Below are 144179 nucleotides of genomic sequence, written 5' to 3' on the forward strand. Positions count from 1 at the left end.
TTTTCAGACATTGAACAACTGTGTGTTCAACAACTTTCTTAGATGAAGAGCAAAAGAGTTTCTGCCATTGTTTTCTCCCTATGATTATCAACTCTTTAGTCCTGTGAATCAACCAGGAGACAGTAAACAAGTGTAACTCGATGAGATGCATAAGAGAAATCAGTGATGGGATTCAATTTTTTTTACTACCAGTTCTGTGGGTGTGGCTTGGTGGGCGTGGCAGGGGAGGATACTGTAAAATCTCCAGTCAGAGATGGTATTTGCCGGTTCTCCGAACTACTCAAAATTTCCACTATCGGTTCTCCAAAACTAGTCAGAACCTGCTGAATACCACATCTGAGAGGAATATGTTGTTAAACCCATAATTTCCATTGATGATACAGGGAAATAGTTAAAATATCCTTTGATTTATTTATTTTTACTTATTTGATTACAGATAGTCCTCGACTTACAACCACAATTGAGCCCAAAGTTTCTGTTGCTAAGTGATACATTTAAGTGAAGTTTGCCCCATTTTATGACTTTTCTTGTCATAGTTGTTAAATCAGTAACAGGGTTGTTAGTTAAGTGAATCCGGCTTCTCCATTGACTTTGCTTGTCAGAAGGTCGCAAAAGGTGATCAACCACCCTGGGACACTGCAAATGTCATAAATATGAACCAGTGGTCAGGCATCTGAATTTTGACCATATGATCATGATCAATGCCACAATGGTTGTGAAAAATGGTCATAAGTCACTTTTTCAGTGCCGTTGTTATAGTTCCGTGACATGTTTTGTCTAGTGGATTAAGGCACCATGTTCCAATCCTTTCTAACTTCCCTTGCCCTCCCCACCCAAGAGTGGCAACTAAGAAATGAAGTGAAAATAAACATGGCTTTGGCCAAAGTTGTTTCAAAGTTGACAGCCGTTGCAACTTCGAACAGTCAGTAAACAAACAGCTGTAAAAGTCCAGGATTACCTGTATTTTTTTCTGCATTAAAGAATAACTAATGCTGAGAACAACCAAGAGCATTTGCTGAATTCAAAATAAAATGTTTTGTATCTTCTTTATTTTGGCTTATTGAAAACATTTTCTTTCTTGAAAATGTTTCATAAATGAAAAAATAATGTTGATGGGATATGAATGGATTAGTCTTTGCTGCCAAACAACATTACAGCTGGCAGTGGAAGTGAAAGAGACTTTATTAAAATTTCATTCTAGTGAAATTCCAGGAGTGGATATCAGAGATTGATCACCAGTAAAGAAACTACTTTCTGTACTTCCTTGATCAATTGCCTGTATGCCACATAGCAAAGCATGTATCACAAAGAATGAGTTATTAGGATGGCCAGATATTAGCAAATTCATTTTCTGATACTGGGGGGAGGGGATTGAAAAAGGAGTAGCAGTGGAAACAATGAACTCAAAGTTTGCATGGTGTAAATGTCAATAAATCAGCACTGTCAAAAGTAAAAAAAACATCTCTACTATTCTTTAATGTGTGTTCAAGTCGGAAGGGAATGGTTTTCTAGAGTTTCTATTTCCTGAAGTTCTTGTTCTTCTTGATGCAGCTGTCTGCTCACTTCTCATCACTAAGTAAGCAACTAAGCAGAAACAAAGAGTAGTTACAAACTTAAGCTAGATTCCACTTGCATATTAAGCAAAATCCGGTAATTATCGTAAGTACTGGGATATGCAAACATTTTAGAATATATAATTCTTTATTGGCCAAGTGTGAGTGGACACACAAGAAATTTGTCTTTGGTGCATATGTTCTCAGTGTACATAAAAGAAAAAAAAAGCTTCAAATTCAAAATATATCTTTTTAAGTTTGATAGCAATTTTGAATACTTCAAATAGAGGACAAATTTAGATTTGAAATAGGATTATTTCAAATTCCAAATTGTTCAAATTCCTGCTACTTCATGAACTGAACTATGACTGTTTAAAGCCAAATGCATCCAATTCAAAGTATTCCCATTATTTCTGAATAATCTTTGTTATTGTAGGTTAGACTCCTTACAATTAATATTACAAAATGTTGGATAAAGATTCAATGATAATAAATCAGTTATATTTCCTGGGAAGCTGAACCTAAATGGAAGAAATAAAAATATGTTTATCTTCAACCTGAAGTAACATACATTCCATGACCAATGACCATGTGATGAGAACTATTGTCAACTTTATATGTAGTTTGATCCTACATGTTCTTGACTTGCCAGAGATTGTTGTCACTTACTTCTTCGAATGGCTCTGTCTGCAAATGGACCTGCATCTTCAACAATATTTAGCATGTGTTGCCGTCTTCTGTGCGATGCTCCCCGTCTTGGATGTCTGCCATACGATGGAGAAGATCTTGTTCTTCTTACGTTTGATGGAACCCTTTCAAATTTTGATGAAGCCTGTCGAGCAATTATTTTCTCCTTACTTTGTGGTGACATATCTTGCTTTACAAATGACCTCACTGGACCTTGGACTTTTGGAGAATCACCAGCAGGATGTTGGTATTTAATGTATGCTATATCTCCACTTTCCATCTTGGATAATTCCGTTCCAGTTATACCTATAGATGAACAGAAATACAATCATTACAATGGTTATTGTGCTGCTGAAACTCTTTTCAATTTTGTCTTCTTCCTGCTGCATATGAGGTGTGCCCAGCCTGGTGCTTTCTGAGGTATCTGCCAGCTGTCCCAGGCCTTTTTCCTGAGATTATGTGCTTTGCACTGTTTTCTTCTGAGGTTTTGAAGCCTTCCAGACTGGCCATGCCTCATCAACAGCAGGAGATGGAGAAAGCCAGCTGGGGAAAGCAGAGGCAGTGGAGTCCTGAGTGACCAAAAGCTCACAGATGGGGAGAGATAAGCAGGTGGGGGAGAGTTAAAGAGGAGTCAGTCTCTTACCTTACCAAGGCTCCTGACTGGAAGGGAGCAAGCTGGGAATCAGGGTAAGTCCTTTCTCAACAGCTGGTGAGATTCATTTAAGAAGGGCAATGGGGGTGTTAGAATTGCAATATGGTCATGTGACATCCTTTTTTTACAGCTGCATCACTTGGCATAGAAATTTCAGTCCCAATTACTATCATTAATAACTGCAATCTGTTTTTCTCCGAAATAATTTAGGTTAAATAAAGTATTGTAAACCAATGGGCAGAGTAAGCTATTACTTGGATGGTTTTCACCTTTTTTAAATTGTCAAAGTGGAAGTAAGAAATGTTGATGTTTCTTTGCTGTTTCCCTGCATTATTTTTTACTTTCTACTGCAAGCAACAAAAAAGGATTTAGGACACTTCCATGGCTGGTTTAATTTTTTACCTCAGGTTATAAGTATGTCAGAAGATTGTGAATTCAGAAGATATATCATACCTCCTAAAACATTTCCCACCCAGCATAGACATTTCATTTGTTTTTACTTTCTCTTTAATCAGGAAGTTAAAGCTAACAGTGTAGACTTTACTTCTGAAGTCAATTCATATTATTTTAGCTATTTTAGCTTATTTGAGGTTCTTCTTTGACTCCTACGCTTTTTAAAATTTAAGATTGAAATTCATTATTTTTTTCATAAATCAGTAGGCAGACTCTTTCTGAGAGCCAGCTGAATAAGATTAAAGATTAAGGTTTGTCTAGTCTGCCTCACAGGTTAGTTGTGAAAAATTACAAGACTAATATCTTCTTACCGTTATGTTTCCAAGAAGAAAGACTTAGACATAACCAAGTCAAAAACAAAGTATTTTATTGAACTGAAATGAAACAATAGTGTGGTGTAACTGAAAAGCTAAAGTACTCTAAAATATTGAAATATTTTGAAATATTAATCTAATGGAATTTTCATGCAAAAAAGTAAAGTTTTATATTTGTATATTTTATGATTAAAAACAATAAAGAATGCCTACTCGGGGGGGAAAATATGTACCTGAAGATAGCATTTAGTGCCTTTCTGGTAATATTGAAACCACAATTCTAGTGACACAAATATTGGGTACATTGGAAAATAGTTACTAAAAAGCTAAACAAACATGATTTTAGAAGAGAAATTAGTGGTTTGCCATTATACAGAAATGAGAGTGCCATAGGCAGATAAGGAAAGAATGAGGAGGAATGATTTACACTTTTGCAACAGAGAAAAACTGTACCAATTGGAAGAGTGAGCAATCAGTCTATTCCTTGTTAGAGCAGTTAAGCCTAAAATTTTTAGAATTTGGTATGTGCAAGTCTATATCTATATCTATATCTATATCTATATCTATATCTATATCTATATCTATATCTATATCTATATCTATATCTATATCTATCTATCTATCTATCTATCTATCTATCTATCTATCTATCTATTATCTATCTATCTATCTATCTATCTATCTATCTATCTATCTATCTATCTACCTACGTGTGTGTGTGTGTGTGTTCCTGCATAACTCTGGAATGCCTGGAACAATTTCAACCAAACTTGGTACACAGATGTCTTACCCTCTGGAAACAAATACTGTGGGGGGTAAGACACCCTTAGGGTACGTGTGTGTGCCTTAAAATGGCTTCTACTGTGGACTTGCCATGGTAATGGCTTCACAATACTCCAGTACTCCACAAGGGGGCTCCCTCTCAGCCCTCCAAGGAAACGTCAGGCGACTGACCAAATGCAATAAAAAAAATGAAACACCAGCGTAGACAAGAAGTTCCCAAGGAGAAGAATAGAAGATGCTGTGCAACAGACAGTACAACAGCAGGATCCCGACTACAGGATCTTCCTGTCTAATACAGGATTGGGATAAATAAATACCTGGGCAATGCCGGATTATTGGCTAGTTTACCATAAAAGAGTGGTGCTCAATGCTCTTGAGCTGAATGCTAAATAAACTTATAAATTCTGAATTACAGAATTTGGTGTTTTGATCTGAGCAAGGAACGAATTAAAAGGAATAAATTCTTCCAAGTGATGCACACATCATGGTTGAGTGGTTTGGAAAAACTAGTTATAAATGAAACATTTAAATATTTAAATATTTCTTTTCCAGTGGCTATCAACCTTTTATTTATGCAGACCCCTTAAACCCACCATACTGCAGAAGCAGTTTCCCTGTCTCATCCATAGGAAGCTTAATTTTTAAAATAACATTTTAATGTTATTACCGAAATCCTGTGAGATAATAAATGATCGATCCAAACCTTGAGAGATCATCGTAGACATTAACATTTTTGTCCAAATCTTGCAAGATAGGATGGTCTCCCAGGATCTTTGTCATTATTCATTGATTTAAAATGTTATTTTGGCAAGAATGTTATTTGGCCCACTATAACATTCCTAATCACAGGATTGGATTAGTCTAAGCTTTATTTGTAGAATTACATGCAGATTAGGTTTCTTCAAATGTTTATTACATATAATGTTAAAACCAATGCAAAATATAGCATTTTCATCAACAGGAAAAGTGCTTTACATTAGAAGGAGTTGCAGGTTCAGAACAAGTAAAGGAAGTTCATTCAGATAATACTATGCATCATTAAAAGTTATGATTACTTACTAAAATATAGATGGTTGCCACACTGATTTTCAAGAAGACACTATGGCAACATGATACATAGAAGTTTCAAGCAAGAAAATTCTAAAAGCAACAGTTGGTAAAAGAGTCTTACATGAGCCAAGGAAAACTACATGGGGGAAAGGTAATGGAACAAAACAGTCAAAATCTGTTTTTCTTGTAATGGACCAATCTATCTCTGTGCTCTTTTAGTAAAAACTTATATTACTACAAACTTCAAAAGTATAATTGGGGTTTTTTTTAATTATGCCACTGAAGGTTTTTAACCAACTCCTTATTTTTCTCTCTTTACCTGGAACTATAAAAGCAGGAAGTTGAGAAGTATGGCAGATGGCCTTGGCTCAGCTGGTGGTGACCATAACTTGCTAGCAGAGCTGTACAGAACACCAGATTCAAAGGTGAAAAATGTGCTTTACAATATGGAGAGACAGCAATGTAACACCTCTCTGCATTTTCTTTGTTATGTATAATTTTAAGCTTTAGTATTAGTACTGCAATAAAGGTGATATTGGCATTCTGACATGGCAAAGTGACATGGTTTAAAGAAAAGCATGTTTTTCATTTGAGCCAAAGCAATTTCCTTCCAGGTGCAAAATCTAACTCTTTCAGGAGCCATCAATTAAGCAAAACTGTTATATTCTAAAGTCCCTAATCACAGTAAAGTTGAAAGTGTTAAGGAAATAAGCACAGCGTATTTTAATGTCTAACCATAACAAAATCTTTATTGCACATCAATGTTTTTTATTGTTTGATTTATTTTATTTTTTTTCTGATGGATTACAAAAATCAAATGCACATCTGTGCTTTATATAAATAAAGACTCAACTGCCTCGTAATAAAGTTTAGCCTGAAGTATTTGTTTGTATTGCCATTTTGGGGAGACATGTAAAAGCCATTTTACAAAGACCTTTCTCTTTCAAATCCAAGTTTCTTCAAATGTTTCTAGGTTCTTTCCAACTCTTTCCTAGCTAGGATTTTCCCAACTTTCCCCAATTCTGTGGGCAACAGGAATACAGGAATACAGTGTGCTTTAGACTCATACCCCTATCACAGAACAGGTGACAGTCTGGAACCCACATTACATATCTGATATTAACACAGTTGAGAAAGTCCAGAAATATTTCACAAGAAGAATTCTCCACTCCTCTACTCGTTGCAGAATATCTTATGCCACCAGACTTGAAATTCTAGACCTAGAAAACCTAGAACTACACAGCCTTCGGTCCAATATAAGTATAGTGTATAAAATCATACATTGCAATGTCCTACCTGTCAATGAATACTTCAGCTTCAACCATAACAACACAAGAGCAAACAATAGATACAAACTCAAGGTTAATCGCACCAAACTTGATTGCAGGAAATACGACTTCAGCAACAGAGTGGTCAATGTCTGGAATACTCTACTTGACTCTGTGGTTTCTTCCCCAAACCCCAAAAACTTTAACCTTAGACTGTCTACTATTGACCTCACCCCTTTCCTAAGAGGTCTGTAGCGGGCGTGCAAAAGCGCACCAACATGCCTACCGTCCCTTTCCTATTGTTTCTTTTTATTTTTCTTATATGTATCCATTTCATGTATTCATAACTATGTTTATACTTATAGCTATTATTTTGTAAGCAATTGACAAATCGAAATAAAAATAAAAATAAAACAATCAACATAGGGTGAATTCACCCCTCTGTCTTCAAAGGAAATGTACAACTAAGGAGTCAGGAGGTAAATGCTAGCTGATAGCTTCTTAGGAGAGTGTACGCATATCTCTGTGTAGATTTCTATTTTTAAATGTATGAAAAAAGTCAACTTGAGAAACTGATTTGAGTTGTGGAAATTTAAAAATTATGTGAGGCTGAAGCTAAAGTACTAATGTTCAGACTTCAATCCTGACACCTATTAATTGCTCGACAACACTGTTTCTAGCAAGGCTTTGATGCAGACTCTTCTGTAAGCTGTCCTCCCATAATGGTTATTATTGTCTAAAGATCTAAGTCAATTAAAGTCCTGTTAATTTGTGTTTCGTGTGCTTTCTGTTTCCAACTCCTGATTTCAATTTAGAAAAAAATAATCCAAAATTGAACTTGGAGACAATGAGGAATAAACAAACAACTTTCAGTTGGACACTCAGTGCTTATTTCTTGTATTAGTCCATCCTCTGTATTAAATCCTCTTTATGAGTTACTGCCTTGTGGCGGCAAAGGGGCTTGTGTAGCACAATGAAACTATGAGCTATGCCGTGCAGGGCCACCCAAGACAGACAGGTCACAGCAGAGAGCTCCACTGGAGAAGGAAATGGCAATCCAGTATCTTTGCCATGAAACCCCCATGGACAGTATCAAAAGGCAAAAAGATACGATGCTGGAAGATGAGCCCCTCAGGTCAGAAGGTGTCCAATATGCTACTGGGGAAGAGCAGAGGGCTAGTACTAGTAGCACCAGAAAGCATGAAGCGACTGGGTCAAAGCTCAAAGGACGCTCAGCTGTGGATGTATCTGGTGATGAAAGGAAAGCCTGATGCTGTTAAGATCTATACACCATAGGAACTGGAATGTAAGATCCATGAATCAAGGCAAGCTGGACGTGGCCACACAAGACATGACAAGACTGGGAAGAAGGCAGAGCCTCTTCGCTGACGGACCGTAGATCGCGACTCTCTGCAGCTATGGTCCATGCTCTTTCGTTGGAGAGCCCCGGTCATTACGATTAGGGGCTGAAGCTGCCTTGGAAGGGCAGCGGAGTAAAGGGAAGCCGCAAGCCAGGTTGAGGGGAACCACATCTCCCCCCGGGCTTGGTTTCCCCCCCCCAAAGATGACTGCAGCGGTGGTTTAAAATGGCCACCCCGAAGAGGAGGACTCAGCTGGATTAAGATTTGTGCAGGAGGAAAGAAAGAGGTAGATAACATCTGAACCGGGACAACTGGGCAATATAACTAAACAAAAGTACCCCGGGATTAAGGTAACATGGAATTTTTAAGAAAAGAAAAGTGAGTGGCGAAATTACAAAGGGACAGGAAAAAAAATAAGAAAATATTTTTGACAGCTAAGTGGGGCTTCGAACCGGGAAAGGAAGAAGCCGGAACTAAAGATTTAACTAAATTGGACGAAAATATTTTGGAAATAAACAGGCATAAAATAAAGCTGGACTTAAGATTGTCAAAAAATAATAATAATAAAGTTTACAAATTGGAGACTGGACTGTGCTGGAATATTGAGGTTCGAAAAACCCTAAATAAAAAAATAGGGGGAAAAGGTGAAGACTTTGTATAATGGAGAGTGCCACCTTTTGACAAAAACTTGAGCTCAAACAAAAGGGAAAGCATCCTGTTTCTGAATGAACTTGTGTGGATATAACATTAAAGAAATATTGAAACAAAGTAAGAATCTTAGAAAGTGAAAGCAGAACCAGAATAAAGAAAAAAGCAAGGAAAGACTGACTGTGGGATTGATTGATATTTTTGGTATAGACCTTGGGCTTGAACAATTGAGAACTTTAGAAAATTGAAAGAAGAAAGAAGGAAAGTAAAAGTGTTTTTTTGTGGACTTTAACGATCAAAAAATACAAGAGTGTGTAATGATGATATCTCTTCGGGAATTAAAAATGGAACTTAAAAATATGAGAGAATTACTACAGGAAAGAGCTGAATCACTTTGCTCTGTGTTAGAAAAAATGGAAATGGTGATTGAAGAACAAGAAGAAAGAGCTTCAGAGGAGGAGGAGTCAACTCAAGGAGAAGACATTTTAAATAGACAATTAACACAAAGAACACTACAAAGAAGTGGGGAAAGAAGGAAGGTTAAAAAGTTGAAATTTAAGAAGGCTATCAAAAGGGGGAATACCTGTGAAGTCGGGAGAGGTAGAAAGACCCAGCAGAAAAGGGGAAAGGAAGATATCAAGAAACAGAGGGATATAAATTGGAATGAGAAAAGATATGGGGAAAAGAGAGGGAGGAGAAGCAGTAAGAAACAGGTGCATGAAATAAAGAAACACGGAAATAGTAAAATGTTGAAAAGAAATTGTTTTTTCAGAGATAATGGTTGATGAATTAAAAAGGGGATTCTGCAGGGTGACAAGGGGTAATAAGAATATTTCTGCAATTAAAAATATTGAGAAAATAGGGTAATATATATACTGATAACTTTTATTAAAAATCAAGGGCAGAAAATATGCTACGGAATCCAAATGAAAAGATGTAATGATTATTATTGTAACTTCTTAAAAATAATGGTTTATTGGGAATCAAGATGAGGGAATAAAGGTATATTTTAATCATTGAGGTGTCACACTCAAAGCAGTAAAAGGGGAAACCTATACTTGTTTTTTTTAGTGTTAAAATTTGTATTAATCTAGAATTTATAAAAAGAATGTGTAATGGAAAGGGAATATGACAGACTAAAGAACCAACTAAATTAATAAGTTAATATAGACTATTAAAAGCAAGGAGAGACATTGGTAAATTATTATTATTATTATTATTATTATTATTATTATTATTATTATTATTATTATTATTATGCAAACACATATTGTTTATCTTTATTTTTAAAATAAATATTAAAGGATTATATTTGAAATAATTGAAATGAAACAAAAAGATGTTTCGATTGAGATTAATGAAAGAGGCTAGAATTAATGTGTTTGTTTCTCTCCTTACTGAAAATTTGGAATGGAAAAGGTAATAATAGAATTAAGTATGCATATATGAATGTATAATTGCTGTCATATTTGTTTGTAAAGGTGATGACCCAGAAATATGTTGTCCACTAAAAAGAAATTTTAATGTGAAAAACTGAATAAAATTTGTTAAAAAAAAAAAGACATGACAAGACTGAACATCGACATCTTAGGAGTCAGCTAACTAAAATGGGCAGGTATGGGTGAATTTAATTCAGATGACCATCATACTACTGCAGGCAAGAATCCCTCAAAAGAAATGGAGTATCCATTTCTAGCAAGAAGGGAAGCAAAAGGCAAGAGAGAAAGAGAAAGATTTTTTTTATTTGTCAATTACTTACAAGATAATAGGTATAAGTAAAAACATGAATACATGAATACATGTAAGAAAAAAATTAAAAAAAATTAAAAGAAACAATAGGACAGGGATGGTAGGCACGTTGGTGCGCTTATGCACACCCCCTACAGACCTCTTAGGAAAGGGATGAGGTCAATAGTAGACAGTCTAAGGTTAAAGTTTTTGGGGTTTGGGGAAAAAAACAGAGTCAGGTAGAGTATTCCAGACATTGACCACTGTTGCTGAAGTTGTACTTCCTGCAATCAAGGTTGATGCAATTAACCGTGAGTTTGTATCTGTCGTTTGCTCTTGTGTTGTTATGGTTGAAGCTGAAGTATTCATTGACTGGTAGGACATTGCAATGTATGATTTTATATACTATACTTAGATCGGACTGAAGGCGGCGTAAGTTCTAGGTTTTCTAGGTCTAGAATTTCGAGTCTGGTGGCATAAGATGTTCTGCAATGAGTAGAGGAGTGGAGAACTCTTCTTGTGAAATATTTCTGGACTTTCTCAACTGTGTTAATATCAGATACGTAATGTGGGTTGCAGACTGATGAGCTGTATTCGAGTATTGGTCTAGCAAATGTTTTGTATGCTCTAGTTATTAGTGTAATATTACCAGAGAAAAAGCTACATAAGATTGGGTTAACAAATCTTAATGCCTTTTTGGCTATGTAGTTACAGTGGGCTCTAGCACTTAGGTAATTTGAGATGAGTACTCCAAGATCCTTCACAGAGTTTGGATCATCAACAAGGGTTTGACTATTCAGCCTGTATTTTATTTTCTGATTTTTTTTTTTGCCAATATGTAGGACAGAGCATTTATTTGTTGAGATTTGAAGTTGCCATTTGTTTGACCATTCTGATACATAGTCAAGGTCTTTTTAAAGGGTAGCAGTATTGTCCATGGTGTTGAATAGCTTTACATCATCAGTGAAGAGTACGCAGTTGCTCTTGATATGATCACAGAGGTCATTTATGTTGAGTATGAAAAGAGTTGGTCCTAGAATGCTGCCTTGGGGGACACCACTGTTTTCAGGTACAGAATTTGATAGGACGCTCCCAATTTTGACCATTTGTTGTCTGTTTGACAGGAATGCTTCTATCCAGTTATGCAGGTGTCCAGAGATACCATAAGATTTTAATTTTAGGAATAGTTTGTCATGTACCACTGAATCAAAGGCTTTACAGAAGTCTATGTAGATTGCGTCCATTGCTTTGCCCTGATCGAGTTGTGTAGTCCATATGTTTTGCAGTGTAAGAGTTGCAGATTACATGATAGTTTTTTTCTAAAACCAAATTGTTTATTAGAGAGTAGGTTGTTTGTTTCTAAGTGGAGGATGATGGATTGGTTAATAATTGATTCCATGACTTTACAGGTGATGCAGCATAAAGAGATTGGTCTGTAATTTTCAACTAGGCTGAGGTCTCCCTCTTTGAAGATGGGGATGACCGTGGCTTGTGTCCATAGTTTTGTCAAGGAGCTGGTCCTGAAAGATTTTTCAAAGATTATGCTTAGATGTTCGGCTATGGCAGTGGGTAGCTTTTCTAAGAAGGCACATATTCCGTCCGGTCCATTAGATTGCGTAGTGCTGTCTTCTGTAAAATCTATATGTGTTAGATCATTGTAGTTGTCTGTGGTTTGGCTAAGAAATACTGGGCATGATCCATTGCTGTTTACAAATACTGAGCTAAAGAATGTGTTAAAGAGGTTGCCTTTAATAGTGTCGTCGTTGCAGTCTTTACCATTAGGTCCTTTCAGGGGTGGACCTTGAGTCTTTTAGTTTGTTGTTTACAAAATTGTAGAAAGCGCGGGTGGAATTGGTGCATAGAAGTTTTTCTTCTTGTTTAATGTGATAATTGGTGCGTTCAGTTTTTATCTGGTGGCATAAATTTTTGTATTGGCTTTTGGAGTTGGCAACGTGACCAGATTTGTTTTTCTGCCAAAGTGATTTCTTTTTGGATTGAAGCTTCCTTATTATTTTGGGTAATCTGTTTTTTTCTGGTTTTGGTAGTTGTTCATGGTACATATAGTTTGATTACTCTTTTGACTTCAAGTAAAAATATGTTGTAATGGTCTTCTACAGTATTGCATCCAGAGAATAGAAATTGCCAATCAAGGGATGAGAGATTGTTGTTTATAAGATCATAATTGCCTTTTTTGAAGTTATAATTGGGGATTCCGTCGTTGTGATGATTTTTGTGTGGACGTATGTTGAGACAAAAGTCAATCATGTTGTGGTCACTGTTGGAAAAGGGTTCTTTACTTTGTATTTCGTAAATTGAATTCAAACTATTGCAGAAGATGAGATCGAGGCAGTTGTTAAGTCTAGTATTGTTGGTTACTAGTTGTTCTAGTCCCAGATTTGTTACTGCATTGTAGAAAGTTGCAGGTGTGGGTTCTGTTGTACCTTCGTTAAGGGTCTAGTTAATATGAGGTAGATTGAAGTCACCAAGAAAGATAAAAGTATGTGGGCAGGATGCTGCCCATGTTTGTAGTGTATTTAGCTTGTTTACATGTTCGATGTCATAATCCAGGGTTCTGCAACATAGTAAGAACCGAAATGTGATATTTAAGGACAGTTTACAGATGATGGTCTCAGGAATAGCAAGCTCCTGGGTAACTTTGATTTTTTTTAGATGTAAGGACTTTTTATAGAAGATAGCAACACCACCTCCTCTATGGATTTCACAATCTGATCGGTAAGCGTGATAGTCTCTTACTGTGGTAATGGAGTCAGGGAGAGATGCATTGAGCCATGTTTCACAGACAAATATAGTGTTGAATTTAGCTGTATTTAGTAAGAGGAGAAATTCAGGTATTTTATTCACAAGGCTTCTTGCATTGAGTAGCTTGCATTTAAGACCAGTTGTGGTTGGAATAGAGGTAGTTAGGGGTATGCATGCCTAGTTTTGAGTGATGTTGGATTGGATAGGGTGGGGTTGGATGCGGAGTTGTAGGTTGTGTACACCCAATTGAATACACCCAATACACCCAATTTAATGCAAAATTCCAGAGAATAGCTAGAAGACATAAGAATGCCTTCTTAAATGAACAGTGCAAAGGAATAGAAGAAAACAATAGAATAGGGAGGACCAAATATCTCTTCAAGAAAATTGGAGGTATGAAGGGAATGTTTTATGCAAAGATGGGCATGATAAAGGACCAAAATGGCAGGGACCTAACAGAGGCAGAAGAGATTAAGAAGAGGTAGCACAATTACACAAAACTATACAAGAATGAGCTTAACATCCCTGATAACCATAATGGTGTGGTCACTGACCTTGAGCCAGACATCCTGGAATATGAAGTCGAATGTAGGCCTTAGGAAATCTGAGCAACAACAAAGCTAGTGAAAGTGACAGCATCCCAGCTGAGTGATTCAAAATCTTAAAAGACAATGCAGTAAAAGTGCTGCATTCAATTTGCCAGCAAATTTGGAAAAGGACAATGCTAAAGAATGTTCAAACTACTGCACCATTGCACTCATTTCATATGCTAGTAAAATTATGCTCAAAATCCTACAAGATAGGCTCCAGCAGTATGTGGATTGAGAACAACTAGAAGTACAGGCAGGATTTTGAAGAGGCAGAAGAACTAGAGATCAAATTGCCAACATACGCTGGATCATCGAGAAAGCTAGGGAGTTCCAGAAAAACATCTACTTCTGCTTCATTGACTTGCCTTTGACTGTGAGTGCTTCATTGAGTGCCTTTGACTGTGTGGATCACAACAAATTGTGGCAAATTCTTAGAGAGATGGGAGAACCAGACAATCCTATTTGTCTCTTGAGAATCCTATATGCGGGTCAAGAAGCAACAGTGAGAACTGGACACGGAACCATGATTGGTTCAAAACTGGGAAAGGAGTTTGGCAAGGCTGTATACTGTCATCCTGCCTATTTAATGTATATGCAGAGCACATAATGAGAAAGGCAGGGCTAGATGAATCACAAATTGGAATTAAGATTGCCGGGAGAAATATGAACAACCTCATATATGCAGATGATACCATTCTAATGGCAGAAAGTGAAGAGGAACTAAAGAGCCTCTTGCTGCGGGTGAAGAAGGAAAATGCAAAAGTTGGCTTGAAACTCAATATTAAGAAAACTAAGATCATAGCATCCAGTCCTCTCAATTCCTGGCAAATAGATGGGGACGAAATGGACGTAGTGACAGATTTTATTTTCTTGGGTTCCAAGATCACCACAGATGGGGACTGCATCCAAGAAATTAAAAGACGCTTGCTCCTTGGGAGGAAAGCTATGGCAAATCTAGACAGCACACTAAAAAGCAGAAACATCACCCTGCCAACAAAAGTACATATAGTCAAGGCTATGGTTTTCCCAGTTGCAATGTATGGCTGTGAAAACTGGACCATAAGAAAGGCTGAGTGCCAAAGAACTATGGTGCTGGAGAAGACTCCTGCGAGTCCCTTGAACTGCAATCAAATTGGTCAGTCCTAGAGATCAACTCTGACTACTCTTTAGAAGGCCAGATCCTGAAGATGAAACTCAACTACTTTGGCCACCTAATGAGAAGGAAGGACTCACTGGAAAAGATGCTGGAAAAATTGAGGGCAATAGAAGAACGGGACAACAGAGAATGAGGTGGCTGGATGGAGTCACTGAAGCAGTAGGCATGAGTTTAAATGGACTCCGAGGGCCATGGTAGAGGACAGGAAGGCCTGGAGAAACATTGTCCATGGGGTCGTGATGGGTCGGACACGACTTTGCAATTAACAACAACTGTATTAAATGCCTTTTCCTCTTCTCATTGAGAGTCCTGTGGAATATTTCACATCATGCCTATGGCCAAAATAACCAATACAATCCTGTTATATACTAATTTTCTTTTGAGCTCTGTAATTGTAATATATCTTGCTTGCCTGTTACAATAGCAGAAGACCAAAAGCCAAAATTAAACAGCATAAGATAAACCAGAGTATAATTAGCAAGAATGTCAAAGTTATTCTTCAATGTTATTGCTGGAGGTCAAAGCAGAGGTTGGTTTATCTGTTTAACATTTTTTGTCTTTTAATGACTTGCCTTTTCTTAATCATCAATTTACTGCTGTTAAATTTCACCTGTATTGTTTGATTTAGTATGAATTATAAAAATAAGCTTTGCAGAGGTGCTCAGTGAGTCTGTGGTCACCATGGAGATAATGGAAGAGTAGAATAAAATAAAACTCCCTCAAATAAGAATAATAATTAACAAACTCAGGTTAAACATAATTAACCATGTTAAAATTATTAAAATGAAAGAATATATTACTCATCCTTTCTTACTGCCATTTTTCTAAAAGTTCCTCCTTTTTCTTGGAATTTTCCTTGAGATACTTTTTTCCTCTTTAAGGATGAGCTAATATGTTTTGAAAGAAATAAGGATGAAGAGAAACTGATCCTACAAATGCACATTTTCAATGCAAAATTTCATCTTATAGATCAAGGGTCTCCAACCTTGGCCACTTTAAGACTTGTGGACTTCAACTCCCAGAATTCCTCAGCCAGCACATCATGTTTTTTGCCTTTGAAGAGCCAGGAAAGGGGTGGCCTGCGTGTGACATATCTGGCTGCCAGTTTTTTGGGGTAGGGGTTATATTGGGCGCACATGTAAAAATCAAGCTAGGGCTTACTTTCAGGATAAGTCTTATTTTTGGGGAAACGGTACTACTACTACTAATAATAATGTATTCTTATGCAAAGGCTTGTTATAGCTTGGTTTTTTCATGTGCTAACTGTAAAAACTTTAGCACTCTATGGCCAATGAGAATCACCTTTCAGTGGGTCCCGTCATGTCTTTTGGAAGTTAAAAGGAAGGTAAAAAACTTTCTCCCTAAGTTAGCCACAGGTTACCAGGGATTATTTGCAGGTGTGAGAATGAGCTTTCAATCTGTTTCTTAGAAACTCAGACACCCAACTTTACCTGGAGTCCATAAGAACATAAAATCTGGGGACTTCCGGTTTGGACTTCTTTGGCGATGGACTGAAATCTGCGATCATGCACGGTTTTGATCTGTGCTCGCCGCTGGAGTGCTCTGAGCCGCCTGGATTCGGGGCTGAAGCCACCCCGTAGAGGTGGTGAAGAAGGGGGAGATTGCCAGCGGGGTTGAGGAGAGCTGCATCTCTCTTCCTCGGCTGGCCATTACTCACTTTCCCAAAGACGGTTGGAGCGGTGGTCAGAAATGGCCACCTCAAAGAAGAACCTGACCAGATAAGATTGTGCAGGAGGAAGTTTAAAGGAAAAAGTTTGACTGACCGGGTTGAACTGAGAAAACATCTACTTAAGATGGAACTTGAATTACAAAGACTAATACTATTCCTAAAAAAGATTTTTTAAAGCGGCGAAAGAGAAAGGGAAAGGAAAAAGAATTGGCTTTTCTTTCTCTCACATTGACAGCTTTAATTGAGTTTGAACGTTAAGAAGAAGAGATCTAAACAAGAAATTGATGTTAATCCACTTTGACATTAACAGGCTATTTTTAGCTGAAAATAAAGTATCAAAAGGATAAAGACTCTTGGATAATTTAAAATTTTCAAAAAGAAAGAAAGCAGAGGGGAAAAAAAGAGAGTGGAATCTGGAAAAATGGAGGAGACCATCTGGAAGTAAAAAGAATTGATGGTGGAATTTCAACAAGACTTATAAAGGACACATTGTAGCTGAAACTTTGTTACAATATAACAAAGCCCCTGGGAAAGAGAAAATGAGAAAAGAAGCAAGAAACAGCTTTGGATTATTGGGTGATTCCTGGAATTTTGGATGGTGGATCCTAATTAAATGAAATAAAATCAATTGGGGGTTGTTTAAAAATCTTTAAAATGGCATCACTCCTTGAAGAGCTAAAAATGAGACTTAAAGAACAAAAAGAAGCACAAGAGGGAAGAGGATCTTTTGGCTTTGTATTTCAATTTTTAGAAATGGAGATTTTGAACTATGAAAAACAACAAGAAATGCTGGCAGAACAAGAAAGGCGGGACAAAGAAGAAGCCATCTTCAATGACCAAGCAATTTTAAGCAGAGTAAAAAAGGGAAAGGAAGGAAAGGGAGTTAAAAACTTAAGACTTGAAGCAACAACCAAAAAAAGAGTAATTTGAAAAGTAACTATAACATTAGGAAGAAGCAGAAGGGAGGATCACAGAAGGGAGAATCAAATAGAAAAGGGAACAAAAAGGGAACGGAGAAGAAGAGGGGGAAGATGGAAAGGAAAAGAAGCTATAAAGGAGAGAAACAAGATACAGAGAAACAGGAAAAACATACAAGAATTAAAGATATAAACCTATTTAAAAAACACAGAGACAATGGTTAAAAATTTAACTTAAACAGAGGTTTCTGCAAGGGTACATGAGATAGCATTGTTATACTAGAAACAGAAAAGAGTTAGAAAATATGATAGATGATTAAAGTGACAGATAAAATTGGCATTAATATGTAATGGAATATTTGTTAGTAATTAAATGAAACAAAGAGGATAAGAGAATAAGGCTCTCAATTATTTAAAAAAGAATATAATTGAAAAGAAACATGAAAGATTTTTAATGAAATTAATATCAGTTGACAGGGTGAATTTGAATAAGAATAATAATTTTATTGACTACTGTTAATAACTATTGTTTTGTTTTTTGTTTAAAGACAGTATGAAATATAGGTGATCAAAGTGAACGACAACTGATAATATTAGGTAATGTTTGTTAAAAGATGGAAATATTTTAAATAGAAATGTAAAAGATTGCTATCAATATTAATGGCTGAGCTGAACTTGAATAGAATAATTATTTCATTTACTATTGTAAAGATATGCATATACATATACATATACGGCACTCAGCTTTGTTCGGGTATTTTCCCACGTCATAGTAGTTGTGCTTTTAAAGTTGTAGCGACGTTTCGGCAGAATCTAGTAAGATACTACACAGACACCACATCAAGACTGCCTTCAAAACAGACAGAAAAATAGCAGCCATCCTCAGAAACCCCAAAGATAAAATTGACCTGGAAAACCAAGGCATATACGAAGTCCCCTGTGCATCATGCCCGGCCACATACATTGGACAGACCAATAGAAGAATAAGTACCCGCCTGGATGAACACAAAAATGCAGTCAAAAAGCTGGAACACACTTCCTCACTAGTCCAACACATGGAAGCCACAGGTCATAGCATCAACTTCAATGCCACCAAAACCCTAGCCACTATAGAAAACCCCAGCCACAGAATCATCAGAGAAGCCATAGAGATTGAAAAAAGACCAGAAAGCATGAACAGAAGAGATGATTCCACCAGACTGTCAATCATTTGGAAGCCTGCACTCACAAACAAAAAAATCTCCACACCACAAGCCAGGCAAACACCTGGGCACAAACAAATCCCCCCTGATACCTCCAGCTCAAACACACCCCAACCAGGCACCCAGATGAAACCTAGCTTCCTAACTAATGATAGCCATCCATTCACCCGGAGCCAAGCTGCACTAAAGGCCTCCAATAAAGTAACACAATGTTGCCAGCCAATCAAGATACAAAAGAGCCAAAAAACAGACAGAAGATATTAGAAACACCAATCAAGAAGAACACAGCAAACTCCAAGACCAATAAACACAGACCAAGACTCTCAACCAATCAGGATGAAGAAAAAACCATTCTGGCACAGCAATAGGCTGTCCCAAATTCAAATCTGAAACCACTGTAAAAGCCTGACTCACAGATGAACACTATACAGAAGCCTGATGATGGCAGATGAGATTCTGCTGAAACGTTGCTACAACTTTAAAAGCACAACTACTATGACGTGGGAAAATACCCGAACAAAGCTGAATGCCATACATGTAAGTACCCGTGAAAACTTAAGAAAACAAATATACATATACATATACATATACATATACATATACATATACATATACATATACATATACATACATACATACATACATACATACATACATACATACATACATACATACATATATATATATATATATATATATATATATATATATATTCTTTCATTAACTTAGTGTGTATTTTTAAGGGAATGTACCAAGCAGAATTTGGTTGATAATAGTTATGTGTTATAAAATAGAGGTTAGAAAATGAATGGTATAACTGTAAAGGCATAATTTAAACTTTAAACAAGATTTGAATGGATAATAATTAAAAGATACAAAGGTGTTACACTCCAGTCTAGTAATTACAGGGGGAAAATTGTTTTATGAGAAAAGCAAATATGAAATTGTAAACAGGGCAGCCAAATGTATAAAAATATTGATTAGAAAGATACTGAAAATTAGAAAAAGATATGTAATTGAACTTAGAAAGGAATGAGATATTAAAAATAAGGTTATAGAAAGCAAGGAAAGGGAAAAACTATTGAGAAAACTGCAAAAATAGTTATAAGATATGGATTAGAATACATAAGATGAATATGTAATTGAGTTTATGTCTGTATGGAGAAGTGATAACCCAGAGCCACGCTGTTCTCAAAAAAAGATATTTTATTTGTATTTGTATGTTTTGTGAAAACCCAGATAAAACTCTATTTAAAAAAAAGAACATAAACTCTGACTTTGAGAGGGGCTTTTTCAATTTTGTAAAGGAGATTCTTTGCCTTCCAAAAATACAAATCACCATGTTCACAGGTAAAACAAAAAGCCTTTATAGAGAGGGAAATCAAGTATTTTATAGGGTACACAAACAAATGTATTTGGATACATTAGAAAGCAAATGATAAAACAATAAAATATATTGATTACAGGTAGTCCTCAACTTAAAACAATTCATTTACTGACAGTTCAAAGTTACAACACTGAAAAAGTGACTTATGACTGTTGCAGCATCCCCATAGCCACGTGATCAAAATTCAGACCTTTGGCAACCGACTCATATTTATGACGGTTGCTGTATCCCAAGGTCTTGTGATCATTTTTTGCAACCTTACAAGCAAAGTCAAAGGGGAAATCAGATTCACTTAACTGTGTTACTAATTTAACAACTGCAGCGATTCCCTTAACAATTGTGGCACAAGAGGTTGTAAAATGGGGTGAAACTCACTTAACTGTTATGATTAGTAACAGACATTTTGGCCATCACTCTGCTAAACGAATAATTCCCTCAACGCTGTCCAACTATTTACAAAGTCCACACTAATTAATCTTCTCATCACTCCTTATTGCCCATCCCCTCCCCCTTGCGACTGTATGACTGTAACTTTATTGCTTGTATCCTTATGATTTATATTGACTGTTTCCTAGTATGATTTGATTGCTTATTGTACCCTTTGACTATTATTAAGTGTTGTGCCTTATGATTCTTGACGCATGTCTCTTTTCTTTTATGTACACTGAGAGCATTTGCACCAAGACAAATTCCTTGTGTGTCCAATCACACTTGGCCAATAAAGAATTCTATTCTATATGTATATATACATAGCAACTAGACTGTTGTTTCGCCATGTCATATAATATATGTGGGTATATGCATAATTTTGTATTTATCTGTTTATTTTGTCATGTTTACGTAGTGTATATTAAGAGATAGAGACTTTTTGAGAGCCATATGCAACAAAATTTTATTTTAAATGTATGCCGGTACATTCAAAATGACAATCAAGTTATTCAAAGTCTAAAAGTCTAAGTCTCTATTGTTTAGTTGCTGAAAAGGCAAGGGTTTTTTTGCACGTGGAAAATGGTCTTTGGCTAAAAAGAAAGCACTGAATTTCGGATATCATACATACTAAACGCCTAAAATTCCATTCTTGGTTGCCAAGAAGCTTCCTCACGATCGGCTGGCCTGCCTCGGCTCTGCCGGGAGTCTCAACTAAGGCCGCCGCCGCCGCCGCCTCCCCTATTCTGGCTTTGACAAGACCCACTTTTTACTCGAGCCGCGCATCCCTCTGGGCATCCAGCAGGGGGCGGGCTTCTCCGGCGCCGTCGTCCCGCTTTCCCTCCGTTTCCTCGGCAGCGCTGGCCTCTCGCCTCGGGCGCCGCTTCCGCGAGCGAGCCGTCGTGGCGGGTGGGCTGAGTGTCAGGAAGCGAAGGAGCAAACGGGCCGTCGCCAGGATGCCGCTGGGCCTGAAGCCGACGTGCAGCGTCTGCCGCACCACTTCCTCGTCCATGTGGAAGAAAGGCGGACAGGGCGAGATCCTTTGCAACAACTGCACGGGCCGTTCAGGGCCGCCCGCCGCTGGGGCAGCGTCCTACGCCAGCACCTCCGCGGCCTCGCAGCACAGCAACGGCGGCAGCGGCGGCGGGAATAGCGGCGGCGGCGGCGGGGGGAAGCAGGTGAGGTGCTCAAGGAGCCGCCCCGAAACAATCGCTCGCCGCGAGGCTTGCTTCTTTTAGGCAGAGCTTCCCAACGCTAGTGCCACTCTGAGGCTGCGGGCCTCGACCTTCACCCGCCCCTCCAATCTTTCCCAAACCCCAAGCAGCGAGGAAACGGGTGTTGTTGTTTTTTTTAAAAAAAATACATTGAATGTTCGTATATCATTCCGAGTTATGGTTATAAATCTAACGCTAGTTTGAATTAGTGTCAACAAAAATTTACCTGCAGTTTGCTTTCTCCCAGTGCTAAGACGGGAGCATTAAACTACTGTTTAAAATACAGCAAAAAAGTATAAACAATTAAACTTTGGAAAGTGCGCTCGAGGTTAGTCCAAAATACGACATAAGACATTGAGAAAAGTTAGTTGCATCTGCTGGGATCTTAAACTCAAGGTTGACTTCCACCCTTCCAAGATGGGTAAAATGAGGAACCAGATTATTGGGGGCAATAGGCTGACTCTCTAAACCGCTTAGAGAGGGAAAGTATGTGCTTTTATATAAGTCTAAGTTTCTGTTGAGAAGTCCCATTAAGTTCACAGGTGTACTCATATATGTGTAGGGTTGCAGTCTTAATTGTGAACGAGGGCCTTTTCGCTTGGGAATAAAAGCTCACTCATAGGATTGAGGTATGCCAACTCAAAGGTTGCTTAACTGTTCTTTTTTTTTAACTAAATAACCACAGTTGTATGGCTTCATATACTAAGCCACACACAAATAAATATACTGGGTGGAACTACCAACTTTGTGGAAACAGCCTCCCTGTGGATGACCCCCCTCCTTTATTGATCTTTCAAAAATTTTGGAAAGTTGTTTTACAGAAACTTCTATTTTGGGATGTTGTTCTTTGTATTGTGCTGGTTTATTGTTACTTGTTAATGGATTTTTTGTAGGCGGCAGAATGTCTTTTGAAGGGTAGTGAGCTAGTCATATGTTTACAGATAGATATAGAGATAATGAAATACATGAGGTAGGATATTGGGATATTTCTCAGAATTCATGGAAGTGATTGGAAATTATTTCTGAGAACTGTGCCTTGTTTTCTTATGAGTCATTTTAACCTAGGAGGAAAGTATGAAAAAGATTTCTCATTGAAATTATTGAGATGTACTTTCAAGTAAATAAGTTTTGAATAGGAACTTAGTTTATACACTTTTTCACCTGTTACACTTTACTTATTTCTTTTTAAATATACATAACAATGTAAAATGGAATTCAGACTAACATTTATAAATATTTCTTATGTTTCATATGCCATAGAGTAAGCAAGAAATTCACAGAAGATCTGCTCGATTGAGGAACACAAAATATAAATCTGCTCCTGCTGCTGAGAAAAAGGTTTCCACTAAAGGAAAAGGGAGAAGGCATATTTTCAAATTAAAAAATGTAAGGAGATTGTGGACTCCTTTTAGTGTTAAGCATTTACTAATCCCAGCAAAACTTACAGTTTGAAAATTTCTTGACATATTATGTTTTCTACATGGTCAACAGTTATCTGCAGAAAAGCAACATAGTCAAAATCTATTTTTATATATGTACTTATGTATGCATAATTTTAAATATTATATGTAGATATTCAAGTGTGATGGATGCTCATTCATTGGTATACATATTGCACCAAGCTATTATTTTCATGTAATGCTGAATTATGAGCCATTGTTTATAAATCACAGTGACTGGATTTACATGCTTGAAAGTAAACCCAAATTCATTGGGTAAATTCATTTATTTCCTCTGTATTCCCATGGAAATAGTATCTTTGGAACTGGTCAGTATGGAAAATGAAATGAATTGAATGAATTTGGGATCAGTTAAGGAAAGGGGAAACATAGTGGTCTAGAAATTTTGTTGAGATGAGACTTAAAAAAACTAATGGACTAATAGTTTTTGCAACTATTTAAGGAGGTTTTATTCTTAAACTTTTACATTTGGGGCGATTGAATGGAGCTCAAGCGTTTACTGGCCGAATGCTCTTCCTGACACCTACATGGAGTTTGCAGTAAGCAATTACTCATTGCATCCCATAAGAAAAAAAACTTGCTGCTATCTAGGATCGAATTCACAGCCTTCTTTCTGATTGTGAGGCAAGAATTCCATCTCTATCTGCCTCACTGTTCTCTTTCGTTACTCCAACTCCACTCCGAGGCAAGGGATAACAGAATTGTTTAAAAAACAAAAAAACAAAATCTTAAGCTTCTAGTCTACTTTACAAAGAATGCTAAATTAGAAATTTTGTATTTTTTTTAATAAAAGAAAGCTTTGTATGGGGAGCATATCCTTATCTTCGTGGAATGAAATGTAGAATCTGAGCCAATCATCCACATGCCAACTATCAACATACCAATTATACTTGCTATACTATGCATATCATATTTGGTCTACAAATTCAAATTCAGAAATGTAACAGAATGAAATATGAAATTAATTAGATCATGTTCTTTCTATAATATATTTTTATTTTGTATTCCAAATTCTATTTTCTATTAATTCAGCTGCTATTTGTGCTTTATTTATTCTCTTGTTCAAACAGACTAACAGAATTGATCCATCTTTGGGAACTAACATTTGTTTAATGCTTGCAAGCTTTGTTCTAACAGGTCCATATTGTGTACAGCACAGTATACTTACATACTGCCAATGTCTGAACAAGATCATAATTTCCTATGTGAACACATTAAAAGTAATATAAGTTGCATCCAAGTTATTATAAACTCCAGTAATATCTATTCTGTTATTGTATGTTCATTTATTGAAATAGATGCATCTAGCTGCTCTGCTATAAACTAATGAATGGATTTCAGGCAATTTGAAATGCAGTTTTTATAATTTTTGATTTGATTACATGTTTATATTTTGACATATTTCCTGGTAATACTAGCCAGCATACAACTTTGGGTGCTTTTTTGTCATAGTTTTGTTCACTTCATTCATAAATGTTTTCTTTTTTTCTTTTAGCCCATCAAAGCTCCAGAATCTGTAGCCACAATCATTACAGCAGAATCTATCTTCTATAAGGTATGGTTTTGATGTTTTTAAAAACATTGTATTTATGTTGCTACTGTTAAGTAAATACACTGCTAAAGTTTAGGAATATTGAAGCAAAATGTTTTTTAAAAAAATCAAGGAAATGGTTTATATGCTGGTGGAAGAATTTTAATGAAGTTTATCTACTTCCTTAAATGATTTAGGAATTTTAAAATCCCTTAGGAAAACATATGATCAAAATATATTTTAAAAACATGAGTAGGATTTGGAATTATATATATACACACACACACACACCTATAATGACGTGGGAAAATACCCGAACAAAGCTGAATACCACACACACAGACACACACACACACTATTCTAAAATTAAAATATGTTTTAATTAAAAAGAGATTTTAATTTGCATGAGTGGAAAATTCAAGCAAATATGACATTTGCAAGAGTTAAGTTCTCTTCCTCCTATTCAAAGATCCAAGTCTGTAAGAGTTCTTATTGTAAATACTTATATTATTGAATAACTATATTCCACGTTTGAAATATTATTCAAGTGTGTTTGTTACTATAATCGGGTAATGAATTTACAGTTTATAGTATAGTGAGTTTATGTTATTGCTAGTACAATATTACTGAACTGTGTGAGTATACACATAGGATAATATATTAAATAAAGTGGTTGGAAAATTCATGGCTGAGCTATGATATGGATTGGAACTATGGACTATGTATTTCTGAAGTGTAATTGTATATTTTTTTATTAAAAAATAAAGAAACACTCCCCCAAGGTCTTCCTATGCTTGGGCTTCAGTGTCTTCTTGGGAATGGTAGGCATGAAATTTTCTCCCAAAATCTAATTGGCTCTAATCTTAAAAGTCCCACATAGAGAAGTAGTTACTTTTCTTCCTCTCCTTCCTTTAAGAACGCATACATTTAGGTCTTTCACAATTGTTTTGATCAACAGTTTGCAAGTTGACTTGAAATGATTATACAGCACAGGTGTGTTAAAATTGCAGGGAAAACTTGCAAAGGGAAAACAACCAATGGGACTTCTTTCCCTAATATCTTTTAATTATTCTAAGCATAGAAACATACAATTCTAATGAATTAAGCTTTATTAAAATGTAACATTCTATACCTACAGTTTCACTCTTATGTGCTAATTCACTCGTGTGACTCTCACAATCAGAGCTAGTCAAACATCTAGTCCAGTAACATGGGGATATCCTAGATAGAGGGTCTGCAGCAGTGTTCCTTTTGTTTTGATCTTTTATTTGAGAATTGCTGAACTAAATTACCTTGCACAACAGTTATTTTTAATCTGCCACTTAAATGTTTATTTTTCCACCCATAACAGAACAAAAGTGGAAAGCTGGAACATAAAAAGTATGAATACAGGAGCTCAAAATAGGAAAAAGGGAAGTGAATCAATTATGCATTGATATTTTAGGCATCAGTAAATTGAAAAGGACTGGAATTGAACACTTTAATATGTAGGGATGCAGACCCGAAGGGATTACCTTGCTTTCATAATTAGGAAGGATATAGCAAAGATGATATTTGGAGACAGTATGGTGACTTAATAATAATTAGAATTTGTGGTTTAGCTTTTAATATGACAGTTATTAAACTTATACGCCAATCACTGAAAACAGATAAGTGGATTTTTATGGTCAAGTTAATCTTACCATAAAAATATTCATTTGTTTCCATAACATTTTTCCATTCATCCATAGATCCAAAAACCCTTATCATTTCTGTCAAAGTTTGAGCAAAAAATTCACAAAAGATTTCCAGAATTTTATAGAAATAATTTTGTTTTATTCCTGATCAAATAATCAACTTTGTTATTTTCCTTTGTTTTTGACAGTTGTTAAAGATTTTTTTTTTAATCCCTCATTATTTTTATAAGAAATTCAAGGTAGAGAATATAATATTCCTAATATTCCTTCCTTCTATTTTCCTTACAACAACAATGTTCTGAGGTGATTTGGGCTGAGACAGAGTGACTGATCCAAAGCCTTTCAGTCAGCTTTTATGCCTAAAGCAGGGCTAGGACCCTACACTCGTTTGTAGCCTGGTATCTTAAGCAGACCCGTGGTGGCAAAACCTATGGTACACATGCCGGAAGTGGCACGCAGAGCCATTACTGCCGGCACACGAGCACTCGCCCAGAAAAGGCCTACGGCACATGCGCATGCACCACCTGCCCGCCAGCTGATTGTCAGGTATCTGGTGTGCATATGCGGGGGCGCGGGGGCACACAGAAGACACTCAGGCATGTGCAGAAGTACAAAGTGCGGGTTGTGTGCGCATGCGCAGGAGGCATGCCCCCCCTGCGCATTGCCTTTTGGGTGATAGCACGCGAGGACGAGTAGGCAAGCGCGCACGCATTTATCGGCACCGGAGCCCAAAAAGGTTAGCCACCATTGCACTAGACCAAAAGTGTCCCTTGTAATCTTTTATTTTTAAATCTTGATCTTTAATTCATCAAGTTACTGTTGCTATTGATTAAAACTCCAATCAACCTTTATTTCCTCAAGAAATTTCAAGGTTTAGAACTCCCTTTTTAAACAAACGAACAAAAAAAATCCAGTGATGAATCCTTTCCCAGATCATTTTTCATCTCTCGGCTCATCATTTGTTTTTTCCATTCTGCAATCATCTCTGTTTTATAAACCAACATTTATTTATTTTCCAATATTTATCCATTTATTAGAACTTATTTCATATCTTTTCTTATTGGTCTATACTTTCTTTTATGTTTATGATGCTAATAAAGATTTATTTTGATTCGTGTTCATTTTTCCATCTTTTTTCTTCTTTAGAGTCCTCAAAATTACATTATTAGGTGAAGAAATTATTATTGTCATTTTAATTATAAGAACTTTCAAATTCTTTAAAATCATACCTTTGTTTATCATTTTATAAATTTCACTGTTTCTCTTGATTCAAGGATAAAAGGCAGGGTTTTTCCACCCACATTTATTTCTTTTTTTCAGCCTTGGACTTTAGTCCCCTCTAGTGTCCCATTTCTGTAATCACATCTCATCTTGTCTTTTTCTTTCTTTTCAAATTTCGACTAATCATCTCTTTCTTAATAGACTATATCCCCACAAATATTTTATTTTATTTTGTTGTTTCAAAAACCCTAATATCCCTAATTTGTTTTGTCTCTTGATTTGTTTTAAACTGTCTTCAATTATTATTTAGCCTTATCCATTTTTTTTTGTTTTTCAAACATTTTGCTTGGGAGAGCTCTTTTAAAATAATTATAAATCCAAAGTTAGGAATTGAAGCTAGACAGATCCACTGTTTTTAAAGGCTCTGCTGTCTTGAGAATTTGATGGCTTCTGTCATCTCTTATTGCTTAGACCTGCTATCTTGCAGTCTCCTTCAAGGAATAGTTGTAAGCATAAGTGGAAGATGTCTCATTTTGTCCAGAGGGATCCTATTGGTCCAGTTTTGTCAGTTCATCAGCCATATCATAATCTTCTCTCTTTTGTCCTCATTGCTTCATCTTTTGGAATATCATCCTGATGAGAAATCTACACACAGTAGAGCAGGCATGCCAAGCCTGCAGGCCAGATATGGCCCATGCAGGCCACGCCTACTCCAGCTCCATAAAGGCAAAAACAATCCTGATATATCACAATACGGCCCGCGATGCGATCAGGTTGGACACCTCTGCAGTAGAGGAAGCCACTGCCTGTAAGGACCATTATGAAATAGGATAGTTCCTTCTGGCAAAAGAGGGAGATAGGCTGTATATTCCTTAGTTTTTTCGATCTATATGCTAAATGTATATTGGGGAAACTGGGTTGGACAAAATTTCTGTGGTTTTAAAAATGGAAGAAGCATTAATAGCTTATAGAACGGTGAAACTATTCTGATACACATACTCTAGTAATAAAAGTAAACAAGTACAGTAAAAAAAATGAACTACATTTATGAACTACATTTACAAATGAACTACATTTGTACAAAGACAAACTAATGAAAAGTATGGCCACCAGCGTTATAGCTACCCTTTTTTATTTTTTGCAATAAATTTTTATTATTTTCTACCAGTACAAATCTTAATTAGATTTTTCTAATTAATTAATTTTTTCTAATCAGAGGTATCCACCTCTGATATTGTTATCTCCATTTTCTATTTGTACATGTCATATATACATAATCCTCTTACAAAAAGTTATTTGCTATTATTCATTTATCTATCCATATAGATATTGTGTATCCCTTTCTTGAGGTTCTTTTCTAATCATCTTACCTAATTTTCTTTTTTCCTAGCCACACGTACCATCTATATCAAACTGAGTAAAATATATAATATACTATTATCTTACAATTCTATCATCTATTCATACATATACCGTATATGCCGGGCGTATAAGACGACCCGGCGTATAAGACGACCCCCCAACATTTCCACTCAAAATATAGTTTGTTATATACTCGCCCCTCTTCCGCACGCCTTCCACTTTTGCACTTTTTTTTTTTTTTTTGAGGCACTTTTGTCTACCGTGGAAACGAATCCCGTGAAGCTGAAAGGAGCAGCCAGCCTTCTCCCAGCTCCCAAGGAAACGAGGCTCGCACCGCCGGGCTCCGCTGAGGTATCCGGCTGGGGCTGTCAGGAGTTGTTACCGCTGGCGTGGCTCCGCGCGGCTCCAGTCCCGCGTTGCCTCGGGAAGGGAAAGGCAAAAGGAAGAGCTGCGGGCGGCGCTTGCAATGGCAGCAGCGGCTCCTGGTTTTGCCTTTCCTTTCCGAGGCAACGCTGGGACTGGAGCCGCGCTGGAGCCGCGCCAGCGGTAACAACTCCTGACAGCCCCAGCCGGATACCTCAGCGGAGCCCGGGCAGTGCGAGCCTCGCTTTCCTTGGGAGCTGGGAGAAGGCTGGCTGCTCCTTTCGGCTTCACGGGATTCGCTTTCCACGGTGCGCAAAGTGCCTCAGCCGCGGGCAGCCGCAGTGCTTCCCAATTACTATTTGCCGGCGTATAAGACGACCCGGCATATAAGACGACCCCCCCAATTGGAGGCATCTTTTTCAGGGCAAAAAAGTCGTCTTATACGCCGGCAAATACGGTAGTTGATATATATTGTCTTTATTTACAATTACAATCGTTATTTCGACCTTTTTGTTTCTCCATTTATACATTATACATCACATTCCTGGATTTTTTTTTATCCTTTCTATTTCTTTCTAATAGAAATCCTTTCTATTTCTTATCTCTCTTTTCTAGCCACATATACCATCTATGCCAAATAGAGTAATATTCAGATTCTTCTTTTTCTCTTATTTTTAGTGTAAGCATATCCATTTCGGCACAGTCTGTTATTTTTTGCAAGATTAATTCCTCTGTTGGGACCATATGCTCTTTCCACACTTGCACATAAGCTATTCTGGCCGCTGTCAGTATGTGTAGCATTAAGTATTTTATCTCTTTCGGATATTGTTTTTGAATTATTCCAAGTAAATAGAGTTCCGGTTTGAGTCCAATTTGATATCCAGTGATTTCTTGCATCCAATCCCTAATTTTATTCCAATATGTCCTGGCTCTGGGGCACAGCCACCACATGTGATAAAAGGTACCGTCGTTGACATTTCCAGCATTTTGGGTTAGAGTTCGGGTATATCCTAGCTAATCTTGCCGGGGCTAAGTGCCACCGGTAAAACATTTTATATAAATTTTCTTTATATGCTGTGGCTGTTGTCAATTTATAATTTATATTCCATAATTTTTCCCATTCGTCCAAATTTATGTTATAACCAAAGTTGCATGCCTATACTATCATTGTATTTTTAACGGTTTCTTCTTCCATTTTGAAATCTAGTAAATATCTATATGCTTTAGATATAAATTTTTGTTCCAGTCCAAGTAAGATCTTGTCTAATTGATTTTGTCCCACATCAAATTCAAATTCTTCTGAATCTGTTTTGTATCTATTTTGAATTTGAAGATATGGCCACCAATCAATTATAATTCCTTGTTTTTTCAACTCTTGATTTGATTTTAATTTCCCTTGGGCGAGCTTCCCTCTTTTTAGATTCACTGTTATCAGTAAAGGAAGCAGTCAAAACATATGTCATATGTCAGCATTTAGTTGGGTAACAATGAAGGGCTTACACACAAATCCATTGTCTATCTAAAATATTATACTCCCTCTTTAATACTATATAGAAACTAGAAATGGAAGTTTGATGTCTGAAAAATCAAGATAGAAGGATCCTTTGGAAATTTAATTTTGGAGGACATTTTTCAGAATGCAATGGATAACCATAAATAAATAAGAACTCTCTTAAGGCAAAAATGATTATGCTCAAATTATTGAATTTTGGCTACATTATGTCAGTGGTCCCCAACCACTGGGCCCTGGACCGGTACCGGTCCGTGGATCATTTTGTACCGGGCCACCTATTTTGCTTGGGCGCCGCCATCTTGTTTTCGACGGCGCTTGAGAAAGTGCTTCCGGGTGAGCTTGTCGGTCGTCGGTTGGAAAGCGGCGTTTGGGTGCTGAAGGAATCCTCGCGCCTTAGTTTCATCAAGGCGGGGGCGGTTGAACGAAGAGCCATCCCGATGGCGGTGGAGTCTCGCATTACTCAGGAGGAGATTAAGAGCCCCAAAAGCCCATCGACCGCGAGAAAGTACAAAGGAGGAGTTGAAGGTGGCGGGGAGAAGCGGGGGACGGCTGGCTGGCCGGTTGCTCGGCTCGCCTTGCCTTGGTCGTGCGTGTTGATGCCGGCACGGTTCGTGGATCGGTCCGTGGATTGTACCAGTCCGTGGTACAAAAAAGGTTGGGGACCACTGCATTATGTGAAATCATAACTCTGGGAAAGGTGTACAGAATAAGAATGAGAACTAGCACAAAAGTATATGGACTCAATTATTGCCACAATGGTTGCATCATTGGAAGACTGAAGGGGACAAATCATCCTGGAGAAGATCTGACTGTATAATTGCTGGAAATTGATCTAATTTGATTACACATAATCAAATATGCTTTTTTTTCTGTCAGATGAGTTGCTGTTGTTTTTTATCAAAATACATTTTTATCTCTTAAGGACTAATATCAATTCTTGTTGGAAGACACTAAATATTTACTATATTTAGGAATTTTTTGTGTTAGAGAAGATGCTACAGACTTAAAGAGAAAAGGCAGAGTTTGTATAAATTAACAGAATCTATCAGCTGCAGTTAAGTTTTTTCATTTTACATTTTTAACAATCTGTATCTTTTCTAGGGAATATACTATCAAATTGGAGATGTTGTTTCAGTGATTGATGAGCAAGATGGTAAAACATACTATGCTCAGATTAGAGGTTTTATTCAAGACCAATACTGTGAAAAAAGTGCAGCTTTAACATGGCTTATTCCTACTACAGCAAGCCCAAAAGACTATTTTGATCCTGCAACTTACATAATAGGTAAGTTCCAAGGACTAAAATATTACGTCTGGCTTGTCCTGTGGATAATTGTACAGCTTCAAAGTTAATTTGTTTTTCTCCCCTAGAAAGGCACTATCAGGCCTATCTTTTTAGAGAAGATAAATTTGTATTCATTTATTGAACAGCAGCCTCTTACGTTCAATGTTTTTATGTGCTAAGGCAAAAATGCCACTAAACAGGATCAATTTACACATTCTTTTCAGCAGTGTATGTCAACCTTATATATTATATATTAGCTTTCTTCTATCTGGGCACCTTCCAAATGTATGGAATTCAATTCCCAAAATTTCCCAACCAGTAGAGCAACTAAGAATACTGGGCATTGGATTACAGATCTGGAAGAAATGGAAAGACTAGCTTTCCACCAATCAGCCTTATAAATCTCAAGTCCAAAGAATCTGAAAAAATAAGGTACAGAATTATATAATAAGTTGAATACATAGTCTTTGCTTTGCTTTAACATCATCTGGAATAATCATGCAGAAAATATCATTATAGCTCCATACTATGAATTTATGTCAATCTGCTTTATTTATTAAATCTACTGTGATGCCCATTCCTATAGTCTGATCAACCTACAAAATCCAAATAGATACTTAAAATAAAACACATAAAATACGGCAACCAGATTAAAAACAACTCTAAAAAATGAAAGCATTGTGGTGGTCATACAAATATATTAGCCCCAGGCTTGGAAGCAAAGTAAGGTCTTAATAGCTTTCCAAATTCCAGGAAGAGGGGGCATCTGGGGGATTGCTGCTGCAAAGGAGTGGGATAGTGACAGAAAAGGCATGCCTCTTCATTCCCACAAGATAACAGTATTTAATTGAGGGGGTCCTAGAATGTGACCACACCCATTCTGACCATACAATATTTCTCTACCTATAATTGCAGTTGGGACTAGAATTCTATCCTTAATCATGATATCTCTTAAGTAAAATTTACCACATGATCGGGCCCAATTTTACAACTATTTTATGGTAGTCATTAAGTAGCCGTAAATCTAAAAAGGGTGTGCAACTCACGTGACATATCAGGATTTTTTTTTCCCCCTTCGCTAAACCGGGCGTGGGCATGACCAGCATGTGAGGGATCTGGCTCATGGGCCAGGAATTTGATGGTCCTGGTCTAAAATATGCAGTTCTTAAGCTAATCTTATGGTCCCAAGTCCAAAGCCATTTTCTCAAATCAGCAGGTTTTGTCAGAAATTTGGGGGGAGAGAAGAAAACTTCACAAATCAGGATTACGTGACTATAGCAGCTCAACATTTCATGATAATTAGAAGAGCTTTATAAAGCATCTTTTTTGAGACTGTCTTAACTTCAAAGGGTCACTGAACAATCAGTCATCAGGACTACTTGTACTGGATAGGCAGAAAGGATTAGATATAGGTAGACCCTCAGATAACCAGGACTTAACTATAAAGGACTTTATACACCAAGCACCTTGAAATGCACCTGAAAGCCAGATGGTAACCAGTGCAGCTCCTGTAGCAGTGATGACACAGAGGAGTTAACAAAATTGTCACTGCTCATGCCACTGCATTTGGAACAACTGTAGCTTGCAGGTGGAAGCACCAGAGCCCCACTATGTAGAGCACATTGCGATAGGTGTTAGTGAGACTATCTGAAGAACTTCCTGTGTCAGGAAAAGGTGCACACAAAATGTACCTGTGCAAGGGCAGTCCAGGCCATAGCTGCCACCTGCTGATGGAGCAATAACTGCACAACCAAGAGGACCCCAATATTATTCTGTAGTTTTTTTGATGTAGATGTATGTATCACTACCTGAAAAATAATTTATTTTTTTTAGGACCAGAAGAAGATCTTCCAAGAAAAATTGAGTACTTAGAATTTATCTGCCATGCACCTTCAGAATACTTCAAATCTCGATCAACTCCTTTTCCTACAATTCCCACTAGGCCAGAAAAAGGTTATATCTGGACTCATGTTGGACCTACTCCAGCAATTTCAATCAAGGAAACTGTTAGTAGCAGCTTGTAATATCCCTTCAAAAAATGCTTTTATTTATATTTTAAATTACCATCTGACTTCTATTTATTGTTTAAATCTCTGCCTTTGTTTATTTTTCATTTTTAAAGCTGTTTTTTCCTTAGAAAAAATACAATTTAATCTAGATAAATGAATATTTTAAAGTATTTCTGCTGTATTAGAACTCTGCCCTTATGTTAGGATACAGTATACAGTAATTTGTATTTAATTTGATCATGGGGCAGAGGGATAGAGACAAGTATTCATTAAAAAGTGAACTGAAATTATAGGAATTATACGAAATTATAGGAAAATGGAGGAAAATCTTGATACAGATATATCAAAATACTATTTAAAATGTTTAATCTAAAACTTTATGAAGAAAAATTTCAGTACATTTCCATTGTTCCACATGTTCTGTGATATCCTTATCTGAAAAAAAAAAGTTACAAAGACTCCCTTACAATAAAATCCATGGTGATTTTAAGAAAAATGTAAGGATTAGTTCTAAAACAATTTTGGTGGAAAATCATCTGTTTCAACATGATTCCATTATAATCGGCACTTTATTTAGATGATGGCTTTTGCCAGAACTTTAATGTGAATTCTTGAACCAACTTTTAATTTTTGTGATGTATTAATGGGGGTCCCCAACCCCCAGGCTGCATCCCATTTGGAATCAGGTTTTCAGAAGTGGTGGGTGAACACCCCCATGCAGCTGCATTTGTGAAAGTGGCATGTGCGCATGCACGAAACCATCCCCTCTTCTCCAGTCAGCCAAGCTGGAAAGGTTGACTGCTATATGAAAGGATATCTTTTTGATTCATTCCAAGGGTAATCTAGAGGCTCGGGGAAATGTAGGTTTCTATTTCTTTACCTTAAATCTTTGCGGAGAACTGGTTGTTAGAAGAAATTACTGGCCTAATCCTGTAAGGAAGGTAGGAAGGAAACATTCTGGTGTTGCTTACAGAAACTGCCTCTCTGTTAACCCTTATTACATTCTTGGCAGGACTAGACTTCCTGTCTCAGGAACTTCTCTGGAGTTTTTTTCCCCTCCTTTGCTGGTACTTTGCTTATATGGAGTGACCATTCAGTTACAATGGCACTGAAAAAAGTGACTGATGACCATTTTTCACACTTACGACTGTTGTAGCATCCCCACAGACATGAGAGGCCAGGCGAGGAGATGCATGCCTCGATGTGAGTGATATTGAGTTGGCCACACCCAGCCAATAACATGACCAAGCCATGTCCACCTAGTCACATGACCAAGCCACACCCACCAGCTAAGCCACACCCACAGAACTGGTTGTTAAAAATTTGAATGCCACCTCTGGTCTTAAGACATTGTTCAGAAATGGAGATTATTAAATTTGGACAATACAGAAACCTGGTGCAATTATTCTAAATTATATAATTTTGTGTCAGTATGTTGTATGTACCAATTTAATTGTAAATTGTTCAGAAACCATATTTAAATTGTGGCTTAATGTAAGGCTCAATCCCAGCCTCCCAGCCTGATTATTTTCATTTTTATTTGGTACCAGGTTTAATTTTAATATCAAAATGGCTTTTTATACTGCTGCTACTACTCATGAACGATTTTGAAGAAATCCAGATCTATTTTTTTTCTGTATCATCGCATAAAACAATAAACAGACTGTATTCACATCTAGACTCTAATACGTGAAGGATGAATGCATTAGAGAATGAGTAAAAATGGAGCTTCTGGTAAAAAGTATTTCTGATGTTCTGGAAGTGCTGTATGAATAATTCTGTTGTTTATAAATCCTATTAGATTATAGGTATCACAGAGTTGTTTTGCATTAACTTCAATTTATTAAGACTTGTTTAGGTAGATACTCATTTAGCTTTATTGTCTTGGACAGTGTTCAGTTACCAGCAATTGCAAGCTGCCCACATTTACAACATTCACAGCATCTCTCCCAGTCACATGTTCATCATCACTGTCAAGTTAATAAGCATTATCCTGTGCCAGATTTGTTTTTTTCATCCCTCAAACTGGAGTGTCTAAACAAGTGATCTTTTCCAGGGTTATTTTCCTCTGCAGCACAGTGTCTCTAAAACACGTGAACAAGCTCAGCTCTCTGACTTCAGTTAATTAGAACATTCTAGTTTGTGCTACTGATGCTTGACAAAACTAATCAGTTTCACACTAAAGGTTTTTGTTTGCCTCCTAAGCAGCTTGCTAAGCCAATAGCTGGTGCTAACACATTTCTTTCCATGTGTACTCCTCATTGTGTGCCTGATTATTCTTTTGTAATCCCTTCCTCTCCATTGAATGAAATACAAACATCAATTCTCCTATCACTAATTATCCCAGGAAGAACATTCCAAAAGGTGGAGAGTTGGAGGTTGAGGAAAAGAGCTGCCCTGTTCCCTGGCTTTTGTTTGAGTATGGAAACCTTGCCTGCTGTTTGGACTCAACTGGCTATTTGGGGTTGTTCCCTGAGGCAGCAAAACAAAGCAAAAGCAAAGCTAAAGTAAAATAAAGCTCAACCATGGTCCTATAATGTTCACATAGCAAGCACTTAATGACTGAGTGGCTGGAACAAATTTCAGTCACTAAATGAGGGCTGAAGACATGATTACTAGCAATGTCATGACAAAGTAGCAACAACAATGTATTAGAATATTTGGGGGTTTCCGGTTTGCTAGCCTTCGGCGGCAGCAGGGATCTGCAACCACGCAATCCCTGCTGCGTTCGTCGCATAAGGTTCCCCCGATCCATTTGGATCTGGGGGATATAGCTGCCCCATAGAGGCAGCTGAAGATAGGGGGATCCGGCAAGGGGTTTGGGGGTGTCGCAAACCCCCTCCCAGCCAGCTAAACTCCCTTTTCCCGAGGCGGAGGAATGGCGGTCAGTAATGGCCGCCACGAAGAAAGCTGCAGCCGGGTAAGCAAGTGCAGGAGGGAGAAAGCTGGAGAAAGTGAAAGGTGCTTTTAACCGGGACAAGACGGGAGAAAGTGATTTGGAACCTTGAAAGCTGTTAAGGATATATTGTTCCTTGTGAGAGCCACAAGCTCGAATACCCTAAAGGGAAAGTTTTTTTTCTTTGTTCTACTCTCCTTCCTAAAGTGACAGCGGGAAAAAAAAAATCTTTTTGGCTGTGAGTGGGAAGGGAGAGTGAAAAAAAAAAAATCAGAGCAAAATTTGAAAATAAGGAGAAGATTGCCTAGAATTGCAAAGAGTTTAAAAACTTCCCAAAAATATATTTGAAAAGGATTTGTGATTACTTTAACCTCAGAAAGAAAAAGTGAAGAAGAAGAAGGTATTTAAAAGAAACAGTCTGTTTGGATTGTTTGGTGATTTTGGAACCTTTGGAAATTATTTCTGATTAAATCATCTGGGTGGTTGTTTGGAAAAACTTTTTCTCTACACAATGGCATCATCTGTGGATGGATTGGAACTTATATATCAAAAATATGAAAGAGAAAAACGAGGGGAAGATGGACTTGGCACTATTTTTTCAATACTTAGAAATGGCGGTTTATATTTATGCGAAGCAGAATGAGGATGATGGGGACAAAGAAGAAGAAGAAGCCATCTTTGATGAAAAAAGGACTTTGATTGGAGATGGGAAAAAGCAAGAGAAAAAGGAAAAGAGGTCTTTAAGATTTGAAAAAACAGCCCAAAAAGAGAAGAATAAGGTGAAAAAGGGACATTATGTTAAGAAACAACAGAAAGGGGGAAAGCAGAATAAAAGGGAGGTGGAGAGACAAGGGGTTAAAGAGGACAAGAAGAAGAAGCAAGGGAGAAAGGAAGGGATGAGAAGCTCTAATGGTGGGGAGCAAGATATTAAGAAGCAAGTTTTTCAGAGATAATGGATAGATCTTATTGTTAATGGGATTCTAGAAAGGTACATAAGATTGCATTTTTATATCTGTATTTAGAAGTAATTATAGAAAATTAGAAATAATATGTAGCTTAAAATGTGATAAAATATCTAACATAAATAAGTGAAATTTTTGTTAAGAAAAAGAGAGTACTGTAATGAAATATGATTCAAGATTGTGATGTGGGGGTAATAATCGTGGAAAGCATAAGTGTTCCCACAAAGGCATGATATTCAATTGAAATGGATAAAATGTTTAAGATATAAATGATTGTTAAAATTAATGATTAGAACATGGTATACTAGCAAAATCTTTTGTGAAATGAGATTTGAAGTAGAAGAAGGAGGAACATTTCAACGAAATATTGAGCTATAATATGTGATGTGGGGGGGATAATTATGGAAAATAGGGCTCTCATAAAAGCATGTGATTTAATTGAAAAGTAATGAGTTAAACGTCTAAGATACGAATGAATATCAATACTAATGAATAGATTTGTATTATTTTTGATAATATAATTTTAGAATGTACCAGGCAGAATCCCAATGTATGTTATGTATTTTATATTAAGTACTATAAATATAAGGGAAAAAGATAAAGGCATCATACTCCATATAGTGTACAGGAGAAGTATTTCTTCTTTTTTTTAAAGAAGAAAAATAAATGATTGGCTGGAATAGAACAGACAAAGAATAATAAATATTAGGATATGAATTGAGAGGAGGAAAAAAATTGAGAAAATTTAAAGGAGAGGAGAAGTTATATAGAAAATTGAAAATGTTAATAAGATATGAAATGGTATGTAAAATGAATATGAAACTGAACTTGTGTCTGTACCAAGAGTTTTAACCCGGGACTAAGCAACTTTCAGAAAAGAGATTTTTTATGCTTTTATGTTTTGTGTTTATGTGTATTTATGTATTGTTTGTCTTGAAAATAAAACTTGTTTAAAAAAACAACAACAACAATGTATTAGAATATTTGCAAGAAATACCATTTGCCTGCAACAATTGGTGAGACCACAAAATAGACTAAAGCAGTGTTTTTTAAATCTTCACCACGGACCCCCTTTAAATACCTATTGTGGCCATGGACCATGACCACAAACCACCAAGACTTAACTGAAATTTATATCATTTTTCAAATTTTTGTGGACCCCCTCTGACGACATTGTGGATCTCCAGGAGCCGGCAGACACAGATTGAGAGCCACTGGACTAAAAAATAGTAAATGAATCTATAGTGCTCTGGGACTATAGAATTCAAACAGACAGGCACACCCCAGTCTTAGCAATTGTTGATAAGAAACAAGTCTAGGTAGTGGACATGTCAGTACCCGGTGACAGCAGAATAGGAGAGAAAGAACTGGAGAAAATCCCCCCCAAAATACAAAAACCTACAAACAGAATGGCTGGCAAAAGAAAGTAAAGATAATACCAGTACTAATTGCCTTTAATCCAATCCCAAAACATCTGGAGCATCAGTTGAATATATTGGCATTGACAAAATCACATCAGTCAATTGCAAAGGCAACTTTAGTTGGAACAGCTTATATTTTTAGTTTATACTTTTAACACAATGCAGACATTCTTAGAAATTCTGTTTTCTATACGGAAGAAATACTAACTGAAAATGATAAACCATTTCTACCCATTGATTCCATTTCCCCCCACATTGGAATGAAATACTGGAATACTGAAGTTGAAACATGACGACATCCAGCAATATCTCCAATTTAGTGTTGTGTTTGTAGCACTAGCATTTTCTAAGACATTGGTTAGTCCTGCAGTTCCACCAACCAAGCCTGCATAAAACAGAATGCAGAATAAACAAGTCAGCTAGATCCATGTTTGGCAGCAACATCCAACTTTCAGTGAAGGTTCAGGGAAAGATTCATTCCAAATTATTCATACACAGTATTGATACATCCAACATGCATATTTTGGCACCTCATTTTTTTAGGTATATAAACCAAGTCTAGTATATGACTTGATTTATTTATTGGACAATAATAATTTAAATAAACCTAATCAAATTTTTCAGCTTTCCAGAGAAAGTCTTTTGATAACTATTGAGTAACATGGAAGTTTACATTTGGTATAATATGCAAGTTAAAGTTCTGCAGAATGAATTGGTACCCCAACAATATCCCACTTGCGAAATTATAAATGCTGGTATTAAACTACGTTAGCAATCATCGCTGAAATGTATCACAAGAACTTAAGTTCACATGCTAAGTTTTTACGGAGGAGATTTCAATACCTACTTGTCATCCAGTAATTGCCCAGATTTTTCTTGCATAACTAGGACAGTTCTAATATTGAGACTCTTTTGACAGAAAATTTCATCTGATAAAATAGATATCTGGTAGTTGGCTGGCATCAAAAGAAATCTTGACATTTTAATTGGCCTGTTTGATGAAAAATTTGGAAAATATTGACCCTATTGTTTAATAATTTTGCTTTTATCTTCGGCTATTTCAGTGTATTAGCCTTCAACCTTTATGTGTTTAATATCTGTGCATTACTATAAACATATTTGGTGTAGTTTAAACTTTAAATGTTTTCTAAAATGTACATAAACATTTTAAAAACAAAAACAAATTTTTGGTTAACAATATACAATAATTTACTCAAGCTGCATGTCTGAAATGCATTGAAAATGTCACATAAGGAATTGCAACCAATAATTTATTACAGTAAATTAGTGATCTTCAGATTTTACAAATCTAAGATCTAACTTCTCTATATTTAAGATGTAATACTACTGTAAAAAGGAAGAGTAGAATCCATTCTCCATTGCATTGCTGAAAAGTACATTAATTATATGCAACTCAAATAAACAATTTTTTGAGCAAATCACATGTGCGTTTAACACTATTCAGTAAAATTGTTTAAAATCCTAGTACGCATAAAGTTGTTTTGATTCTTATTTTAGTCAGAATGTTTTGCAGTTACTACAGGTAATCTTCAGACAATTGGAACTGAGAACTCCATTACGTGATATGATAGTAAAAATTATATGATCAGATTGTTTAGTAATGGCAATTTCAACAGTTCCAATTGCTGTTGTTAAATGAGGATTTCATGTAATTGTGACTTCTGACTTCCTGCCAGTTTTTCAATTGACTTTGCTTGTGGAAAGCTGGCAAAATGTGATCACATGACCATGACTCAATGTGATGTAATCATCATCCCAGGACAAATATCCAGATGTGATGGCTGAAGCTGGTTGCAAAATAAATAGAAATGTTTCCAGAAGAACAGCATAACATACAAGGAGACTTATAGAACTGAATGTTAACCAGAAAAATAGAACTTTCTCAGAAAGCAAAATACAGTACACATCAAGAAAACCAAGTTTCAGTGTTTTTAAACATTTTACAAATAAAGGGATCGATACAAAGTCCACAATATGTTATCAACAATTGTATTCATACTTGACTTGGATATCAGTGAAACTCAAATATTGCAAAGTAAGATGGTAATATGGACTAATGGGAATTATTATTAAAACGAAATGAAAGTCTGCCAGCATAAATTCATATAAAATACGTAAAACCTATTTTATACAGATTGAAAATGAATGTAATGTGTTAATTGTTCACCAGCACACCTCCTTGCCCCAACTAATTGTTTGTCATTAGAAGCATTTGAACCTGTCTGAAAGAAACACAGTTGAAAAATAGTCTGTTATTTTCCAATATAAGTTATCTCAACAGGCACTAAGGAAAAATACTAAACACTTCAATTAAGATAAACTTCATTAAGGAAATTAAATCATTCTAAGATGTAATAGCCCTGATTTTAAATTAATAACCGTACATTACAAACTACAAGGTAAAAGGCATATTCAGATTATATAAAGAGAAAAGAAAAGGAGTCACAGATACATAAAAACAGGTTATTTGTGTTGTCAGTCCAGATCTTAGAAAACAGCTATTTTCTTCAGCTGTGAATAACCCTCTGACACATCATCCATTGGTGTATTCATGACTTTAGCAGAAACATTGTCATCTGACTCAGTACATTTGTTTTGTTCAGGACATGAACACAGACTAACAGGTTCATCCATTTTATCACAAAGCAATTGTTGAAGTCTCTGAATGCCTATAAAAACGAAGAGAATAATCAACTTTAGAGAATGCATTTATTTCAAGATTGTGTTAAAAAGCTTAAAAAGCTTAAATTACTATTTCTATGAGGGACACGGATGTGCAATATAAAATCCCAGGTTCATTAGCAGGCTTATTCCAATAAAGTCTCCCATCAAGTGTTGGAAGTGAAATGTAAACAATTTTTCACCCAGAAAATTCTAAATTATAAGTTACAACAATGTACACTGATCTGAAACTGAAAATATCAGCTTCAATTATATCCCAGTATTATTTTTTTCCAAAAGATTTTAAAAAACAATAATGAACTTTTTTCAAATTCTGTTGACTTATTTTTAGTAAATACAAATTAAGGATTCAGAAAAAATAGTTTAATCAAGTAGTATGATCTTTATTTACAATTATTTCTTCATTTACAGCACTAATCAATTTTCTTTATATCACTTTTTTCTCAAACAATCAAGAAGGATCAAATACATCATAACAAAAAATAGATACTACATTAAAATATTTTTCATTATTGTATTTGTGCTCTTGAGTGAACAAAAAAATAAGATTAAACTATATGTTCTGATTGAGACTTGATATGACTAGCTGAAATCAAGAATGGGGGCTAAATTGAAAAATGCAATTTTATAGAACTCAAAACTTACATAAAATGATCTTATCTACAGAATCTGAGAAAACTACTCTAAACCATCCAGGTTCATAACAGCAGAAGGCCTTCCCAGGACTAATAAGGAGTTTTTCATCAAGAATCTTCATCCATAAATCGATTTCAGCTTCAAATGTCTGTGTTTTTAAAAACTAAAACAACATGAAATAATTATAATTAACATAATCACCTTACATGAAAAGAATAAAAATATAAATATTTTATTTTCCACCTTTATTATTGTTAAGAATAATTCAAGATAGCAAATATACTTAATATTTCTTCCTTCTATTTTCCCCACAACAATCCTGAGATAGCTTTTGCTTAGAGAGAATGATTGGCCCAAAGTCACCCAACTTACTTTCATGCCTAAGGCAGAACTAGAACTGGTTTCTACCTTAATCACTAGTCCAAACTGGTTCTGATCTGATCAAAGTTTTCAATTAATTTACCTATTAATGAATTCCCAGATCTCCAACTTTTCCCCTAACTTAGAGATTACATAAATTTACTATTAACGGTATGTTATGATTCTGTATGCTCATCATTATACATAAGGGTAATACAATATGTAAGTTTAATTAAAACAATATTGAAGAGTGTAGGATATGCAAAATGGTTTGTTTTAAAATATTAACAAAGGCAAAATTTCATTAAATACTCTAAACATGAATGTAAAACAAGACCACTTTAAAGTATTTTGGTGGGCTTTCTTTCTGAAGATTGGAACATTTCCAAAATGTCCATAGTGAAAAATTTTGTGGTATTTCATGTTCAAAGCGTTTTGAAATGAAGTATTTTATACATCACAGCCTCAAAATATTTTGAATGATTGATACAGAAATATAAACTATCATTTTAAAATATCAATATTTTCATCCTTATTTTTCAAATGGCTAATAAAACTTATTTTCTTCAATCAATACTTTTTATTCTTTTTATTTATTTTACGTACCTTCCTGAAATCAGCCCACACATATAACCCTCCTGAGCTTTTTAAAACAGGTATTCCAATTTCTGCAAGACCATCCACGAGAATGTTTTGAGCTTCTTTTAATCTTTTTTTACTTATTGGGAAAAAGACATTATCCAGCCAGTCTGTCAAAACAATACAAATGATAATGCATTTTGATTTCCTTTTCTTTATACCATGGGTATCAAAATTTCCCGCCTCCTAAAAACACAAGCATCCACACAACAGACCAAGTAATATTGTCCAATAGCTCACTGATGGTGGTCCTTAAGTTCACTGTTAAGTACAATTATAGCTCTGGGATAAAAACTATTCAGAAAATGTGCAGTCCGAGTTTTAATTGTTTTGTATCTTCGGCCAGAAGGCAACAGTTCATAAAGATTGTAAGCAGGATGGGAAGAGTCTCTGACAATGTTGTGCAATTTCCTCAAACAGCGAGATGTGAAGATGTCGTTCAGGGCTGGTAGCTAGAGCCTCTGTCTGCTACAGAGCTGCTCCCATATCATACAAGTATGCAGTATGTCAGGAGACTCTCAATGGTGCTGCGGTAGTAGGACAGAAGTAGATACTGAGATAGATTTATCTTCCTGAGCATTTTCAGGAAGTACAGCCTCTTCTGTGCCTTCTTTACAAGCATGTTAGCATTCATGAGAGGTCCTCCGAGATATAAGTGCCCAGAAATTTAAAACTACCAACCCTCTCCACCTCCTCATCATTTATGTACAATGATAAACGTACATCTCTCTTCCTCCTGAAGTCAATTATAAGTTCTCTAGGTTTTTTTGGTGTTAAGTGTAACTATTTTCTGAACAGTTAGCATAAGTTCATGAAGCTGTTACACATAGCTTGCACACATACAGTAGCTTACGTATATTTACATTTTCAAAATATATACTCTAATAAACTTTTCTAGTTTTTCAATCTAATATCCAATTTTTCAATCGCTGCATAATCTGGTCTTTCAGTAATAATTTTAGAGTATGAACAGGGATGTGGGAGAATTTTTGTTAGCTCATGGTTTTAAATGTAACAGCTTAGTTTCAAAAAATGACTATGCTATTGGAGGATTAAGTAATCTGACATCTTAACATACTTGTAAAGTATTTTTCTAATTATGATCACTAACATGGATAGTATCAACCAATAACAATGACAAATTAATGGTGCTAGAAAAAATACAGTGGGTTTTAGTTGAACTGTAGTATGAAATTTGCTTACATAACTTCCTACTGTATACAATAATGGTTGGGAAATCATACTTTAATTACAGGGTGATAATTATTATTATTTAATTTAACAGCTATTGTTCTAAAGAGCAAAGTTCATGTTTATTTTATTGGGCCTTTGAGTCACTATTGACTCCCAGCAGCTACATCGACAAGCCCCTACAACTTTTTTGCAGGATTTCAGAAATGGTTTGCCTTTGCCTCTTTCCCAGGGCTAAGAGAGAGAGAAACTGAATCAAAGCCATCCTTGCTGGCTTTGTGTCTAAGGCAGGACTTCTGATTTCTAGCCTGATACTTCAACCATTACTCCAAACTGGCTCTATCTATGTTCATTATTTAGATGCTGTTTGTGTGAATCTGCAATCACATTTTCAGCTTTGTCTAACCTCTGTCTTTAAGGATTTGTTGGAGAACATGCTGTACAGGTCCAGAACATCCATGAAAAACCACAAGCTGATTAACTGCTTTCCTGATGTAATGATTTCTGGTGTATAATATTCCAACTCGAATACCACACATGCCAAAATCCTAGAAGGAAGAGGTAAATAAAGAACAATGTAATTTCAAATCCTTTGAAAATGGCAGTGCCCCATGCTTACCCCTAAGTAAAATATTCAGAATGTCTAGTTCTGATAAAATATGGAATTTCTCAAATTTCATTTATATAATCCAAAAGTTTACATTTTTAAAAATAAATTGCTACCTTTTTAATGAAAAATAATTCAAAGCAGAATTTATTAAAACTTGCGCTGTTGATCTTATCAAATTAATAGCACTAGATAATATTTTTGGCTGAGACCACCACATAGATCTTTAGAAAAAGAGGGGAAAAAACCTCCACAGCTTCTGTTTGAAGGCAGGAGTCTTTGAGTCTAGATCATCTAATGCAAATTTAACAGTTTTAGAAACCAAAACGAGGGAGAGGAGGGGGGGTTAAGTAATTTTTATGGTATCAAAGAGCTAGCAGCAGACAAAGATTATTATTAACAACAGATAACTATGAAGAGGACATAGAAATATATGCTTTCTAAACTGCATTTGAAAGAACCAGAAATATATGCACATTTTCAGAGCATTCTAGAGATAGGCATAAGGAAAGGTCAAATTCTAAAATGTGGAATCAGAATGCATAGACTGGGCTGTAAGTGCACATAGACTGGGCTGTAAGTGCACAAGAGTGTCTTTTGTGTGTCACCTGTGGTTTGCTGCATACTCTGAATATTATGAAAAACTGAGGGAGGGGAGGTCTCCTTACCATTTTCTTTGAGGATACTTTTGATTTTTTTTTAGATTAAAGAGATTAAACTATGCTTTGGTTATAATTATATTGCCTAGGTCCCACTAGAAACTGTCATACCACAGTAAGAGACAAAAAGTCTGAATTCCAAATTCACCAATAGCAATTACATTAATTGAATAGTATGGGAGAGAAAAAATGGACATTTCAAGTACTCAGGTTCATATTGAATGCGTGTTGATATCAAGTATTTCTAACCTACCTTGCTAAATCCCCACATAAAATGGGTTCGGTCTGGATCAGGTAAACTAAAAAGAAATATTCACAAAGAATTAATATATTCTTTTTAAAAAAATCTTTAGTTATAAGGACAATTATACCCCGATAGAGAAAATCTGTTTCACTTACTAGCAGTCTCATTACTTGTAGAAATTACAAAAATTACAAAAGAGTAGTTTATAATTATCAACTGAAGATATGTAAAACCATGTAATGAGACTGCAAACAATGAGGGTCACTAAACTGCACCTTCTGCAGAAATCAGTGCAAGTTTGATATATTGGAATTATAAATGGTTCTCATTTAATGATCACATTAATATAACCTTATGGTAGTGAATTGTACTCTGTTTATAAGCTTTGACTATATAAGTGGTCCTTGTTTAATAAACTACTCATTCAGCAACTGTTCAAATTTACAATGAGTTGTGGTGACAACTGGAACTTGTACTTAATGAGTTTTGCAGTATCCCATGGATACATGATCATAATTTGTGACTACTTCTGCTGGCTTCCCAGAAGCAAAGTCAATAAGGAAGCCAGCAGAAAGTCACAATCATGTAAGGTGTTTGCTCAAAAATTGGCAACTGGAACTGCTGTCGCTAAGTGCCTGGTTTTTTGGATTAAACTATATTACTTAATGATGGAGTTTCCAATTCCAAACACTGTAGCTGAGTGAAGATTACTTATCGATTTATCGGGCGTATAACACGCACTTTTTCCCCTGAAAATAGGGGGCAAATGATGTATGCGTGTTATACGCCGATATAATGTTAAGAAGCCTTCGGTGAATGCTGCTGGGATCGGGATCAAGGACACAAATGAAAGAAGGGGAGGGAGGAAGCAACCGAAGCCTGTCCTTCTCTCTGGGTCAGCTCTCTCAGTCGCTCTCTCGCTCCTCCACCAGCACAGGAAGAAACTGCTTCAAAGCGAAGGGGTTTCCTGTCGCCGCAGCTTCCTGAAGCGCCCGTTTTCCCCCACCCCCACCCGTCCGCCCGCCCGCCCGCCCGCAGTGCTCCGTTCTGCCTGCCTGCCTGCCTTCGTTAATGGTTGAATCGGAACAGCTTCGGCTGAGTAAAAGAGGCGAATAGTTATTATTCTCAGCCGAAGCTGCTCCCAAACAACCAGAAACTAAGGCAGGCAGGCAGGCAGGCAGAATGGGACACTGTGGATTGAAGCGCGCTGCTGGGTGTGGGAGTGGGGGTGAAACGGGCGCTCGGAATAGCTGCGGCGACAGGAAAAGCCCCGCTTCTTTGAAGCAGTTTCTTCCTTGGATGGTGGAGCAGCGAGAGAGCGAAGCCTCCTTCTCTTCTCTTCCCCCCACCCCGGTCCTTGCAAAAATTTTCTGCTTGAAACCGGTCCCTGGTACAAAAAGGTTGGGGACCACTGATTTACCTTATAAGTGGTAATAATATTAATAAAAAAAAAGTTCTGAGCTACCCTTATTTTGCTTCAAAGTTTTTATTTAGAAATTTAATTTTTTTTCCTGAAATTTCCCTCTTAAAATGAAGATGCGTGTTATACGCCTGTGCGTGTTATACGCCGATAAATACGGTATATTTTGTATGAAAATGTGCAATGCTATAAATACACAGGAAAACAATTTCTTCAAATAAATAAAAACTTATGTTGGATCTATAAGATATGTAGAGCTGAATCCTCGTGTTTTCCAGCATTTTTGTATATCTTTCCTGCTTTTATGGTTAATCCACTGTTGCTATCCTGAGCATATCATAAGGCACATTGTTACTGCTGAAACTTCTCATCTTCATCCTATTCCACCCATCCACCCACCCATTCCAGGATTGAATATGACAGTAGACAGTTCCAATAAAAGATGGGGTAACTTTGATTTAAAGAAGTTTGCTTGCCATGTTGCATTAAGACTAAGGGATGAAGCAATGTATTAGGACTTCATCATATTAGAGTTTAATGAAAAATTTCTTTGCACAAAAGAATACTAAATCATAAACATGGTATTAAAGAGTATGGTATTTTTTATTAAAAAAAATAACGAATTTGACAAAAGAGATTTTCTATTGAGCATCAGAGTTTGGATAGATCTTAAAGCTACTATACTGTATATAGTTACCAACATTTCAATTGTTCATGAGCCCTTTGCCGGATAAGAATTACAGCATATGCAGACACACTTGAGATATATCCAAAAATTGCAAAAGATAGAGAGTACACCAACTAGACTGCTACCATAAATAAAATGTTTTGCTAATTGCTTATTAATATTAGTATTGATTAGTATTGAGATCGGTGGTGCATTTTTCAGTGGGAGGAACGAGCGGGTAAACAGCTCAAAGATTTACTGTGGACCCGAGTCAGAAACAAATTAAAAAGCAAAGACTCCAGAGCGGAAGGGGTGAGTGTGGAGATTAAGCAGCAACAGCTTAATTTATGTTTTTACCCTCTAACTCTGGAAGTTAAATGGCAGCTTGAGAAAAGAGTGATTAAAGGAGGAAAAAAAGGGGGACTAGACAAGAAGAGGTGTGAAGAAGGTTTTATTCAGGAAAACTGCCTTTTGAAACTGAGATTGGTTGTGAATTCCAATGATGGAAGAACTGGAATGATGTCTACAGTCTCCATTTAAATCAAATCACCAAAAATAATTCTAAACGGCCACCAATTGGAGAGAACAAAGGAGACTCACGGAGAATTGATAGTCTCCATATAAACCACCCAGCTCCATTTAAACAACCCAGCTGATTAGTCAGCCTGAATTTAAATTCCCACTCAGCTGATTGGACAACCTCCACTAAACCCCCACCCAAATCTCATCCTTTCCAAACTCCAAAGCAGATGATTGGTGAGCTCATTCAAAACTTCTCCATTCAAATCTATCAAACAGCAACACTTCCTCTTTAAAACAAAAACAAAACAAACCAAAAACCAAAAAACGTGGCTTTAAGGAAAAAGAAAGGAACTTTACACAACAAACCTCCAATACTTTACTATCTCCACTATTTCAGTACCTCAAGTCCAAATATTTATAGATAATGCTTTGTCTATAATAATTGATTTATCATATAATAGTATAATTAATTGTTAAATGACCACTAATTTACTGATTCATTGAATTGATAAAGATTTAATACTGTAACATTGATTATCTAGTCGATTGATTGATTCTTAGTAATAAGTTGATTGATTGATTTTTAGTAATAAGTAACCTTACTTTTGATTTGTTATCTAACTTATCAATTAACATTTATTAATTACCAACATTCATTAAGTAACTGTCTACCTAACACATTAATTAGCTATTGTAATTGTTTAGTGTACTATTGTCATTGACCATGCCAGCCAGAAACTCCAGAAACTCCAAATCCTCCACTACCAAACAACAACAACAAAATAATATCTCTACCAATGACCTCCCAGACTCCTGTACAAGTTTCAGATGTCTTAAAACCATCAATGAAAGCAAAAATAATATCAAATGCTACCTATGTTATAATCAAGCCCACCTTGCCTGCTTAAACTTAAACAAAGACCTAGCTGATCTCCTAAAAGCATCAGATACTTTCCCGTGTCTATGTCCATCATGTTTTCCTAAGCTAAACAAACCAAGTACCCTGCGTGACAGAGTTGATAGCATAGAATCACTCATGCACTCAATAGAAAAACGCTTAGCAACACGTTTTGAAACTATTATACAAGAAAGCCTAATTTCTCTTGAAAAAAAAATACAGCACTGATAAGTGACTACCTATCAGCTCAAAATTAAATCCCAACCTAACAACCACTACTACAATTACTACCTCAACTACAATCACAACTACAGACAAAAATAAACACCAAACCACAACCACAAATAATTACTATCCCATCAAATAATTCCACAAATGATATCTCCTTACTCATCAGAGACACCATGGAATGTGAACAGAAATGTCCAAATGCCATCTTATTTGGTCTTGAAGACACCAACGAATCAGATGACATCACCAAAGTTTGTAATATCATAAGCAACTCAAATACAACAAACATCTCTCCTGCAGATATCACTGAAATAACCATACATGGCCCTGGGTACAAATACAATGACAGCTCTGTGGCCCCAAAATTTTGTAGAATTGTTTTCAAAAACGAGTCCAGCAAACGCATATTCATTCCTACAATAAACACCATTGCAAAAATCAATCCCAACCAGAAAAAACTTCGCTCAAGACCAGACTTATCCATACTGCAAAGAATCCGCTCCCATGAACTCTGCAATGAACTCAAAAGACGTCTAGACAATGGAGAGAAGGATCTCTACATTGACTACCACGCAGATTGTATCAAAAGTCACACAACCCACAACTCCACATCCAACCCTACCTCATCCGAACCCACCATTACTCAAAACTAGGCACGCACGCCCCTAACTACCTCAATTCCAACTACAACTGGCCTTAAATGCAAGCTACTCAATGCAAGAAGCCTTGTGAATAAAATACTTGAATTTCTCCTCTTACTAAATATGGCTAAATTCGACATCATATTTGTCTGTGAAACATGGCTCTATGCATCTCTCCCTGACTCCATTACCACAGTAAGAGACTGTCATGTTTCCCGATCAGATCGTGAAATCCGTAGAAGAGGTGGTGTTGCTATCTTCTATAAAAAGTCCTTACATCTAAAAAACATCCAAGTTAACCCAAGAGCTTGCTATTCCTAAGACCATCGTCTGTGAACTGTCCTTAAATATCACATTTCGATTCTTACTATGTTACAGAGCCCCTGGTTATGACATCGAACATGTAAACCAGCTAAATTCACTACTAAAATGGGCAACATCCTGCCCACACACTTTTATCTTTCTTGGTGACTTCAATCTACCTCATATTAACTGGACCCTAAAGGAATGTAAAACTGAACTCATACATGCAACCTTCTACAATGCTATTAACAAACTTGGGACTGGAACAACTAGTAACCAACAATACTAGACTTAACAACTGCCTCGATCTCATCTTCTGCAATAGTTTGAATTCAATTTATGGAATACAATTAAAGAACCCTTTTCCAACAGTGACCACAACATGATTGACTTTTGTCTCAACCTACGTCCACACAAAAATCAACACAACAATGTGATCCCCAATTATAACTTCAAAAAAGGCAACTATGATCTTATAGACAACAATCTCTCATCCCTTGATTGGCAATTTTTATTCACTGGATGCAATACTGTTGAAGACCATTACAACATATTTTTACTTGAAGTCAAAAGAGTCATCAAACTATATGTACCAATAACAACTACAAAACCCAGAAAAAAAACAGATTACCCATAACAATAAGGAAGCTTCAATCCAAAAAGAGATCACTTTGGCAGAAAAACAAATCTGGTCATGTTGCCAACTTCAAAAGCCAATACAAAAATTTATGCCACCAGATAAAAACTGAATGCACCAATTATCACATTAAACAAGAAGAAAACCTTCTATGCACCAATTCCACCTGCGCTTTCTACAATTTTGTAAACAACAAACTAAAAGACTCAAGGTCCATCCCACCCCTGAAAGGACCTAATGGTAAAGACTGCAATGATGACACCATTAAAGCCAACATCTTCAACACATTCTTTGGCTCAGTATTTGTAAACAGCAATGAATCACGCCCAGTATTTCCTAGTCGAACAACAGACAACTATAATGATCTAATACATATCAATTTTACAGAAGACAATGTTGAAAAAGCACTACGCAATCTAAAACCATCTCTATCTATTGGACCGGACGGAATATGTGCCTACTTCTTAGAAAAGCTATCCACTGCCACAGCAGAACCTCTAAGCATAATCTTCGAAAAATCTTTCAGGACCAGCTCCTTGCCAAAACTATGGTCACAAGCCATAGTCATCCCCATCTTCAAAAAGGGAGACCCCTAGTTGAAAATTACAGACCAATCTCTTTATGCTGCGTCACCTGTAAAGTCATGGAATCAATTATTAACCAATCCATTATCCTCTACTTAGAAACAAACAACGTACTCTCTAATAAACAATTTGGTTTCAGAAAAAAACTATCCTACAATCTGCAACTCACACTGCAAAAACATATGGACTACACAACTCAATCAGGGCAAAGCAATAGACGCAATCTACATAGACTTCTGTAAAGCCTTTGATTCAGTGGTACAGGACAAACTACTACTAAAACTAAAATCTTATGGTATCTCTGGACACCTGCATAACTGGATAGAAGCATTCCTGTCAAACAGACAACAAATGGTCAAAATTGGGAATGTCTTATCAAATTCTGTACCTATCAACAGTGGTGTCCCCCAAGGCAGTATTTTAGGACCAACTCTCTTCATACTCTACATAAATGACCTCTATGATCATATTAAGAGCAAATGCGTTCTCTTCGCTGACGATGTAAAGCTATTCAACACCACAGACAATACTGCTACCCTTCAAAAAGACCTCGACTATGTATCAGAATGGTCAAACAAATGGCAACTTCAAATCTCAACAAATAAATGCTCTGTCTTACATATCGGCAAAAAAAAATCAGAAAATAAAATACAGGCTGAATAGTCAAGACCTTGTTGATGATCCAAACTCTGTCAAGGATCTTGGAGTACTCATCTCTAATGATCTAAGTGCTAGAGCCCACTGTAACTACATAGCCAAAAAGGCATTAAGAGTTGTTAACCTAATCTTACGTAGCTTTTTCTCTGGTAATATTACACTACTAACCAGAGCATACAAAACATTTGCTAGACCAATACTCGAATACAGCTCATCAGTCTGGAACCCACATTATGTATCTGATATTAACACAGTTGAGAAAGTCCAGAAATATTTCACAAGAAGAGTTCTCCACTCCTCTACTCGTTGCAGAATATCTTATGCCACCAGACTTGAAATTCTAGACCTAGAAAACCTAGAACTATGCCGCCTTCGGTCCAATCTAAGTATAGTATATAAAATCATACACTGCAATGTCCTACCTGTCAAGGAATACTTCAGCTTCAACCATAACAACACAAGAGCAAACAATAGATAGAAACTCAAAGTTAAATCGCACCAAACTTGATTGCAGGAAATATGACTTCAGCAACAGAGTGGTCAATGTCTGGAATACTCTACCTGACTCTGTGGTTTCTTCCTCAAACCCCAAAAACTTTAACCTTAAACTTTCTACTATTGACCTCACCCCTTTCCTAAGAGGTCTGTAGGGGGCGTGCATAAGAGCACCAACGTGCCTACCGTCCTTTTCCTATTGTTTCTTTTATTTTTCTTATATTTATCCATGTATTCATAACTATGTTTTTACTTATACCTATTATCTTGTAAGCAATTGACAAACCAAATAAAAAATCTTTAAACGCTTAAAATGCTGTGGATCTGACAGCAAATACACTCTCTTTTGAATATCAATGCCCCCTATTGGGAAGAGCAATGAGGTAGCTGTGTATTTGTAAAATTTGTAACAGATTTTTACCAGGCTCAATTTTAATATCAAATGGTACATTTAATAATAAAGGTATTAAAATTCAAATATCACCTTTCTTGGGTATTTTTACTTTATATTTTGTTAGAATAGAAAGAGTGGGTAGAAAACTCTAGTAACTACTGAATTGTATATATGATATTACATCAAATACTATTCTGAAAAAAAGTATGTAGTACTTCTCCACCTTGGCAAGTTTAAGAGGTGTGAACTTCAATTTCCAGAATTCCCCAGCCAATCCACAACTCTTAAACTTGCCAAGATTGAAAAACACTGAGATATCCTTTGAGATGACTTGGAAAAATTATCCAGAAGCTGAAGAGACCAACAAGCACAGAATATTTTCCCACATCCCCCAGGAGGAGGGAAAATATTAGAAAGAGACTGATTCCCCCTTGAATCTCTGGGGTATAAGAAGGGAGAAAGGAAAATTTCATAGGAACTCTTGCAAATTTCTGTTATTATAGTCTATCTCAATAAAGTATAGTTCTAGGCTTCCTCTGGAATTTGTTTCCTAGCATAATCTATCTTGTAGCCCTGACACATTTCGAGACAGAAAAACTATTTATGAATATGAAAACACACATGTATATATATCTTAGATTTTTAGAAAGTGTGTCCTTACCTCTTTAAGCTAAGGATGCTTGTAAATGTAGTATCACCATATACTGACAGCATGTAAATTTCATCCATTATTATATGTAACTCATACCTATATACAGAAAAATATATAAGAATTCCTTAAAGTCTTCAAGCATTCATTTTGATTCATGTTCATTACTTCATTCAGTAATTCTTAACATATTACCTGTAAGTCTAGTATTAAAAATATATTTAAAAACACTCAAGCAACCTTAGAAAGTCTTACATTACATAATGAAAGCTACAACATATATAACAAACTGATCTACTCTAACCACTAAATTTAAAAAAAAAACACAGAGAGATGGAAGGTAGCATTATAGGCTTTAAACTTACAGCTTGTAGAACCATTATTCCATTAAATATTTCCTTTAAAAATCATTCATTTGTTGCTTGATGTAGTCTGCAGCACAATGCCTGGCTATTTTTGATGGCTTTAAAATATTATCACTGTCTTTATTATCTCGTTTTTGTAGTTATGGTCTCTGTTTCCTCCTCTTTTTTTGGTCTCTCTGACTATAAATCAATAAAGTTTCATTGGAAGCAACACTAAAAATTGTGGACATATTTAAAGGTATAGTGTATAAATAAAATGAACTATAAGAATGCATCCAAAGATAATTAATTATTTGGATATACTGCAATAAAATGAGGCAACTGGAAACTTATTTTTGTTTTTGTTTTAAACAAAACACCCTTCTTTGAGAAAGATATAGATATATTTACTCATATACCATATAGCTTTCTATATACTGGTTTTAAAATATTTCGAAATCTCTAATTTTAAAATGAGAAGCTTTTCTCAATCCATAAATTGCTATCAAAATAATTCTGAAATCAAGAGTTTAATATATTATATACTATTACTATTGATTTTGGCAATGACCATTATTTAATCTCTGGCATATATATGTATACATGCTTACATACATCAGGCATTTTAGTTTTAACAAGAGTAACCTTGCCTTAGAAATGCATAAGTTAATAATCACTATTATGTTTTCATAAATTAGTTATTGAAGAATTCTTAGTTTTTTTTTACAAAACTTAGAAGATAAATTATTGACCCAATATACTTCCTAAGTAGGTCAGATAACCATATTTAGCACTTGCCAAATGAAAGGAAATTGCCAAAATCATTTTCATAACTGAAATAATGCATTATGGAAAATTAAAGCCCAAATAAATAGCGCTAGGATGCAAACCTGTGCGCAAACTCTAGACATTCTGTCAGTAACTGTGCTGGGTAAATGCCCCCTAATGGATTGTGAGGGTTGATCAGGATTAATGCTCTGACTCGGATGCCCTGAAAAAAGAAAAACTGATAGTCGGAGACGCCAACATGACGTCAAGCATACTTGCAGATGGAGTCTGCAACACTGCCATCCTTTATTTAAAATATCACTCACGTATGGAAAATAATAGACTGCTTACATGCATATGTATTCCTGCAACAGCAATCTTTGCAATTCAAGAAAATGATCTAAAATTGCAGCATTTTTCTCTTATTATTTTTCATCGTCAATGGCTAAAAAGGTAAATTTCAGGAAGTCCAAGAACAGATATTTTATATCAGTTAAACAGGCACTTCAACCATATTGCATTCACCTAGCTATAACCAACAAGAACATTTGGATTTTTAATTGATTCTAGATTAAAAATGATGAATAAAATAACTGAAAATAAGAACCAAAAACTTTCTGTATAAATTACAATGCATTTTTTTCAAAAAATGCCCATAATTTTAGTAATCAAAAAAAGGAAAATACATAATATTCCACAAAAATATAGAATTGGCTACTGAAATTGTTAGTTACTTTATTGTTAGTAAGAATTCTACTGGATTTTAAAAGATTGTGTGAAGTGTTCACACTTTGAATTGGCTACTGAATTGGCTTTGCAATTCTGATACAGAAATATGCTGTTCCAGACAACGACTCATATTACCTCACCAGGAAGCGAACATAAGTGACCTACAATAATTAAAACCAATAAAAATTAAAATAACGTTAAATTAGTTTGAAATTGAAAAAGATGGGGCCTTATCTAGTCCATTAATCCAGAATGACATACCACTTTGGAGCCCCAAGCCAAGTTCTTCAGCACTTCAGAAGGCAAAAGAGTAGTTTCATGAGGAGAGGGAGCTCTATGAAGGACAGGAGCCATAGCAGAAAAAGTTCTCCTGGATTCCAGCCAGTTGGAATTCCTTGACTGATATGTCTGCTGCATGCCCCTTCTGCCAGCATGGCTGGGGCAGGCTAATCCCTTTGGGGTGAGACAGCCTGGAGCTATGCAATGAAATGCTTTAAAGGTGATAACCAACACCTTAAATTGAACCTAAAAGCAATCTGGCAACCATGGGCCGCCCTAAGGACCCAAGAACTGCTATGCAGCTGCATTCTGCACCAGATGTAGCTTCCAAATACTCTTCAAGGATAGCCCTTCCCCAAGAGTGTGTTGCAATAGCCCAAGAATGAGATTATTAGACTTGAGTGACTGACTGCAGGGACTCCCGATCTAGGAAGGAGCTCAACAAAATTGTGCAAAGGCTCTCCTAGCCATGACTGCCACCTTCTCTCACTCCAAAAGATCCCCAAATTTCACACTGGGTCTGTCTGTGGTGATGCAAACCCATCCAGAGATGTTAGTTTCAGCTCCTGAAGCTTCACCCACCCAAAGCCACAGGATCTTCCCAGGGTTCAAAGCCTGTCGTCCCCCCATCCAGACCCTCAGGCACCGTTAGAGGGTAGTGCATTTGAGTCACTGAGGATGGAGATGTAAAGTTGAGTATTACCAGAATTCTGATGACACCTCATTCCATGGTGATCTCACCCAGTGATTCATGTATACAGATTAAAATGGGGTGGAGAGTGCACTGTGGTGAGCAAACCATAAAGGAAAGGCTCACTCCCTATCAGCAGTGATTAGGACCTGCCTTGGAGAAAGGAGCCAAATTATCACAAGACTGCATTGCTCAGTCCCAAAAGGATACCATGGTCAACAGTATTGAAGGCCGCTGAAAGGTCAAGGATGGATGCACTATTCCCATCCTGCTCCTGCTACACTTTCATCCAAAGTGTGACCAATACTTCTTCTGTCTCGTAATCTGTCTTAAATCCTGACTGGAAGGGGGTCAAGATAATCTGTTTCATCCAGGACCCTCTGAAGCTGCCAAGCCCTCACACCTTTTCTACTATCTTTTCTAGAAAGGGAAGGTGGAAATTGGACAAAACTTGTCCAGACAGGTGAGATCAAGAGACAGTTTTCTGAGCAGGGGGGCAAACCAGGGCCTTCTTGAAAGGTCCTAGAAACGTCCCCTCCTCCTGCAGTGAAGAATCTGCTTGAATCACCAGGCAGTCACCAAGTTCTAAAGGTTTTCACCAAGCAGGAGGGACAGGGATTTGAGATGTCACTGCACTGACAGCATCAAGGGCCCTGTTCATTCCCCAGGTCCAATAGGATCAAACCATCCCCAAATATAACCAGGTAGGACCTTTCTCCAGGCATCTCTAATAGAACTGGTATTATTGGTTCCAAGTAAGAACCACTTTGTCCATCAGGTATTAAAAAAATTCCCTCATGGCCTGGAGATGATCACCTGAGTCCTCTTGTCTGAGGAAGGACCAGGTAATCTTGAATACGGCCGCCAGGCGACACTGTATGGATGCAGTGAGGATGGAGGAAATAATGGTTTATGCTATTTATGCAGTGGTAGGCCTTAATAATTAAGGTAAGCCTTAATAACAGCTCTAAGTTGTATCTGGTCAGATTCATCCCTTGTTTTCCTCCAGTGGTGTTCCAGGTTTCCTTCAGCCCTTTTCAGAAGCCAGAGCTCCTCCATGAACTATGACGAGTCAAGAGAGGTGCACAGGCATCATTGCTAAACTTCTTATTAATACCTTATCTAAGAATGTAGGAAGGGTAATGAAAAATTTCTCAATCAATTCCCCACTTTTCAACACATTTGCTTCTCTTGTATTTTAGTAGGTTATATTTTACCAGAAAGGTTAAAATCCATTACAAATAATATTCATCTACAATTATCAGTAGAATATGAAGTTCAAACAAAAATATTCCTACCTTTTCCCTGGCTCCCTGGTATGCAGCTTCTAATTTTTCAACTGTTAATTGAAAAGGCTGGCTTCCTTTGTCAGCTACCTGAAATCCAAAAGCATAATGTTAGTAACTCAATAAGATATTGCAATTATTGCAATGAACAAACTTGAGGAAACGTCATTGTAGTCAATGATTTAGGCATAAAGAAGTATGCCAGTAGAACTTCCCTCTACCAAAAAGGATAAATATAATGACACACTTCTTTATATTTAATTAAAAAATACCTCACTGAATAACGGTACATGAACAGGTTGCATTCCACCATATAACCAAGTTTTGGAATTGATGCCACCATAATATGGAGTTGGAATTAGATATCCATCTATAAAAAAACATAAACAAAGAAAATCTTTTTCAGGAGACTTTTACTAATATATTATTTTGCTTAATTTTAATCATTGTGTTCCATAAATCGTAATGGTTTTTAAATAAATACTATTTATTAATATGCTATTTATTTGCCAACTAAACATTTTAGCAGTATTTTATCCTTTTTCATTGCTTAAAAAATTATGAATTAATGAGACTTTATTTGAATTACATTCAGGTATTTAAGAGTACACACCAGCAGTTTAATTTTAGCAGTGTTTTTGAAAATCACATAATGTTAACTATAAATATTACCTCTTGATCTCAGCCAATAGAAAACATGCTTTTAAAAAGACACTTCTGAAACTTATTACAGTAACATATACTGCGTGAAAACCACACACACGCACAAATATACCCATTGTCATCTTTCCGAGTAACGTATCCGCTAAAAGCAGAACTCCAAGGAAGATACACTCTTCAAAGAACACGTTTATTGAATACATTGTATTGGCACAGTTAGTGAAAAACGTCTCTAAAAGTTCCCACAATTTTTCCCTAATTGAAAGAGCAAATATTTCCCTCCTCAGATGTTACTGGTCACATTTTCCAAAGAAAGTAGCTGGCAGGGTGCTTGGTCCCTTCCCCCTCTCAGAGTTTGTGGCAACTATAAGGCAGCACAAGATGGCTTCAGCCAGGTTCGCTTCAGAGTTGACATACATACATACACACATTAAAGCTGTCTTACCTCCAGGATCACACAACACAGTTGAAAGAGTCGCAAAGACAGCGCAGCAGCCATTCATCACAATAATCTAGACAAATGCCAAGTTGCAATTAACAACATTGGTAATCATTTGAAATACTAAGGGACCAGTCTAAAAACAATCACATCATGGTTTTAGCTGGTATCTAATAATCCTTATGGCATTAAAATGTCTGGTAGATTATAATGTTATTTGAAATTATTAAGGACTATAGGTAGTCCTTGCTTACTGACCACAACTGGGACACGCAACTCCATTGCTAAGTGCAGTAGTGGCCAAGTGAAAAATCAAATGATGTGCCTATTTTATAGGGTCCCTTCCACATTCGTTATTAAATCACTAGTCATTAAGCAAGATATCACATGACCACAACTTGCAATTTCATTTTTGTGTTTTCTATAAATTTTGTTTGTTTGTGAACCTTGCAAATGGTGGTCATGAGATAGTATGTTATCTATAAATGCTGGTTGTGAAACACCCAGATGGTGATTATATGACTGCATAATGTTGTGACAATCATTAATATGAGGATTGGTTGCAAAGCTGGTTTTTTTTACCAACCATTATAACTTTGAACAGTCCAGGCCAGGGGTGTCAAACTCAATTTCATTGAGGGCCGCATCAGGGCTCTGGTTGACCTCAGGAAGCCACAGCCAACTGGGTGATTGTGGCCAGCTTGATGCCACTTCCCAAACTGCTGGCATGTTTCTTCTGTGACTGGGTAGACCAAGCCAAAGCTGTGCTGGCCTGATCTCTCTTCGCACTGGGTAGATTGGGCCAAAGTTACACTGGCCTGATCCTTCCTCTTCACACTAGGTAGACTGGACCGAAGCTACACAGGTCTGATCTTTCTTCGCACTGCATAGATCAGACTGATTTTTCCTCTTCGCATTGGGTAGACCAGGATGACCTCTTGGGCCAGATCCGACCACATCATGGGGCGGATCCATCCCATAGGGCTTAAGTTTGACACCTCTGGTCCAGGCAGTCAATAAGCAAGTACTACTTCTAAACTAGTATTTTCACATTGTGTGACAATTGATAGGCAGTCATAGAGAATGTTACACTAATTGGAAAATATGCTAAATAGGTAAGCTGACAGTACCAGAGTTAGGAATGAAGATAACTCTGATAGAAATAGAACATTTTCAGAAATGTTAAGAAACCTGAATAATATTTCCAAATTATAATTATAAATATATCTATGCTGGGACTGATTACCTGAAGAAGTTAGGAATCTAAAGCTTATCTAAACAATTTGATATTGGTTTGAGCACAAAAATATTGTGACATATCCCAGCATATTTTTCAAACCAATTTAAAAGTAATAAATTTAATCAACTTTGTTAAAAATTATATTTTAATTTCATCAAATGTTACCAACAATAAAGAAAGAAAATATCCTTTCATCTTACATGTTCTGGATCTAATGGTACTGAAGCATTTGCATATTCAGTAAGAAATTTGGCAATTTCTTCTCGGAAGCTAAAATTTAAAATTAATATATTTCCATAATTAACACATCAACCAAATAATTTGCCATAACATTTTCATATATTGTTATATGAAAAATCATACAGATAGCATTCAAAAAACATATGGCAGATTTTATCTCTTGAGCATAAATTTAATGTACTGATTTTTACTTCAGAAATCTTGATTTTAAATCTAGCAAAAAGCATTACTCAAACAGTAATTAAAGGATTACAGTATAAGAAACACAATTATATTTTAAAGTTGTTTTAGTTGATCATAGATACCACCAAGAATTTCTATGAGAAAGTATTCCATGTTTAGAAAGATATTATCCTATAAGTATCAACTAAGTCCTAAGAAAAATTTCTAAGATATTGGAACTCACATCAGCAAAAAGAGAGAAAACTTAAATTTTGCTTCATTTTCTCTGAACCATCAGAAGTGAAAATATGTTACAGCATGATACAGAATTTAAACAAAGAAGAGCAAGAGAGTAATCTATGGACTTTTCAAAAGCATATTGAAGATATATCATCACAACTGCAGTTCTGAAAAAGCTCTTGCAACAGAAGGCCACATCTTTCTGATCTCTTCAAATAGCAGTATGGCTTGCACTCATAGTGAAACAGTACAATAGTTGTCAAATTTAAAATAAAAATGTTGGAACATATGAGAAATATATTTTCAGAAAAAACACTGAAGATATGCAATTATTAATTTAAAAATTATGGTTTTTAATAATTTGTTTCTGAATAGACACTATTAAGAGTTCACTAATTGAATGGCCATAGTCATTATTATAATTGCATAATGTAGAATAGGGCTGAAAAGGTGCTAAAGCTTCAAATTTGATGATAAATTAGAATGTGAACTGAAATCATATTTTATCCAGCCTTTTTCTTTCAATATATCCACCAAAAGAAAGCCCACCAACTTTAATACAAAATATTGCTATTAGGAAATAATGGAATAGTCAATGGAATCCTGCCTCCCTATCCTTTACTGTGTATCCCACACATTGTGAAGATAGAAATAGAAACCATATACACATATACATATGTAAACATATACCCTTTGGATTCCAGGAGGAATTAGAAATATAGATAAGTTAATTTGTTTGAAAGCATGTTTTATTAATTGGGAAATCATTCTTCATACTGTACCTTTTAATGCCTTGGGTATCCGAGTATTGGAGTAAATGAGGCTCCAAATAATTCATGTCAGGTTTCGAAAGCTATCCATTGTTTAAAGAAAGGGAGACAAAACTTCTTATAAGTTACTTGATTCTATTGATTTACATGGTGTTTTTAATATGGAAATTAGCACTTACATGAACTTACTTAGATGCAGTGATGGTATTCAGCCAGTTCGCATTGGATCGGGCGAACTGGTAGCAAGAATTTAGCATGGGTCGTCGAACCGGTAGTAAGTTCTGGCTGGCCATGCCCCCCACCCGGTCGCCCTCCTGCCCGATGCTTGCTCACCCCACCTGCCTGCCTGACATTCACCTAAGGTATTTCTTTTTTTCCCCTCCCGTTAATCAGCTGTAGATAAGATTAGCTGTGCCAGGATTCCTCTTGTGAGGCCCAGGAAGGCAAAAAATGGAAGGAGGAGCTCAGCCCCCCCCCCTCCATTTTTTGCCTTTCAGAGCCCCAGAGGAGACTTAGGGCAGAAAAAACGCCCCCCAGAGGCTCTTCTGAGGCTAGGAAGCTTCCAAAATGGAGCTTGGAGAGGTGCTGCGTGCCCCTCCCATGCTCTGTTCCTTTTCTTCCTGAGCCCCAGAGGAGCCTTAGGGAAGCAAAAACACCCCCCCAGAGGCTTCTCTGAGGCTAGGAAGCTCCCAAAAATGAGTGGGGGATGCAAAAAAAAACCCATGCCCACCCAGTCACATGACCACACCCACCAAGACACGCCCACAGAATTGGTAGTAAAAGTTTTTGAATCCCACCACTGGTTAGTTGATCATACTTTTTTCATAACTATATAGAACTTTACTATACAGACTAACCCGATGACAATTCATATATCAATTATCAATAGGAAGAAATTACAATACAGCAAAGAATGTGTGTCTAGGATCATTATCTTTTTCCAGCTGATTATTTATCGGTTGCTTCCAATGTACCAGTCACATTGTTGTCTATCATAGTCAACATTATTAGATTACTTAAACATAGTAAATCAAATCCACCAATCTGTCAAATATTTCTAAAATTTAGATACCTAATGCATTTAATAAGAATCCAAACTTACCCTTTCCTGTAGTAAATCAAAACAAAGCTTGTTCTCGCTTGTTCCAAAATTCAAAATGCCCTAAGAATAAAAGTAACAAATATGGCAAGTCACCAGTAACATCTTCTATTTCCATATGGCAAAATTTTAAAGTAATAAATTTTCGCATCAGAAATGTTAATCTACTAAACCAAAGAGCAATATTAAAGTAATTTGCAAATGTTACATGTTACCTGCCATAGGTGATGAGAAGCAGCCAATGATCTGATTCTCAAAGATAGCTAGCATTATAGGTAGTCTTCGACTTACAACCACAATTGAGCCCAGAATTTATGTTTCTAAGGAAGAAATTTGTTAAGTGAATTTTGTTCCATTTTACAACTTTTCTTGTGACATTTGTTAAATGAATCACTGCAGTTGTTGAATTAGTAACACTGTTAAGTGAATCTGGCTTCCCCATTGACTTGATTTGTCAGAAGGTCACAAACGATGGTCACATGACCCCCAGACACTACAAGAGTCATAAATATGAACCAGCTGTCCAGCATCTGAATGTAAATCACATGATCATGGGGATACTACAATGGCAGTGTGAAAAATGATCATGTCACTTTTTTCAGTGCCGTTGTAACTTTGAAAGTCATTAAACTGTTGTAAGCCAAGGACTACCTTTATTTACTTTGTGCATTTTAAAATCAACTTATATAACTTTTCTACAGACTTTTAGCTATACAACTTGGGATGAACATCCTTTGAAAAGTGTGGGAGTAGGAGTGGATTTCCAGAGGGAAAAAAATGCAGACTGCAGGAACTAGGAGTACTAGTCAGGTGACCTTGAGGACACAGATAAACCTCCAAGTGATCCAAGACCCTCTAAAAGGATGCAGATTGCCAGCTGTCTGCAAGGAATATAAATCCTTCCATTGCCCATTATCCTGTCCAAACCAAAGAAGCTTCTTGGAGAAAAGCTCCAAAAGAAAAAACAAGAAAGTCCAGTTGCTTCCTGAATAAAGCACTTTTGGGACAACCATGACCTGGATGACTGAGAATCTCTGAAGACTCTGCAACCTACATTCTATTTTATTTCCACAGCAGCTTTACTCAAGAGAGGAAAGATATCTCCACTTAAAGATCATCAAGAAAGCCAAATGCAATCCTAAATTGCATTAACACAGGGATACAATCGAGATCAAGTGAGGTACTAATACCACTCTATAAAGCCTTAGGAAGACCACACCTAGAGTACTGCATCCAGTTTTGCTCACATTATAAAAAAGATGTTGAGACTCTAGAAAAAGTACAGAGAAGAGCAACCAGGGTGATTAGGGGACTGGAGACTAAAACATACAACGAATAGTTGCAGGAACTGGGCTTGGCTAGTCTAGTAAAGAGAAAGACCAGGGTAGACATGATAGCGGTCTTCCAATATTTGAGGGGCTGCCACAGAGAGGAAGAAGTTAAGTTATTTTCTAAAGCACCTGTAGGCCAGACAAGGAATAATGGATGGAAACTGAACAAGGAGAGATTTAACCTGGAAACAAGGAGAAACTTTCTGACAGTGAGAACAATCAACCAATGGAACAGCTTGCCCTCGGAAGTTGTGGGAGCGCCATCAGTTGAGACTTTCAAGAAGAGAGATTGGACTGCCATTTGTCAGAAATGGTGTAGGGTCCTGCTTGGGCGGGGGGTTGGACTAGATGATCTCCAAGGTTCCTTCCAACACTGTTAATCTGTTATACCTGAGGGTTTTGGTCCGCGTCGAAAGGGTCATCGAGATACTTATCGAAGCCTTTGTCCAGGAGCCCCGCGGCGCCATTGGCGATGCGGGCTCCGCGAGCGGATAGTTCTCTTTGACCGGGTAGTTCGCCGCCACCGCCGCTTGGCAAGCCTCCGCTGAAATCGGTCATCCTGAGGCGGGGAAAGGCGACGGGCTCGCCGACCGGCTGGAGGCTCACGGGCGAAAGGAAGGAGACAGTGACGGAAATGACACGTAAAGAAAGCAGCGACTCCGCCTCAGAAGCGGTGACGGTTCGTCTCAGGCTGAACGCCGTTTTGAATGGCCGAGCCGGGTTTCTTTCCCGCCCACTGGGCGTGACCGAAGCTTCCGATTGGCCCTTCCCCTCGCCTCTCGGCTTCGCTTGACGGGGTTGGAGTGGGGTGCCTTGTCACTTTTTGTCCGTCCTAATGTGGAGACGCAGGGAGATGATACGCGACGGAACGGGTTCTTTCCCAGCTTGTCTCTTTTGTTGAAGCTCCTTCCTAATCTTTAAAAAAAAAGCAATCTCCACCACCTTCACCACCAATAAAATAACTTCGCGGAAACCAGGTGCTTTTGAAATGGATTGATCCACTTTGCACAGCTTGAAGTCACATTTCGAGCATCTGGTTGCATGTATTGTCAGATGCGAAACCTTGAGCTGGCAGGAAAGGATAAATGGACATCATATATACATTTACTTTCAAGAGGATGGGATTAGGTATATTTTCTGATGTTTCTAAATTCTTCATTTATTAAGAATTGTCAGTGGCACAAGAATGTCTGGAAGGTAAGGAAAAGATAAACAAGCAGAAGAATACTTGGAATCCCAATCTTCTTGTAGGTTTGAGAAGGAGGTAGTAGCTTAATCAAGAACAAATATCATTGACTGAAACATAATTAATTGTACTTTACAATTAATGGTTAAATAGAGGATTGCATTCTTGCTTTGTAAAACATAGGTTATTATATTTTATTTTTTTCCCAGAAAAAAATTAGACACTTTTGCACTGTACAAGGACCTATCCCTTCAATGTTCAATAACTGTATTTTAAGCAAGTTGGAATGAGCATGGAAACTTAATATTGATGGGACTATAAGTGTCAGCTTCTGAACCTTATTAAAAATATACTAGATTACAACTATTCTTAGAAAGAATGGTTTAATGGGAAATTTACATATGCATGCAATTTTGAATCCAGCATGCATGCAATTTTATATTACATTATAACACTTCGTTGATGCTATCTATTTTGTGTTTTTATACTATTGTATTACATATTCATGGAAACAGTTTCTATGTGTACAGCACACCCACATAATGATATTGTAAACAAATCAAAATTGCATTATTGCCTGATTTTATCATTATTAGAACAGTCTAGGTAATAATTATTGATAGTTCCAAATATTCCATGAGCAGCGTTATTGAATCACTAGGCTAAATAAAGCAATTTTATTGAATCACATCTAAAGTTTCTTAAGTTCAACCAACACTAATCCTTTCCAGTTTGAGCTAGTTGACTTGGTTTTGGAAACTGGCCAAGCTCAACATAGCTAGTGTAAACAGATATCTATCTTGCATGATGTTCATTAGTTACATAACTGAGTAGGAAAAATAATTCCCATAGGAGTAGGGAAAGTATACTTAGCCTTCTGTCCTTGAAGAATACTAGGTTAGGAGTGATAAGAAGACATGAAAATAGGGAACACTATAGAATAAAATAAGGAATTATTTGCAGTGAATAATTTTTTATAAGCAATTAAAATTTTTCAAGACTTGCTCTTATTTGCTACTGAAAAAAAAAGTGGTTTATAGCTTAGATTGGATATCTCAAAGGTGCTTTTTTCAGAAAGCAATTGGATTGGAAGAATTAGTTCTGTCCTTTTGAAGAAAAGTATCTTTGAGACAACTATGAGCTGGATCACTGACAATTTCCAGATATCTAGATTACAGACTTTAATATAATCTGATCAGAGAAGCGGGTTAGTCTGAAATCTAAAATCCTTTAAGAACTACTGAACTAGAGAACAAAAAGTCCATCTTTCTATGGAATTGAATTTGCATGCTTTCTAGCAATAAGGAGTTTCAATTTAACCAGCAAATCAGCTAAATATCTAACAATCTGATGTCATTGCAAAATATCCAACAACTATAACCTTAAAAGCATTAAGACTATCACTTGGTAAGTTTGAAAATATGTATGCAGTTACTATGATTTTTTGTTTTGTCTTAAAAAACATTTATTACATGGTCTTCCAGTATGAGTCATGCTTGACTGAAGACATTTGTAATGAGCAGAGACAATGATTGCAGTGAAGAACCAGCAAGTAGACAGGTCCTTCGAATTTCTTCAGAAAAGGAGAGATCAGAAGATCATCCATGAGTACTGATCCTGCAGGAGCCGTGGGAGACAACATTTTTTATCTCAGCAGTGGCTAAGCCTTTCATAAGGATGCTAGCTCTATACTCGTGCTTCGCTACGAAATTATGTGTCAGGCTTAGTTTTTTGAGAGGAAATAAGGAAAATAAAATTTTATCTCTACCTTCCAGTATCCATCGGTATTCACCTGGCTAGCATCCTGTCAGTGTGTGTGAGTTGAGGGCTATTTGGAAACTGAAACAGTATTTGCTGTGTGAGCAAGGAGACAGCAAGGAGTGGCTTAGCTCAACTATTCTGTACTAAAGCTGCTTGGTGCTCTGAAACTGAACTCTGCTTGTGTTCTGCATTTGAAACAGATTTCAGGTGGGGAGGGAGAGTAGAACTCTTTAGCATCAGAGCGTGTTAATATAGGAAATACTAATACACTGATGGTCATTTTGAAAAATCCTTTCTTAGTGAGCACCTAGAAGTCAAGAGGAACATAAGTGCCAAATTTCAAGTTTGTAGGCTTTATGGTTCTAGAGATGTTGTGATGATGGCGTGAGTAGTAGTTCGCTTTTATATATATAGATTAAGCAGCCAAATTCACTTCCTAATTACATTCAGAAATGTTTAATTTAATCACTTTATGGATATTAGAGATCTTCAAAACATCTGAGCTTCTAAAGTATAAAAAATTAAAAGTAGATTTAAGCATTAATAGTAATACACACTATATAATAATACACAATTGCAAAAAGCATTTTTTTATTTAAAAAAAATGTTAAGAGATTGGAGACCAGAAAAAAAATGCAGTTTTAGCTATTTTGCTATAAAATTTGAAAAATGAATATAAAATTAAATAATATACTTGAGGGAACTAACTGAAATGGAACTAAACCCATATTACTGAGACTTGAGAAAGTTTACAGATGAAAACTAGAGGGAATTAAACATTCAGGCAGTTAAAATGACTAATTTGGAAATAATATTTTCTTTAACTGAAACAATTTATTGAAATATGAATCTTGGAAATGACAAAGATTTTAACTGATAAACTTTTAGGAAATGACAAAAACTTCAAAAAAATTATCTGACAGTGTTTGAAGGCATGGAAAACAAATCAAGAAAAAGATCTGAATATAGAATAGCTGTGACAAGAAATAGTAAACTAATTTTTGAGAAAAATTAATGGCTAGCATGGAAAGGTTATTCATGGTCAGTTGGATAGGTCAAGTGAGGAGAGCATAGGCCATTAGATCAGTGAAAGGATAAGCTAGCATGTCAGCGTCTAGTGACTGAAATGAATACTGAGAAAATGAATTTAGGGTTTGTCCTATCACATGAGCAGTGTGTGAGATACAGGGATTTAGTCATAGAATGCTGACCTGCTGGTTACATCAGATACAGACGTTGTTGTGCATAAATAATTGGCTCCAGGCTTGAAATAAGATACTGACTCAAATTTACATCCTGTGAAGGTTCAGTGTCAAAAGTAATGCTGATACCACTAGCATTCTTTGGGAAATTTTCTGAAAGCTAAATATAGCGTGTGTACATTTTGATGCAAGATTTATGAAATAAAAACCAAATAGTTTTTAAAACTTTATTAACAATTAAGAATTTACAATATTGCAGAGTATACATAGAAGCAAAAACATTTAATTTTATTTAATTATATTATCTAGAAACATGGAACTGGGTGGTAGAAAATTACTATGCACTGTTGTTTGAACTAAATGATAGGTAAATCATCTTACGTATTTACTTTGTGGCAGCCAGCTTTTTCATATAGATATATTGAAATCCTTTCCTGTTGTCTACAGCCTTACTACTACTTATTTGGCTATAGCCAATTAAAAAAAACCTATTAATTTTTTATGTTTGAAGGTGCCCTTTAGATTGTAATAAATCACATCCTTGCATGGAGACACAGGGGACCATGCAACTGTGCAGCTAGCTGACCCCATAAGAAGTCTTCCCACTGTTTTTGAAATTTTTGATAATTTTTTTGAAATTTTATGTTATGTAATTTTAAGCATTTTAAAACTTAAATTAATTTTAACATTTATTGTTAATTTATGCTGTATATATATTACATTGATTACATTGTACACTGCCCAGAACGGGGATTTTTTTCATGGAGTTCATTTGTATCTGTGCTTTCATGTATCATTTTCCAAGTTCCCTTATCCCTATTTACCACTCGATTTCATTGAGGGCCGCATCAGGGTTGTGTTTGACCTTGGGGGGCTGGAGTGGGAGTGGCCAGGTTGGGTGTGGCCAGCTTGATGTCACTCGTGTCGGGGGCACTGGTGGTGGCCCGAGCAGTCTGCCAGTGAAAACTGGCTCCCAAGCTCTGTTTTCAGCTGCAACGGCTTCCTGAAACCCTCTGCCAGTGAAAATGGAGCTTGCATGTGGCCCTCCCAAGCTCCATTTTCACTGGCAGAGGCACCGTGGGCCAGTTCTTCACTGTTTCCAGGATGGTCCCATGGTCCAGATCTAAGCACCCTGTGGGCTGCATCCAGCCCGAGGGCCTTGAGTTTGATATCCCTGCTTTAGATTCTCAAACTACATTAAGAGTATGTTATCACTCTTTACTTTGATTCATTCCAATATGTTTTCTTCAGATTTTCTTCTCCAGTTAATCTGGGCTACCAACATAGTGTAACTGCTTTCATTCAAAGTGGCTGATACTTTTGATACATACCAATTATTCCCTGATGGGAGCATTAAATTTATTTTCATTTTAAAAATAAAATTGCCAGCAAGTTCTGTTGGATGCTTCACTCTTAGATGCCTCAGTTTTTCAGCAGATATTGGAATATGAAGTTTTCTATTACAATCATTTGCCCTCACCCTCTATAAAATAGGGTGAGTTGATTTAAAAAGCTATTGCTTAGAATATTTTTTAAAATATTGATAATTAAGCTTTCACTTTTCTTTAAATGCAATAAGTTATTCAAAACAGACTGGCAGTTGTTAAATTGCTGAATTTTATTTCTGAAAGAGCAAGAGACTAACTAACAAGAATGCCAATCCCCTCAAGAAAAAAAAAGTGCATACAAAATAAAGGTAATATCTCAAAAAGTTTTAATATAGTTTTCAGCAAAACATACCTTGAAAATTAAAATGATGCAAAATAATCATGAAATAATTAGTTAAATGTCCTTATCATATTAATAGTAACAGACTATTGATAGGTAAAATTTAACATAAACAAATGTTTTTGCAATATTAAGAGTAACATAGACTATTCATAGATACAATTTAGCAAATAAACGCTTTGCTAGAAAATTATTAGTAAACATGATTACTATTTCTTTAACAGAAGTTAAGCTAATGTTACTTTTTGTCCTGGTTTGACAATTGCTCCACTGGATTCTTTTCTCTTTGGATTTTGAAAATTTTCATAGCTTGAAAAAGAATGAAAAGAAAAGAAAGAAAACAGGAGCATATTAGTACCAAGAAAATGTCGTATAAGGCAGTAGTGGGATTCAAATTTTTTTACTACCGGTTCTGTGGGCGTGGCTTGATGGTCGTGGCAGGGGAAGGATACTGTAAAATTTCCAGTCAGAGGTGGTATTTGCTGGTTCTCTGAACTACTCAAAATTTCTGCTACCGGTTCTCCAGAACTGGTCAGAACCTGCTGAATACCACCTCTGGTATGAGATAAATATTCGGGTTAAACCCATTCCAAGGAAATTTTTTAATAATTAATTTAGCATAATTTTTTGAAAGTCATAAAAATGTTTCTACTATTTTTTTCCAGCCTCTACTGAAAAAAAAACAGAATAGATTTAAAATACTTAATTATAGTTAATATTAAAATGTAAATAATTAATACAAATTTGAATAATAATCAAAATTATTGTAAGTTACAAAGAAAAGGGCTGATATTTTAAAAGCTAGAATATTATATAAATGGTTCCTGTCCTATGATTGGAAATTCCGGCAGATTTCCCTAAGACTATCTATAACCCATACTCAAAGTTTTGATGGTCCCTGTAGTCATATTGTCATATTTTGGGTACATGGCAAGTGGCCCACATTTGACGACTACCTGTATGATAGTGATACAATGATCTGTCATTGCTAAATTGAAGCTTTGAATGAAAGGGACCAAGGCCCTACTCACAGGAATAGGAGAAGCAGAGTCTGGGTCCAAGCTTGTCTATGGTTTTACTCATAATCCCAGCTTCAAAGGCAGGGGTGGGTTTCTACCGGTTCTGTCCACCTCTGTAGAACCAGTAGCTCTGAAGAGCAGCAGGCATAGAACCGGTTCTATGTCTGCTGATGTTTTTGCCCATCCGCCCACCCGGGCTGTTACCTGATCTTTATTTCCTGATTTTTCAACTTCAGCTGCCGAACGAGGCACAGGTGCAGTTAAAAAAGCAGGAAGAGGGCTGTTTCAAAGGCTGCTTCTCTGCACACAGCATGCTGATGACGATTTACAGGCACGTGCAGCGTGCAGGGAAGCACATCATAAATCACTGAACCTTGTAAATCCCGAACTGGTAGTTAACCATGTCGTATCCCACCCCTGTTCAAAGGGGATTCAAAAGAGTCCAGAACTGAAGAAGCTGCCTATGTGAAATCATTAATATTTAAGAGCCCATCTGAGCAGTGGTTTGCCTCTCATAGGTGTGCTGAGCTTATGCAGAGTATCAATCAGAACATTCCAGCATTCAGAGTTACTACTATACAGGCACTAAGCAACTAAGCAGCTGATTATTAAGGCACATAATATGAAGAATGAGTTACTGAATAGTCTGCTTTGATTTTTTTATGCATGTAAAGAACTATTGAGATGAACCTGTAGAGTGAGAAAAACTTAATTTTAAGATTAATTTTAACCTTGGGAAGGAAGGAAGAAATACAAACCATCTCTGCCTTAATTCTCTTTAGCTTTCAAGATTGTGTTACTATAACTTACATTAATAAAGAACAGAGCATTCTGTGAAGATTGTTCCCTGATCTGCTGTACCTGTCATATTCTGATATTACAGAGAAATAATCAGCAAGCTGTCTTCTAACTTGATGGATTTTCCAGGATTTCAGTATAATTGAAATCCTGACACGGGATTGGCTCCTAGCAGACAGCATATGGTCACTTACATGGAATATCTTAATGGAGTAGCTAGATACCCTGCTACTGATTTGGAGACAGGGCAATTTAATTTCTGGTTAAAGGATTCTGACATAGAAAGGGACTGTCATATATGAACATATTATTCATGTTTTGTATATCTTGGTAGGTAATAAAGGATCAATAATATCCTACAGTAAGTTTATCAGTCAAGAAATGGAAGTGCAACACATCTGATGATCCTCCAATTCTATGCATGGTATCTATCTTATCTAATCCTAAAGTACCCACCAGTGCCCTGGAAAGCAAAGCCAACAGATTTAAGCAAAACAACACCGGAGAATAAAAAGCAGCAGCAAAGAAGAAAGTGGAAGAAAGCAGCTTTGGAGACAGTTTACTGAATAATTGGTGGAGTAAATTGCAGCATCAAAATGAACAAGTTACTGGTTGGGAAGTTTTCACGTGATAGGAAGTGGTGACAAAGTTGTTAGTATCAACTGGTTAGAGGAAGATAAGACTATTAGGGACAAAGCACTGCAAATACCCACTGGGATGGTGCCATCTTTAAGAATAAAGGACCTGTTATGCATCCATTGAAGAAAAAAAACATTTCACAGATGCAGATAGTAGAAGACTTAACAGAACCAATGCAAATCACAGAAAATAGTAATCAAGAGCAGTTGATATCCAGTTTTGGGGGCTATGATAACACTACTAGTCAAAAACTTGAAAGGCTATCGCCAGAAGAAAGCCAAGTCCTGTTCTCTGCATCTCCTCACCCGCCAAGAGTACAGGAATAATATGTTTAAACTATAGGGAAGCAGATTCAATTTGAATCTTAACAGCAAGGGTAGAATGTAACCAAAAGCTTAGACTGGTAAAAGACTTCTGTTCTCTAGATTGACCCAGAACATAGATAGGCATACTTCCTGGATGCTTCAACTGGATTCCTGTACTAAGCAGGGGACTAGACCTCATAGATTAAATGGACTTTTCAGTTGTATAGACTCTAGTTTCACAGAATCAAAATGTTTACAGCTCAGATATCTGTAGATCCTTTCCCTAGTACTAATAGCATTTATAGGAGTGTGTGGGCATCTTTAATCTAACTTGCATACAAACAGATGAGATTGGAAGTACTGTTGCAAGTACTCTTCTTTTATAGATTACCAAGCATGTCAATATTTTGAGCTTCTTAAATTGTAAGGCTTGAGAATAAAGAGAATATGAAATAGTGCTATTTAACATGCATGATTAAAAACAAATTTCAAATTCTACATTTCAATTTTGGAAGTAGACTTAAAAATCTTAAATGATTATTTGTATTTTATTTGTATATTAAAACTAATATAAATACTTAAAAAACTGAGTAAATAACACTGATTTGATCGAATCAATGGCCATGTATTTGTTGCATTTTACTATCACTGGGATCCAAAACGTTAAGAGCAATGGAGTGAAATTATTTCATATATATTCATCTAATACTTATGAGAATATTCCTGAGGATGGACTTTGCTGAAACTTAAGTAGATGATCATATCAATTTAATTAAGATCAGGGGTGGGATTCAAAAATTTTAACAACTGGTTCTGTGGGTGTGGCTAAGTTGGTGGGTGTGGCTTGGTGGTCATATTATTGGCTGGGCATGACCAACTCAATATCACTCACACTGAGGCACGCATCTCCTCGTCTGGCCTTTCATGACTGTGGGGATGCTGCAACGTCGTAAGTGTGAAAAACAGTCATATGTCACTTTTTTCAGTGCCATTGTAACTTTGAATGGTCACTCCACACAAGCAAAGTACCAGCAAAGGAGGGGAACAATAACTCCAGAGAAGTTCCTGAGACAGGAAGTCTAGTCCTGCCAAGAATGTAATAAGGGTTAACAGAGAGGCAGTTTCTGTAAGCAATACCAGAATGTTCCCTTCCTGTCTTCCTTACAGGATTAGGCCAGTAATTTCTTCTAACAACCAGTTCTCTGAACTGCTTAGAGTGTTAACAACCGGTTCTAGTGAATAGGTGCGAACTTGTAGTATCCCACCCCTGGTTAAGATACATTGACAGTGCTATACAATCAGAACCATGAACCAAACAAGTATTGGTATCAGAACAAACAAAAGTTTGCAAATGAACAACAGTTAACAAGGTATAAAAGGCTGTGTGATGTCTGGTCATTAATACAGTGCCACTAGACTAGAGCACTCCCTAGTCAATTTTGGAGGCCCTAAGCAAAAAGATGAAATACAAAGTCCACGTGTAATAAAAAAAGAAAAAAATCCCAAGGGCAAAAATAAAGCAATGCAAGTTGTGGAATATAGCCAAAGATGACTGAAGGTACAGATCATCTTAATGACAAATGTTAAGAAAGAAAACATTCTTTGTAGTTCTGGTACTCTGAGAGTAAAAGAGAACACAATGAGAACATCTTTTCAATGGGTACACAGGAGAAACTAATAGGAAGATTGCTCCCTTGCCTAGATCCTTTGAAACATCCTAATCAAATGTTGCACAAAACACAAAATCTACATGTATAATAAACAGTGATCATAGGGAAATTAATCTATGCCACCATATAATCAATTTTACAGAATGAAAAGCTGCACCACTCATAGGTGTATGTCCTTGCACGTTATGTACTGTATATGACTGCATGTTTTTTCTATGAATTTTAAGATCCTTAAATATGTTTCTGATATTTTTGAAATAAACTAAATTAACTAGTTTTCCAGAATTTTTATAGACAACATTAAAAGAATAGTTCATATATTCCTCAGATACTTACAGTTCAGCAAACCTCTTCCAGTTTTCTTGACTAATGGAAGGCTTTGTACTTTCAAGAGCAGCCATTAAATGAATCTGAGTAATATTTAAAGTTCTCTTGGCTATTGATGACATGCAGGTAGTGCCTTCCTCCTGGAAAATAAATTAAGGAAAAATATTTTAACGTGTTAAAAATGTAAAATTTAAACATATTTTAAAGGACTACATTTTAAAATCTCTGATAATGATAGCTGAGCTTGGAGATTCTACTAAACATGGTTTTAAGACAGAGTATGGTATTATTTTCCAAATTTTACAGTCAAATCCAGATTTATAGCAAGCTGAGGTGAGATTACACAATACTCCCTCCAAACATTTCTGAGAATTCTTTGACATGATGACCTGGTATGACAGGCTAGTTGTTGACAAACCACATAGTTATGAAGTAACTCCTGCGCAATAGCCAGCTTGCCCATCTTTTCAAATTAGTGTTGCCAATCCTGGAGAAAATATATGCTTGTGATACATTGGCACGTGTATACATAATATGTATATATATCTGCCAAGAGCTACCCTTATCTCCTTTCCCAAAAGCAGGATGAATACAAAAAAATACTAGTTAAAATTAAAAAGGAATTCTTAGAGTCAATGACAATTCTTTGTGACTTCATAAATAATCCATGTTTTCCCTTGGCAACAATGAAATAACATGGAATAAATGTGAAATTCCCAATATCTGATTCAGTTATTAACCAGATACAATCTTGCATAGTTGTCAGTGTCAGCTAGGTGATGTCAATTAATTAAAATATTAATTTTCTCTCTTCATTCTCATATAGCCATACAAATACACTCTTCCTCATTTCAGCAGAGATAAAGAAAAGACACCTAGATTGATATAGGATATATAGAAAGATGTTGTACAGGGAAAGAAAAAGTACTGAAGAAAAACAAAGGTGCAAATAATTTGATCCAGAAGAAAAGAAAAAAAAAGTCACATTTACCAAAAGACAGACAATTCCTCCTCCCAATTTTGCAACTTTGTGCAACAGCCTTTTCTGTTCTAATTCCTATTGGGTCAATACAGTACAGTAATTTGAATCTTATGAGTAATAAATGCTCAATCATAAATGCATGTTTTAATGTCTGAATTAGGACAACATGTTTATAAATGGAAGCTGTGAAAACAATAGTTTAGGCCATGGTTTTGCTGTAATTGCAGACTCTAAGTTAGTAACACCATATCGAAAAATACTACTCTGAGAAGAAAATTATAGTTTTTCTCATACTCCATTCATGCTTTTGTAGTTCGCTTTTATGGCACTGATTTCTGCCCTGAGTTGTTCTATTTGTTCTTGATTACATTCTTGGAAACCTTCCTGTAAAGTTGTTCTTAAGGTTAAGGCTGGAGGCTGAGAAGATACTAAATCCTTCAGAGTTATGCTGGTTAATTCATGGTTTATGGAGTTTGATCCTGAAAAACACTGAGAACTCTATGGAGAGAAGAAGGGGAAACATAAAAAGAGTTAACAATTCACTTAAGTTATTAATATCTCAATAAAAGTTTTACCATAATGAATATTCAATAAGATAAGCTTCAGGGAATGTTTTATCCAACTACTAATTTTAAGCAAAATAATTAAAACATAAATATGTATATTTAAATTACTTTGCAGGAAATAGTTAAGGAAGAAATGTAAATCTTGAACATTTAGTGCCTGAATGTTCTATTTTCCAAAACATTCCATTCTTTTCCCAGAGTGTACTAATCTGGCCATTCTGAGGTTAGGCTTGTCTCATTCCAGGATGAATCTTCCAGAAGAGGTTTGCAATGTTCTGATGTGGCTTGGCACTAGAATACTACAGACCACCTCCTATTTACTGAAAAGTAGTGAAAGAAAAGACCCAGGATCAGCTGAATTTGCAAATTGTAGGATAGGAAACAGGAACATTCTGAGATTGGATAATTTGAGCATAATCAGAAATATCACGGAATGGGTTAGGACAAAAAGAATAGGGAAAACAGGGAAAGAAAAGAAGAAACAACTCACTTTCTTAATTTCTCACCACTTTGCACAAAAGATAAAGCAGCTGTTGTTGATCAAACAGAACAACTTACAGTTATTTCTTCCATGAAAAGAAATAAAAGTGTTGGACAGAACTATGGGGTGGCTAGAAAAGACTGTTGATCAAGATTTTTAAAATTACTTAAAAGTCTATAATGAAATGTATTTGTATTAGTATCTCTGCATTTAAAGGTGTTAATATTATTAATGGGGATCATAATATCACATTGTCTACTAGTTTGGAATAAATTTGTATCATATGCATAATGGTATCCACATTTTTATCACAGTTTTGTATAGAGTTTCCCCCCCTATTTTTGTTGTGTAGCACAAGCATCTAGGAAAAGATCAATCCTAATTTTATTTCAGTGGTCATCAACCTTTCTGGTTCTATAGATGAGCAGTGGCAATGGTGGTGAGGAAGGGATGGTTTTGTGCATATGCCTGCTACTTGTGCAAATGGAGTTCCACATGCTCACCCGCTGTTTCCATGGCCCGATTCCCAGCAGGCCACGGCCTGGGGGATGGGGACCCCTGTATGTTCTATATCTGAACCACTGTTCTATGTTACAGCATTATTCAGCCAATGATTCAGGGAAACAGTTTTCTTTTTTGAAATGAAGTAGAAGCAAAAGAAGCTAAAGGGGAAAAGTGCAAATACAAAAAGGTCCACTGATTTTTAAAGTATGCATCAATGCAAAGTATCCCATCAATGCAAAATGTTGAGTGGAATACAAAATTCTTTGAACAAGTACTGATCCAGAGAAGCAAACTCAAATTTCCTTTTGCTGATTTTATATGTATGGAATTATTTTTATTTATTTTACCACTCCAGAAAAGAAATCTGAATTTTAAAAAATCAATGGTATGATTTTTAAATCACCGGGGAAACAAGAAATTAAGCAAAGTGGAAAAGTTTACCATTTCTGAAGCAGTTCCATTGCCAAGTTCAGATTCATAGGAACTGCCAAAGTAAAGGCGGTAGATGTTAGATCTTGGGTCCTCAGGAAGCAGGTCACACAGTTCAAGGGAAGTTAATGATTGCTCCAAGCCTCCTTCTCCATCTCTGGCAGAATCATCTGATCCACTACTTTGGTTTAAGAAAACCATTGAAGATAGACTAAGATCACTATCTGAGCTGGAACCTACCTCCTGAGGAGAAAATAAATAAAATTAGAATCTCTTAAAATATATGATCTCCTCCCTAAGAAATGATGGTCTACTCCCTCCCTTCTAGGCTTTGGACTAAGGTGATAAAATATTCTATCTATCTACCTATCCACCATCCATCCATCCATCCATCCATCACATTTATATAGCCACTTATCTGATACCAAATGCAGGTACCTCCCAACTAAGAATTAAATCAATATCCATAATAAATCATAAAAATCATATGAATTTCTTTTTGGTTCAAAATGTTTGCTTATCAAAGCAAATTACTCAGAATCAAGAACTTGGATAAGCAGCAAAACATTTCAAAGCAACAAGAAAAGAAATGTTTAATAGATAAGCTGGCAAGATACATATTTGCATATTTGAAATGACTAATGAAAGAAAGCGTTAAAATCAAGAAATCCTGTTGTTAAATAAAATAAATAAAAGAACAGAAATATACATCAGTAAAAAAGCACATATTCACTGTATAATATGTAATCAGCAGTATATTCTATATAATGACCCAAACCCCAAACCTCCATTGGCCATCTTGCCTGTTTTGAATTCCTTGTGGACACTACTGTATGTGGTCAACCCCAGAAAGGAAGGAAAATATATCTCAATCAAAGAATACAATCACATTGCATTATCATTGAAAAGTTTTACATTTTGCTGCAGAATAATAAATTCTACAACTTTACAGCCAGCATATTTTCAGAGCTTTAAGTGATGGAACAATATTCAATACCAAAATAGATATGACCAAAGCTTTTAAATCATTGGAATTTCATAGAAATGTGGGTGAAATTTGTTTTTCAAAGCCAAAAGTTTTTAATATTCACCTCGACTTCATAACTATTTTACAGTGCAGCGAAGTCAAAATAATATTTTGGAAATATTAAGAATGTAAAATATGTTCTTAAGTAAGATATTTTAAACGCTCCAGCTACTAACTATCTGAGATTTTCCCAACCATTGCCTCATTTTAGAAATTATAAACCAAAGGCTAAGGAAATTCTTTTACATTTCAGTATACTTACGTGGGGCAAAGTTGAGTTCAAGTTAGCATGCACTGCTTCTAATTGGGCATTGTATAATAAAGCTTTTAAATCTGCCCCAGTGAAATGCTCAGTTTTTGCTGCCAAATACTGAAAATCCACATCATGTTGCAAAGGGAGAGAATGACTCAGAGCTTTTAAAATCTCATATCGGGACACCTTTAGAAAATTATAAGAAACTTTGTTATTAAAAGAATGGATTCTTATCCTTAGAAACTCTTTGTCAACCAGGAAAGGGGACTCTGCTGAAATGAAGGTAGCACACAGAAAGATATAGGAAATAAATGACCTATTCTGTAGAGTAAATACATTTTCATTATTTTTTCTTAACTGAAAGCTTACCTAGATCTAAATAAAAATGATTAATCTTTATCTTTAAAATTCTGAAAAAATATAACATTCTCTCTGATGACTACATCCCCAATGTCATTTACAGAAATAAAACATTTAGTGAATGAAATTAAATATAATGTCTTTTTATTCACAAACAGATATTCTACTGCAGCCTTTCAGTTTTTGTCAATATTGCCCTATGATACATTGTATTAAAGATGATAGGTAAGAATATTTGTACAGTACTGTTATTTTTAAACACACTATAGGATAAAAGAACACACCATGGCCTATTCTGAGCCTAATTCAACTGAAAAGATCAGGTATAGATCTGGAAATCAAAATGTTTCAAATATAATTAGTTTAATATTAAGAGTATGGTGTTGTGCCAGTGACAATTTAGGAATAATTTAAATGTGTTCAGAAGATCTTGGAGAAAATGGAAAATTTCAGTTAAAATATTTAATAGTATGGCTTAATTTTTGAACACTATTTAAAACTATGAGTTTCTACAAATGGAAGAAGCTGCTGCATAGGGTTATAATGACCTGTCAAGCTGCCTGCTTGATATCTGAGATGGTAATAAAATCAGTAGACTTGGAGGTCATAATTATGTAATACCTGGTCTGACTTCATGCTTACAACAGGTTAAGAGAAGAACATACTATCACTGATTTCATGCAATACTAGTGATTGTCAGGAAATACGTTTCATTCTGCCTTTTTATTTTACAGAGGAAAACAAGCTTTGCCTAATGTAACATCTGGCATTGTATTTTATTTCTTTACCTGATCAGGAGGCGGACAGTATAGACACTTATCCAATCGACCGGGTCTCAAAAGAGCAGGGTCAATCAAATCAGGACGACTAGTGGCTGCTAGAATATAAACTCCTAAAATCAAATTAAGAATATTTGTTACTAAAAATCTGCCAATCATCTTTCTGAAAGTATCAGACATGAGAATGTAATAATAACTGTTTGTTTGTTTTTTTTACTTATTTTGATACTTTGCTTAATTATATATTTTAATTGTTATATTTGATTTCTGATATGCCATACTCTCACACTCTGCCTATTTTTGTGTGAAAAGTTTGATCATGGCTATTCCTCTGAAAGTTGATCAGACTAATCAGATTCTGATAAAGGTTTATTTCCCACCCTACAGTCATATCATCCAAATTAATGGTGGCTGGGATTTCTTTGAATCTATGTATTAGGTTTCATCTCCCAATTCCCAAATTCAGTAGTAATAATTGCCAGTGACTATAGAATATTTAGAATTAGAATTATTTATTAGAATTAGAATTATTAGAATTAGATTTTTTTATTGGCCAAGTGTGATTAGACACACAATGAATTTGTCACTGGTGCATAAGCTCTCAGTGTACATTCAGCAATAGTGATAGATCTTATAAGACTGAGGAATAGGGACAGATTGGGTTTTTTAAACAATATAATGCCATTCTATGCTTTTCTTCAATTCAGGGCAACTCTTGGAAATGGCAAAACCTTTTTTTTTTGTATAAAGTTTGTATAAAGTTGGTGTTTGTCTTGGGTCCTGAGTCATTAAATTCTACTTAATGCTGAAAAAAAGGAAATGGCAAATCTTGGCATAACTACAAGGAATTGGAGACTCTTTTTATTTTATTGTTTTAAAGTTATTAAATAAATCTATTTACTGTATTTCTGTCTACAGTATATCTCAATGCAGCAAACCCCATGTCCAAGGTGGATGAATCTATACCTGACGGGCCTGGTTTCACTTTTCACGTTAAAAAATTAATCTCTCAGGAATCTCTTGGAATAACAATAGCCCACAAACCCACATTCCTACTCAGGCAGGAACTTACAAAAATCAAAGACAGAACACAGAAAGAAGACCAGAACTAACATAACATACAGAATCAGTTGCAACAATTGTAAACCAGTTCTATGTTGGGCAGACAGGACGACAGTTAAAAACTAGAATTCAAGAACACTAGTTGGCTGTCAAGCGGCATGACCCAAAATCCCTGATCGCCAACAAACAATACGGTTTGACTCAAAGGAAGCTGAAGTCATTGGCCACGTCAAAACCCGTCAAGCATGCGAGTATATCGAAGCCTGGCATTTTATCAACGGGTTCATCAACTTGACCTAAACATTGACTTAAAGCCAGCATACGGACTAATAAGGAAGTGGAGACTCAAATCACTAATCAATGACAGAACTAACAGAGCTGAATTTCGTGCCTCACAGCAACCAGACAGAAATCACAAGACCAGAATCAGTCTTGTGATTCAACCAGATTTGTGAGTCAATCAGTTTTGTGATTCAACCCTTCATAAGACCAATCGACCAGCCGGGACCTATATAAACAAGACACTTCACCCAAAGCCCCACTGAAAATGTTACTTAGCAGATAGACTAAACTTATGTATGAAAGCTGCACTTGTGTTATTTAAATGTCTATTATATGCACAATAAGGATGAAAATTCACAATCTGAGTTCACAATTTGAACTGCTCCTCTGATTATGAGATTTATGCTCTTCCTTTACAATATTAAATTCTCAGAAGGTTGCAAAAATTTTATCAATAACCATGGTTTCTAGAAACCACCTAATGCACCTTAATTACCATTTCAGATTTTAACAATGTAATTTTATTGTTTTATTTACTATATTTGTTTTACTTTGATTTTATGATTGATTTTGGACAATGCATACATATATACCTTTTAAGCCTTCTACACCATCTAATTGAGTCAGCAGTTGATTAACAACTCGGTCAGTTACACCAGTGTTATCGTGACCTCTTCGAGGAGCAAGAGAATCAAATTCATCAAAGAAAAGTATGCACGGCTTGGCTGCTTGAGCTCTGCAATAGAAATACACTTCAGACTGAAGAAACAAAATATCATCTACCAAAAGTGAAAGTGTGAAATTAGCAAAATCTGATACAGGCAGTCCTCGAATTATTACTGCAATTGCCCCCAGAATTTCCATTGCTATGCGAGACAGTTGTTAAGTGAGTTTTGCCCCATTTTACAATCTTTCTTAAGTGAAAGCATTAAGTTAAGTTAGTAACATGGTTGCAAAGTGAATTTGGTTCCCTATTGACTTTCTTATCACAAGGTCGTAAATAATGATCATATGACCCAGGACACTGCAATTATTATAAAAATATGCCAATTGCCAAATTTCTGAATTTTGTTCATGTGACCATGGGACTACTGCAGTGGAGTACTGCAGTAGTTGTAAGTGTTAAAAATAGCCATAAAGTCATTTTTTTTTCAGTGACATAACTGAGACCATCACTAAACAAATGGTTGTAAGGCCAAATACTAGCTGTATTTCATCTCTTTCATAAGCCCTCTTGCCCTGTCTTTCTCACATTGCCTTTTAGCAAATTCAGTGACTATTTTTTGCAGTGATCATAAAAATAGACTCTGGAAACAACACTATATTACTGGACCCAACCTGTTAAATACATCGCGAACTGCCTGTTCACTTGCTCCAATGTATTTGCTGAGCAGTTCTGGCCCCTGCAAAAAACAAAATGGTAAATGTTCCAAAAATCAAGTTATATAGTACAAGTGAAAAGCAATTGCACTAGTAAGTGATTTTAAAATATAGTGACTTAAAATGTTTCTAACACACTTTTAAATGTATATTGTTTTAAAATGTTTCTATCTCACTTTTCTGCTACAACATTCAAACTGTCAAGGATTCATACTTCTCAAAGATGATGAATGAGGAATAGACAAGAATAAGGATTCTTTTGAATCATAAATATAATAATACTTTTAAATTTTGAATTACTGGGATAAGTTAAAATTACTGAGAAAAACCAATACACAAAAGATAAATTATATAGAAACGTTTTATAAAATTAAGCAATAAATCTATATTAAAATAGATGTTACTCTCAATATTCTGCTGAGTTTTGCTGGCATGAATACAGAAAATTGCCTGTACAATTCCCTTACATTGATTAACTGATGATATGGAGCATCTCATCACTGTCAACTCCTAGCAACCACATGATATTGTACGTGACAATATGTCCATAATTTTTTTCCAGCTATTTAAATGATATACCCATCTGCACACAATTAAGTCCATCCAGAATAGAATAGCAGAGTTGGAAGGGACCTTGGAGGTCTTCTAGTCCAACCCCCTGCCTAGGCAGGAAACCCTACATCACTTCAGATAAATGGTTATCCAACATATTTTTAAATTAGCCAACATCTTTTTAAAATCCAATTTGCTGCTGGTCATCCTCTTCTTCTTTTTTCTTTCCCAGCATTAGAGCCTGTTCCAGAAAACTAAATCTTTGCACGATGTTTTAAGGTAGAATAATTTAAGCTCAGACATTTGTGCCTTTAGTGAGAATTTTGAGTTTATTTGTTCCTTGATCCATCGGTTTGTTTTCTTGGCTGTCCACTGTATTGTCCACTGTATTCTCCAACACCAAAGCTCAAAAGCATCAATACTCTTCCAATCCTTCTTCTTCAAATCCAGCTTTCACTTCCATAGAGTGTCACAAAGCTTCCATGACTCTGATCTTTGTAAGCATAGACACATCTCAGGATTTAAATTTCTTTCTCAAGGCCTTCATGGTTGCAATGCCAGAGGTGATCGCCTGGATAGCTGAACTGGACATCTATTATGAGGCCGCTGCCATACCGCCATAGAAGTTTTATTTATAATTATGTGGACGGTGTACATAGGTTTACTTCTCTTCTGTCATGTTTTCATCATACATTAAATAAATAAATAAATAAATAAATAATGGTTGCTATAGCAACTGCTAGCCTGTAACCAAATTTTGATGCATGGTCCTTTCTTGTTAATAGTTGATTCTAAAAGGGAGAAGCTATCCATCACATCGATATTTTGGTTGGCAATTTTAAGGCTAGTTCTACCTGTTGTCCTTAGTTTGATCTTCTTTATATTTAATTTCAGTTTCATTTTTCCCCATTGTGCATCTTGATGTTACTCCAGCTCATGGTATAATTAGTCCTCAACTTAAGATAGCAGTTGGAACCAGAATTTTTATTCCTAAGCAACATAGTTGTAAAGCATGACTTCATCGCTTAGAAAAAGTCTCAGCTGCTATTGTTAACTGAATCCCTCAGCTGTTAGGTAAGGCAACTTTTTTCCAGCTTCCTACAACTAAAGTGAGTGGGGAAACTAGCAGAAATTGAAAATGCCAGGAAACAGGCATGTAAATGCTGCCTTCTAGGTTGGGGACAGAGTGAGGTGGTGCATTGCATACCAAGCAGAAGGGTGTGAGAAGGTGTGCAAGATGAGCCATGTGGATTGGGGAGGGTGTACGAAGGTCTGAGGGATGTGTGACTTGGAAGGGGCATATGAGAGATAGACCATGGTGTGTGCAGAGGGTGTACAAGGATGTAAATGAGGCACTGCGTGGCTGAGGAATGAGTAGGGGATGTCTAGGAGTGTGTAAGAAGTGCCACAAAGGTTGTGGGGAGGGGTGTGTGAGTGGCACTGTGCAGGTTGGGAGCTGTGTGAAAGATGCTATGCAGATCAGGGAGGGTGTGAGAAAGTGCATGAGATGTGCCATGTGGTTTGGGCTGGGGGAGTGTGCACAGATAGGCGAGACTTACCCCAACGATTTGTGATTTTCTCCACTCTTCCCTTTCCATTGACTTTTTGAGGAAGGTGGCAGGGAGGGTTACAAATGCCAATCACATAATTGTGGGTGCTTGGCAACCTGGCTTAAGTGCAAACAGATTACCAAACAGCTAAATTGTGGTAATGCAGAGGTGTCAAAATGACGGTCCATGGGTCACACCCACCCCAGCTCCACGAAGGGAAAAAACATTGTAAAACATCATGTTCAACACCTGTGTGGCAATGTAACCAATGGGTTGCTCGGACAACTACAACTCTGAAGACCAGTTGTAATGACCATTCATTCAGCAACATCATAACTTTGAATAGTTGCTGACTGGATGGTTGTGGGTTGAGGATACCCCTGTCTTCAGCCATCAGGGGAGTATTGTCACAGTAGCACAGATCGTTGATGTTTCTTCTTTTAGTTTTAAAACCATAGCTATCTTCTTCCAATTGACCATCACTTAATATATATTTCACATATAGGATGAATGAATTAAGGAGAATGTATACAGCTTTGTCGCACTCCTTTGCCAACTTGGAGCCAATCTTTCACCACAATCTATCTGTACAGGGGTTTCCTGACCTGTACATAAGTCTCTCACAAAGGAGAATGCATGATTCTGAGATGCCCATTTTTTCTGAACACGTTCTACGTCTTAATTCAAAATTTAAAGTAAAATCAAATAATAAAATCAAATAACTGCATTCTGTAACAATATCCATAACACCATCAAACATCCATATTTGCCTATGCCTGGTCTTTGAGAAGGATTTGATTGGCAGACAAAAATGCAAAATCCACTCTGAATATCAGACCATAATAAAAATAATAAATAAATAAATAATAATTAATAATAAATTACAAATAAAGCAAAAACAGTCAAAAAAATCCTCAAAGGGCTGATACAATGGATCATGGATCTTTTTTTTTGCCACCAATTTTCTATATTTCTAGCTTGACATCATTGCAACAAACGGCCTTTCTATAATTACTGTGTTAATGTACCTTAATTGCATACACAGATAGCAAAACAGATTCAAAAATGCATCATGCAGATTTTTAGAAGGCTTCAGTTACCTGGCAAACTCTATATGCATTTTATTTGGAAACCAACCAATTACACCTTAGCACTTTCAGGAATTACCTAAAAGTTCAATTTATTACCTTGATGCTGATAAAATTCATTCCACTTTCTTGGGCAACTACACCTGCTAATAAAGTTTTTCCTGTTCCTGGAGCCCCATATAGTAAGATTCCTGTTCTTTGCCGTATAGGTAGATTAGCAAATAATTCTGGATACTGGAAATGGAACATATCAGAAATATTATCTGCTTTTAAAAGTATAAAAACTCTGCTACCAATCATTTGACTAATTGTTATGTTTCTGTGGTTGCTACAGTATTTTCTAATTATCAATAGAACTAGCATAACGATCTCCATAATAGCAATAGCAATAACACTTAGACTTATATACGCTTTATAGTGCTTTACAGCCTTCTCAAAATGGTTTACAGAGTCAGCCTATTGCCCCCAACAATTTGGGTCCTCATTTTACCCACCTCAGAAGGATGGAAGGCTGAGTCAACCTTGAGTCTGGTGGGATTCAATCTGCCAAATTGCAGTAGGAATAGGTTGCAGTACTGCACTCTAACCACTGCACCACCGAGGCTCCTTAATAATAACAACAATAATAACAATTCTGGAAAAAAATTAGCTTCTTTTAAACAACTAGGACTCGTTTAATTTTATTTCTTTCAAGTGTAATAAAAATGTTTTTGCTTTCTATTGATGATGTTTTTTGCATTTACTTTAATGTGACTTAATGTGTATTATAATTATTATGTGTATTATAATTATTATAATAAACATTAAGCCCAATAATTATCAATTGCTTTATACAACTTATATATATATATATACATGCTCTTATGAAACTGTTGTTTCTTAAGCTAGAACATTTCAGAAATCTTTGTTATTGTTCCCTGACAAAATAGAATGATAAAAGGAATTGCTTTGGATCTCAAAAACATAAACATGAAAATACCTTTGCAGGTAACTGGATAGTATCTGTAAGTATTTGCTGCATTTCTTTAAGACCACCAATTTTATCCCAGCCCAAATTCTGAGGCTTATGCAGGTTAATGTTTCTCAAGGATATTGGGGTAAAACCTTGTATAGCTTTTTGGAAATCTAAAGTTGATAGAACCAAATCTGTGAAAACAGAGAAGAACATGTGTTACATTGGAATACTAAGCCACGACACACAAAGTATTTCTGAATATCTCATACAATGGAGTTTTTAATGATGGGTGAGTGGACGCCCACGCTTGTGCACAAAAGTTGTGTGGGTGGCAGGCATGCACACCTGCTGCTTACACACATGCAGATGTACAGAGAAGTGAGCTCCTGCTGCTTACACAAAGCCATCCCCCCACCCCGCCTCCTGGTTTGCCAAGTCAGAAAAGTTGAGGATTACAATAAATTTGGGCAGAGTCATACTTGCTTCAATTGCACCTGAGCATGGACAGCCTTGACTGAGCTGTTGGCACTGGATAGGACTGTGAATGGGATATACCAATGCTGGGATTTTCCCTCAACAGCTCTTGCATTTGAGGCCATGTCAAAGCAAAGCCAATAGTTTCTTTTATTAGGGTTCAGACAACTCTATTTATTATTTTGAATGGTTAAGACTCTGCAACAGTTAAGGATTCCTTCTTGCCCTACAATTTACCTGCAAGGTGTAAACAACTAAAATTGTTACAAGCCACTACTCCAGCAGTTAGGGAAAATGATATCATAGTTCCATTTGTGAAAGAATCCAATATCTTTGTATTTATGCCTCAATAAACATTAAAATGCCATTTTACGTTATTTTAATTCTTAAACTTGCCAAGAAAACTGCATGGACTTGTCCAGACAGTCTCCAAAAATTATGCATGACTGAATAGAAGAAGAAAAAAATCTTGCCTTTTATTTTCTATATTTAATGGCTTTGTGTTACAAAATCCCTTAAATATTTTAAAGTGCATTAGAATAAAATCATTGATTACATATACCTTCTTTTTTACAAGTTCCCCTCCTAAGAATGCATGAATGGATGGCACGATCAATTAACACTGTAAAATCTCTAGCTACAAATCCTTCTGTTTCCTTTGCAATTTGAGGGAGATCAAGATCACAGAATCTCCCTAAACTGAAGTCAAATTTGTTTTTTATTATGGATTCAAGGATTTCATATCTTTGCCCCTGGGGAAAAAAAAACAGCAATTTTAGCCAGGAAATTCCTGAAAGCTTCCATTTTACCTCTATGCCAGCTACCAAAAAAAAAAAGACATCGATTTTAAACAGAAGTAAAAGGACTAAATTTGGAAGCTGATAAAATGCAGCTCTAAACATTCCATATATCGTATTTCAAGCTTCAAGCAAAATTAGTCAGAATAAGATTCTATGGTTTTAATTAACTTCTAAATGAAACTGAATTATGATTTTTACCTGAGTTGGAACTTGAATATGTTGAAAACACTGAAATAGATGAATTCCTTGAGTAGAAATGATGGAAGAATGTAGGGACTGCTCAGATAGACTTGTGGCAATATGTGCAACCAAACTGTGCATGGAAGTAACTTCCTTTATCATTTCTTTCAGAACTAGAATTTTTTAAAAAAGTTCAGCTTTTATGCATTCAAAGATTATATAACATACAATTTATGTGACAGTTAAATTTTACACAAGAACTTTTTAAAGTTCACTGTTTGCTCCATAAAAAGACCTCTGGCTTTGAAACTATGTATTCGGTTTATTTCCAATGGGCATTTGTCCTGTGTACCTACAACCCATACGGTATTTTAATTTTGCACTACAAAGAGATGCCAATATATTTTGTGCATTTATTATGTTGTCAAGAATAAATACAATGTATAGCATATCAATTATAATAGCCCTCAACTTAGAACCATACATAATGGAGCCGATTGTATTGGATGCAAATCAGGACGGTCTTTAAACAAAGTACTCATGTGATTGTCTTGCTCACCATCTTGGCATTCCCAGGTGTGGTTGCTAAGCAACCATGTAGGTCAATAAATAGAGGGAAAGAGCTGCCTGTCAAAAGAGAAGGGAATTCCTACACTGGGCTGGAAAAACGAAGCTTGGATTCAAAGATTCAAGCTTCCTTTCACTGGCCAAAGACATTCTGATTATGAGAAAAAAATGATCTCTTCCTTACACAACTCATCATTTCAATACATAAGGGAGCTAAATTATCACCCCCCCACCCTTTTCTAAAGGGATCATTCTGAAAGCAGGGGAAAATCTTTCTTCTGCTTCAGAAAGATTGGATTTCCTGGGAAGCTAGAATAAAGGATCATTCTGAAAGGGATGGGAGGGACAGGCAATGAATATAATTCCAGAAGTTGCTTATTTCCTAAAAGAATAAGCAACTCATTCTGATTTAACTAAGGAAGACATTTGGAATCAGATAGAAACATGCTAATATACTTGAATATTCTTAACAGCACAGGTTAAAAAAAAACACCACAAGCCTCTTACCACGAGCAAGACAAGTGCTCTGGACTGCTTTAGGACTGTTCTCATGTTCTGGAGCAAGGGGAACACCCATTATATGATCAAGATCATCTAACAGAACGATCGACGGCTGTCTCCATGCTGCCTCTAGGAAGGCTTCTTCCAGCTTCTTCTGTACACTTTCTAATCTTTTCCCTGGAACATTATGTATTGTCAGTGGTAGAAAAAAAGTGGACCATTTCCCAATGCAGTTATCAATGTATCCTTATGTAACTTTGTTTCAGTTCTGGTTATATCCACATTTTTTAACAATACTCATTTACTAATACCCACCCAATTATAAAAAGACAAAATATAAATGTTAAACCTTCATTAGGACAGAAGATGTGAACTTTGGTTAAAGTCATATGGTTTAATATTGTTAAGTCTTAAGAATTGTTAGATTGAACAAATTCTGGAAATTTATACTAGGCATATAGGAAATGATAAGACAAGGCAAAGACAACTATTACCTCTTAAAGCTTTACAATCAATCACTTCCAAATGAGTATCAAATTTATCAAATGCTTCCTTACAAATGGCCTTTGCTAATGTTGATTTGCCGCTTCCCTGTAAAAGAAAATTGGGTTGAAACTACTTCCTACTCTAAGAAAATATATTCTAATAGTTTAATATAAACTGATAAAATGAGTAAATTCAATAAATTCAGAAATCTATAATCCTTTCAGCCACATGACTGGTCCACCAGCAAAATATCCGCTTGATTAAGCAATGGCAGCATTGTACTCAAATGTCTTGTGCTATTACATATTATTTCAGCCTTTTAAATCTATTTTCCCATGCTTTGTATCATTGCCTTTATTAAATAAATGACTGCAATCCTTCAGTTTGCCACCAATGAGTCAAATGGGGATATATCTTGTTCCAAAGAGACTTCAGAGTGCTTTGTTATGGGATTCTCTCTCCATTGACACTTGACAGTTTATCTTATAATTTCTTATGATTTCCCATTCCTTCATCTGAAGAACCAGATCAGCTACTGTTTTATGGACTGAGAAGATCTTCATTTATATTTTCTATGTAATGCAAATTCATTCCCTCATGTCTGCATTCCCTGTGTCATAGTAAGACCTATTCTGGATGTTAAGAAAAATTTAGAATCATATGAGTTTAATGAAATTTCAGATCCATGAGAACAGGCAGAGTTTACACAACTCAGGTTACACAAGACCAATCATCATCTATATATTTACTACCAGTTTCATGGTTTTAGGAGAGATTCTAAAACTTTTTCCTATTCTTTATTGGCATATATAGAAGGATGCATAATAATAAATGCAGCAGAGAAATATATTTGTTATACTTTGGTATTTAAGAGTCAAAGAACTGCATAAAATATTCCTTTAGAAGAAGCAAATTGAAGCAATTTCATGAACTGCCTGAGATAAAAATACAAATAACAAAAATGAAAATGTCCTGCATGCTAAAAGGAAAATTAAAAGCCTATTTACCTTCGCTCCAGTAATTAGGACACCACCACTGCATAGTCCAGCACAAAAGGGAGCTAGTTTTTGAGACAGAGGATGTATCAAGAGGCTATGCGATATGTGTTTCAAAGATGATAATCCAATGTTATCCACTCCACTGCAAAGAACAAAATTGAGAATTTCCATCTCTACCCTAATCAAGCTACGTATCAATTAATGTTTTCAGAATACTGTATAAAGCAGTCCAAAACGGTATGCTTACACTTATGATGTTACTGAATGTGAAGATGGTGAAAATTATGCACAATGAATGCACAATGAATATTTTTAAAAACCATCTTTTCATCATTCATTTCTTTCCTTTCTGTTGTTATTAAAATGACTCACCCTAAGTAGTTTAGATTGAGCCATGGCAAAGGCTGTTCACAACAAGACTGGAAGTTACTACTGTTGAATCCTGAAGACACAGGATGTAACAAAACCTGCAGAAAGAATATACTGTTAGGGGCAGAAAAAGAGATAAAGGAGAAGCCACATTTATAATGATGTAAGTCCCATTAAATCCAATAAGACTTATTTCTGAACAGTCAGAAGTAATATCCTGGAGAAAATATAATGATACACAATTACTTAAAAATAAAAAATAGCAATTATGTAACAACTCTAGAAGCATATAGTATAACACAAGAATGGGCATCATATTTTGTGGACAGGCATATTTTTAAATTAATGGGGAGCTGTGATCAGTGATATCAAAACAACACAAAGTGGGTAGAACCAACTTTGGAGCTCATTTTTATTTGGAGGAACTTATAAAATGGAAGCTGTCAAGCGCACATTTTTCTGTTAACTTCCATAAAGTAAGAACAATTGGCTAAGTTATGGAAAGTATCAAGGTTGAAATACTAAGCTTATGAAGACTTCACACACTGCCCTTTAATGTTCTTTATTTAAAAATGAACTGAAAATGTTGGTCTCATCCACACTGCAAAAAGCATCTGAAGTTTAGAACTGGAACACAGTTTACTCAGTTTGAGTTTCTTGACTAAACTTCGACTCTTTAGGTTATAACATCACATCCTTCCAAGGTGGGTAAAATGAGGATCCAAATTGTTGGGGGCAATACGCTGACTCTGTAAACTGCTTAGAGAGGGCTGTAAAGCACTATAAAGTGGTATATAAGTGCTGTTGCTATTGCTATTTACCTGCTACTAATCACAGAACTATGGAGTCAGAAATAGCAAATCCAAAGATACGATAAGATGGCAAGCTAAACTAAGCTAAACTAAGCTAATAACTTGTTTCACAAAGAGGTCTCTCCAGAATTCTCTTCAGATATTATAATGCATCATAAATTTATAGTGAAATTTAATATTTTATACAAAGATTTAAAAAATCAAGAAAATCAAGAAAAACTATAATCTTAAGTAAATTGCATTAATATTTTAAACTTTTGATGATCTAAAATTAGTTATATTTACTTGTATATTTGCCTTCTGCAGCAAGCTAGGGCTCAAAATGAAAGTATTTCTAGCTTTCTCTTCTTCAGGGTCAGAAGTGACTATAGTGAGGACAAAGTCTTCCAGGCCTTCCAAAATACAATAAGCATTAATCTGATTATTATTCAATATAAAATATGCCATACTTTAACTTCATATATCTAGTTGGTATGATAATGAGTTTTACTGTGTACATCAGGAGTCCACAAACTGTAGGCCGCGGCCCAGAACTGGGCTGCAGAAGCTGCCGGTGAGCAAGCCTGTGTAGGCAGCTCCAATTGTGCAAGCAGTAGGTGAGTGTGTGTGCACACAAAGCTCCATTTGTACAAGCAGCAGGCGCATGTGCAGCTCTGTGCGCATTTGTGCTGTCCCGCTGCTTGCATGGAACCATCCCCTCCTCTCGCACCCCTCCGCCAGTCTGCAAAGACGAGAAGATTGGGGACTGTTGGTATACTTCAGTATTTTTAGTTTTCCTTTTCATTAGTTACAAAAAACCACAATTTTAAAGGACTAAACAAAGCAGAGGAAAAAAATTCTTTACTGTTAGATCAGAATGAATAGATCAGATTAGATGTGCTGCAATCAAATAAATAAAACATTAGCCATTTCCTTTGCAGCTTTTTTTATAAATTATCAAAAGTTTTTTTTATAAATTATCAAAAATATTTATGACAAGAGACATTTAATTATTAATCTAATATATTAGCTATAAATAAACTAACTGAAATCTAATTGTAATTGGCTAAATCTTTTAAAATTGATATATAGGAAAAACCCTGTAACATGCAATAGTTACAACAGTAGCTGAATTTTGCTTACCAAAGTTAAGTGTCAATTGTAGATAGCTTGTTTCTGCTGTGATCAAGGGAAGCCTAATGTAATCCTCTAGCCACAACTTAAATGCATTTTTAATGTCTTCTTCACTTATTTCTCTATTCTAAAATGAAAAAGGATGAGGACTGTGAATTCAGTGATATTTTTTCTAATAAAAACGATTTTTATGAGGAGCTTTTCTCATTTTGTTACCCATTAGATGATGGGTTACCAGTAATCTCAACACTATCCACAAGTTGACCTCATTTTTGTTATTTTCTAAGGAACTTTGATGTCTTTCGAGGGGGAAAATATATAAATTTAGTAGAATTCACTTCTTTTATATAACAAAATGACAATTTCAGGCATACTGGCATTAAGTTTCTATCAAAAGTGAGAAAGCCCTCAAGCAATCCAAGCATTCCAGAAATTTTATTCTAAATGTTTGCTTTGGAAACTAAGGAACAAAGAAACACTTGGATTTTTTCAGGGTACAAATTGAAATGTAGATTTTAAAAAACATTGATTTAATAGCTTTAAATAATGGGTACGGTGTGGAATTGTAGAGAAATACAGTAAAATAAATAAATACAGCATATGAACTAACTTACTGATTTCTACCCACTCAGTTGAATTGAACATTTGGGAACATGGAACATTTGGGAGCATACTGCCAGAATTCCTGCCATGCTCCTTTTAAGAAAAAATCAACATAATTCTCTTCCCCATACTAGAGAATTGTTAGTAAGAATTGGAGAAATATGGACAGTTTGTGATTTGGATCATGCTGGATGAAAGTAGGAACAGAGAGCAACTGATGAATCATTGGTTTTCTGTGCCCATGAAGCACTTTTGGAGTGTAAGCATTTACGACTGTTCAGTAAATTTAGCATTATAAATAATAATATCCAAATATTCATTTGATAAAACTTCGGAAAAAAGAATTCATTACAAAAATTACAACTTTTAGGGAGGTTAAATCCATTTCGGAGTACACTAAAGAGATGGCTCATCATTAAGATATTATCTTTGAATAATTTGAGACTGAATGTGACTGAAGTTGCTAGAAAAATATAATTATCGATGAAACATTTGAACTGAGGAAAAGTGTATCAGAAATTAGTAAAAAATATAATTACAGGTAGCCCTCATTTAATGACCATTCATTCAGTGACTGTTGGAAGTTATGGTAGCACTGAATGAATCAAAGTTACAGCTGATACAAGTCATGTGATCAAAATTCAGGCAGTCTGCTTACATTTATGACCACACAGTTGCTTCAATTCCCCCCACCCATCTCCTCATTTCTTTCTCCTATTGGCTGCCCTGCAGAGTGGCACACTTTGGTGGTAAAGGTGGCAGCAGCACTAGGGCTGAGGTAGACGCCTATGGCCTTCAGCAGTCACATGCCTAGGCCTCTATTTCAGCCATCAGCACACTAGGTAATGTTACCTCAAGCCCCATGCTACCTCAAGCCCTGGCCACTCTATCTCTACTATGCAAGGACTTCGCTGCCCCTGCTGTCTTTGCTCCATTGGCCCTCTCGTGACTTCTGCCATCTTCTTCCAATGCTGATAAAGCATATCTGGCCTGGACCTCTGTATGCCAGATCTTCTCCCCAAGGCCATGTCCCCTTCTTGTGATTCTTTGGAGATCCTCCAAAACCTCATCTCGTCTTTTTAAAATCTTGTGTGCTTTTCTTCAAATCATGCAAATTTGCAATGCTTTGGAAGGTGGCTAGCTGCAGAACAGGACTTGAGGTGACACTCCTTGGTGGCAGTGTTGGTACCGGAGTTGAAGTAGAGGCCTAGGGACAGCAGCAGCCAGCTGCTGAAGGCCTCAGGCTTCTACTACAACCCCAGCACCACTGCTGCCACAGTGTGCTGTTTTCAGGATAGCCAAAACAGCAGAGATAGGCTCTATCCCCAGAGATGGGGAGAGTGGAAGCAAAATCTGTAAGTAGACAGTAAGATACTGGAAACAGTTTATCAAGTACTGTAATTAGGTCAAACTTACTAAAGAACGTTCAGGCTGAAGTTTAAGAGAGGTTGGAATTTTAGGATCTGAACTGATTGATGTGATTCTGACAGCAGCATGCATTTCTATATGTAGCTTCTTTCTCAACTGTTCAGGTATCTGAAATACAAAATAAAAATCACAGTTCCTTCTTTAATATAGAAAAACTTTAATCCTTCATAAGATGTAGTCACTGATATAGTAATGAGGTTGTGTAGAATCACTTAGGTGAGATGATTAGAATAGAAATTTGAGAAATAAATTAAGACAACTTAAGATTTCGAAGCTATTCAAAGACTATAATTGTAGTTAAAATATTAATAGCTTTCTCAATTCTCTCAAGGAAAAAAAGGATTCCTTGCATGGTATCTTTCACCATCATTGATTTATTTGATCTGGTTTAATGATTTGTATCCCACCTTTATTATTTTACAAATAACTCAAGGTGGTGAACGTACCCAACACACCTTTTTCCTATTTTCCCTCAACATCAACCCTGTGAAGTGGGTTGGGTTGAGAGGCAGCGGCTGGTCCAAAGTCTGCCAGCTGGCTTTTGTAGCTAAGACTTGAACTCACAGTCTCCAGCTTCTCTAACCTTGTGCCTTTACCAAACTGGCTCTCACATTATTTATAGCGATAATATTAACTTGTAACCGTATTTTTGCAGCAGAAATATTGCTTAGTGAAGCAAAACAAAAAAATACACTAATTTTTGTTTTGCTATTTTAATCCATTTTAACAACTTGATTTAGGAAGGTACATAAATATTTGAAGTAAATAAAGCAAACTAAATTAGTAGTTTTTAAACTGAAATTATTTGAATTATTTAAAGTTGGATTAGGATATAATGCTAACTACAAAAGAACCATCTTAAACATTATAGTTTGGAGATTGTTGCCCAGCACTTAACCACATTTTTTTGAATAAGCACTAAAATTTAATACAGCTTAGTTTTTAGATAAAATATTTTATTCTCCAATGTTAATCAGTCAACAACTCATCAAAAATTGATTTAAAATGCTAATGAGCCTAATAGTCATAAATTTCACTAACCCAAATTCTTCCAACATGCAGTTGCTCCACATTGTTATTGAATATTATGGCATCCTTTAGATCCTCAAAGCCATTCCATATTATTTGCACAACAGAAAACTCATTAGATTCTTGACCCTTACTCAAAGTAAATTGCTTTTGGTCTTCTGTATTAGACAGATGTTTCTCTTTCCTTGATGTTAGATGATACTTCAACTCTTGCATCTGCTGTTTTGGAGAAAGTAGTTTACTAATTTTCCCATAAGAGACTTGAGTATTAGCTTCTAAAGCAGAAAATACTTCATTCCATGGAAAAACAAAGACGGTGTTGCATTCCTGAAATGTGCATGTTTCCAGTGTATTTTTCATACTGGGAAGCTGCCTCTGACATACTCTGAAAACAGAATCCACCTGAATCAAGTTTAACAGACGATTTTTAGCAGCGTTCAATTCATCAATACCATTAGAAGGCTCGTGTTTCTTTTCAGAATTATAAAAGAAAATGTTCCCGAGTAAATTCCAAATGTTTGGGAAAATATTTGTACTCTGCGATCCCTTTGTGTTTGGTTGATGCTGCTGAAATTGGTTATTTAAATGTGTTTCTTTGGAATATGGTTCCTCATTTTTTTCCCTTGGTTTTAATTCGGTTTCAGGGACATCTTCCTGCATAATGTCATCTTTCGGGGAAAGCAACATGGCAGAACTACCTTCATACTGTCGTAATTTAGGAGATACAAGAAGCTCTGTGCAAGCTTCAAGTCTTCCATAAAGAGCTGGGGGTTTTAGAGTAACTAAAATATAAAACAGAAATGTTAATATACATATAAAACTTATAATTATCTCTCCAAATCTGATCAAATCTTGCATAACCACTTACCAATCCGGATATAGATACAAGTATGTTGCTCAACCCACACTGGGAAGACAGCTTTTGGAAATACTATTCGAATTTGATTAAGAAGATGCCTTTCCAGGGACAATGCATGCAGCTCCTAAAATCATTTTACAGAATGTTAAAAAAAATCTGATTTTGACTGAGAAGATTGTAACAAATTGAAGACACAAAAATGGTTTTAACAAATAAAACTGCATGTTTAGTTAATGGGGTGAAAAAATAAATATTATATAAAAATGCTTTAATTACCAGTATTTCCCAATCATCTGCTGAAATTGGTTCTACTTCTACTTGTTGACAGGATAAAACCTGAGAACAGGGTTCAAGGAATACCTGGCAGATAAGAAACCTAATTAAATTGCTTTCAATATTTTCACAAACAGACCACTGAAAATAATTCTAAACAAGAAAAGAAAATCTGACGTAAGAATCACATGGTTGCTGATCTGTACTGGCAACATTTTCCAAAATACATTTTGACTATATAATTAGTGTTATTTATTCCCTTTGGCAACATAAAAGTTATTTTTAGCATCCACAAATAAATACATGGTATTTTATTCAATACTGACAGTAACAAAAGTAAACAGTTTGAGAACAATGTTAGTATGTGCAAACTTTTATTTGTTGACCTACTGAATGACTCACTGAATCCTAAGCAAAAATATTCTAATATTTTATTTTATTTATTAAATTTAAATACCAGCCATCTTGCCTAGAGGCAACTGTAAGTGGTTTACTAAAATAAAATATTAAAACAGTAACTATTAACACTAAAATTCATTTAGAAAATGACAAAGATGAGAAGGAAGGGAACTAGATGCAATGGTGAGGAGTTGGGGTCCTCTTAATCCATTAACCATCTCCAGAATGACATGTCCCCATTGGGGAGTCAGGCAGTTGGCAGAGGCAGGTCTTCAAGCTCTTTCAGAAAGCCAAAAGGGTGGGTGCAGATCTCACCTCGGGGGCCACAATACTGGGCAGGCATAAGTGATGAATTGAAAATAATTCAATATAAAGTTAGTTCTTAACTTTCCACTGGTTGCTTAGCAGCTGTTCAGAGTTACAGCAGACCATCCAAAAGCTACTGACATCCCAGTTCCAAAGTTACAATCGCTGCAGTACCCTAAAGTCATTCATTCTTATGACACAATATAGGGGCATTGCAGGAGTCCCCCTGTTTATTTCCTCACCCTGGGTCCCTGTGGGCCTGCTTCCCATAGCACCATGCCTTACAGCCTCTTCATTTATTCTCTGAAAATCTGAAAAGCGTTGGGCTTGGGTTAGGAAAGGTTGTTCTTCTCCTAGCCTGCGTAGTGTGGTCCCGGAAGCAGCCACCTTTTTCTGGTCAGCTGCATCGAATTGTGGCTACCCTAAAAATGATGGCCATTTCCAGGATTGTGCCACATGGTCCAGAAACGAATAGGCGTGTTCTGCTTACCTAACATGAGCTCTGACCCAGTGCGGAGCTTTTCAAAACTTGTACTAGAGAATTATACCAGAAATGTACAATAAAGAATTGAAATATTTGATTGTAAATGTTTTAACAGTGGCTAGGAATGTATTTGCTAAGAATTGGAAAAATGAAAAAATACCTATGCAGGAGGAAGTTATTAAGAAAATTACAGACTGTGCTGAAATGAGTAAATTGACATTTGAAATTAGAGAACAAGAAGATAAACAATTTTACATGATATGGGATTTGTTTTATCAATGGTTGGATAAAAAGACATATTAATGTAATAGACTAGGAAATCTTGTAATAGAAGTTTAATAGATCGATATAAAATATAATACAGATATACTGTATATAACTATTGGATGAAAGTACAATATAAATTCCATAATAAAATCTAGAATATCTCGTATAAAATGATGGAATAAATAGTTCAGTCATGAATGATTAATAACTGATAAATATATAAGCATATGTTAGTTTGACAATGTGGGAATTTATATAAACTGAGTATGAAAGTTTGACAATGTGGGAATTTATATAAACTGTGAGTAATGAGTATGAAAGGATAGCACAAAAGATTTGTAACCAACTGACACACTGTATGTATATAAACTGGAAGATGGGTTTATGTTTTTATGTTTTGTTTGTATGTTTGTCTTAAAAAATATTTTTTATATAATAAAAAAAAAACATGTAATAGAGGAACAGTACAAGCCTCTTTGCACTTGGGGCGTGTGGTGTTAAGTAGTTGCCATTTACAGAGCCTCCATAATTCAATGAGGCTGTCCAGAAAATAGAGTCCACTTCTAGGATCAAACGATATTGCCCAGTCCCTCATGTCAAGTGTTAATACCACTTTATAATGCCTTGGTAAAACTACACTTGGGATATTGCTTCCAGTTTGGGTCACCACGATATAAAAAAATATGTTGAGACTCCACAAAGAGTGCAGAGAAGAGCAAGAAAGATGATTAGAGGACTGAAGGCTAAAACATATGAAGAACAGTTGCAGGCATTGGGTATGACTAGTTTAATGAAAAGAAGGACTAGGGGAGACATGATAGCAGTGTTCCAATATCTAAAAAGTTGCCATAAAGAAGAGGGGGTCAAACTATTCTCCAAAGGCAGGACAAGAAGCAATGGATGGAAACTAATCAAACAGAGAACCAACTTAGAACTAAGAAGGAATCTGACAATTGGAACAATTAATCAGTGGAACAAGTTGTCAGTGCTGCAACACTGGAGGTTTTTAAGATGAGATTGGACAACCATTTGTCTGAAATGGTTTAGGGTTTCCAGCTTGGATTAGAAGGTCCCTTCCAATTCTTCTTTTCAGAATGAAGAGGCCTGCTCTGCTTCCCTAATGCAAACTCTGGAAAGTTCCCTGTCCATCACATCTGAAGCTCATGTTAAAGAAGCAGGGGAAACCATTCCATTCCTAGGCTGTGTGGTGTGATCCCAAAAATGAACGTCATTTTCAGAGCACCCACAATTAATCCCAAGCTGCTTTTAGGATTGTGCCACATAGTCCAGGAGCAGAGCTGCTTACCCTCCTTCCTCCTCCTAAACCAAGCTCCAGAGATCTTTGAAAGGTAAGTGCACAATGAATGACATGGGGTAACAAGGTTGTGGGGCATGGTGGGGCATTAAGTAGACACAAAGCCTGCAGGGATACTAAGGGGTGGGAAGTGGCAAACAGAGTGCCTAAGGGGATGGGGGGAGTTTGGAGAGGTCCAGGGCAGGACCTTTGCCAGGCCTCCTGGGGCTCCCCAGGGTGCCTTAGGGACCCTATGCTTCATTAAACAACTTGCATATTCATTTAATGGCTGCATTGGAAAAAAGAAATGAGGCGATTGCATAGGCACTTCATTTAATGACTCTCATGACTTCTGAAGGTTTCATTATAGTCTTCGACCTGTATTATTTCTGCATGCTTCTATCAAGCAATATTCTTTGTTGTGTCAGTTCTTTGTTTGTGCATCATGCCTGCATATCCCATAAGAAATGCACTTGATGTATTTGTGTTTTGCAGGTGCAAAGCAAATAAATTAATGGAGAATATTCAGCAATCATTTCAAAAGTTAATTATGTCATTTGAAATATGTTTGCTAGGTCTTGGTATTTTATTAAGCATTAGACAATTTGATAATTTAAAATTCAAATTCTGAAACTAATAACTGATATGTATCAACTTCATATCCTACTCTAAGTATACAAATAGAAGATTGCATTTCAAACCTGTTGTCCATCTTTGATGCCAAGCTTGCCTGCCAAGTGTCTATTTATTTCAACAATATTTTCTTCTGTTTGACGATAACGTCTGATTTCCATCCAACCCAAGAATACTGGTTGATTACCCCAAGATGCTTTCACAACTTGATCCTATGAATTTAAAAAATAAATAAATTTATATTAAATGAACAGGGGATATTTCATGTAAGTGGACAAATAGATACATACAGACCAGGTCCAAGCAAAAGTGGGATCTTTTTTTTATAAAATTAGGGTGTTCTGGTCTGATAAATTCAATACTCCAGATATTGAGGAATTCCTTTAGGTATCAATTTGAAGGCTGCAATCAAATTGGTATAACAAAAGATTTCTTTTTCTAGAAGTGTTCAAATTTGATTTATAAGTCTTGCATTTTGTAATTTTCTCCATTGTTTTTCCTCAATCCTAGCATCATCTAGTATAGCAACATCAAAGAATCAGACTATTTTCTTTTCAATAACTATTAAATCAGGTATCTATCAACAAGATGCTTGTCAATTTGGATCGTAAAATCCCATAAGATCATAACCCACTTATTATTCTTCGTATTTTATCCCGACTTTTAAACACGTAACTCTAACACACCCTCCTCCTCTGATTTTCTTGCAACAGCAACATTATGGCACTTGGTTAGGCTAACAGTAACTGGCTCAATCAATCAATCAAGCCCTCTATTTATAAAATACTCAGAATTTGAATTTTATATTTTATACTATTATTTTTTAAAATATTTTTTCTGCTTTTATGGATTAATAGAATTTATGCTGCTCATTTTTCAGCCTTGTACACATAAGCATAAATACTACATCATATAGTATAGCACTTGCACATTTTACGTCTTGGAAGCACAAATAGTACATCACATTTTGCTAGTGTATGGTTTCAGATTATTTAATTTTGGCTTTGCCAGCTTCAGCCTTTACAAGACCAGTTCCAATTGACAGTGATCTGGAAAGGGAGCAGGCTTTTGGAAGATCCGAAGACCTGGCACTTCCCACAAGCACTAAACTAGGGTGGACCAATGTTTTAAGAGTATTTGCAGTTAATACAGAACTCCCCTCCCCTCCCTCTGATAATTATCACACTGACATAAGATACCATCTCATGGATATTAGAAGGTATTTTTCCAAATTCTAAAAAAAACCCTAATTCTTAACAGTGACACTGGGGAGGGGGGAATCCACAGGTCTAACAGGAAAAAAAAAGATAAAGTATAATACATCAGATTTAAAACACCTATTCCTTTAATAGCTGCAGAAAGATGCAATTCATTTCAGATTATTCTGAATATTGCAACGCTTGAAAAATAATATAGCAATGAAACAGCACCTTCCCCTTCATGACATTCTGTGTCAAATGCCAGTAATCCCCAGTGGGCGGCAGCATCTACTATTGGCAAATTTCGAAAACAAAATGCTCAGCAAGATCAGGTGAATGCTTAGCTAGCTGGGACAGCACCAAGATATCCTATGTCAGGTGACATTGAATATCCTCAGAAAAAAAGACAATAACGTTATCATTTCTGTAGAATAGCCAAGAAACCTCTGCAAGGCACAGCTGCAAATCTCCTTTTCGTCTGGAGCGAATAAACTGCTTTTACTTAGGGTAGCTAATGAAGAGGATAAGGGGGTTGGATGAGAAGACGGCCAAAGGTCCCGTCTCTTATTCTGATCAGTTAACCTTTTGATATTATCCGGAGGCTGGCAAGAGCCCCCTTCTATGGCTCGTTTAAGGTGCCAACAGTCCGTGCTTGGATATGGAAAGGTGTTGCTGAGGAAAAGTATGCTGTAACTGTGAATGGACACTTCAACCTTATAATCACCGGACACAGAGCGATCGGAGGTCGGTAGCCACCTTCCTGAATCCCTTGTACCTGCTGCAGTCGGAGGTAGGAAACCAGCCCAGGCGGCAAGTGCAGAAAGCAGTTCTTGACACCGCTCAAGGAGATGCTCGCCGCGGCTATCCCGAAGCCTCCTGCCCCCAACATCACCGCCGACCCTCCGACCATCCACGGCCAGGTACCGTCTTAAAGACAAAACTACAGAAAGTCGCGACTTTTGACCGTCACCAGATTGGCGGAACGATTTGCCCCGGCTTCTGGCTCCGTACCTTGCTACCTTTTCAGGTAGCCTTAACGGTCATTGGAGGCCCAGCCGTTTTTCTCCGCTTGTGATTGGATAATGGTGCCACGGCTCCGCCTCGTTCCCTCGCCGCGTTCTTCATCGACTTCTTTCCGCCTTTCTTGGAGAGGCCGCCGGTACTGGCGGCCGGGGGAGGGGGGGAAACTGGTGTGTGTATGTGTGTGTGGAGGGAGAAAAAAAAAGACTTCGATGACGTTTTGAAGAGGCGACAAGACAGTACGGAGGCTAAGATGGCGGCGGTTGATGCTGGCGAGGAGGAAGTCGGTGGCGTCTGCCAGCACCACGCACAGCGGACGATCTGCGCATCGCGCGCCAAGTATCGTGAAGGGCGCAGGCCACGAGCAGTGAAGGTAAAGGAGAAACAGTTCTCCCTTGAGCCGTTTCCTCTTCTTTTCAGATCCGCTCTCGGATACAGATTTGGGTGGTGGTGATGATGATGATGTTCATCCATCGTGTTCGAAGAGGGCCTTGACCTCTAACGGGTTGTGGGCTGTCCACGGCGTGGCCGCAGGTGGCTGATAAGGCCTACCCGGGCTTGTCCTGCCACATGTCGGCCATTCACGTGTGGGCACCATTGCTGCAGCATTTGCAACTGTGGCTCTGTGGAGTGCTCGCTTCTCTTGTGCTATGGCTGTGGTGGCTAACCCTTTTCGGCTCCCATGCCAATAATTGCATGCGTGCTCGTGTGCTCGCACTTGCGTGCCAGCACCCAGAAGGCAATGCATGTTGGCCCCTCCCATGCCCCCTGCGCATGTGAGTGAGACCCCATGCACGCTGCATGTCTCTGCGTGTGCGTCTCCCACGAGTCCCATACACAATGTGCACAAGCTAGCCAACAATCAGCTGTCAGGTGGCGTCGCACGTGCATGCGCAATGGGCCTCTTGGGCGACTTCTCACGTGCTGGCAGAAGTGGCTTTGTGTGCCACTTCTGCCATGTGTACCGTAGGTTCGCCAACACAGTGCTATGGGGTTGTTCTTCTCTCTTCAAATATATGGCAGCCTAGGTGGATCGACACGTGCCATGAAGATCGGTCTAGTGCTAGGGTTTCCCAGGAGGTGGTGTCAATATCCAGGGACTTGAAAGAGGCTTTCAAAGGGTTTTTCTATGGCTTCCTTTGGGGCCCCCCCCCCCCCCATGCGATCACTTTCCTTGAGACAGCTCACCATAGAGAAACTGTTTAGGGATGTGGTGGTCTGGCATCCTTACAACATGGCCTGCCCAGCATGTCTGGGCAGGGTGTGAACTGACGGTAGGCCTGCTCTGGAGAGGACTTCTGTGTCTGGCACTTTGTCCTGCCATCAGATCCTCAGAACTCTGCGGAGGCAGGTTGTGTGGAAGTGGTTCAATTGCCTAGCATGCCTCCTGTATACAATCCAAGCAGTAGTGCTGACTACCCTGCTGTATGCCAGTGAGACTTGATACTTTGTTGAGATCTCCATAAGAAGCCTACAAGCCGGATAAAAGCAAATCTGCCCTTCCTTCCCCCACCTCCTTTTTTGTTTGCATATACACTCACAGCACCTAAACAGGAAATAGAGAAGAGTGGAATAAAATAATACAGTTGGGACCTTGGAGGACTTCTAGTCCAACGCCAAGAGACCTTACATCCCTGATGGTGAACCTATGACATGCGTGCCAAAGGTGGCACGCAAAGCCCTCTCTCTGGGCATGTAAGCCGTCACCCCAGCTCAGCTCTGCTGTGCATGTGCACGTGCCTCCCACCGGTCAGCTGATCTTCGGGTCTCTGCTGTGCATGCATGGAGAGCGGAGTGCGAGCACATTGCATTTTGGGGGTGCGCGTGCGCACTTTGGGCACTTGGTGCCGAAAAGGTAGCCATCACTGCCTTATACTATTTCAGACAATCTGAAATGTCCAGTCTCTTCTTTAAAAATGATGGAGCTCCCACAACTTCTGAAGGCAAGCTGATCCACTGATTAATGTTCTCACTGTCAGGAAATTTCTCTTTATTTTTTAGCTTGGATCTCTTCTTGATAGCTTTCCATCTGTTATTTTTTTTGTCCAGCCCTCAGGTACTTCAGAAGATAGGTTGATCCCCTTTTCTTTGTGATAATCTCTTGGATATTCGATGGCTTTTATCATGTAATTTCTCTTCATTAAACTGGCATAGCCAGTTCCTGCAACTGTTCTTCATGTGTATTTCATCTGCACTTTCTAGTATGTCATCTTTTTTGTTTCATGGCAACTGTAACTGGGTGCAGTATTTCAAGTGTGGTGTTACCAAGGCGTTATAGTTGTAGTAACACTTCACTTGATCTTGTTTCTATCCCTCTGTTAATGCAACCCAGGATTGCACTGCCTTTTTTGGCAGCTGCAGCATACTACTGGCTCATATTTAAGTGGTTGTCCACTAGGACTTTTAGACCCCTCTTGCAGTTATTACTAAGGCATGACCTACCTTTTAGCCAGCAGGGTTTGGTTTCATGGAAGATATTTTTTTACAGAATGGAGGGGTAGGAGGACCATGCAACCTAGATCCTTAGCATACAGTTTCACTTGCCCACCGTTAACCTCCAGCTGTGCGACCCACTTCCTCACAGGCCATGGACAGTACTGGTCCATCGACTAGGGGTTGGGAACCCCTCTTCTAAAGTGTTGGCTATTCCCGCCAGCTTGGTATCATCTGCAAATTTGATGAGTTCACCTTGTTTATCAATTTTATCAAATCACTGAAGAGTACTGAACCTAAGACAGAATCTTGAGGTACCTCACTGCATATTTCCCTCCATGTAAAGACAGGTTCTTAAGGACTACACTGTTGAGTGAATCAGCTAGTTGTAAATCCTCTGGTGGTGATGCTGTCTATATTCCACATTTTTCTGTCTTACTAATTCGTAGTTGTGGTTCATTTTGTCAAATGCTTATTGAATCTAAGTATCCTCTGAAAACGGAAGTTGTGTTTAGTTGTTACAACTGAGGTTTCCTGATAAGACATTTGTCAGTTTTCTCCTTAAACCATCATGTATAATTGTTGGGATCTCTACAGGGGTTAGATCCTTCTTGAATTGTTGAGCACTATGCCAGTTTACTGACCCAAATAGAAGTAGTAGTCTTTTGAATGATCAAATGTATCTCCGGTTTTACCACTTTAATCTTCACTATGCTTCCTATCTTGTGAAATTTCTACTATATGTTAATGTCCAAGGGAAATTTTGAACAGTAATTTTCAGGGCCATGACTAGCTATAAGCCATGGTTATTGCTGGTCTGATGTTCCTCTTGAATATAGTTTTTGAAGTATTCAAGGTAGTAGCTAATTGTATTTTGCCCAAATGCTATGAGTTTAGAATCATTTAGAATCCTTGCTATAATACAGTTAATACTGATATCTTTCTTCCTATATTGTATGTAAGACTTAGCTATCTTTAATTTCTGAGCTTAGCTATATTCTGTTACCCCCTACTGATGATGTTTTTTCCACTAACTTTTAAAATTTTCATTTTACCTGATATTAGTTTCCTTTTTCCCTTCATTTGCTTGGTTTGTTTTTACTCTGTAACTTGTATTGTTACGTTTATTTGGTCTTACAGTATTAATAAAATGTAATGTATCAAAAATATGATTGTCTAGATTTATTCATCAAACTAAGCCATAACCAAACAACATGTAGTCCTTAATTAACAACCATTTGTGCCATGCCCGTCAGAGAAAAAGACCCTGATTCCCTTCATTAGCTGCAGGAAAGCTCACAGCAACTTGTGGGAAGCAAATCTGAGTTATCTTTTATTGTTGAGGCTTATCTGGGTTCCTGGCGTCTTCCCAACTGTGTGGGTTTTGTTGGCCTTTGAAGTCGGCAATTCCTTATCCTGCCCTGTCCAGTTAATTGCTGCAGTGCGGTTTGTGTGAATTTTTATTTACAATTTATATGTACTTTGTTTTTGGACTGAATTTCCTCCACTTAAAGACTGTTCTTGGGAGAGTTTTTTTCTCCTGCCGAAGGTAACTGGACATTGGGGGCAAAGTTGGAGGTATTAAAAGGACTTTTCTTACTTATGTGACTGTGTTGCCTTTGTGCCATGCCCCTGGTCATCACAATTTCCATAGCAACCATTCCAAGTTATAACAGCTCTGAAAAATGTTGCTTATGACTGATCCTCATTATAACCATCATAGCATCTCCACAGACCCATAATCAAAATTTGATTGCTTGGTAACTGGCATGTATTTATTGACTGCATCGTTCCAGGGTCATGTGATTGCCATTTGTGACCTTCCCAGTCAGCTTCTGACAAGAAAGTCAATGTGGGAGGCCAGGTTTGCATTAATGGCTATGATTCATTTAACAACTTCATCATTAATAACTGTGGCACATAGAATTACCTGTGGCAATTCACTTAAAAACTGCCTTACTTAGCAATGGAAATTCTGGTCCAATTTGTATTCACAGGTAGAGGACTCCCATTGACGAACTTGATCACTAATGCTAAAATATCTAACTTCTGACACATTCTTTTAAGATTGTTATTCTGTATTACTGTAAACAATTAATTTTAAAATAGAACAGCTCACTTATATATATTAAAGTGTTATTAAAGTGATTTTGTTTTTCAGGTTTACACTGTCAATTTAGAGTCTCGATATTTGTTAATCCAAGGTGTTCCTGCATTGGGAGTTATGAAGGAGCTAATTGAACTTTTTGCATTATATGGTACCATCGAGGAATATAATCCACTAGATGGTTATCCAGCAGAAGAATTTACTGAAGTGTACTTGATCAAGTTTTTAAAAATACCAAGTTCAAGGTAATAACCATTGCTTTTGTTCTTCCTAGAATCCCTACTTGTTTGATATTGAAACATCTTTCATATATCAGTTTTATGTAAACCACAACAGTTATTTTTATATTGTGAAAACTTAACTTACTGGATTTAACTTCAACATGATTGAATTGTTTTAGTATTGTGTATCACTTTCTCTCTTTTAGGGCAGCCAAAAGAAAACTGGATGAGCGGAATTTCTTTGGCAGTTTGCTACATATATGCTATGCTCCAGAATTTGAGAGTGTCCAAGAGACCAGAGCCAAATTAAGAGACAGACGAAAATATATAGCAAAAGCAACCAATTTCAAAGGTTTGTGGCTTTTATTTTAAATCAGTAAAAGGCAAGAGCAAACAACTTTTGTAATTCCCCCCAAAAATCCAATATTCATTTGCCAAAGATTTTATCAGAAGTCAAACTCAATCCATTGAGGACTTTACACTTACTGTTTGAAAAGTTATATTTTTTCTTTTTATATTCTCATTAAGAACCTCTCTTGCATTATTTCAAATCTAAATAGCTTGGCATGGAAAAAAGGATGGGAGCAAACAAAAAAAACTGTGTCTGCAGAATTTACTTTGAATTAGATGTAATTAATTTTCATTTTTTTCTTAGTTCATGTATTTAATTTATTTTGCTTATTATTCCATTGTACATTTTTGCACAACTCCAAAACACCCCCCAAATGGTGAATATTTATGTAATTTATTAGAATATTCCTTTACGTTGAAAATAAATATAGAATCATCACATCCAAAGCATAGCAGAACAATGCTTTGGAAGGAACTGTCAGCTAATACATTAAACCAATTTTTTCACTGCTCATCAAATAAAGCCTGTTCTCTACCATGGCAAATTGTTAACAAAATTAAAATTCACTTCAGAAATGCCTTTTTTACTATGCACCAACATAACACATTATCTTTTGTGTTTTGAGAGCAATCATTGGAGACAAAACAGGATTGTGGTATACGTTCTTCAAAGATCATGCCGTTGGATCGTGGATCATGGACATCTGAAAGAGCCATTAGCAAATGGAATCCAGCAACATATACACAGGACCCCCGTCAATCTTCCTGTTGCACATTATTACTGAAGCATATTACATCTCCCGCAGAACAGCATTGCCAGAATCTGTTAGTAGCCCCTCACTATTCTGATGATCATGCTACAGTATCTGCATGCTTTAGCCAAAGCATGCAGGTGAGTAAGAAGCCACAGCAAAGAGAACATGACACATTGGCTTGCTGGAACCTAGAAAGAAAAGATCCATCTTATGAAGGTCTTGGAAGATTCATGCCCCGAACTACACAACTTCAGGAACGAAAGAGGAGAAGAGATGAAGACAACAAACTTGCCCTTTTGGGAAGAGAGCCTAATGGTGAAGAAATCATTTTTGGCCCAAGGCTACCAGAAATACCTAAAATAGATATGGATGATGATTCACTGAATACCTCGGCAATCTTAATTCGTAATAGACTAAAGAAGGTGGGCCAATAATTTTTCATTCAATGTTCTGAAAATATGTAGTTCTAACATCATTTAGAATTTGTACATATTAATTATTTTGCAATAGCTTAATCCCTTTTATTCCATTATAAATGCATATCATATACTAACTTTTGATTCCTTTTTTCAAACTAGATTGCTGATCCAGTTCAAACTTCAAACTCATCTGAAGAATTATTAGTGGAAAATCAAATAAAACCAGTAATAAAGCAGAGGCGGCGTATATAAGTATTTCTGATTGTATGTTACGTTTATATTTGATTCACAAACAGGTAGGCTCTGACTGTTTCTAGACAAAGAAATATTGCTTCATTTGCTAACATGAAGCAGTTCTTGTAAAATTTAAAGTTATTATCCATTATGTTGAAATGTATTGATGTCTGTGAATGTTATCACCTTATTTCTTGTGCTTCTAATGCTATCCTATGATAGCATTGGGTCTACCCAGCTATATTACATTTCATTCATTATATTTTACTTGCAGATCTACAACTCGGGAGCATCTTGGAAAGCCTGTGACTCAAAGGACATCCTGCACTGTAAAGGAAATAATAAACATTTTTTTAAAAAAGCTATAACAAACTTATGTCCAAAGAACAATGGAAATGCTTAACTAAATACTAAAATTAGGTTCAATACCCCACTTTTAAGTAGCAAATTTTAAGAGCCTGTTTGGTGTCATAATTAAAATATTAGCCTAGAAACCAAGAGGCTCGTGAGTTTTAAGTTTGCCTTCGGCATGAATGATGAGCCTCTGTGGCGCAGTGATTAGAGTGCAATACTGCAGGCTACTTCTGCTTCAGCCGGCTGCCTACAATTTCGCAGATCGAATACCATCAGGCTCAAGGTTGACTCAGCCTTCCATCCTTCTGAGGTGGGTAAAATGAGGACCCAGATTGTTGGAGGCAATAGGCTGACTCTGTACACCGCTTAGGGCTGTAAAGCACTATAAAGCGGTATATAAGTCTAAGTGCTATTGCTATTTCTCTGGACCAGTCACTTTCAGCCCAACCCCCCTCACAGGGTTAAACCTGTGGGGAAAATACAAGCCAGGAATATTAGGCTTATTTGCCCCCTTGTATTTTATATAAAGAGATGTAATAATCATGTTATGTCACAATTTATTAAAATTATTTGCCAAATTTCTGCTTTTTGAGAAATAAAAAATAAAAGCCTTCCCTAACTATGTGAAGCTAGTTGCATCATTCTCTGGGTCTTTACTGTACGTCAATATTTTCGTTTCATATAATGCTCTGTTCCATTATCAAATAGTTCATAAACATAAAAGACATTTATTTTGAAACACTTTACAGAACATTTTACAGAAATGCATGTAGTTAGGAAGTTTATATAACAATTAGACATTAATATATCTGCAATAAAATGTTTTTTAATTGCATTAATTCAAAAATTCATTACAAGAAATTTATTGTAAGAGTTCCTACACCATAAGTCATCACATTACTACCGTGTTTCTCCAACAATACGGCCTCCACCAATAGGAAGGCCCAGCATGTTTTTTGGGCATAAAATCAAATTAAGCCCCTCCCCCAAATTTAGGCCTATTTTAAAATATGCAAAATAAGGGGGAAGAGTGGGGAGACTTGCCGTTAGGAGCGCCCGGAATTCCTCGCCACCAGCCGCTCCTAACGGGCGATCATGGCCAAGCACAGAGAGCTCCTACTCCCACCTTTGCTGCAGACACCTTTGGCACCCGCCTGTTGCTTTCCTTCTGCCCATTACGCCACCACGTTTGAGCTGCCGCTTCCGTGTTTGGAGTGCCGTCGCCATTTGGAGCTCCAAACGCGAAGTGGCAGCTCAAACAACATGACGGCGATCTTTTATTTTGGTCCGCGCCGAAGTTCAAAGCGAGCAAGAGAGGGAGACTGCGATGCCTCCATCCGAGATGGCAACCTCACTAGTGGATCACAACGTGGCTGGAAGCCCGAATCGGCGGGATACGATGGCGATCTTTTGGAGCGAGAGGAAAGGGAGAGAAGAGTTGCGAGGCGTAATTTGCAGGAGGAAGTGGGTGTACCCACGGCAGGGAGCCCAAGGAAGAAGGGCCGGTAGGCAATGGAGAGCGTCCCGAAGCTCGGAAGCAGCCTAGAGACGCGCCCGGAAGAGGCGCAGATGCTGCCTTGTAGTCCCCAAGCCAACTGCGTGTGCCGCCTTTAGTTATGTGCGCTCCGCGCTTTGGGCATCTCCGTGTGATCGCGACCCTGTCCTTTCCACCTGCGCGCCCTTGCTGCTTTCTGGCTCTTTAGCAACCGGCTTCGTGTTTGGAGCACTGCCGCTGTTTGGAGCTCCAAACGGCGGCGGAAGCTCCAAACGGCGGTGGAAGCTCCAAATGCGGAAGCTCCAAATATGACGGTGGGCGATCTTTTTATTTTGGTCCGCGCCAAGTTCAGAGCGAGCATGAGAGGGAGACCGATGCCTTGCTAAAGAGCCAGAAAGCAGCAAGGGCGCCAGGTGGAAAGGACAGGGTCGCGATCACACGGAGATGCCAAAGCGCGAGCGCACATAACCTAAAGGCGGCGCACGCAGTTGGCTTGGGGACTACATAAGGCAGCATCTGCGCTCTTCCCGGGCGCGTCTCTAGGCTGCTTCCGGAGCTACGGACGCTCTCCGTTGCCTACCGGCCCTTCTTCCTTGGGCTCTCTGCCGTGGGGTACACCTACTTCCTCCTGCAAATTACGCCCGCAACTCTTCTCTCCCTTTCCTCTCGCTCCAAAAAGATCACCATCGTATCCTGCCGATTCGGGCTTCCAGCCACGTTGTGATCCACTAGTGAGGTTGCCATCTCGGATGGAGGCATCGCAGTCCCTCTCTTGCTCGCTCTGAACTTCGCGCGGACCAAAATAAAAAGATCGCTCGTCGTCATGTTTGAGCTGCCACTTCCGCGCTTGGAGCTCCAAATGGCGGCGGCACTCAAACACGGAAGCGGCAGCTCCAAATGTGGCAGCAGAATGGGCAGAAGGGAAAGCAACAGCGGCGGTGCCAAAGGTGTCTGCAGCAAAGGTGGGAGTAGGGAGCTCTCTGTGCTTGGCCATGATCGCCTGTTAGGAGCGGCTTTTGCGAGATGCAAGGGGGGAATTAGTCACCCTCAAAAGACGGCCTAGCCGTTTTTTGGGCTCAAAAAAAAATAAGGCCCGGCCTTATTATGTGAGAAACACGGTATTTGATGACATATTTTTCCAGAAGCGTCAAAAACCTAAATGAATGATTAAAATGGTCAACTTTACAACAGATTTATGTTTCTACAAGAGTACTGAGAATACTTGGGAATCTTTCATATTTTATACAAAACATAGGTATTCTATAAGAATTAATCCCCTATCCCTGGCCGCCAGAAACATGTCTGCCTTATAACCCTACTCTTGGTGAATCTTTAAGATGACATTTTCCTTAACAGTACACTCTGTGCACAATTATTAGGCAAGCTGTATTTTGAAGGATTAATTTTATCATTGAACAACTACAGTACTCTTGATCAATACAAAATGTTAATAAAGCTCAAACCTCTCCATCAATACAAAATGTTAATAAAGCTCAAACGTGAAGTTATGGCTTTCTTAGAAGAATATGTGTGCACAATTATTGGGCAACTATTAGTATACAGAATTATGCAACTAAATAAAAAATGAAAAATTTCCCATCTCATTTATTTTCATCTGTTAAAGTGAGAATAACACAGTTCAAAAAACAAATCAGTGACAATGTAGCCACCCTTCTTTTCAATAACAGTCATAAGCCTTCCATTCATGGAGTTTGTCAGTTTCTTGATCTGTTGACGATCATCTTTTTGTACAGCAGCAACTACAACCACAGACACTTCAGAGAGGTGTACCGTTTTTCTTCACCATAAATCTCCCGTTTAAAAAGGCCTACAAGTTCTCAACAGGATTTAGGTCAGGTGAGGAGGGGGGGGGGTGCATGTAATTATTCTCTCATCTTTAAGCCCTTTACAGGCTAGCCACGCAGTTGAATACTTTGATGCACAAATGGAACATTGTCCTGCATAAAAATAATGGATGTCTTGAAAGATGCAGACTTTTTCCTGTGCCGCTCCTTGAAGAAATGGTTTTCTAAAAACTGGCAGTAGGTTTGGGAGTTGATTTTGAGTCCATCTTCAACCCAAAAAGATCCAACTAGCCCATCCTTTATAATACCAGCCCATACCAGTACCCCACCCCCAACTTGCTGGCATCTGAGTCAAAGTGGAGCTCTTTGCCCGTTACTTATCTAGCCACAGACCCATCCATCCGTCAATAGTCACTTTCATCAGTCCATATAAAACCTTTGAAAAAAAATCTGTCTTCAGGCATTTCTTGGCCCAGTCTTGCCATTTCAACTTATGTGTCTTGTTCAGTGGTGGTCGAATTTCACCCTTCCTTACCTTGGCCATGTCTGAGCACTGAACATCTTGTACTTCTGGGCACTCCAAGTAGGTTGCAGTTCTGGAATATGACAGTACTGGAGGATAATGGGTTCTTGGTAGCTTCATGTTTGACTCTTCTCAAATCAGTTAAGGTGCGTCTTTTTTTCTCAACGTGTTTCTTGTGACCCTGTTTACTATTTGCAACAAAACATTCTGTAATCACGCCCCAATATCTTAGCAATTTCAAGAATGCTGCATCCATTTGAAAGACTACAATTTTTGACTTTTCAGAATCAGTTAAATCTCTTTTTAGCACATTTTGCCTGAGGAAAAGAAGCTGCCTAATAATTATGCACACCTTGATATAAGGTGTTGATCTTAGACAAAACCTTCACATATTACACAAATACACATCACCTGATTTGCTTATATGCATTAAGCATTTTAAGTTTATGGAGGTGGAAAATATGCATACAAAGGATGATATGGTCAAAATACTCACTTGCCTAATAATTGTGCACACAGTGTAAACTAGATAAGCTGTGATCCTTTGAGTCATCTTTTAAAGAGATTTTTCCTATGGTAAGAAATTCCTCAAAGTCTTCAACAATGACAGAAATTCTAATGCATTGCTTTCACTGGAAAAGTTGGATACATTCAGATGTTTGCCTTGAAAATAGCATGTGTTGAACTATATAACACAGACAAATATTATTACCAGAAATGTTTTATGACATTTTGTATTATGTCATAATCTGCTTTATGATAATTTTTGTATCATAAAATTTTGAAAGATTTGTCAAATTTCGATTCCACAGGAATCATATGTATTTTGGATGCATTTGAGGTACCTCAGTTCAAAAATTGTTGCCCTGTGATATACTGCTTCAGTCCAATTAAAGGTTATGGGAACAAGAATTTTAATAGCAAGTAAACAGATTATCTGGGAAAAATTAAATCTTCCTTTCAGATAAAAAGCATTTCACTGTTCAATATAGACTTTCATACTTGAATCTACCTGTAGCTCAATAAACTGATGGAGCCACTTTTAAAAGATAGAATTGTTCAGAAAAAAATAGAAAATAGTCTGTTCCAAAAAATTAGAAAAACAAATCCAAAACTTTTAGTTAAAATACCCAGAAGCTGGATACTGGTGATCTATATTCAGATTTGAGAAATATAATCTAAAGATAGAGCATAGCTAAGCTTAGCTCCTTAGTCCTGGGCTAAAGTTATTTTAGATCAGGGGGAAGACTTCAGTTAAAGCGTGCTGAAGGCTTGCTTTATCATCAACATTAAAAGTCTCCCATTGTATACATATATAATGATTTTGGTTAGCCTCATTTAGTGAACATGCAAAAAAAGCAGTTTAGTAATTTTAGTTTTGTACTTAGAACATTGTTCAAATCTAGAATAGAAATACAATTACTAATAAAATTACTAATTCATTACTAATATACTTTGATATAGACTTCATAAATACCTTCACATCAGGTAAACATGGTCCAAATGCTTCTAAAAGGAGATTTTCATCTCTTACCGCCCTTTCAAAATCCACAAAAGAGACTTTGCCATCATGATCATAGTCCTATAAAATAAGATATTTTAATCCATATAATCATTATATTTACACTATAGTGTTATATATAATCATTTGGAACTAAAATACAATTGGAATTAAATGTATGGTATTTTTTTTATTGGCATGCCAGTCAAATTTCATATAATTGCTACTGTACAAATTTATTTATTGAAAAAGATATTCTGGTATCGGTCCAGTCACTAATTTGGCATTGCTGATTAACCCAATAGATTGCCAAGATTATCTGTTTATTTACTCTGACTGATTTCATTTCTGCTTTTTTTTCATCCACTAGGGTATGAATGAAACCCAACTGAATTAATTGGATAGACTATTAGTATGATCTAAACCTGATAAGTTTTAAATTTATTATACTTGCCATTTTCTTCAGTGTTATTTCAACTAAATCTTTAATTCCTTCATCGGGATCTTCCTCAGATGGCTGTTTTAGCAGACTGTTCTTCAGCATATGAAACATTTCCTCTCGTGAAATATATCCATCACCATTCAGGTCATAAACCTCAAAGCAATCTTTAAAAGGTATAAACTACATTAACTGCATGCATGTAAAACAAAATTTCTGCCAGCTAATTAAAAATAACAGTAAAACTAAATTGTAGTTAAAGAAAGAAGCCTATTTTGCAATAAATTAGATTAATATACTGCATAATATGTATGGTATAGATTATATAAACTACAATATAATGTATTTTTACAATGAATTTCATAATGAATTTGCCCTAAAATTCAGAATAACATGAAAATCAATTTTTACTAGAAAAAATCTTACATTTCATCTTTTCTTCTAAAGTCCCTCGAAGAAATATTGATAAGCCTTCTACCCATTCTGTTACACTGACACAGGAATCATTGTCTTTGTCAAAAGCACGGAACACTGAACGAAAAATAAAGATTATTCTAAAGTTTTATTTTAGTGTTGGCAATCTAATCCAAAAAGAGATACCCCCAAAAAAACAAGACCCAGAACAAGACAACGGTATCGCACTCCTCCCCTACATCAGAGGCACCACAGACAAAATTAGCAAAATTCTCCACAAACACAATATCAGGACAGACTTTGGCACTGACCAAAAAATAGCCAACATCCTAAGAAACCCCAAAGACAAGATCTAGCTAGAAAACCAAGGAGTTTATGAAATACCATGCAACAATTGCCCAGCCACGTACATTGGACAAACCAACAGGAGAATAAATGCATGCATCGCAGAACACAAAAACGCAGTCAGAAGAGAAGAAAATACTTCCTCCCTCTTCTAGTACCTTAAAGCCACAGGACATGAAATTAATTTCGAAGGAACCAAATTAATATCTAACACTGAACACTCCAGCAAGAGAATAATCAGGGAAGCCATCGAAATAGAGAAACACCCCCATAACATGAATAGATGGGACGATACCTCCCACCTACCAGACATCTGGAAATTAGCCCTCACCAACAAACGAGTCCCAGCCACGAAAACCAACACCAGACCCAAACACGCCAGACACGGGACACCACCACCAATCCCCCTCATCAGACCCAGGCCCAAGCCCATCCTATAAACGAAGGACAACCACCATCCAGAAAACAGACCATGGCTGCTTCACCAGCTGTTGCACCCCCGACCCCAAAACCAAACAAACTGACACATGCCAAGAACACAGACCCAGACCCCAAACTCGAAGCCAGACTAAAACCCAGAATGCTACATCACAGCCACCCGCTCAGGATATCACATCAGAAAACTCAGGAAATTACACCACAAGAACTCAAGAAGTTGCAACACAGCAAATGACCCAGGATATCACAGCACAAGACCAAGGATACCACAGCAATAAGTCTCACAAGGTCATTACACAACCCATTACCCAAGCCATTGCTACACAGCGGGCTAATGGAAAAGAGATCAAAGCACAAACTACTCAGGAGATTACAATGCAGGACCCAGGATACCTCAACAAAAGAACTCGCAAGCCCATCACACAACCCATTACCCAAGCCGTTAAAACACGAGAGGCTAATGGAAAAAAGATCACTACAAAACGAACGACCCAGGAGATTACAAGATCCAGGATATCTCCACAACAAAACTCACAAGGCCATCACACAACCCATTATACCAACATCAACTCCATCAACCAATCAAGAGGCAGCAGCGCAGCCAACCAGCCCAGCACACCAGCCCCCACCACCAGTATTTATAGAGAGACGGCAGCTCCGATTACACACTGCTTGCACTGGCACGAAGCCGAAAGCACCAGCCTGAGGATGGCTAGTGGGACCTCGCCGAAACATCGCCAAGATACACTTAATCTTACACGGGAAAAGACCTGAACACACCTAGACCTACATATATATACATACACACACACACACACACACACACACACACACACACATATATGATATTCAGCTTTTAAAGTTGTAGCAACGTTTCGGCAGATGAGATTCTGCCGAAATGTTGCTACAACTTTAAAAGCACAACTATAATGACAATAGTACAATATATATATATTTGAAGATTTCCAGATCTTTATTAAAATTACAATTTGCAATTCTAGTTCTGTGTCAATATAAATTGTACTATAGCTACTTTACCAGAGCTATTGCTATTACATATTGCTATTATGTGGGGACATTGAAAAGGCCAAATGATACAGTCACCCAAATACAATGATCAAATATTATCAACAGACCTCAGTGTGCAGGAGAATAAATCCTACTCAAGGCTTATTAATTATGAATGAATCATGTTAAGTACAACTGATATGAATTTGACCTTCCATGTGCTTTTCAGACTTCATGAATGTATTACCCAACAATACAAGAGCACACAATAGATATAAACTTAATGTACACCACTCCAAACTTGACTGCAGAAAGTACAACTTCAGCAACAGTGGTCAATGCCTGGAACACACTACCTGACTGTTGTCATATCCCCAAATCCACACTCCTTTTCTCTCAAACTAACCACTATTGACCTCACCCCTTCCTAAGAGGTCTGTGAGGAGCGTGCATAAGCACACAATCGTGCCTACTGTCCCTGTCCTATTGTCCCCAATTATTCCTACCCATTTCCTGTACTTATACTAATGTTTATTATCTTGTAAGTTATTGACAAATAAATAAATAAAAATAAACATAGAAATGTTTTCAAACTGCAATCTGAAACAGCTTCTCAAAAATGTTTTAAAATACAATAATTTATTGGCATTGATTTAATCTCACCTCTGTCCATAATCATGTCATCTGTCATTCCAAATGTCACATGTAGAATATTGCGAAATGAGTTGCGATCTAAACCAACAACAGCATGACGGTCGCTGGGTTCCACATCCAGGTTGTTGAAAAGTTTTATGAGACATTCCACTTCAAATTTATTAACTACAAAAGGAAACAGTGAAACAAAATCAACAATGAAGACGTGTATTTGTTTTCACCATCGAATGTAAATTTGAATACGTATCTCTCCCCGATACTCTAATGTTGCCGTTCTCGATGACTCCGCTGACAAGGAATTCTGGGAGTTGTAGTTTCAGCATCTCCGGGTGGGAAGCTCGATTCCACTCGAGATAATAACAATATAAAAACAATTGTCACGAATTTCCCGATCGGGTTAATGGACTCAGGAGCAGCTGGGTTTAAAGAAGCACAAGGGAAAACGTAGACCCACTTTCACTCACAATGTTTAGCGGATTTGCACAGGGATTCGGTAAGCTTCTGCAGCTTCTTTCTGTTCATTTTGAGCTTTGTGGCTGCCGCTGCGCCGGATTGTCACAAGCCAAGCTGTTTCCATGGCAACAACAGGGAATGTTGCCGCCGGGCCCGGATGTAACGAGCTGAAAGGCAGCTTTAGGCCGACCGGAAAGTTCAGGCGCGTTTTATTATTTATGTTGGTGAGAAGGCAAAACCCGGCTTTGGTACTCTGAACTGGCTCGTTCCTCTGGTTTTCCATAAGGACGAATGGAATAGAATAGAACTGGAAGGGGCCTTGAGGTCTTCTAGTCCAGCCCCCTGCTCAAACAGGAGTTCCCATACCATTTCAGACAAGTGGCTGTCCAGTCTTCTTAAAAACCTTAAGTGAGGAAGGCAAGCTGTTCCAGTGGTTAATTGTCCTCACTGTTAGGAAGTTTCCAGTATGATTTGATTGTTGAGTGTACTCTATGACTATCATTAAGTGTTGTACCTTATGATTCTTGATTCTTAATGAATGTTATCTTTTCTTTTATGTATACTGAGAGTATTTACACCAAGACAAATTCCCTGTGTGTCCAATCACACTTGGCCAATAAAGAATTCTATTCGTTTCTTCTTAGTTCCAGGTTGCTTCTGTCCTTGATTAGTTTCCATCCATTGTTTCTTGTCCTGCCTATAGGTGCTCTGGTGAATAAGTTGATCCTCTCTTTGTGGCAGCCCCTCAAATACTGAAATACTGCTACCATTTTGCCCCAATTCTTCTTTTCTTTAGAGTAGCCATAACCAATTCCTACAACCACCTGATGGGAGAGGCAGAAAATAGGGAGCTCCAATCCCCCCTGGCTGGATCTTTTGCAGAGTTTTGAAGCAAAGACATTTTCCGAATCAAATTGCAAGCAAACATAAATTGAAGATTTTTAAAAATGGTTAAAGGTCCACCTGTCTGCTAGGAGTATAAATCTTTCCATTCCCCACCATCCAGTCAGAGGTGAAGAAGCTTTTTGGATGAGAAGTGAAATGTCTTCAAACAAAAACCAGAAAATATTTTATTGTCTCTGTTAAATGGAAATCAATCAGTGCAAAAACAATCAAGACCAATTTATTTCCACTGGTTTTTTTTTGTGGGTATTGTAGGAAGTTAGCACCCATCCCTCTCCTAGAAAAATGAAATATCCTAGGAAATATTAAAAAGGCAGAATAATTCCTCTAAAAAGAATAGAAACTCCGAAGCAGAAAGTCACTTCAGAAGCAGAAGCTCACCCCCACCTTTGTTAATGGGTGGGCCATTAAGGTCTGGGCCAGAATATTTCACATAACAAAGATCTCCAGGTAGAGCTATAATAGAAATTCTTCAAAGCCCTTTCATTACATCATCATCCAGCAAGGCTCAACCAAGCCTAGCGCTCAGGACAGCCTACAGAGTTGCCCCTGCATGGCCCCATTGGAGTCTGACAACCAATCAGAATACAAGCTCAAATTCAAATCCCAACAGGGGGCATATAAGGGACTCAGCATCTCAGCCCTCCCTTCTTTTCCTTCACCCAACATCTTTTTTTTTTTTTTTTTGTAAATTTTATTTGAGTTTTCATAAGGAGAAAAAAAAAAAACACATCTTTTTTGAAAGTAGCGTAATCCCGGGTTACATTTCTTCGTACAGACACAGGTTCATGCTCATTTTTATATTCTATTCCATATCTTATAACTATTTTACATTTTCTGCATAGCTTCTCCCCTCTTTTAATTTTCTCAATTTTATTTTAATTATCTCATCTCAATTCAAATCATTGTATTTATATTTTTTGTCTGTCCTGTTTCAATTATCTATTATCTTTTCTCATTAAACAAAATTTCTCCTGTAGTTACTGATTGGAGTATGACACCTTTATATCTTTTAAGTTTATCCATTTAACTCTTATTTAGGCTTCAATATATACCCTAAAGTTATAACATTCAATATAATACATAACTTCCATTTGGATTCTGCTTGGTACATTCTTAAAATACACACTATATTCTTAAAAAAAAGAAAAAATTATAAATGTATGTAATTAAAACAACACATTCCATTCCAATTCAATTCTATCATTAATATTAATATTCATTAAAGTCTTAACTTCTTTAACATTACTTTTCAATTAAATATCATACTTCTATGGGAACAATTATAAGCTTTCCATAATTAATTTGTCCCCCCTCTACACTTATATTTTTTAAAACATTAACTAATTAAAATGTTCCCGTTCCTTCCTAATTCAATTTTCTCATTTATTTTATTTCACTTATTTTATTAACAAACATTTCACTAAATTACACTAACTATTTTATCCCTCATTTTAATCATACATTGTTTCCAATTTTCTAAAGTTATTTCTATTACTAATATAACAATACAATCTTATGTACCTTATGTACCCTTTTTCAGTTAGATTTTCATCCATTATCTCTAAATAGGTCCTGTTTCTCTATATCTTGCTCCGGTCCTTTGTAACTTCTTTTCCTTTCCTTCTTCCCTCTCTTCTTCTCTCTCCCCTTTTTACCCCATTGTCTCTCTACCTCTATTTCTCTCTTCTGTATTCCCTTTTTCTGTTGCTTTCCAGTATTATACTTATTTTTCAAATTATTTTTCTTTTCTTTGGTTGTTTTTTTAAATCTTAAATTTTCCATTCTCTTTCCCCCTTTTCCTTTTTCTTCCCCACATAAAATTACTTGTTCATTAAAGATGGCTTCTTCTTTGTCCCAGTCTTCTTGTTTTGCAGACGTTTCTTGTTGTTTCTCATAGTTCCAAATCTCAATTTCTAAGACTTGAAAAATGAAGCCAAAAGAACCCTTCCCTTCTTGTGCATCTTATTTGTACTTTTTAAGTTCCATTTTCAATTCATCCAGAAGTGGTGCCATTGTATAAATTTTTAAACAACCACCCGATTAATTTTAGTCATTCAAATGTAATAACCAAGAATCCAAAGATCACCAAATAATCCAAATACACACAAGCTGTTTCTTTTTGCTCTTTTTTTTTCACTTTCTCTTCCTGGGGTTACTGTTTAGTTACAAAGTTTCAGTTAAAATGTATCTTTTAGAAGTCTTGTTGAAGTTTTACTGTAGATTCTTTTTAATTCCAGGCAGTCTCCTCCCTCTTCCAGGTCCTGCCCTTATTCTTTTTCTCTCCCTTCCTGCTTATTAAAAAAAATTTTTTTTAGTGTCCAGAAATCTTTATTATCCCTTTGACATTTTGTTTTATTTTCAGCTTAATTGCCTATTGATGTCAGAGCGGATTTTTCTGATTTCTTATTTAAGTCTCTTAGTTGTCAGTATAGGGAAGGAGAGAGAATAAAAAAAAAACCAAACCTTTCCCTTTTCACTTTCCTTCGCTGCTTCCGACTCTTCTTTAGGAGCGATGTTATTTTTTTGTAAGTTTAAATTCCAGGATACCTTAGTTGTTGCTTTTACAATTTAACCCGGTCAGCCAAAACTTTCACTTCTTATCTTCCTCCTGCACATTCTTTTCCAGTCAAGTTCTTCTTTGTGTTGGCCATTACTGACCACCACTGCAACCACCTTCGGGAAAGGGAGTAATGGCCAGCTGAGGAGGAGAGATGCGGCTCTCCTCAACCCTGCTAGCGGTCTCCCCCCTCTTCACCACCTCTATGGGGTGGCTTAGCCCTGAAACCAGCCGGCTCGGGGCGCTCCAGCAGCGAGCCTAGACCAAAACCATGCACGATTACGGATTTCTGTCTGTCACCAAAGAGACTTCAAACCGGACTCCCTTCACCCAACATCTTGAAGCATATGATCATCCTTTTCACTTTGGAGCTCTAAGCCATGTGGTCCTGTCCACCATTAAACCATCTTTCCAAATAGCCTCCATGTTTCCAGTATGTTTTTCCCCACTTGGAACTGAACCCAGAAGGATATTTCTTCCAACAGTATAAACAGAAGCACATGCAGAATTATATTCTTGGTATAACAAACCCGTTCTACCTAGGTGTCCGAATCCACTATATGCACTTCTATTACAGCATTTTTATTAAAGCTGTTATCTAATTAAAGTAGATACTCATGGTGTATTTACACTGAAATTATTTTACAGAAAGAGAAAAAAAATCAAATCACATAAAGCTCAAAAACTGTATTAAAACTTGAATATAAAACTCAAAATCCAACTGAAATGCCGTAGCTGAAGCTGAAGCTAAATCCAATTATATTCAACTTAAGCTCTATATCCACCCATGTTAAATTTAGAAAAATGTAATGTCTTAAAAGTAAAAATGCAGGAATTTGTTTTTTTATGTCCAACATAAATGTCTAAATGGAACAGATACTATGGCACCTTAGCCAACTAAATGAATTTTTTCACTAAAGTGATCTTGAGTTCTATGTACTCTGTACAACTATGTACAACCTGAACAGAGCATTTCAGGACAACAGGGGATTTGAAATTAACCTCTTTGCCACAATCACCAATTGCATCTCTAATTTTACTAATGAAACGAGATTAAGCAGTATCAGCCCAATGACAGAAATGGCAAAAAAGCCCTTCTAAATTAAACAGAAATACTAATATTTAATGCTCTAAGCACATGACTCTGCAAAACTGTAGCCGGGAGATCTTTTTAGGACTGTACTCTACATTCTGGCAAATGAAATGTACATTTAAAGCATTATCTTTTGTGCCTTAGACCACTTTCTGAAACAATTTTTAAAATTATGTTTGCACTTCTTGTTTGTATGCTGTCAAATTATGTTGGGCTTTGTGTATTTAAAAGCCCCAGTTAACATTTCAGTATTCCTCTGAGCTATATTAAGAATTTGTTATTACTAATTAGATTTTTCCTCACAGTCATCTCAAAAACAGAAGCGTTATTATGAAATGAAAAATGGACACCATAATTTTACTGTTTGGCAAAATAAAACAAAGTTATACAAATAGAAAAGGAGTATGGAGGGGCTAGCAGAGTAACTAAAAGACATTCTCCAACTTTCCAAGAAGGTGTCTCTGCCAGAGAATTAATGAGCCCCATGTCATGCCCCTTTTGAAACATGGCTAAGGACCAGAAAAACCAGTGGACCATACCATACTCATCATTCCCCTTAAAAAAATTTTTTACCTGAAACATCCAAGCATTTTTTTAAAATTAAAAAAAAGTATTCTCATGTAATTATTTGGATCTGTTGGAGCCACTCTTACAGTCACCGCATTGAGTGTACCCACTACTTTGGCCTTTACTTTCCACATCCTGTCCAGTTCACTCTTGCAGGTTCTGGTATTTTTCCAGTTTCTCATACTCCTTCTTTTTAATGATGCTATCACTTGACACCACTATATCACCACCACTGTATTCTGATCTTGGTCTCCAACCATAATGTCTGATTGGCCAGTACCTGTCTGAATCTGGAGATCTCACAGGATCTCAACTCTTGTTTTCTACAACCATTTATTGGATCCCCCATTTAAACCTAGGAAGGTGTAGCCAATATTCTGTGAAGATATTCCTGTACTCCATGCCAGCTATTTGCCTGTGCCGTTCAGTGTATGCTGTTTCTGCCTGCATCTCAGATCCATCCCAGATATTGACAACCCCTCCCCCCAACCCACTGGTAATGGCCAACACTGTCTAAACACCATCTGACAATTGAAGGGAATAAAGAAGGCTGAAGATAGATAGATTAATAAGAACTGAGACTCCCAAGATCCAGGGCTTCCACTCAAAGAAGAAAGCTGAGTCTCTCCCTTTCTCTCTCCCCCTCCCTCCCTCAGTAGCACAAGGAAACAATAGCCAGTCACCCGCCATCAACACACCACCAACCAGCCAATAGGACGGCACCACATAAACATGACTCACAGAACAACTCAAAGCACGTATTCCAGTAGAGAGAAATTTCCTGTAGGTGGGCTCCAGCATGAGTCCAAAAGAAACAAATTCGATCTCACATCATTATTCTGGGACATGTATATTTGCCTTCATTCATGGAAAATTGTTTTATTTCTAATTCTGCACAGAAAGCTGTTTTCAAGAGGGAACTTGGAAAGTAGGAAGACATAGCAAAGGTTGCATTAAATGAGTTTCAGAGAAAAAAATTGACTTAACCCTGAATGAGGATTTCATTATATTAACTAATTAAAGAAATAGAAGGTCCCGAGGACAAAAGTCATTTGATGAAGTTAGAATGAAAGCTGATGCGTTTTAATACAAAATGTTGGCTCCAAAAGTTGTGTGGAAAGGGAACTTCACGAAGACAGTAGTGTCACAAAAACAGGAAAAGCCCAAGGGGAACATCAGGTCAGCCATAAAACAAACTTACATAGGAAAAGGAATCAAATAAAAAGGTATTAAAGAATCCCTATAGACAAAAGCCTAAGTAATTAAGAAAACTAGACAAATAAAAAAAGGAAACAAAAAGATAATTTAGAAAACCCTTACAAACACAGGACATACCAAATAAGCAAAACAAACAGACAAAAACACAAAATATAAATTACAAAAGGGACAGACGGGGAGATTGCCACAGAATAAATATGAAAAACTATCTTAAAGCTAAAAGAGATTAGAGAAAACCAATAATACAATCTGGCCACCCCGCGGAGTTTGCCTTCCGCACCTCGCGGAGTTTGCCCTCTGGCAGAAATAAAGACAAACTCAAACAGGATTTGAAACATTAAGCATTCACACAAAATCAACGTACAAAGGGAGAAAAAGGTATAAAAAACCAGGGACTTACCGCAAGAAGCTAGCTAGCCCAGGAACGCAGACTTCTTGCTGTTCCCTGCCTTCCTGAAAAATAAAAAGATCCAGCTCTCAAGCAGTTGTCCGTATCCTTGCGCCAGAGCTCTCCCAGCGGGAAAATCGAATCCTTGAAAGAAAGGCATTTTGACACCTTTTGACAGTTGCTATCAGGTTCCTCCTGATCTATTAGCAAGAGTTCAGCAATAATTCAGAATATAAATGGCTCAAGCCCTCCCACTGCTACCAAAATAATCATCCTATAGAGGACATCATGAATCCCCTCTCTGTGCTGTGGATTCACAGATGTAGCACATAGCAGATAATTTACAACAGTTTTTTTTAGATGGGATTTTACAAAAGTTCTAGGGGTTTCATGAGAAATCATAAATAATATTATAATTTTAAATTGCACCATGATGCTAGCTGTAGATGTCATAGTTTTTATGCAGGCGTTCACTGAGATTTGTAAATCATTTTAAGAGTTCTGAGAAAAAAGGTTGAGAAAAGCTGATTTAGAGAGTGAAAATGGAGAGAAATTCAATGATTAGTCATTGATTAAAAAAAATCATAAGAAAAAAAGTTTGAATGTAGAGATTGAGGAATACAAAAGCTGTTTCTAAAGAATTAGAAATAAAAATGATCTGAAGATTGTTGCAGGGCCTCTTACAAATAGATGAAATCTAGGATTTCTTGTATTTATATCTGCATATAACTTTTACTTGGGAAGATTCAGAAGAGTTTACAAAAAAGTGTCAGACATTAAAGGAGAGCTTTAGATGTCTGGAAGCATCTTTTCCTGTTAACGTATTTGATAAAAAAAATCTTTTAATAACAGTTTAGTCAGAAAAGGGGCTACCAGATTTCTTCTAAAAGAACTGGAAGAGATGAAGTTGGGTGAGTGTTTACCAAAGGATGTTTGGTAATCAGAATCTGAATCATCAAATAATTTTCTAAGAACATGTAATTTAGGCAGTGCAATCAATATAGTTATTAATATAATACATATACCCTAAAATCTATTCATCTAATGATATCTTTGTTATTTGCCCCTCATGGCTTCCAGATCTTAAAGAATAAACTAGGAAAGCTGAGCTTGTGATGCAGATATGTCTTATTTTAAGCAATATGGGCTGCAATCATATATAGATTTAACTTGCCTGGCTTGAGTATACTTCCCTGCCTTGCCTTGCCTTGCCTTGCCTTGCCTTGCTCTGCCCTCCCCTCTAAATATTTGGAAATGTCCCTAACACGGTTTTCAAGATGGCTGTGTACATGGATGCTACGGCTGGCTGCTCCTTCTTTCAGTATATATGGTGTGTATGATTCCGTATGTGTTTTGGATCCTTAATTGAATACTGTGGGGCAAGGAGCATCTATAGTTGGCAAGCCTTGATACAAATTGGACTGAAATGTGAAAAGGCTATTACAGACAATTTTATACATTCTCATAACATACCGAAGGAGGTAGCTAGGACCCTGGGGGAGCCATGGATCACTATCCCTGTAGAAAGAAGGAAGAGGCGGAAGAAGAGGAACAGGAAGAGGAAGAGAGGATGCCATGCTGGGGTTTTCTTTAGGCTCAGTAAGTTTCCACACAAGCCTTCAATTCCAAGTATATTTCTTTCTTCTTGCATTTCTTACCAATGCAAGATCTCTGACTAACAAAATGGACAAATTAAGGCTACAGATTACAAAGCCTAAAATCATCGAGAACTGCTGTGTTTTGCTAATCACAGAAACTTGGCTTTATTTACTCATTCCAGATGCAGCTGTTGAGCTGGAAGGCTACATAGCTCACCGGCAGGACAGGAGTAGAGATTCTGGCAAGATCAAAGGGGGAGGTTTAAGCCTTTATGTGAACAAAAGCTGGTCTATCAATACAAAGACTATAGACAGCCACTGCTCCATGGATCTGGAGTATATGACTCTTAAATGTAGACCCATATATCTTCCACGGGAATTCATCCGTGGTTTTGATTACTGCAGTCTATATCCCACCTGATACCAATACTACCATAGCTTTGGGATTCTTGGATAACATTGCTAGTAATCAGCAGAATAAGTATCCTGATGCTGTGCATATCATAGTGGGGGACTTTAATCAAACTGATTTAAAAGCAGTGCTCCCTAAATTCTATCAGCATGTTAAGTGTGCTACTAGAGGAGCAAACATATTGGACAAAGTATATACAACATCAAATATGGCTATAAGGTTATACAATTACCACATTTGGGACAATCAGACCATGTCACTGCTTTTAGCACCAGCGTACATCCCTCTTAGGAGATGGGCTCTGCCTATAATAAAGACTGAAATCTTGGCCAGAAGATGCTTCCCAAAAACTTCAGGATTGTTTTGAGAACACAAATTGGGACATCTTTTACCACTCTGATCTAGAGAAGCACACTGCAACTGTTCTGTGCTATATCAAACACTGCACAGATACTATCACTGTGGATAAACGTATTAGGATCTATTCCAATCAGAAACCCTGGATGACCAAGGAAGTCTAGCGCCTCTTGCGTGACAGGACCAAGGCCTTTAGGTCCGGTGATGGGGCAAGATACATTGTTGCCAGAGCTAATCTGAAGAAAGGTATTCGGAAGACCAAAACTGATTATAAGAGAAAGATTGAGGATAATTTTTATAGCAATAACATGAGGCAGGTGTGGCGAGGGATTCAACAAATTACAAATCATCAGCCGACCAATGTCATCCCTGCTGAGGGGGATGCTTCATTGGTAGAGGAACTGAATCATTTCTTTACTCGCTTTGAAGTGGAGACATCAGAGGCAGATAAAATACAACCACCAGCCAATTGCAGCCCCCACCTCATTGTGGAGGAACAGGAGGTAAGGAGCATTCTGAGGGCTGCCGGTCCTGACGGTATCTCTGGCCGAGTGCTTAAAGACCGTGCTGATCAGTTGGCTGGAGTCTTTACCAGGATCTTCAATCGGTCTTTATCCCAGTCCACTATTCCATCTTGTTTGAAGGCTTCCACCACTGTTCCGTTGCCAAAGAAGTTCCCTATCAATAACCTCAATGATTACAGACCAGTGGTACTCTCTCCTATCATCATGAAGTGCTTTGAGAAATTGGTCTGCCGGCACATCATTTCTGGTCTTTCGCATACATTTGATAAACACCTTGCATACAGAAGAAATAGATCTACAGAGGACGCTATGGCCATAACTCTTCACACTGCTCTGACTCATCTAGAACAGCGAGTGGGGGGGGCTATGTGAGGATGCTTTTTGTAGATTTTAGTTTTGCATTTAACACCATTCTTCCACATAGACTAGTGTCTAAACTTCTGGACCTTGGACTTGCTTATTCAATCTGCCCTTGGATTATGGATTTCCTGTCTGGCGCTCACAGAGGATCAGATTAGGTAATCATACCTTTTCAGCCCTTATTCTTAGCACTGGTACACCACAGGGTTGCGTGTTGAGTCCCTTACTCTAAACTCTTTATGTGCATGACTGCATTCCCACTCACGCTAGTAATACTATTGCTAAATTTGCAGATGATACAACAGTGGTAGGACTCATTTCCAGGGGGGATGAGTCTGCCTACTGAGATGAGGTGGAGCGGTTGCTTTCGTGGTGTGGAGACAATAACTTGATCCTCAACACCAATAAGACCAAGGAGCTTATAGTGGACTATAGAAGGAACAGATCAGACATCCACCCCTTGCTTATCAATGGAGACTGAGTGGAGCAAGTGGCCAGTTTTAAGCTTCTTGGTGTTACCATAAAAGAGGACCTGACCTGGGGTGCTCACACTGCAGCACTGGTCAAAAGGGCCCAGCAGAGATTATACTACCTGAGACTTCTCAGAAAACAACTGAATGAAAAACTGCTGGTGATCTTCTACCGCTGCACCATAGAGCAGGGGTCGCCAACCTTTTGGACCTCAGGGACCACCAAACTCATAATTTTAGATTCCAGGGACCACTAACTGGTTCTGTGGGCATGGCCTAATTTGTGGGTGTGGCTTGGTGGTCATGTGACTGACTGGGCATGGCTTGTATGTAAATATTATAAATATTTATATAAATATTGAATTTTGTATAAAAAAGAGCAGCTTTTACCCAAAATCAGGCAAAGCAGGCAGGCAGATTGAGTTGCTCACAGAATCACAGATTCATTCAGAAATCTATCTATCTGCCATTGACTAGCTCAGTCTGTCACATAAAATTTGCTTGCAAGCAAACTCACAAAATTAACTCACAACACACCATGTATGTAAATGTTGATTTTTTTTATATAAAAAAGCAACTTTTATCCAAAATCAGGCAAAGCAGGCAGATTGAGTTGCTCACAGAATCATTCAGTGATCTATCTATCTGCCATCGGCTAGCTTAGTCTCCCAAATTTGCTTGCCATTAGTCTGCATTGAATTTGCTTGCAAACAAACCTTCAGTCCTAAGGGAGGTTCGGCTGTGCTTAGCTAGAAAGCAAGAAATCCAACCATTTCCTGCTTTCTAGCTAATCTAAATCTCCTGGCACAGCAGAACAGATGATAGTCGGAAAAAGGAAAAATAGCAACTTAGCAGACAAGTTTTGCCGGGTAAAGAGTGAGTGGGCGGGGAGGGTTCCCATGGGCCATGTGGGATGAGCAGCCTTGTGTTTCTGAGCAGCCTGGATTAATTGCTTTGGGGGCGGGTGCTCTGGGGGTGAGATTTCTCTGCAGCCCACCAAAATTTTCCCATGGCCCACCAGTGGGCCACGGCCCACCGGTTGGCGACTACTGCCATAGAGAATATCTTAACTTACTGCACCTCTGTATGGTTTGCCAATTGCACAGGGGCAGATAGGAAAGCACTCCAGAGGGTTAACATAATTGCCCAGAAGATCATTGGTTGCCCTCTCCCCTCTTTGGAAGAGATTTATAGATCCCGCTGCCTTAAGAAAGTTCAAAACATTCTCAAAGATCCATCTCATCCTGGGAACCCATTTTTTGAACTATTACCATCTGGCAGATGGTACAGAATAATAAAAACAAGCCAAATAGACTGAAAAACAGCTTCTATCCTAGGGCAGAAGCTCTCTTGAATTCTTCTGTATAGTGCAGTGTGGTGCGGTGTCAGGGATTTTTGGTTCAATGTGTGGAGGGTGAAGGATGTGTGTTTGTGTTTATTTTCTTTTCTTCTTTTTTAAAAAAAACTTTATTGGTTTTACCATTGGAAAAAAAAAACATATCTACAAATATACACATAAAGAAGAGCCAGGCCTTAGCAGAGGCCAGCAAGAAAGAAAAGAACGTAAAGGGGGAAAAGAGGAATGGGGAAAGGGGAAACGTAAAGAGGGAAAAACAATTAAAATAGAATCATATCTTTTGTAACAGTCTATAAAATCCTTTCTTCTTCAAATGTGCCATAAGCAGAACTTATCGATATCTCTACTTAAATTGCCCCTGGCTAAAGTTCTCTTCACTGTGCTCTATCTCTGATTTAGCCAATTGTACCAAGTGTTCCAGTTGTTATAGTAGGTTGAGGATTCTTTGTTTTTTAGTGTTAGCGTTAATCTATCCATTTCAGCGCGCTCTAAGATTTTCTGAATAATCATCTGTTCAGTGGGAATGAAAGGTGATTTCCAGCACTGAGCGAATGCCAGTCTGGCCGCAGTTAGGATATGGATTATCATATACTTAGTTTTCTTTGATAATTGTTTATCAAAAATCCCTAAAAGGAAGGACTCTGGTTTATATTCAATTTGTTCCTTAGTTATCTCCTCCAGCCAATGCCTAATTTTTTGCCAATACTTCTGTGTTTCCTTGCATGACCACCACATGTGGAAGAAAGTACCATCTATGTTTTTTCGCCAACCTCGAAGGGGACAAGTGCCATCTATAGAACATTTTATATGAATTTTCTTTGTACGCTGCTGATTTTGTGATCTTGTTGTTCCTATTCCAAATCCTTTCCCATTCTGATAGAGTAATGCTCCGTCCCACGTTTCTGCTCCAAGCAATCATATTTCCCTTAACTATCTCTTGTTCTAATTCTGTTTCCAATAAATATTTGTAAAATTTGGATATATTTTTTGTGTGTGGTCCTAATAAAACTTTGTCTAAAATCTGCAATTGATTGTAGATTCCAAATTCTTTAGTGTCTTGTTTATATCTGCTGTGAATTTGAAGATATACCCACTGATCAATTGTGAATCCTTGCTCTTGTAATTCTTGTCGTGTTTTAAGTTTTCCTTGTGGGTCTAATAAATCTTTATATTTAATCATTTTTATGATGTCCAAATTATTAGGATGTACTATTGCCTCCATTGGGGTTAGCCAGATCGGTATTTTTAAATAATGTTTTTTGCGTACTTTTTTCCAGTTGATTAATAGAGAGTCCCTGATAATATGCCTATGGAAATATGATTGCTTGGGTTTCCCAACATCCCACAAAAGGCGTGCCACCCTCTCTGCATGTCGTGACCTTCTAGTAATAGAGTTCTTTTATTGGTTAGACTCACCCATTCTTTTAGCCACATTAAGGTGGCTGCCATATGGTATATTTCCCAATTTAGGAGGGCTAGTCCTCCTCTGCTTTTCAAATCTTGTAAAGCTTTTATGTTGATCCTAGCTTTTCTTCCCTGCCAAATGAATTTTAGTGTTGTCTTGTTTAATTCTACGAAAAAGGTTTTACTTAGTTTGATTGGAATTGTCTGGAATAGATATAGAAATTTGGGTAATATATTCATCTTGATTGAAGCAATCCTACCCAATAATGAAAGCTGCAGCTTGCTCCAAGCTTCTAATTCTTTCTTGACTTGTTGAAGTAATTTGTCGTAATTGTTTTCTTTGAGCGATTTACTTTGTGGAGTTAGCCATATTCCTAAATATTTAACTTTTTTGTCACCTGTATTCCCATCAATGCCTCTAACTCTTTATTCTGATCTTCTATTAGGTTCTTGGTCATTAATTTTGTTTTTTTTCCTGTTTATTTTAAGTCCAGCAACTTCACCAAATTGTTCTATTTCTTCTAATAAGATATGTCCTTTTTCTATTGGGTCCTCCAAGAAGAAGACCATATCATTAGCAAATGCTTGTACTTTGTACTCTTCTGATTTTATCCTCAATCCTCTGATTTCAGAGTTTTGCCTGATACATGTCAGAAGTGATTCTAAAGCAACAATGAAAAGCAGAGGGGAGATCGGGAAGCCCTGTCTAACCCCTTTTTCTATTTTTATAGGGCCAGTTTGTTCCCCGTTTATTAGAATATTAGCCTGTTGGGTATCATAGATTGTAGTTATAATGTTTTCGAATCTGGTGCTGAGCTTCATGTTATAGATTTTTTGGATTAAAAAATGCCAATTTAGATTGTCAAATGCTTTTTCAGCATCTAAAAACATAAATGCAAACTGTTTCTCCGGGTGGGCTTCGTAAAATTCTAAAGTATCTATCACTGTTCTTAGGTTATTCTTAATTTGTCGAAATGGGAGAAATCCGTTTTGATCTTCGTGGATATATGAATTTAAAACTTGTTTTAATCTATTAGCTATAATAGAAGAAAATAGTTTGTAATCTGCATTTAATAGTGAGATTGGTCTATAATTATTAATATATCTATGATCTAAGTCCTCCTTCGGGATCAGCAAGATTAAGGCTCTCCTCCACGAGTCTGGCATCCTGGCTGCTAAAAGTACCTCGTTAAATACTTCCAACATCAGTGGTCCAATTTGTTCCATGATTATTTTATATAATTCTGCCGGGATCCCATCTGGTCTTGGCGACTTGTTGTTGCTTTGCTTCTCTATTGCTGACTTCAATTCCGACCATGTAATATTTTTATTTAGTAATTCTACCCATTCCTCTCCAATTGCTTTATCATTCGCTTCTTCTAAATATTTCCTTGTTTTATCCTCGCTAATTTCTTCCTTTTTATATAATTTCCCAAAGTATTTATGGATAATCTCTTTCTTCCTCTCTATCTCGTGATGCAGATTGCCTGTCTCATCTATTAATTGGCGTATCAGTCTCTTTTCTCTCCCTTTTTTGAGTTTATGGGCTAACCATTTCCCTGGTTTGTTTGCATGCTCAAAAATGTGGTCTAAAATGATTGAAAATCTGAGCTGACAATAAGCTTGTTGTGAACGAAAGAAATTAATAAAGATTCATTTGCATAGCAGGATCGTAATCCTGCTCGTTCTATTGGCCTATAAATGGCAACTTGTGATTGGTCCAGTCCGAGCAATCTGACTGGCTGTTGGCGGGCCACGCCAACATTCAAACGCTGTAACTCCATCCATTGGGTATCCGGATAGCAGCTTACACTATAAAAGAGTGACTGCTAGCCGGGGGTTTTTGTCTCTGTTATGCTTGTAAATAAAGAGCTGAAGTTCACGGTTTACAGTCTGGTCTCCATCATTGAACCCATGCCTCAAACATAACACTGGCGACGAAGGTGGGATTCGGAGACAATAGAGCTGAATAAACCCTACAGAGCACCAACCGAAGCACGTGGCTGAGAGTGCATCTACATTGGCAGGATGTCAGGTGGCGCTATACCACCCGCTCCTTTTGACCCGGAAAAGGAAGACTGGGAGTCGTATATAGATCGGTTCCAAATGTTCCTTGAAACCAACAATTTGAAGGACGCAACAGCCGGAAAGAAGCGGGCGGTATTCTTGACCCATTGTGGACCAGCCGTTTTTAGAATGGCAAAGGCGCTCGCGAAACCGGCTGAAGTGACAGCAATGGATTGGGACAACCTTGAGCCTATCCTACGGGCTCACTATGCCCCCGCCATCCCAACACTGGTTCGGAGACACGAATTTTATCAACGGGATCAGCGCAAGGGTGAAAGTATTGCAGACTTCATCGCTGACCTAAGGAACCTGGGAGGCCTATGTGGGTTTTCAGACCTAGAAGAAGCTATGCGAGACCGCATAGTTCTGGGGTTAGATGACCACGCAGTCCAAAGCAAGATCATGGCAAAGGGGGACATCGATCTTGCAGATGCCATTGCTGACGCTACTGCAGCAGAGGCAACCAAGAAGTCGGCCGCTCGAATGCGCCGCACAAACGCACCGCTCCGTCAATTCGCCCATGAAGCCTCGCCTCAACCAGAAAGACACTCAGCGACAGCACACCATGAGGACCTCGAGTCCCAATCCGAGAGTGAGGAAGAAGAGGTCAACAGACTTCGGGCCGAACGAGATCAACAAACGCTAAAACTTCAGCGCCCATGTGCGGGTTGCGGGGGAACCCACCCGCGATCCGGTTGCAAATTCCTTGACGCAATCTGCCGTTCCTGTGGGAAAAGAGGCCACATCACTCGGGTCTGCAGAAGTAAGAGGGAATTCAACACAAATAGAAGGGAGAACAACCTCCGCCAGACCACAGGAAACCTCCCTGCAAATCGGGATCGTTTGAATAACCAATGGAACAACCATACCTACAACAGTAAAACATCTACTCTTCCAGCACGGCGAGAAGAGACTCACCAGACTATTATTATCAGCCACGCTTCGTCATTAGACAAACAAAAGATCCGAGTGGAAGTGGCCATCGAGAACAAACCTTGCCTGATGGAAGTCGACTCTGGATCGTCCCTCTCGATGGTTTCCTGGAAGACCCTTAAACAGCTGATCCCTACCGTCCGTCGGCAAGACCTCAGGACACAGAAAATCATCCTCAGAGATTACCAGGGGAACTCGATCCCAGTCGTCGGAGTGAGTCAAGTCGTGTTTCCTTTAAAGATCGTGCCGTGTCTCTCCCATTAACTGTCGTCGATGGGGACCGACCCAGCTTACTTGGCCTACAATGGTTCGCCCCACTCGGGATCGAGGTGGCCGGCATTCACCAGGCCGGAAGCGACGATTGGGAAGAGAACATCGTCCAGGAGTTCCACGACGTTTTTTCGGAAAACTTAGGCAAGTACAAGGGGACCCCTATAGCATTCAGCCTCAATCCCGAGGTAGCCCCTATCCGCCTTAAGCCTCGTCGGGTTCCGTTTGCCCTTAAACCCAAGATTGACGAACAACTTGATAAGTTAATAGCCCAAGGGGTATTGGAGCCTATTGACCACGCCCGTTGGGAAACCCCAATCGTAACCCCCCATCAAACTGGATGGGTCGATCAGAATTTGTGGAGACTACCACGCCACTCTGAACCACGCACTTCAACAGAGCGCTTATCCGGTGCCGGTAGTTCAACATCTTCTCCCACTCCCTGGGCGGCGGGAAGATTTTCGCAAAGTTAGACTTAGCGCAAGCGTATCAACAACTACCCATTGATGCAGAGACCGCAGAGGCACAGACTATCGTTACCCACCGCGGTGCCTTTAAATGCAACAGGCTCCAGTTCGGAGTGAGTGTAGCTCCCGGGATATTTCAGAGACTTTTGCAAGGCATCAAAGGGGTTGTACCGTATTTTGATGATGTTTTAATTGCTGCTCCTAATAAAGAGGAGCTCGAACGGCGTCTCAAACTAGTTCTACAGAGATTCAAAGACGCCGGCCTCAAGGTGAAAAAAAATAAGTGTCAACTGTGTACTGAGCGGGTAGAGTTTCTTGGGTATCTCCTCGATAAACAAGGGATTCACCCGACCAAAAACAAACTCAGGGCAATCAAGAACGCCCCAAGACCTAGAAATAAGACTGATCTCCAGGCTTTCCTTGGACTTATTAATTTTTACAACATCTTCCTGTCCCAGAAGGCAACCGTAGCTTAGCCCCTACATAGACTTCTCGACAAGAAAGCCACCTGGGTCTGGGGACATCGAGAAGAACGCTCTTTTCAAAAAGTGAAAGATTTATTAACATCCAATACTGTTCTGATGCAGTACAATGAGACCTTGCCACTCAACATTACGTGTGACGCATCACCATTTGGGGTTGGAGCCATCTTGAGTCACGTGTTACCAAACGGGCATGAAGCTCCCATTGCGTACTTTTCGCGGACATTATCAAAGGCTGAACGAAACTATAGCCAACTGGACAAAGAGGCTCTTGCTATTGTATCAGCCGTTAAGCGATTCCATGAATATGTTTACGGGCGGCCTTTTACTCTAGTTACAGACCACAAGCCCTTACTTGGCATTTTAGCAGGTGATAAACCAACCCCATACATATTATCTCCTAGAATGACTCGTTGGTCAGAATTCCTAGCAGCCTACAGCTACGTACTACAGCATCGACCGGGGAAAGCCATTCCCCACGCTGACGCTTTGAGCCGTTCCCCACTTCCGGAAACCGTCAGCGACCCAGCTCCAACCCTCACCACGTTGCAAATTGAAATCCTTAACTCGCCGCCACTAACGGCAAGAGATATCGCTGCCGGCACAAAACGAGACTCTATCCTCGCAAAAGTTCTTAGTTGGGTCGAACGCGGGTGGCCAGTCGAAGAAACACCCGCCATTTTCACGCCGTTCAAACACCGGCAAACGGAACTATTCTCCCAAAAGGGCTGCATCCTATGGGGAGATAGAGTCATCGTGCCAGAGAAACTACAGCGACTCGTGCTGCAAACACTACACGAAGGACACCCGGGCATCGTCCGTATGAAGGCCCTCACTCGAAGCTACGCGTGGTGGCCAGGCATCGATAAACAAATTGAAGCCTGGGTTACCACGTGTAGAAACTGCCAAGAAGTTAGCAACGCCCCACCGAGAGCAATTCCCACCGAATGGGAAACTCCTCAAGGGCCGTGGTCCCGCATCCACATTGTTTTTGGGGGACCCACGAAAGGACACACTTTTCTCCTAACCGTGGATGCCTACTCCAACTGGCTCGAAATCCACAAGATAAAAAGCACAACCATTGACGCGGTCATTAAAAAACTAGATAGATTATTTGCAACGCACGGGTTCCCGGACGTTCTAGTTTCCGACAACGGACCCCAGTTTACAGCCCTCACCTTCGAACAATACTTAGCAGACCGGGGCATCTGCTACGCCCTAACTTCGCCGGCTCACCCTGCGGCAAATGGTAGGGCTGAACGAATGGTCCAATTCCTTAAAAAGACACTCCAAAAAATGGATCCGGGAGACATCGACGCGAGATTGAACAAAATTCTCTTACTACAACACATTACCCCCCACAGTGTCACCAACAAGACCCCAGCCGAACTTTTAATGGGCGGAAACTTCGCTCCCACCTCGACTGACTACACCCAGCTTACTCACCCGAGAAACCCTGTGGATCCAGCGGGCGTATCGCCAATTCAAGGTAGGCGACCTGGTCTACGCATAAAAAACCTTTCCGGTGAACCTCTGTGGGTCCCAGCCACCGTAGTCTACCTTACTGGCCCTAGATCCTACCGCCTTAAGACGACAGACGGCAGGATTTGGAAACGCCACATAGAACAACTCCGATCTCATTTACAATCAAACATCAGCGGCCCCCCGGACTTCCAAACTGAGGGGGGAGGGAATACCGTAGGGGATGAAGACCACGTAGACGACGTAATCGGGGACAGACGGCTATTAAACCGAATGCTCGCGCCACCTGAAGAAGGCCCGGGATCGGGGGCATCCTCCCCGCAGAGGAACACCATAGCGGAAACATGCTCGCCCGATCCAGGAAGAGACTTAAGGGACTCTGATAGTGTCGTGGAATCAACCCCGGACGAAGACGAGCCTTGCGTTCCACGGCACCGAACCTTAAACAAAAACCGGTGGAACAGCGGAAATTGGTTAGACAGGTAAAACAACCTGCATACCTGCGTGATTACATCACCACGGCCGTCAAATGAAACCTAGGGGGGAGGGGTGTTGTGAATGAAAGAAATTAATAAAGATTCATTTGCATAGCAGGATCGTAATCCTGCTCGTTCTATTGGCCTATAAATGGCAAGTTGTGATTGGTCCAGTCCGAGCAATCTGACTGGCTGTTGGCGGGCTGCGCCAACATTCAAACGCTGTAACTCCATCCATTGGGTATCCGGATAGCAGCTTACGCTATAAAAGAGTGACTGCTAGCCGGGGGTTTTTGTCTCTGTTATGCTTGTAAATAAAGAGCTGAAGTTCACGGTTTACAGTCTGGTCTCCGTCATTGAACCCATGCCTCAAACATAACAAAGCTGGTAGAATGTTTAAGAATTGTAGTAGGCACCATGGAATTTGAATGCATTTTTTAAATTATTGTTTAGAAAACTAATTACACTGAACAAAACAGTGTATTTATGCAAAAGGATTAAATGGAAGATCCAAATATGTATCAAATTCAGAGAAATAAAAATGGTTTTTCTCACCTATGAATGGAATTGATGCCAAGGAATCGTAGGGTGTGCAGGAACAAGAGGCTTTCCTTTCTTCTATTTTTCTTATATGAACTTCTCGCCGTGCATCATTGGGTAACCAACAAGTGGTCTCAGAGGCAGAGTCCTGACCATTTACAGCTAAAATATAGGACTGATGTCGCAGAAGTTGTGGGGTTTGATGGCCAGAAGATGACTTTTCCCGCAAAACCACTTCCTCCTCATTTGTCTCATCTGTTGGTTGAATTTGAGGGTGTTTTATAGCTTCCGTTTCAAAATTTTGAATCTTTTGTCTGACAGAAACATCTAAATTAACCAAAGTTAAGTGCTCATTAACTCGTGGGACAAATTTGACCGAAGATGTATAGGAAATGGGGGAAAGATTAGACTTGCTTATGTCTAGTTCGGGATCTGGTGGACTTTCTGCATTTTTCCTGGATTGTTGAGTTGGCAAACCACTATATATATAGCACATAATTAATTTCTCTTTGGTCTGTGGTTGTAGCACTCTCCAGACTCTGATTAGAAGGAAATGATGGCTTTGCTGCATAACGTACACAGGTCTTCAAAGAACTAATTTTTGTGCTTCTAGTTGTTGAAAGAGGTGATCTTTCCTGAAAAGTGGTTGTAGAGTTTGAATCTCCAGTGGTTGGCAAATCCTTGGAAGGCTGCAGTAATTTTACATCTGTTGAATTTTTCTGGAATTGAGCAAAGGGTCGAAAGGCTTGGTTGCTTATTTGGCTATCACCTGAAGGATAAGCACCAGGAGCCACAGAAAAATTTGAATCACTAAGGGACCCCTGAAACATACGTTGCCATGAAATTTTATAAACGCCTTGAGGATCATTTTGATCAGTAAGTCCAGTACGTTCATGTGTAATTTTTTGGGCTGTGCTTGAATCTGCAATGAGGTCCTCACTGTGAACCTTTTCCACTGCTTCACCTTGTCTGCCTAAATAGTTCCAGGAGCGTGCCCTACGACTTCGAGGGCTGATAACTGGTGAAGTTAAAGTATCTTGCGAAGCACTTCTTGGCCATCTTTTGATTAAGACAGTATCCTTAACTCTTTCCTGGGATATACTCCTTTGCCGAACAGATACAGACTGTGAGCTCCTATCATGAGAGGTGCTTCTGCAGCGTACCTGTGAGCCAATACAGTAATCTACTGAATGTGAAGATGTGGCTCTAAAACTATCTAGCCTCTCCTGTATGGTTCTGAAACCATACTTGGGAAAGCGTTTGTTTTCAATATATTATTTATAGGTTTTGTAAGTTTTCCAGTCTATGTTATGATGGGCACTTGGAGAAGTGGTGTGATTATTATTAACAGAGGGAGAATCTCCACTCTGAGCAGGAGAACTCCAACCTGAAGCTCCTTCTGGCTGTCCTTCATAGTTTCCAGAATAATTAGCTGTTACTGGGGAATCTGTTGGTTTTGTAAGGGGAGTCTGAGGAAGTACAATGGCAGTGGACATCGAAGAGGAAGGTGAAGTGGCTCGTGGTTTTGCTTTTACAGAGGTTTGTTCCTTGAAACTGTCTGCGTGGTGTGATGGATTAGTGTGGTTTGTTCTGATGAAAAGTCTACATCGTTCTCAGAAGGCACAACAACTGTTCTTATGGTCTCATTACAAACACAGACAGCTGTGTTAGATTTTGCAATATCTTTTGAAGATGGAGGCACTTGTATTTCCTTTCTGCAGGCAGTTTCTCCGGGTGGGCTTCATAAAATTCTAAAGTGTCTATCACTGTTCTTAGGTTATTCTTAATTTGTCGAAATGGGAGAAATCCGTTTTGATCTTCGTGGATATATGAATTTAAAACTTGTTTTAATCTATTAGCTATAATAGAAGAAAATAGTTTGTAATCTGCATTTAATAGTGAGATTGGTCTATAATTATTAATATATCTATGATCTAAGTCCTCCTTCGGGATCAGCAAGATTAAGGCTCTCCTCCACGAGTCCGGCATCCTGGCTGCTAAAAGTACCTCGTTAAATACTTCCAACATCAGTGGTCCAATTTGTTCCATGATTACTTTATATAATTCTGCCGGGATCCCATCTGGTCTTGGCGACTTGTTGTTGCTTTGCTTCTCTATTGCTGACTTCAATTCCGACCATGTAATATTTTTATTTAGTAATTTTACCCATTCCTCTCCAATTGCTTTATCATTCCCTTCTTCTAAATATTTCCTTGTTTTATCCTCGCTAATTTCTTCCTTTTTATATAATTTCCCAAAGTATTTATGGATAATCTCTTTCTTCCTCTCGTGATGCAGATTGCCTGTCTCATCTATTAATTGGTGTATCAGTCTCTTTTCTCTCCCTTTTTTGAGTTTATGGGCTAACCATTTCCCTGGTTTGTTTGCATGCTCAAAGTAGATTTGTTTAGTCATTTTCAGGTTTGTCTCCAATTTTTCTTGTTCGAGTAGATTCAATTTGTGTTTGGTTGTTATTAGCTGGTTTTGTATTCTTTGATTTTTAGGATTTTTTTGTAGTTGGGCTTCTAAATCCTTAATTTCTTGTTGTAAATTGTTTTGTTGGGCATACTTTCTTTTATTTCTCATGGCATTGTAAGAAATTGTTATTCCTTTTATGCTTGCCTTCATTGTATCCCATATATTTTGTTTTGAGGTTGTTTCATTATTATTTTCCTTTAAAAAAAATTAATTTCCTTTTTCAACTTATTGATATACTCTTCTTCGTTTATTAAATGAGTATTTAATGTCCATCTTTTCCTTGTTTTTTTTCTGCCTCTCCAAGTTATTTGGATTGGATTGTGGTCGGCCCATTCTCGCTTTTTTTAAATTTCATTTACTAATTCGCCATTCATCCAGGCCATGTCTATTCTTGTCCATATTTTGTGTGGGTTAGAATAGTAAGTAAATTGGTTGTCCTCTGGGTTTAATTTCCTCCATATGTCTACTAAATTCAGTTCGTTCATCATATCCTCACAAGACTTCGAAAATTCTCTTTTTCATTTTTTATTCTTACTCGCATTACTATGATCTTTTCGATGGTCAGCAATAGAGTTGAAGTCGCCTATCAAACAGATGTTGCTTATTTCAAAGTCTATTATTTTTTGATGGAGGTCTTTAAAAAATTTACCTTGGTCATCATTTGGAGCATAAATTACTACCAGTAAGAATGTAATAAAATTGATCGAAATTTGTACAACCAGAGTTCTTCCTTCGGGATCGGACCAAATCAGCTCCACTTTTAAATCGTTTCTCACATATATTGCAATACCTTTATTGTGCTTATCTGCTGGTGCCGTAAAAAGGTTCCCAAGTTTCGGGCAGGTTAAGTATCTTTCCTCATTTTTCCTAATATGTGTTTCTTGTAAACAAATTATCTCAACATTCTGTTTAATTCGTTTGGTTAGAATCCTTTTCCTTTTAGATCTTGAATTTAGACCATTTATATTAATGGAGAGGAGTTTCTTTTCTTCCTCCATTTAGCTAAATCTGTTTCGCTTTTTGTCTTGTAACTATACGGCTCTCCTCTTGTGGTTGTTGTAAGGTTGTTTCTTCTCTTTCCTGTTGCAAGTTGTCTTTCCCTTGGGATTGGGAAGGTTTTTCTTCTTTATTCCTATAACGGTTACGCTCTTCCTGCATATTCCTTTGTGTTTCCTCCCTAGAGTGTTGATCTTCCGTATTTGTTAGCTGATCAAGGAAATCATGTGCCTGTTCTATAGAATCTATTTTAAGTTTCCTTCCCTTCCATGATATTAACATCCCTTCAGGGATAAGCCATTTGAATGAGATTTCCTTTTTATTTAAATAATTGGCTAAAAATTTATAGTCTTGTCTCAAGGCCCTTACTTTCCTAGGGATTTGCTTAAGTATTGTAATTTCTTTGCCCTTGGATGTTATTCTCTCGTCTCTAGACATTCTAAGTATTAAGTCTCTCACGCATCTTCTTGAAAAACAGATATGGATCTCCCTCGGGCAGTTGTGACATCTTGCGTAACTCGTGCTAACCCTGTAAACTTCGTCGAATTCTTTAAGTAAATCATCGTTCTCTTTCTCTAGCAGTTCTGCCAATAGACCTGCCATTAATTGCTCTAATTCTTCGTTCTTCGATTCTTCCACATTTTGAAATCTTAAGTATGCCGCTGCTCTCTCCATTTCTAGTTGGACCAAGGAGTCTTCCATTTCTCTGTTTACGTTTTTAAAGTCTTCTTCTGCCTGCTCTAGGTTCTTCTCCATTCGCTCTGTCCTTGTCTCTGTTTCTTTTATCTTTATTTCATTTTTTTCCATGGCCTGTTGCATTGATCCGATCTTATCTTCCACCTTCAGTATATCTGCTTTCATCTCCGCCTTCAATTTTCCCATCTCTTCCTTCAGTT

General features: G+C 37.4%; 6 protein-coding genes across 17 annotated transcripts in view; 2 read left to right on the forward strand and 4 right to left on the reverse strand.

Moving 5' to 3' along the window:
- The window catches only part of LOC113425912 (protein lifeguard 1-like), an 18238-nt gene extending 13080 nt beyond the window's left edge, over positions 1–5158 (reverse strand). Inside the window, exons 1-2 of the mRNA XM_026688217.1 lie at positions 5146–5158; positions 2223–2546 (exon numbers count right to left, since the gene is read on the reverse strand). Of these exons, the coding sequence (XP_026544002.1) occupies positions 2223–2546; positions 5146–5158 (337 nt within the window). The remainder of the gene's footprint in view (positions 1–2222; positions 2547–5145) is intronic.
- A 16332-nt stretch (positions 5159–21490) lies between these two features.
- Positions 21491–36260, forward strand: GATAD1 (GATA zinc finger domain containing 1). Of its 3 annotated transcripts, XM_087946059.1 has the most exons (6): positions 21491–21803; positions 23100–23225; positions 24795–24854; positions 32067–32250; positions 34084–34256; positions 35810–36260. In XM_087946059.1, exons 1-6 carry the CDS (start codon positions 21582–21584, stop codon positions 35813–35815), a joined length of 771 nt encoding a protein of 256 aa, XP_087802185.1. In that variant the 5' UTR covers positions 21491–21581; the 3' UTR covers positions 35816–36260. The 3 variants fall into 3 exon arrangements, with proteins under 3 accessions (XP_087802185.1, XP_026544001.1, XP_087802184.1); XM_026688216.2 differs by lacking the exon at positions 35810–36260 and having other exon boundaries at positions 34084–35651; XM_087946058.1 differs by lacking the exon at positions 35810–36260 and having other exon boundaries at positions 23106–23225; positions 34084–35651.
- Positions 36261–39788: 3528 nt separating this feature from the next.
- Positions 39789–65569, reverse strand: LOC113425903 (1-aminocyclopropane-1-carboxylate synthase-like protein 1). 2 transcript variants are annotated; one of them, XM_087946061.1, is made up of 14 exons: positions 65344–65569; positions 63626–63685; positions 62536–62606; positions 61312–61381; positions 59878–59944; positions 59045–59142; positions 58785–58862; positions 55910–56010; positions 54688–54774; positions 46587–46632; positions 45474–45615; positions 43844–43986; positions 42887–43025; positions 39789–42228 (listed from the first exon to the last, which is right to left on the reverse strand). In XM_087946061.1, the coding sequence occupies exons 1-14, from the start codon at positions 65509–65511 to the stop codon at positions 42047–42049; spliced, it is 1452 nt and encodes a 483-aa protein (XP_087802187.1). In that variant the 5' UTR covers positions 65512–65569; the 3' UTR covers positions 39789–42046. The 2 variants fall into 2 exon arrangements, with proteins under 2 accessions (XP_087802187.1, XP_026543978.1); XM_026688193.2 differs by having other exon boundaries at positions 42887–43040.
- A 5231-nt stretch (positions 65570–70800) lies between these two features.
- Positions 70801–104056, reverse strand: PEX1 (peroxisomal biogenesis factor 1). Of its 7 annotated transcripts, none has more exons than XM_087946063.1 (24): positions 103924–104056; positions 101782–101925; positions 98334–98417; positions 98067–98181; positions 97211–97980; positions 96158–96277; positions 94148–94265; positions 93311–93417; positions 92217–92311; positions 91854–91986; positions 90855–90951; positions 90367–90537; positions 89311–89465; positions 88875–89064; positions 87863–88029; positions 86983–87117; positions 83652–83716; positions 82907–83049; positions 80979–81082; positions 79840–80016; positions 78563–78793; positions 76865–77068; positions 75598–75728; positions 70801–71139 (listed from the first exon to the last, which is right to left on the reverse strand). In XM_087946063.1, exons 2-24 carry the CDS (start codon positions 101872–101874, stop codon positions 71058–71060), a joined length of 3687 nt encoding a protein of 1228 aa, XP_087802189.1. In that variant the 5' UTR covers positions 101875–101925; positions 103924–104056; the 3' UTR covers positions 70801–71057. The 7 variants fall into 7 exon arrangements, with proteins under 7 accessions (XP_087802189.1, XP_026544003.1, XP_087802192.1 ...); XM_026688218.2 differs by lacking the exon at positions 103924–104056 and adding an exon at positions 103688–103864; XM_087946066.1 differs by lacking the exon at positions 98067–98181.
- RBM48 (RNA binding motif protein 48) lies at positions 104024–110482 on the forward strand. The gene is made up of 5 exons (XM_026688219.2): positions 104024–104305; positions 108527–108717; positions 108900–109045; positions 109671–110221; positions 110378–110482. Exons 1-5 carry the CDS (start codon positions 104111–104113, stop codon positions 110468–110470), a joined length of 1176 nt encoding a protein of 391 aa, XP_026544004.2. The 5' UTR covers positions 104024–104110; the 3' UTR covers positions 110471–110482.
- CLXN (calaxin) lies at positions 109038–120055 on the reverse strand. Of its 3 annotated transcripts, none has more exons than XM_026688222.2 (6): positions 119893–120053; positions 119438–119593; positions 116996–117100; positions 116585–116736; positions 116107–116211; positions 109038–110779 (listed from the first exon to the last, which is right to left on the reverse strand). In XM_026688222.2, exons 1-6 carry the CDS (start codon positions 119948–119950, stop codon positions 110729–110731), a joined length of 627 nt encoding a protein of 208 aa, XP_026544007.1. In that variant the 5' UTR covers positions 119951–120053; the 3' UTR covers positions 109038–110728. The 3 variants fall into 3 exon arrangements, with proteins under 3 accessions (XP_026544007.1, XP_087802195.1, XP_087802194.1); XM_087946068.1 differs by lacking the exon at positions 109038–110779 and adding an exon at positions 113419–115261 and having other exon boundaries at positions 119893–120054; XM_087946069.1 differs by lacking the exon at positions 116996–117100 and having other exon boundaries at positions 119893–120055.
- Between the last annotated feature and the right edge of the window lie 24124 nt (positions 120056–144179).

The sequence above is a fragment of the Notechis scutatus genome, chromosome Z, assembly GCF_049901735.1.
Source record: "Notechis scutatus isolate UNSWTSFEM ecotype Mainland chromosome Z, rNotScu1.2, whole genome shotgun sequence".
NCBI classification, from domain to species: Eukaryota; Metazoa; Chordata; class Lepidosauria; order Squamata; family Elapidae; genus Notechis; species Notechis scutatus.

Excerpts from the sequence above, each read along its gene's own strand:
- CLXN (XM_026688222.2), bottom strand. The coding sequence starts at position 119,950 with ATGAACAGAAAGAAGCTGCAGAAGCTTACCGAATCCCTGTGCAAATCC. Across the intron at positions 116,737-116,995 it reads TTTAGAAGAAAAGATGAAAT|ATTGCTTTGAGGTTTATGAC; the intron begins GTAAGATTTTTT and ends TACCTTTTAAAG. Across the intron at positions 116,212-116,584 it reads AAATAACACTGAAGAAAATG|GACTATGATCATGATGGCAA; the intron begins GCAAGTATAATA and ends CTTATTTTATAG.
- PEX1 (XM_026688218.2), bottom strand. The coding sequence starts at position 103,822 with ATGGTCGGAGGGTCGGCGGTGATGTTGGGGGCAGGAGGCTTCGGGATA. Across the intron at positions 96,278-97,210 it reads TGCATGTTGGAAGAATTTGG|ATACCTGAACAGTTGAGAAA; the intron begins GTTAGTGAAATT and ends TTTGTATTTCAG. Across the intron at positions 77,069-78,562 it reads ATGGAACTGCTTCAGAAATG|AGTTCTCAGTGTTTTTCAGG; the intron begins GTAAACTTTTCC and ends TTCTCTCCATAG.
- RBM48 (XM_026688219.2), top strand. The coding sequence starts at position 104,111 with ATGTGTGTGTGGAGGGAGAAAAAAAAAGACTTCGATGACGTTTTGAAG. Across the intron at positions 104,306-108,526 it reads GCAGGCCACGAGCAGTGAAG|GTTTACACTGTCAATTTAGA; the intron begins GTAAAGGAGAAA and ends TTTGTTTTTCAG. Across the intron at positions 109,046-109,670 it reads AAAAGCAACCAATTTCAAAG|AGCAATCATTGGAGACAAAA; the intron begins GTTTGTGGCTTT and ends TTGTGTTTTGAG.
- LOC113425903 (XM_026688193.2), bottom strand. The coding sequence starts at position 65,511 with ATGACCGATTTCAGCGGAGGCTTGCCAAGCGGCGGTGGCGGCGAACTA. Across the intron at positions 63,686-65,343 it reads ACGCGGACCAAAACCCTCAG|GGCATTTTGAATTTTGGAAC; the intron begins GTATAACAGATT and ends TTTTATTCTTAG. Across the intron at positions 59,945-61,311 it reads TACCATTAGATCCAGAACAT|ATTATTGTGATGAATGGCTG; the intron begins GTAAGATGAAAG and ends GCATTTGTCTAG.
- GATAD1 (XM_026688216.2), top strand. The coding sequence starts at position 21,582 with ATGCCGCTGGGCCTGAAGCCGACGTGCAGCGTCTGCCGCACCACTTCC. Across the intron at positions 21,804-23,099 it reads GCGGCGGCGGGGGGAAGCAG|AGTAAGCAAGAAATTCACAG; the intron begins GTGAGGTGCTCA and ends CATATGCCATAG. Across the intron at positions 32,251-34,083 it reads TCCTGCAACTTACATAATAG|GACCAGAAGAAGATCTTCCA; the intron begins GTAAGTTCCAAG and ends TATTTTTTTTAG.